General features: G+C 43.0%; 3 protein-coding genes across 4 annotated transcripts; all 3 read right to left on the reverse strand.

Moving 5' to 3' along the window:
• Positions 1–58,945: 58,945 nt before the first annotated feature.
• ube2nb (ubiquitin-conjugating enzyme E2Nb) lies at positions 58,946–85,914 on the reverse strand. The gene is made up of 4 exons (XM_084330100.1): positions 85,802–85,914; positions 73,384–73,630; positions 67,901–68,041; positions 58,946–62,095 (listed from the first exon to the last, which is right to left on the reverse strand). The coding sequence occupies exons 1-4, from the start codon at positions 85,829–85,831 to the stop codon at positions 62,049–62,051; spliced, it is 465 nt and encodes a 154-aa protein (XP_084186226.1). The 5' UTR covers positions 85,832–85,914; the 3' UTR covers positions 58,946–62,048.
• A 2,437-nt stretch (positions 85,915–88,351) lies between these two features.
• Positions 88,352–94,050, reverse strand: mrpl42 (mitochondrial ribosomal protein L42). The gene is made up of 5 exons (XM_084330578.1): positions 93,920–94,050; positions 91,525–91,588; positions 91,166–91,250; positions 90,699–90,862; positions 88,352–88,509 (listed from the first exon to the last, which is right to left on the reverse strand). The coding sequence occupies exons 1-5, from the start codon at positions 94,002–94,004 to the stop codon at positions 88,464–88,466; spliced, it is 444 nt and encodes a 147-aa protein (XP_084186704.1). The 5' UTR covers positions 94,005–94,050; the 3' UTR covers positions 88,352–88,463.
• Positions 94,051–99,453: 5,403 nt separating this feature from the next.
• pwp1 (PWP1 homolog, endonuclein) lies at positions 99,454–121,677 on the reverse strand. Of its 2 annotated transcripts, XM_084330051.1 has the most exons (15): positions 121,473–121,677; positions 114,365–114,423; positions 113,893–114,071; positions 112,481–112,566; positions 111,008–111,104; positions 110,752–110,862; positions 107,328–107,458; positions 107,149–107,216; positions 106,197–106,293; positions 106,005–106,066; positions 104,744–104,855; positions 103,964–104,054; positions 103,341–103,462; positions 102,867–102,972; positions 99,454–100,041 (listed from the first exon to the last, which is right to left on the reverse strand). In XM_084330051.1, the coding sequence occupies exons 1-15, from the start codon at positions 121,536–121,538 to the stop codon at positions 99,956–99,958; spliced, it is 1,473 nt and encodes a 490-aa protein (XP_084186177.1). In that variant the 5' UTR covers positions 121,539–121,677; the 3' UTR covers positions 99,454–99,955. The 2 variants fall into 2 exon arrangements, with proteins under 2 accessions (XP_084186177.1, XP_084186178.1); XM_084330052.1 differs by lacking the exons at positions 112,481–112,566; positions 113,893–114,071; positions 114,365–114,423; positions 121,473–121,677 and adding an exon at positions 112,408–112,424.
• Between the last annotated feature and the right edge of the window lie 18,852 nt (positions 121,678–140,529).

A 140,529-nucleotide genomic window follows, 5' to 3' on the forward strand; every position in this document is an offset into this window, starting at 1 on the left:
TGTATTTCTTAATCCAAGTTTATTTCCTGTCAGCCAATCTACCAGCGAATACTGCACTAGGAAATAATCTTTGGCCCATTTAGAATGTTTACGTTGTAAAGTTATCGATAGTTTGTATATGGTTGGTTGCTATGGGAGATTAACCTTGGCTAACATTAGTTTAAAGGTGTGGTACTGTAGGCAATTTCAGGGAAAAGAGCAAGAGTGAGCTTAAAGTCCAACAAATCACTAAGTCAACAAAGCTATCTGTCTATTGCGAACATGGGAGCTCTCTAACCCCTGTCCTGTCTCCCTGTAAGTGGATGTCTCAAGTGTTAATGTGTCGATATACAGATTGCAGCGACTGTTCTACCTCATACTGGATCCGAGCACGACTGGCGCCATGGATCTGCTTCATGCCGTCTTCAGTCTGACCTACAGCGTCTAACCATGCCCGCTCTACTTCAACCTGTTCTGAGTGGTTCTCCTGCCCCCCGGGGCGAATGGCCTTGAGCCATCTTCTTGTATTTCATCTTGTATACCAGCGCTTGTATTCCTATGCGTCTTTGTTCTTAGTTCTATTTATTACTTTAATAAAAAATAAATCCTATATACTTTGACTCTATTGCTACTATGTATGCATATATATATGCTTATATTACATGTATTTATTGCTCCTATGTCTGCCTATTGCGAACATGGGAGCTCTCTAACCCCTGTCCCTGTCTCCCTGTCTCTCTGTGAGTGGATGTCTTGAGTGATAGTGTGTTGATATACAGGTATACAGCCAGCCCTGATCCCGCCCCCGTGCCTGTCAAAGTGATGTGATGGTCAAGGTTGTGTGATCTTCCCTGCGCCGTCCTTGATGTGGCAAACAGCGTCAACTGCAGGGGCTATTCTACCTCAAACTGGATCTGACTACCACAGGCGCGATTCCCGAGCCTTGACTTTTAGCCTTTATCTTATTTTCATACCAGCGCTTGTATTCCTATGCTTTTTTCTTTTTTTAGCTCTATTTATTTTTATTTGAAAATGTTCTTATGTACTTTAGATACTATTGCTACCATGTATGTATATAATATGTGTTTCATTACATGTATATACATACATACTAATTATTTGCTTGTTCTATTCTCCATCCATCCATCATCCATAGCAACACTATATTATCACCGACATCCTGTTGGGGGATCCCCTTTGAACAGCCCATCTGAGGTTTCTCTCCTCCACTCCGCCTGTGGTGCTTTTTTTCCTTATTGCTAGGTTTTAGTGAGTCGTTCCTCATCTTCATTGGGGAAAGTCTGGGGGTGTTGCACAGGGGCGGGGCTAGGGGGTGGCTACTTGGGCTCAAGCCCAGAATGTTTTCTGAAAAGCCCCGAATCTATTTTTTGTTTTTTTGTTTTGGACAATTAATCATTGTTACATGAAAATATGTTTGCACCAGATTTAGCAGAAGCTAATTTCCATCTGTAGTCTATCCAGCTGCTAACTGTATTTGAGTGAGTTAAGTCTTGGTGTTATGGTAGACTCAGACATAAGCTTTAAATCACAATCAACAAGTTGACAAAAACATAATTCTTCCACCCTAGAAACATAGCTAAAGTATGGCCATTTATAAATCAAAAGGACGCTGAAAACCAGATCCATGCCTTTATCTCAAGCCGACTCGACTACTGTAATGCACTCCTTACCGGCCTCCCGAAAAAATACGATGATAACTATTTTATTGCAATGCACTATTGCATTATTTTATTCTATTTTACTAACTATTTTATTGCACTGCACTATTTTATCAGTGATAATCAAACCGTAAACAAAGACGCATATTAACACTTTTAGCACCAGATGGCGGTGTTTACTGTTACTGTTGAAAGGCCAGCGCCTTTTAACATGGGGATACGTGGCTGTGTTTGCAGGCCTAAAGCTATATTATATATTATAGCTATGGATCTAATAATATAGTCGATTGTCATTGAGTTTCTTCCGGTCAAGATGCAAAAAACAGATAATTTTTCCATCCATACATTTCCGTTTTATACCGTCGTGAATATGAGTGTAGTTTGAGGGTGGTCTGGTGTCATTTCCAAAATGACAGACACCAAGCCACATCGTTTCAAATGGAGTGCAATAGCGGCGGTATTGGACTTTTGAGATCTCAGACCCATCCCCAGTGATAACACAGGCTGCCGGCATGTCTTTATGAATGGAAATATCGAATAAAAGAAACAACGATGAAAATCCGACTATACTCTGGTTTTTGGGGGTCCTGGCGCTCAACGTTCGACGAGTTAACCCTAGATCTTAGATCTTAATATGAAAAACGATGTGATTTAATGTTCTATGTCTTACCTTGACTTTGTCTATTTTACTGCTATCTATTTTATGCTTTATGTCTGCACTTTATGCATTGCTCTTGATCTGCCAATGTTGTGCTCATTTTATGCCTGTCTTTTTGTACTGCTGTGCAGCACTTTGAGCTGCAATTCTTGTATGAAAGGTGCTATACAAACAGTGTATTATTATTATTATTATTATTATTATTATTATTATTATTATTATTATTATTATTATTATTATTATTATTATTATTATTATTATTATTATTATTATTATTATTATTATTATTATTATAAATTATTATAGTTTGCTTCATTAATTAAAGGGTGTGCATTTAAGTGTTCTCTAGTGCCTTTTGTCCGCTTTAAGGTGGTGGTATAAGTTAAAGGTTGTGGTGTCGAAGTAAGATCTGGGCTAAGCCCCGGATCTCCTACAATCCTAAATCCGCCCCATATGGATTTTATGGTGGTTTTGTTCTGGATCTATTGTGATGTTTCTTCTTGACTTGTAAAGCCCATGGGGGAAATTCCATGTGATCTTGGGCTATACAAATACATTTGATTTGATTTGATTAGTAGTGGAGACAGTGTTTCAAAAGGGGGTGCCACACTTCCTTTAAATTGATTACGCCTTTAAAATCCTGAAGACTTCCTGTAAACAACGTTTCCTCAAGGAGAACATGCACCTTATTTCGCAATAGGGCTGTCCCCGACTAAGGATTTGTATAGTCGACTTGTAGTTGACTAAATAAGCCGATAGTCGACTATTAGTCGACTATGAAGAAAAAAAAAGAAAAAAAAGTACACATTATTTTCTTTTTATATACATTTTTTTCATTATTCCATTTGGGCTGTGGGGGTGCTTAATGTCTGAAGGAGTCGAAGGAAGGCTTCTTGTCCTCTGCGAAAGCATGCAATTGGTCCATTGATGGATACATCTTGATATTTGTCTAGTCTAGTTAGTGTGTTCATTAGATGGGTGAAATCCTCTTTCAGTGCCTCTGTGCCTGTTTTCTTAGGCAGTTAGCCTCTGTGGTATGTGTGCCATTAGCGTTAGCCATGCTGCTAAGCCTCTTTTCTTTTGGAAAGAATGATAAAAAAAAATTATTATTATTATTTTTTATTTTTTTTGCATTCGACTAAGAGATTGGCAGTCGGCTACGGCTCCTTTAGATCGATTAGTCGACTATTCGACTAATAGGGGTCAGCCCTATTTCCCAACTAAAGTAAAACAGACCAGACACATTTATAGTAAAACACCACAGAGGCTACCAGCTGATGTTAAAGATATACACATACTGTAAAACAACACATACATCTCCCTTTGTGAGGCATTATGAGAGAGAGGAACAAACACTCCTCTCAGGGTTACAGGAGACATGGTTAGAATACCCTGGTTGTGAGGACACTGAGATCCTGCTCAATGGATGCTTGTAGGCCATCACAAAATAATCTCTACGTGGTAAACATCATTTACCCAGGAATTACCTCATGCAAGAGGCAATCTGAGAGGAGGGGGTGTAGGGGCAAGAAAGAGAGGGAGAGAGGGGGAAGCGGGAGGGAGGGGGGAGAGTGAGAGAGAGAGAGAGAGAGAGAGAGAGAGAGAGAGAGAGAGAGAGAGAGAGAGAGAGAGAGAGAGAGATAGAGAGAGAGAGAGAGACTTTAAGACATGGGGTATGGTAGTCAACCACTGGGCAGTGAGGAAACAATATTATTTGGCCATTATTTGAAACCTGCCCAATTCCCACAGTCAACTAAAAACACACTTCTTCAATCAATATCTGAAATGAAACTTTAAAAAAAACTACTAACCTTTGAACTGTCTTTTACTATTATGTACTTTGCTACTAAGTAATCTACTGTGCCTATACTACCACCTACTATGCTAATATGTATATATACTACTATGCACTCAGAGTGTATAGCACTCAAGTTCGACACCGTTTGACGAACAATACCTCTTACCCTTAGCTGCCAGAGGTGTGCCCCTCCATCTGACTTGTTGTACAGAAGGTGTGCTTTGGAAAGTCACTTTGAATAAAAGTGTTCAGCTAAATGACTAAATGTAAATATAAATGTAGGGAAACAAGCCCAGGGCTCCACTGACCCAGTGATATTGGTGAGTTGTAAATGTTTCTATTTGTTCATGAGAGGAAAATAATTATGCGCTGTGATGCTATTGACCCCCTGCCTAGAAGTCAAGTATAGATATACAATAAAAACAGGAATAAAACAAGGCAACCTCATTCTGCACTGAAGGAAAGAGAAAAAAGGTGGGTCTTTAGATGTGATTTAAATATTTTAATAATGGGACAGGACGTCATACAGGGAGAGGAAGGACATCCCATAGTTCCACCGCTGAAGGAGTATAACCGGTACGTATATATGTGTAATGCCCTTTGAGATGGCTGCACACTTTTTAGAACTGTATATAGTCATCTTTATTTTTAGTCATATTTTATCTTATTTTATTCTTATTCTATGCTAATTGTATTGTATTTATAGTATTGGAAGCTGCTATGGTCGAGGGACCACAACAAATTTTATTTCACTCTTTCTTTGCTGTAAGGTACTGAAAATACAGGACAATAAAGGAATCTGAATGTAATCATTTGTTTGATATATTTATGTTTTGGTATATTTTTCTCAACTATGTGTTTTTTCTGTCCACACAGGTGTATGGGCGGAGTGGACCTCTCAGATACCCTCATCGGGTATTATAAGGTCCTCCACAAAACCCGGAAGTGGTACAAGACCTTCTTTTTCCACTTCATGGACACTGCCATAGTGAACGCCTTCCTCCTCCACATGAACCTGGAAATAGGTTTAGGAGTTGTGCCGATGCATCAGAAGGCGTTCAGGGAGACCCTCGCCATGGAGCTGAGACAGGTCTCTTGCCATCCCCAGGCCGGGCCTGCTGTACCTGCTCAGCCCGGAGCACATCACCGGCCAGTCTTTCTCACTGGGGACCATGGACCACACAGTAGGGTGGCTGAAGTGCAGGCATTGTCATGCCAAGACACCTGTAAAGTGTCCGTCGTGCGATGTGCCTTTGTGCTTCATCCCAGGCCGCAACTGCTATGAGGACTGGCATGCTGCGAGGAACTTGTGAATAGACCCAAGTTCACTGATATATATGTATAATATATATATATATATATATATATATATATTATATATATACATATTGTGTTGAGTGTTACCTCAACCTAGTAGCTGACTCCCAACTAAAATGACAATATATACTTGCCTTATGCATACCGCACCTTATGTGTATACTAGCATTTAGCATTTTTAGATTATATATTAGATTCGATTTAGATGATTGGATTATTAGATTATATATTGCATATATTTAGCATTTAGCATTTTAGCCTTTTGTTTTTTTAGATTGTATATTAGATTAGATTTAGATTATTGGATTATATATTGTAACTGTATTAATTGTAGGGAAAAAATAACTGAGAGGGCATACATTATCTTATCTTATCTTACATGTTCTTACACAAGTCTTTCTAATTTTCTAATTTGGTAATTGTACATATTTTATGCTGTTCAATAAAAAACAGTTTTTACACATAAGGTACGTACATTACAGTGGAATGCTTGATTCTGTATGAGCCTTCTGAGAATGTGCTTCATTTACAATTATTTTTATAATATTCGTTTTTGGAAATCCATGGCAACTAATCTTTCAAGCACATGTAGGCTGACAATTCTACATACGGCAACAACACAACACCTAAACGATATAACATTACTACCGGCCTCCATACAGCAAAAAATAATCATACAGCCTTACAGCAGCCAAGAAATTAATAGCCATGAGGTGGAAACATCCTGAAAAACTCACAATAATCAATTGGTCATTAACTTTTCTGGATGTCATATATATGGAGATTTCTACTGCCCGGGTGGTGGGGATTGAGCAATCCCTGGGGGGTCCGGGGGTTCTGGGGTGGGAGTGGGGGAGGAAATGTTTTTTGTGGTGTCTGTGGTAACACAATTATTATTATTATTATTATTATTATTTTGTAATTGTTTTGGTAATTTCCGTTGTCATTATTGTTGTTGTTAATATGTCCTGTGAAGTCCTGTTTATTGTTGTTATTACTGTATTGTGTTGTTTCATGTAAAAGAAATAAGAACATCTATAAAACATATTTGTATTATTATTATATATATTATTATAAAACAAAGTTATTTCCCATACAGTAATAAAAGTAAAAAGAATAAAGACCAAACACTACAAGTACAAATAGCAAGTTTTTCAATGGGAAAATGCAGCATAATATGTCACTTACTCTGTTTCAGTAATACTGATAATCTGAAATCTGAGCTCTATGTGTAACCTTTCATTAGAGCCCAAGATTTTGACTGTACGTTGAAGCGTTCAAGAGTTATAGCGTTTGGAGACATAGGGTCTCCAAATGGCCATTTTGGAAAAACGACATACCATTAGAAAAGGTTGTGTAAAACACTCATTTTCTGTGGTATTGTTATCAACTTTGGACCTGTATTAGATAAGGCTTTAGGCTATGGACCCATTGTGTTTTCCAGGTCATACCTGTCAGCTGGAACCTGTAAGAGGCCTCTGTTTGCAAGATAATTCAAACGGAAGTAAAAATTACTTTTATTTCAGTGTGTTCCAAACTCTGTAACTCTATTACCGTAGCACTCAGAGTGATTCTTCCTGTTGTGGAGTATAAAGTATAATAAATTGCAGATTACTTTGGGTATGCAATTTTCAGGCGTTTTCTGAAAAATTTGCCCGCCTGGTTAATGTCAAGCTTGGGGACCCCTGGGGTGGAGGGTGTAATACCACACCATCACCAACCACCATCCTCCCGTTTCAGCTGCGTGGAACCAAAACAACACTGTTCTCCTCTACGCTGCTATCACAACAAGGCCTCTGTCTCCTGGTTGGAGAATACAAACATGCACACTCTATAATTACATGAATATCGGGCTTATAGGTATAAACACGGACACAGTAATAGCTGAGAGATGTGGGAAAGTTCTCTGCATCAAAAACCCAAAGCGGTACGGGGCTGTTTAAGGGAGCGCTCGGATCCCCAAGTGGTTTGTAAAGGAATAGAAAGACAATTCAGTTGGCCTGTGATGTTTGTCCCCCTTATATCTTTATTGAAAGGAAGCATAATATCAAAACATTGCAGTGGGATACTGTTTGATACGGTGGTCTCGCGAGAGGTTAAGCGTTGGACCGTGACGTCAGGGGAGGCACTCCAAGCTGCACTTGAATGCACAGACTGGAGGGTATTCCGTGATAACACAGCCAATATTAACGAATACACTGAAACGGTGCTTGACTTTGTCTGTACTCTGGTAGAAGAAACAATCCCCTCTACCACAATTAGAATCTACCCAAATCAAAAGCCCTGGGTAGATAAATCCGTCCGTGAGGCTCTGAAAGTGCGCACATCAGCATACAACACGGGGCTGGTGACAGGCAACATGGAAGAACACAAGACGGCAAGATACAACGTCAGGAGAGCAGTAATAGAGGCAAAACGGCGTTACAGGGATAAAGTTGAACTTCAGTTTGAACAGGCTGACTCTAGAGGCATGTGGCAGGGCCTCAGAACAATGACAGATTACAAAGGCACCCCCCTCAAACTGAACAGTGACATCTCCTTAGCAAATGATCTCAATTCCTTCTATGCGAGGTTTGAGGCTGTGAATAACAACACCAGCCTACAAACCACGGCAATGGGGGGGGGGGGGGTCTGCTGATGGAGACTCAGTGTTCAGGGTAACAGAGCATGAGGTGAGACAGATCTTTAAAAAAGTGAATATCAGGAAGGCAGCAGGACCGGACGGCATCCCCGGCCGCGTCCTAAAAGTCTGTGCCGACCAACTGGCCCCGGTATTCACTGACATCTTCAACCTGTCCTTGGAACAGGCTGTCATCCCCACCTGCCTGAAGAAGTCCACCATCATCCCTGTACCCAAAAAATCTACGCCCGCTTGCCTCAACGACTACCGCCCTGTAGCCCTCACCTCCATAGCCATGAAGTGCTTTGAGAAGCTAGTGAAGGGCTACATCTGTTCCTCCCTCCCCATCAACCTGGACCCCCTGCAATTTGCATATCGCCCCAACAGGTCCACGGAGGACGCCATAGCCCATGTGCTGCACACAGCAGCATCACACCTGGACAAGAGGCAGGGGAACTATGTGAGAATGCTGTTCATCGACTACAGCTCAGCATTCAATACCATAGTCCCCTCCAAACTCATAGCCAAGCTCAGGGACCTGGGCTTGAACTATGACCTCTGCCAGTGGGTCCTGGACTTCCTGACGGGCAGACCCCAGGTGGTAAGAGCAGGCAACTGCACCTCCTCATCCATCACGCTCAACATAGGGGCCCCCCAGGGCTGTGTTCTGAGCCCCCTCCTCTACTCCCTGTACACACATGACTGCGTGGCACAGCGGAACAACAACACAATCATCAAATTTGCTGATGACACAGTAGTGGTGGGCCTGATCTCTGCCAACGACGAGAGGGCCTACCTGGAAGAGGTAGAGAATCTGTCACAGTGGTGTCAGGAGAACTGCCTCTCCCTGAACGTCAGCAAAACAAAAGAGATGATTGTGGACTTCAGGAGGTCGGGGGTCAAGGACTACAGCCCCCTCAGCAATGCATCGACGGGGCACCGGTTGAGAGAGTGAACAGTTTCAAGTACCTCAGAGCCCACATATCCGAGGACTTGACATGGACCACACACATTGACAGTGTTGTGAAGAAGGCACGACAACGCCTCTACTTCCTCAGGCACCTAAGGAAGTTCCAAGTCAGTCAGAAGATCCTTAGGAACTTCTACTCATGTACAATAGAGAGCATCCTGACTGGCAACATCACCTCCTGGTTTGGGAATAGCACTGCACAAGACCGTAGCAGACTACAAAGAGTGACACGTTCAGCCGAACGCACAATTGGAGGGGGGCTTCCCACCCTCCAGAACATTTACAACAAGCGGTGCAGGGGGAAGGCTAAGAGAATTATTAAGGACTCGAGCCACCCGAACAACTGCCTCTTTGAACTGCTGCGGTCAGGCAAGCGATACCGGAGTCTTAAGGCGAGCACAGAAAGACTCAGAAGAAGCTTCTATCCCCAGGCCATCAGGCTGCTAAACGAACAATAAACACTATGCAACAACCATCAAATGCACACAGCACACACACACACCCACACGCACACACTCACTTAAACCACACAAACACACTTTATATTTATTGATAAAGGATTTGCACTACAACTCGTACACCCACTGTAAATTGTACCTAAATTGCACCTCATCCCATTTCTGCCTTGCACTATATAGTATTGTATTAGTACACTGCACAGTATTGTATATTATATGGTAACTCAGTTACGTCTATTCTGCATCGAACATTGTACATATGTCTATACTGAACACTGTGACCTCATTTCTTTTACTTCTAATTTACATGCTATACTATGTTATTTTATTTCATACTTATCTTGTCTTGCACAGTCTCTGGAGCGTAACAGTAAGAAGCATTTTGTATAAAAGTATTCTGTACTTCTGTATGACAACTATTAAAGAAACTTGAAACTTGAAACTTGTTTTTCAGTTTTATATATTTATATTATAAAGGGAAGATACTCCAGTCCTTCTACTCCGGAGCTGTAGAGAGCATATTGACTGGAAACATCACTGCCTGGTATGGAAACAGCACGGCACAGGACAAGAAGGCCCTACAGAGAGTGGTGCGCTCAGCCGAGCGTACCACGGGTATTGCACTACCACCCCTGCAGGTTTTATACAACAAGAGGTGCAAATCCAGAGCCTGCAGAATAATGAAATACCCACACCACCCCAACAACAGCCTGTTCATGCTGCTGAGGTCAGGCAGACGCCTGCGAACACCAGCTACTAGGACAGAGAGACTTCGGCTCAGCTTCTTCCCCCAGGCCATCAGAGCCTTGAACACTGAACTCTCCACACACAAGCACACATGAGCACACACACGACACACACACTGTACACGCTCACACACTAGCAGCCACTTTAACATGAGCAAGCACACACTCATGCTGCACACGCCCACACTTATGGCCACTAAGGAAAAGTCACTTTAAAAATAGTATAGTATAACCGGAGATTGTATAAATTAGCATGTACAGAAAGACACCAAAGGACCTAGCATGTCCTCCATGCTCTGTAAATAACTTATGTACATATACTGATATGCCCTAATATGTTACTTGTTTATTGCACAATGTTACTTGTTTATTGCACAATATTGTTCTATTGGATTCTATTATATGTTATTGCACATTGTTGCGGGCAAGACCACCCGCATTTCATTGTATACTTGTATGCCGTGACAATTAAAACTCTTGACTTGACTTGATCCTAAATGGACCTATAAGTTTAGGCCTATTTCCTGTTGCAGTGTTTGCTGATATCAATAGCTGACAGGAAATAAACTGTGGTCCAAGACGTTTCCCTAGCGACACAATTCCGCTGAAACAGTCTACATACCCGGTCCAGTCCCACCCACACACACCCCGATAAACACAACTACCCCTTCCTGTCAAGCGTGGCTACATGGGAAGAACTCCAGACACCATGATCGGAAGATCACAGATTCCAACCCTTGGTCAAGGCCGTTGTCAGAAAGTGTGGTTGTTGTCCAGCAGAGAGCACTCTGGTCATCAGTTGTGAGTGCCGTCCTTCAGATGAGACGTTAAACAGAAGTCCCGACTGAATCTGATCGTTAAAGAACCCAGAGCGCATATCACAAAGAGTAGGGGGTTCCCCCGATGTTCCTAGCCAAATTCCCAATCAGGTCTCTGACATCAAGGCCACCTAATCATCCCTCCCCCTTGATTGGCTGATATCAATCCCTGTCTCCTGAGGCTTTCAGCCATTGTGTAGTGTGATGTGTGCCTGGTGCCAGTATATGGCAGCCATTGAGCCTGCGTAGCTCAAGGTTGGGTGCTACACAGTGGTGGTGAAGGAGGCAATTCCACCCTACATTGTAAAGAGCTTTGAGTGTCTAGAAAATAAATGCAATGATTATTCATAGGAATAGATAGAAAGATACATAGATTATAATGTTTACACGTAACATTTCATTCCACGCAGGACCGTCCTTCCCACTAGGCAGAGTAGGCACTCTCAAACAATGAGAATTGTTTGAGAGATTTTTTATTTTTTTTATATCATTTGACTGACATATAAGTAGTGTAATAATTTAATCAAGGCCCTCTTAGTTATTTAGGGAGGATGTAGGGAGGTCAGTCAGCCAATCAGTGAGCCTCTCTGAATGTCAATCGTCATGTCAAACTTAATACGGAGATCTGATGAGGTGAACAGAAGGGCCCCCAACCTCTTCTTATAGGCGAGTCAATATATGGTTTAACCCCAAAGAAATTGATACAAAAGGTTTTTCAATGGATTCTGGTAGTATTGGGCGTGCTAAATAACATACTAAAAGTCGACCAAAAATAACCCCTCCGAAAGCCGTCATTTCCAAGATGGCGTCCCAGATGGCGCCGGGGCGATTAAAATGGCTATATCTCAAATTAAGAAAATGGTGCAAAGGATTTCTCAACTGATTCTGGTACCTCTGGGCATGCTCACTAACATACAAAAAATCTAGGAAATTACACCTTCCAGAAAGGCTTCATTATCAAGATGGCGTCCAAAATTGCGGCTGGCCAAGCTTAAAATGGCTATATATATGTCAATATAAAAATTATATAAATGATTTTGTCATTTGATTCTGGTACCCCAAGTACCCCTAGACATACTTAGGAACATACTAAAGTTTTAGGGAAATACACCTTCCGAAGAGGCTTAATTTTCAAAATGGTGTCCAAAATGACGACTGGGAGCTTAGAATGCCTGTATCTCAAATGGGAAAACATTTCTAAAGGATTTATAAACTGATTCTGGCACCTCTATACATTAATAACGAGCAAAATATCTAGCTAAATATATCTGCTAGGAATGCATCATTTGCATCATCAAAATGGCTGCCTGTAGCTTATTTTGGCTAAAATTAAAATTGGTTATTATATTCAACCTAGAAAGCTGGCTTTGGTGTTGAACACAAAATAAATGACACCACTTATTGTGGTCTTTAGGCCTACTCATCATCATCTTCAGGATCCTCTGGGAGAAACTTGTTATGTGGATTGTCACATTCATGAAGTTGACATGGTCCACAGACAGTAGTACAAGGTAGTCCATATTTTCTGCATGAGCAGCGAAGTGTCTTGCAGGCAGTGGTACAGTTACAATGAATGATCTTCAAGAGACTGTCTGGAACAGCATTCATTGTTGACATGACAAATCTATTGTCCTGCAGGTTCCAGCCCCAGTCTAGAGCATCTATACCAGGGGTGGCCAACCAGTCAGAGACTAAGAGCCACAAAAAAATGACTGTGGTACCACAAAGAGCCACACCATATACCAGCGTTTCTCAACCTTTTTTTTCAGTCACGGCACCCTTCATGTGTTTATAGGTCTCACCCTCTGGCCTCTGAAGTTGCTAATGTCTTTTTTATTTGGGCCTCACAGGGTTAAAAGTACCCTGTGAGACCCACTGTTTCAAAATTACAAAATCACTTTTAGCCATTTAAAAAAATAATGTTTATTTAAAAAATGTTAAAGGGGAACTATTTTACTATTTCTTTCACTATTTGGGCACTTTTACACAATTCCTGTGAGTCTATGGAACACCTAGGTTTTTTTCAAAAAAAATGCATTGTTTTGTATTTCTAATCAAGTACTAAAAACCGCATTTTTCTACCTTAAGATCTTAAGCCGTTTTGAGGCTGGGCTCCAACCACTGTGTGGCCTGGTGCCAACTGCCACATCAACTGCCACATTATTATGCAGCTGAGAAATCTCTGACATCACAGATATGCACATTTTCAGATGACTCAGTTCAGTGAGGGTGAATATTGTGAGAGGAGAATTGGAAGAATTCGCCAATATGAGAATTAGAGACATATATCCTATTAATATAAGTCCACATAGCTAAGAAACAATGGTAAACACTGAAAAAAGCCATTTATAAGATAGTTCCCCTTTAAGCACATGTATAGTCAATTGGTCCTGTTGTTCAGCCTCACAATGCTATTTGATAGTAAATGTGTTTATATGTCCCACCCTCTGGCCTCTGAAGTTGCTAATTTCTTTTTCATTTGGGCCTCACAGGGTTAACCTCTTAAGCCCGAGATATACAGTAAAAGTGTATATTTTCAGCATTATGTTTGTTTACCAATTATTTGAACTGTTATTAGTGAAATATAAGATTATAGAAATCTCAGGGCATTGAGTCGGAAACCGGTGCATATTGACAGGAGGAAGTGGCACAGCCAAAAGTGAGTGTAGTCTTTTGAAGGAAGAGACTCAGGGCTTTCAAATTTCGAAAAACGACCCTACCCAGCTCACACCAGCCCCTGTCAATCATCTGACTTCTGGATTTACTTTTTAATTTCTCTTATTTTTTGGGATTATCTCCCACAAACCTGAACGTTATTGCCATAAAACAGAACGCAGTTCGTTTCTCTACCTTTCTGTGAACGTCTTGCAAAAAACGGTGTTGCAATATGATGAAAAATGGTGGAGAAATTTACATTATAAAAAAGATGGCAGAATTCAGTACTGTATCTACAAAACCTTCTGTTTAATCATCTTCCCTTTATTCATTTGCTTAGATTTTTCAGGTCTGGTCAATTTTAGCATAGTGTTATTTACAGTCAAAGATAATTTTTTTTTTAAATAGAATTGATATTCTCCTTTGGTTCATTACAATTTACTCAAGCCTAGTAACAGACACACTATTTCTGACACTGATCCATATATGTCCCTAGATTCAGATACCAAGAACATGCAAATGGACCATTTAAAAAAAAATTATAAATGTTTATTATACGTCCTTATGGAATGAGTGACATAAAAAAAAAAAGTAAAAAAAAAAAAAAAAAAAAAAAAAAAAGGATTTTTTTTCTTTATTTTTTTTAGATTTTTTTTTATGGATGGAAGAGCCGCACATTGACGGGCAAAGAGCCGCATGCGGCTCGCGAGCCGCGGGTTGGCCACCCCTGATCTATACCATCATCTGTTCCCATCCAGACCATGACCTGGTAGTATGCTCTACGACAGTGGAATTTGGTAGCAGATTCAGTTGGTGGTAGACGTTCAGGCGTTACCGTTGATGAAGCTGAGACAACCTTCTTGCTGAAAATGTTATATCTCATTTTTGCAAGCGAATCTGTGCACTTTCCACCAAAAAAGACAGCCATTGCTTGGCACCCAAGGTCATCGATCACATCTGTTGTCTGGTTTGGTACAGTGAATGCATTGGCACAAGCCTGAAGGACAGGATCCCCTTTTACAAGTTTTTGGAATGCTGTCTTTTTGCCAACTCCGAAGATCCGGGAAGTTGTGTCACAGCCAGTCACAGCATGGATGAACAGCAACTGAGAACACACATCCTGTCCGAGTACTTCTTTCAAATGGTTTATGGCGTACACTTTAAAACTGCCATCAGCTTTCGACTTGTCTGATCTGAAATAAAGGCCCTTGTGTAACTGGTCTAAAGGCCACCCTCTGTGTCGTCGTCGTGTAGTGGAAGTGATGAGACAGTTGTTGCCATTCAGTGTTTTATTTCCCCTGTTGAAACATCCCACAGGTACATGTCAACACTTGGCCAGCAGATGGCGTCAATAACTTGCATAAGCCCTGTCAGCATTCCAGATAGTCTGGCCATTTTGAATGATACATTGAAATATCCATTAAAGTAAAACAACACAATGAAATAATACAAAATAACCAATAAGATATCTCCAATTACCTGTTGAAACATCCCACAGGTACATGTCAACACTTGGCCAGCAGATGGCGTCAATAACTTGCATAAGCTACAGTGGGGGAGAAATGTCACGCTGTGAGAAACGAGGCCTAACACACATTGCTCAGACCATAACCACAAACTCAGTCAGCATGTGTCGTACAATAGTTCGCCACCACAGCTAAACCACATTACAAAAAGTGCAAAATTGTCCACATTAACACAGTTACCACTATATACAACTCCGGTTCATTGCCCGGCAACTTATTTACAGTGCGTTCTTTTAGACCTGATATATTTACAGACACTGAAAGCACGTCTTACCCCTGTCAGCATTCCAGATAGTCTGGCGCGAGAGGGGAGGTGCAAGGGGAAAAACGTCACTTCGGCAGGAAGTGACGACTGCTTCAAAATAAAAGACTATTAGAGTAAAAATAATAACAAACAAATTAAAGTAATAACGTTAGGGAGGGATCTTTGTGGAATACAACATTAGTATATTTTATATACCTGCTACACTTGCTATCTCTCTGTGCATAGTAAAGAAGTAAGACGAGGAGATCAGTATCTTCTCCAATCAGCGTCGTGGTGTGAAGAAGAGATGATCCCACTGCGGCCCTTACTATGTCTACATCAGCATCTCCAAGTGAATTGACCACAGTGCAATCCCGTTCTTTCAGTTCATCACTTATCATGTGGATCAGTTTCTGTTTATTCAGATCTCTTGACAGGAACTCCTCCTTCTTACCTGAGAACTCTGTCTCAGCAGTGAAGTTGACAATGGGATGAATATTGTTTCCTCTTCTTTGATGTGTGTTGTCTTTAATGGATGGCCCATCCTCATAGCCATCAAACACAATGGTTGTAGCTGAGCCATAATGTTGGATGGTGAAGTCTGCATATGACTGTGCAATTTTACCATAGCTTTGTCCGTGCTTCCATTGTATTCGGTGAAGGAGTGAACCACCATCAAGAACATAATTCTCTGTTTCTGGTACAGAATCTAGGATTGCATCACTTGCATGATCACAGATCGCGTGCACTAGTTGTGGTTTATCAGCTTTGCGGAAGACGTTTCCGGCTTCAAAGAGGGCAGGAGGGAAAGGACTGAGTTCGTAACGCATAACCTCCTCCAATGACAGTTCTCCAGTTTGGGAGACAATAAGGAAACGTTGAAAAAGAAGTGCAGAATCAATGATTCGATCAGGAGCAACCTTGATAGACGATTTTTGTCCAAGGGTTATGGCTTTATCCTTTCTACTAAATGAAAATGTGAATGCCGGCTGTCCGATCATTTTGTGCATGATGTTGCGTCCAACAGAGTCATAATCATGCACGTTCACTCCATCCTCAGCGACAACACCTGTAACAACATTCCTTAAAGAAGAGTCTGGAGAGAAAGGTGAACATATAGCAAGTTTTGAAGTGATCTTCTCCAGGTCAGCAGCATCCCTTTTCATCCTTGCCTCTGTTGAATCCTTGTGCTGTTCTGATGTTGTGTATGTCTGGTTTGAGAACTCCTGCATTGCGGTGTTATACTCTGATGTTATGCCCTTTGACATTGTCCAAAGGGATCTCTGATTGTCGGTCATTCCACTTCCATGTGTCATCCCTCCTGTAGTCTTCAATGACCTCATCAATGTTGTTTCGATTACAAGATCTGAGCTGAGGCCTGCCCATGATTGGCTGCTGCGACGGATAACATGAAAACCCTTTTCAAATTGTCTGAAGACATCTGAGTGGTTGATGTGAAGCTGACTCATCTCTTGGACATAAAAGTGTGCCGATTTCAAGTAATTGTAATGCCCAGCCGCAGCGAATATCGGCATGCATTCAGAAACAGCGCGTAGGTGCAAAAGCCAGGAACCTGTGCGATCTGCTGTTATCAGTGACCTAGCAACTTCTAACATGTGTTGGTAATTTAGCCACAACTGACTAGTTTTGGATCTAGCACACAGTTCCATCTTCCTTTTTCCCAGCTCTTAATTTATTGTAATGAGGGTCTCTGATGTGAACACTGTTTCCAATGGCATTTCACCCTTAACTATTGAGGTATACATTGCTTCAGACTGTTCAACCATTGCTGCAAATTCATGACTATTGTAACTGAGGGGTACAATTCCCTGACTGTATTGAGAGTATGGTATTATTAAACCACTACTTAGTTATGTACTTTAATTACTGGCCATACAGTACACAGTATATCTGGTGAACACCCACACAAGAATACAACAATGACACCTAAAGTTCTATTTGGAGGGATTTATTATTATAGCAGCAACGGTAGGTTACAGAATGAGAATTATACTTGCGCTTGTAAGGCGAAGAACACTTAAGTAGGTCAAGAGCGTAAGTCCATGAGCATAGTAAGATGGGTATAACTGACGCCACCTGTAGCATAAGAATTACATAAGGCACACTCGTAGTCAGCTGGAGACACTAGGGGGTTTCCCTCCGGTTGTAAGCCGGCAGGGTAGAAGAATGTTCGGGAGCAAAGTCTGAATCAACGCGGAATAAAGAAGCTCCAGCTACGGGAGGCGGTACATTACTCCCTTGATCGGCAGACAAAAGCAACAGCTACAATCCAAGTATGCTCGACAGCATGGACGAAAGCCAGCCAGCCTCTGTGGTCCTAGAGGCGGGCTCGATGGTGCTCCTCACAGGGTAGATCCCACACAGCAGTGGGGTAGACGGTTCTCTGCTCCAGCAGCCACAGTACCAAAGCAATATAATCCAGCCGAAAAAGGCTCTGCATTCGCCGGTGTAGATTCTCCTGTGCACTATACTTCACATTAACTAGGTCGAACTTGACGTTATTTCACTAAACTCTGACACTTTTACTATCCTATTCGCACATGTTATAAGTGCTCTATTTAGACGCAAAGTTGCTCACTTCACTTGGTCGTTGACTCGTGGTGAAGGCTTTAACGTTTTGGTACTCAACTAAGACTACTGCTGTATCCACCTGCGACGTATTTATACGTAAGGTGAATAATCTAGTGCCAACCTCAGTTCTGTCTCGTATTACTGCGCAAACCTGGACATGTTGAGACATGCCTTGGCGGTGGCTTTGAACTTGCCATTGGGGGTATGGCCGTTGGCGCCTAGGGGTCGCTGTCCAATAGGAGAACGAATATTATGATCTGGTTTGTACCTAGGTAAAGGGATATTCCGTGTATATATACAAAGAATATACAAGGGAGATCAAACGATATACAAATATTATACAAGGGATATCAAGCAATAAATATATATATTCGGTTTAATCTGACCCTTTGTAACAGCCGCCTCCTAATTAGTCCGCACCTAATTAGATAAGCAGAGACAGATTAACCGTCTTGTCAACTACTCAATGTCCGTTGTGGGGAGTAGGGCAATTCACAAAGTCAGTGGGTCATGATCGTCATCAAGGGAGTCAGGGAGCCTTGGCAACTCTATCAGCCTCGCCACGGGTCGGGTGTATGTCCGTCCCTGGACAAGAACTTCTGCCGCTCTGACCTTTCTGTCGGCACCAGTGATCACTTTGCTTACGCGGCCGGCCGGCCACGCAGCTCGGGGTAGTGACTGGTCTATGATCATAACGACCGTGTCCACTTTTAAGTTGTCCCCGTCCTTGACCCGCTTCTGACGGGCTGGAAGGGATGGTAGGGGGCTTAGGAGGAAGCGGGCCCGAGACTGGTTGATCTGTGCTTGGCTGTGCCTCCACATCCTCCGTCTGTTCCTCTTGTTTGGTCTGTACCCCGTCTGAGGAGGGGCCGGTTCCGGCCGCCCCATCAAGGAGTTGCTTGGGGTGCTGGGTTCGAGGTCAGCTACGTCTGGAGCGCAGCTGAGGGGGGTGGAGTTCGGAACTCCCTCTTGTGCCCACGGTTCTCTCACAGGCCTCTCGCCTAATGTCAATAGCCTCTCAACGGGCTGTACGAGAGAGTGGCCGGTGTCGCTCACCTTTGTGTGCAGGCAGCGTGTAGACGTGGGTTTACTGTCAAGTCCGTAGAGGGGGCCCTGGAGCGTCCACCCCAGTCGGGTCTGAACCGCGACTGGGCATCCTTTGGGTCCGATGTGGGCCGCCTCAATTGGGAGAATGAGGTCCGCGTGGTCGGAGCCGATGAGCAGGGTCGGTGTGGCGCCGTCGATGAGCGGTATAGGTAGTTGACGTAGGTGCACGTACTTCGCCATCAGCTGTGGGATGGGGTAGGTGTACTGTGACAGGCCTATGTCGTGGCTGGTGAAGACGTTAGTGATACTATACTGCTTCTCGGGCTGGTCCACCGCTGCTATCTTGAAGGAGACATTTTCACCCTTTATGGTCTTCTGGTCTCTTCTGATGGTACGGATTGTCATTGTTCCTTTGGCACCCCGCAGGCCCAACTGGGCTGCGGCGGAAGCGAGGAGGAGAGTCTTTTCAGACCCATCGTCTAGGACGGCGTAAGTGTCCAGGACCTTGTCCTCGTAGCTCAGGAGCACTCTGACCAGTTTGATGAGCACTCGGGGGGTCCCGCTATGCTGGTCTATGTGGAGCACTCCTGTTGGTGGGTTGCCTTGGATCTTCTGGAGTGGTGCCGACTCGCGGTCGTCCGAGTAGCACCGTGACTCCCAGTGTTTGCTGTAGCAGTCGGTACACCAGGGGGCGGTCTGGTGGATCTTCGGTACTGGTGCCACCGCCTCGGCCTGATACATCACCGTGATGGGCCCACTTTGTTGTCCTGGCGGACGCTTGTTGATGTCATGCAGGACCTCCAAGTGGGCGCCGTCACACTTGCTGCATCTCTTCTTTAAGCAGCACTCAGCTGCTATATGGCTGCGCGCGCAGCGGAAGCAGCGGCGGTTGGCCTTGATCCACTGACTCACCTCGTCCGTGGTCAGCTTCTTGAAAGTGTCACATTGATACAGCCGATGTTCCCCTTCACAGTACTGGCATTCAATCTTCCACTCCTCTTTCGTCGAGGGGGTATTGTGGTTCTTGTGCTGCGGTACTGATTCGGCTTGGTGCATAACGGTCACCGACCGGCGGTTATCGTTAGATCTCCGAGGTCCATCTCTTGGGCTTGGTCCACTCCACACGAACGTATCCAGTCGTAGGCTGCTGACTTCTCTCGCGAGGAAGTCGGCCAGGTCTAGGAGGGATGGCTCGGGACCGTCGGGATCACGGTGGTCTCTCTGCCGCCGAAAGCGCTCTTGGCGGGCTGGAGGGAGCTTCTCTAGTATTCGTTCCACATTAGAGTTAGCATATAGTTCATATCTCCCCTTTTCCCTTTGGGACCCCAGCATCCCTACCAGGGATTGTACCTTGATAGAGAGGTCATCCAATGCTCTATTGTCTTTGGCTGGGGGGAGGCGGTCGATGTCTCTTATTTCCTGTATCACGTAGTCCCATATGCGTCCATAACGCTGGTCGAGGGCCACTAGAGCCGCGGAGTATGGGGTGCTTGAGTTGGAATATGCCAGCGTTATATTATGCGCTCTGGGCACCTTGAGATGCTTGAGGAGGATGGCATATTTGTACGACTCATCGGGGACGTCGGACATCATAGTCTCCAAGCACATCCGTAATTCCGTGTACTGTGCTCTGTCCTCGCGCGTAAAGTCTGGGAACGTCGGTGTGCCAAGGTACGATGCCATGGACGGTTGGCACATCGGTGAGCGTTGGGGAAGAGGCCTCCTGGGCGAGTCTCCCCGTACGTGTTGTCGTGGGTTGGTACTTGGTGGGTACCAGGGGCCGGGTACCCAGGTGCTGTTCCTCGGTGCTGACTGTACGTCAAACTCACCCGTGAGTTGGGTCAGGGGTTTGTAGTGCAGTGGCTCGGGGCTGACGTCTGGGCTGTACTGGGCCTCCTGGTCCAGAGTACGTTGCTGCTGGTCGGCTTGACATTCCTCCTCTTCCTCCTCCTCTTCCTCTGCTAGGACCTGGAGTCTTCTGTTCAGTCTCTCGGCGTGGTCCGGTTCTTCCCGGTTGCTGGGTCTCGTATGGACCGGCCGGGGAGGGGGTTCGGAGACGTGGACAGGATCCTCCTGTTGGCGGGGTCCCGGGTCGCTTGGTCGGGTAGGGGAATGTGTCCTAGACCCTTGTCGTGACGATCTCCGGGAGCTCCGTGCGGAGAGAGGGGGTGTCGCCATGGCAACCAATTTGTCCATCAGCTGCGCCTGCAGCCGGTCGCGCTCTGCCTCGCGCTGGGCATGGGCTGCGTCGCGCGCTGCTTCGCGCTGGGCGCTGTGCATTGGCGGCGGCGTGCTGTGCATCGGCGCGGCTTCTTTCAATGTTCTCTTCCGTCTGAAGGCGTCTGGTCTCCAGTCTTATGCGGTCGTCTTCACTCCTTTGTTGCGCCTGGAAGCGCTCTCCCTCGGTTGCAGAATGTTCGCGCTCGCGCGTCTGTTGCGCTTGAAGTCGATCGCGTTTGGTGGAGGCTGCCAGGGTGGCGATGAGTGCCTGCGCCAGCATCTTGTCCGCCTCGCTGGGGGAAGACGCCGGTCGAGGCGATCGGCTCCCGGCAGTACTCGTTGGAGATCCGTTCTCCTGTCGCGTACCGAGGAGATCCATCTCCTGGGTGCGCGTCTCTTCTTGTGGTGGGTCGGGTTCCATCCCTGGAGGGCTTTCTTTATCCTGGAGCTCTCCGGGGACTGTCCCGTTGGCGTTGTCGGGGGGTAAAGTCATGTCATGTCCCTCCTGGTCCCCCCTGTGAGCTTGGTCAGTTACGTTAGAACCCACTAGGGTCTCTACTGGCGGGGTAGCCTGGTCGGTAGGGTTGGACATAATTTTACTATCCGCTTTAGTTACTTTATCCGTATTTAACTTCCTTTTAAAGCTAGGTATTGGACTGACAACGTAGTCCTCTAGGTGAAGAGGTGGCTGCCGTCTGCGCTCCGGCGATCTAGCTTAGGAGAACCGTTTGTGGAGTGTTCATCATCGGCCATGTTAATATTAATATTATATTAATATTACGCTAATTCTTATCTCCGGCTCGAAGGACCAATTGTAACTGAGGGGTACAATTCCCTGACTGTATTGATAAGTATGGTATCATTAAACCACTACCGTCTTATGTACTTTAATTACTGGCCATACAGTACACGATATATATAATGATGAACACTTCCCACAATGAATCGGTTCCACACAAAGTTGTAATTAAGTATTTATTGCAGCAAAAGGTACATAATATACTTCTCTATTTTACTTTGGATGCGCTTATAAGGCAAAGGAATGTGCGTAGGCAAATCAATAATGAATGTCCATTCTCTGGTTACGCAGGAGGTAATTATACAACCTGAATCTTAGGGAATTATATCTATGGTACTCTGGGGAGGCAGCGGGATATACTGGTAGGGGGTTCCCACCGGTTGTAAGCCAGCAGGGGTAGAGGATCTGTCGGTAGTAGAGCCTGGGTCAACGATGATAAGGAGACTCCGAGTACGGGAGCCGGTGCAATAAGATCTTGATCCACAGACGAATACAGCTGTTCTCCGTAGCCTGTAGATCCACAGGGAAGAAAGCTAGCCTGCCTCAGGCTCTCTGAGGCGCAGACTCGACGTGGCTCCTCACAGGGTAAATCCCACACACGTGTAGGCGTCGGCGATTCTCCGCTCCATTAATCACAGGACCAAAAGCAAATATAATCCAGCCGCAAAGGGCTATGTAGTCGTCGGGTAGATTAATCCAGTGTACATGTCCACACGGTTCTCGTCTAGGGCTCCTCGGGTGAAAGCGCCATGAAAGCAGCCCAGCCTGGATAAGCTCTCTAGCTGATACGAGGAAGCGTTGGTGATGCTGGTCACTGTAGAACTTTAGCCGCACGATACACTATACACAAATAGACTATTACTGACTTAATGGAAATATGTCGCACTCGACGGTATAGCGCCAAACTCTGACAATTCAGTTATTAATTCGCACGCGGTCTCAATGCTCTTATTTGGGGCCAAACAGGCCATACTTCACCGCACAGAGTATCGTGGGTGAGGCTTCAACTTATTGGGTAACATACTTCTGTATTCACCTGCGCCATATTTATATGCACGGCGAACAATCTAGTGCCAACCTCATTTCTGTCTCGTATTCTTGGGCAAGGCCGGGCATGTACAGACATGTCTTGACGGTGGCTTTGAACCTGACTCTGGAGGCATGGCCTTGGCGCCTGTGGACCGCTGTCCAATAGGAGAATGAAATATTATGGTCTGTACTAGGCTAAAGGGATATTCCGTGTATATGTACAAGGAATATACAAGGGATATCAAACGATATACAAATATTATGCAATATATATCAATCAATAAATATATATATTCGGTTTAATCTGACCCTTTGTAACAGGCGGCGTTGCGGGTATTGGCGGCGTCGCGCTGTGCATTGGCGGCGTCGCGCTGCGCATCGGCGCGGCTTCTTTCAATGTTCTCTTCCGTCTGAAGGCGTCTGGTCTCCAGTCTTATGCGGTCATCTTCACTCCTTTGTTGCGCCTGGAAGCGCTCTCGCTCGATTGCAGCGTGTTCGCGCTCGCTCGTCTGTTGAGCCTGGAGGCGTTCTCTTTCCATGGTAGAATGTTCGCGCTCACTTAGTTGTTGCGCTTGAAGTCGATCGCGTCCGGTGGAGGCTGCCAGGGTGGCGATGAATGCCTGCGCCAGCATCTTGTCCGCTTCGCTGGGGGAAGACACTGACGGAGGTGATCGGCTTCTGGCAGTGCTCGTTGGAGATCTGTTCTCTGGGCGCTTCTCGAGATCCATCTCCTGGGCGCGCTTCTCTTCTCTTGGTTGTGTGTCGGGTTCTGTCCCCGGAGCGCTTTCTTTATCCTGGAGCTCTCCGGGGACTATTCCGTTGACGTTGTCTGGGGGTATAGTCATGTCATGTCCCCCCTGGTCCCCCCTGTGAGCTTGGTCAGTTACGTTAGAACCCACTGGGTTCTCTACTGGCAGGGTCGCCTGGTCGGTAGGTTTTGACATGCTTTGACTATCCGCTTTATTTATTTTATCCGCATTTAACGTCTTTATAAAGCTAGGTATTAGACTGACAGCGTATGCCTCTAGATAGGGAGGTGGCTGACGTCTGCGCTGCGGGCGTTCTAGCTCGGGTGAGCTGCTTGGGGAGTGTTCACCGCTGGCCATGGTTAATATCAATATTATATTAGATATTACACTGATACCCTCCGGCTCGAAGGACCAATTGTAACTGAGGGGTACAATTCCCTGACTGTATTGAGAGTATGGTATTATTAAACCACTACTTAGTTATGTACTTTAATTACTGGCCATACAGTACACGGTATATCTGGTGAACACCCACACAAGAATACAACAATGACACCTAAAATTCTATTTGGAGGGATTTATTATTATAGCAGCAACGGTAGGTTACAGAATGAGAATTATACTTGCGCTTGTAAGGCGAAGAACACTTAAGTAGGTCAAGAGCGTAAGTCCATGAGCATAGTAAGATGGTATAACTGACGCCACCTGTAGCATAAGAATTACATAAGGCACACTCGTAGTCAGCTGGAGACACTAGGGGGTTTCCCTCCGGTTGTAAGCCGGCAGGGTAGAAGAATGTTCGGGAGCAAAGTCTGAATCAACGCGGAATAAAGAAGCTCCAGCTACGGGAGGCGGTACATTACTCCCTTGATCGGCAGACAAAAGCAACAGCTACAATCCAAGTATGCTCGACAGCATGGACGAAAGCCAGCCAGCCTCTGTGGTCCTAGAGGCGGGCTCGATGGTGCTCCTCACAGGGTAGATCCCACACAGCAGTGGGGTAGACGGTTCTCTGCTCCAGCAGCCACAGTACCAAAGCAATATAATCCAGCCGAAAAAGGCTCTGCATTCGCCGGTGTAGATTCTCCTGTGCACTATACTTCACATTAACTAGGTCGAACTTGACGTTATTTCACTAAACTCTGACACTTTTACTATCCTATTCGCACATGTTATAAGTGCTCTATTTAGACGCAAAGTTGCTCACTTCACTTGGTCGTTGACTCGTGGTGAAGGCTTTAACGTTTTGGTACTCAACTAAGACTACTGCTGTATCCACCTGCGACGTATTTATACGTAAGGTGAATAATCTAGTGCCAACCTCAGTTCTGTCTCGTATTACTGCGCAAACCTGGACATGTTGAGACATGCCTTGGCGGTGGCTTTGAACTTGCCATTGGGGGTATGGCCGTTGGCGCCTAGAGGGTCGCTGTCCAATAGGAGAACGAATATTATGGTCTGGTTTGTACCTAGGTAAAGGGATATTCCGTGTATATATACAAAGAATATACAAGGGAGATCAAACGATATACAAATATTATACAAGGGATATCAAGCAATAAATATATATATTTGGTTTAATCTGACCCTTTGTAACAACTATCATCTACCATTTCTGATATTATCATGCGGTTAAGACATTTGTCAACCAGAAGATGGCCACGGAATGCTCTCTGAACTGATTTGCCTGTCATCATATGGGCTACTGAGTTCTCCCCATAGACTACCCCTAGAATGTCCTTAAGTCCTGTACCGTCCATCAGTGTACCAATTGCTCCTAGCAAATTCATAAATGTGTGAAATCCTCCTAGGAGCAGGACAAAGGACTTGAGGTGACTGCACTGTGGTGAATCTAGGATTATCTCTGCTGCTTTCCAATATAGGGGTTGGTCAAATGTAACTACTGGGGCAAGGTGGTGTTTGGATGCCAGACCACAAATGAACTCCAGTGTTGACAGAATGCATGTTTTGTCTCCGGAGTACATGTCTATCATTGGTAAGTATCTCACTGAAGACTGCCCTGGATGTTCATCTCCCTTAGTTTGGCTATTGAATAGAGCTTCAGACTGCCTAGTACTAGTCCTTTTATTAGTGGTACTTGATTCACCGCTCTGTTTCCTCTGTAAATGTAAATCAATATCTCGGCTATGTATGTACATTTTGCGGCATTCTGAATGTACTTTCATGCCAGCAGTCACATGAACAGTGTCACCTCTTTTAACACTAGCTGTATTGATCCCATCAGCACCTTTCTGACGAATCTCAACAAAATCACTTCCATCTTCCAATTTACAAATGGGACAGATCTGGGCACTGAATTCACTCATCACTTTAGAAATCAGATAATGGTCAAAAAGAAGGATTCAACTATGCTAGCTTGAGAGCTGGAGAGTGCAAACACCTCTGGCAAAGACTAGGATGAAACTGGGGCTTAAATAACACTGCCAGGCCAGACACGCCCAGACATGCCCAAACACAGGACTAGGTCAGAAAAGAAAGAAAGAAACTGATTCAGAAAAAGAAGGCTTCATCTATGGTAGTTTGGGAGCTGGAGAGTGCAAACACCTCTAACTATAACAACTATAATGGTCAAAAAGAAGGCTTCAACTATGCTAGCTTGAGAGCTGAGAGTGCAAACACCTCTGTCAAAGACTAGAATGAAACTGGGGCTTAAATAACACTGCCAGGTCAGACACGCCCAGGCATGCCCAAACACAGGACTAGGTCAGAAAAGAAAGAAAGAAACTGATTCAGAAAAAGAAGGCTTCAACTATGGTAGTTTGGGAGCTGGAGAGTGCAAACACCTCTAACTATAACAACTATAATGGTCAAAAAGAAGGCTTCGACTATGCTAGCTTGAGAGCTGAGAGTGCAAACACCTCTGTCAAAGACTAGAATGAAACTGGGGCTTAAATAACACTGCCAGGTCAGACACGCCCAGGCATGCCCAAACACAGGACTAGGTCAGAAAAGAAAGAAAGAAACTGATTCAGAAAAAGAAGGCTTCAACAATGGTAGTTTGGGAGCTGGAGAGTGCAAACACCTCTAACTATAACAACTATAATGGTCAAAAAGAAGGCTTCAACTATGCTAGCTTGAGAGCTGGAGAGTGCAAACACCTTTTTTAGTAAGCTATTTGTATTTGTATAGTCATTTTAAGCTCCTGGGCGCCAGTTTGGACGCCATCTTGAAAATGATGCCTTTCCGGAAGGTGTATTTTCCTAGATTTTTAGTATGTTCACAAGCATGTCTAGAGATACCAGAATCAAGTGAAAAATCATAGTTATATATTTTTTTCTATTGAGATATATAGCCATTTTAAGCTTGGTCTGCCGCCATTTTGGACGCCATCTTGAAAATTAAGCCTTTCTGTATGTTAGTGAACATGCCCAGAGGTACCAGAATCAGTTGAGAAATCCTTTGCACCATATTCTCAATTTGAGATATAGCCATTTTAATATCTCCACCGCCATCTGGGACGCCATCTTGGAAATGGCGGCTTTCGGGGGGGTCGATTTTGGTCGACTTTTAGTATGTTATTTAGCACGCACAATACTATCGGAATCCATCGAAAAACCTTTTGTATCAATTTTTTTTGGGTTAAGTGCTTTTTTTTCATAGATTGACTCGCCTATTAGGGCTCCCCACTGTGTGGAGGGAAACGGTCTGTTGAAAGAGCAGGTGAAGTTGTGATTGTGGTGTAACTCAGCACTCGAAGCAGAGAACCCTGCAGGCCCTCAGAGTTGGCCCCGGCATTTCTGGTTGCCAAGTTGCAATGTTTTGGATGTTTCACACAATTAGCGGTTTGACATCTCATACTGCTTTGAAAAGCATTGTCCGTAATGAGTCACCATGTCTCCTCTCCAGAAGTGGATTAGCCGTCTGTGAAGTGGTTCTTCAGTGAATATTGTAAGAGGTTTTTTAATGAGCAGGGGAACAAATAGCAACAGAGCATGTAGACACGGCTGGTAGAATGCTGTGTTATGGAGTTCAGTTCAGTTCAGTTCAGTCATTTTTATTTCGGGCTTTGGACACATAACAACGGTCATTCCATAAATCGCCAATGTTTTACCAGCTGCTATTGCAGCATCGTCCAATTGTCCGAAAAGGGCTAGGGAGAAGCACTAGGCTTGTCGGGCCCTACCCCTGAAGACTTACGTTTCGTTTAATTTTTTTTTTTTTTTTTACATATGTAGCAGTCTGGAAAATATGGTATATTATTCAGAACTGCTGACTGTGTTTATATCCCTTTTTGTACACAAAGACATTCTAACTAGTGTCATTGATTCACACGAACAATGACACAAAAGCCCCCGTCCAAAGAGCATGTGAATACGGATCATAAATGACAGTATTGATTCATATTTTACAGTGCGTCTCCCCTTGTGACTGGCAGGCGGGACCAGCAGGGGGCAGTAGCAGGCAGAGAGTGGCGGAGAGAGCTGAGAGATGATAAAGGGAGGAGGCGAGCGGAAGTCGTTCTCTTCGGCAGTGAACTTGACAACGAGAAGTCACGTCTAACGGGGGGGCTCTGGATAGCCCCGTTGCTGACTTTATGCCGGAGTGCCCCGTGGAACAGTGACGGGTGATAGGAAGTACTGGCTAGTGGATACGATATCCTAGCAGTACCAGTGTTATGATATTATGAACATTAAGTGCAGAGTCAGGCACTAAGAGTCGAGTTATACCTAGTTACAGTGAGCGGTATAGGTAGCGTGCGGCTAAGGATCACAGTAGCATTGCTCGTGTTATACCTAGTTACAGTGACGGTATAGTCTGCGTGCCAGAGACGTACGGGACATCCAAGCAGTCTGCCCGGGCGTCAACAGCTGTCTGCACCGGAGAGCAGCAGCACACCTGCTCCAGGCTGCCTGCAGGACACGGGGAGTTCTTTACCACCAGCAGAGTTCGCCCAGCACCAGCTCAGCCAGCACTGCCTCTCTGCTATAACTCCGCCTGCTAGCACCTGCGACGCGAGTGTTCGACGCCATCTTGCCACCAGGACGGTGGTGGAGCGGCGCGGCCGCCATTTTGGTAGAGTAAACATTAGGGCTTCGGCGCCCAGGATCTATTGCACCTTACACAGTGTGGAGCGGCCTGCGGGTGAAGTTAACGTTGCTAACTGCAGACCCCAAACATTACATTACATGCCGGCATTAGCATAGGGCTTTTGTTTTGGTAATTGTGGGCCCACACTTTGGTTTTATTTCCTTTTCTTTGAGCGTGATACAATGTGTGTGTATTAATATTTTCCCATTCAATTAACCCTTCCCTGGGGGGGGGAAGTTACAGACCTGGTGCATTATAATTAAAGCCTTTTGAGGTATTATTCTGGCCGTATAATTAAAGCCTGTTGAGGTATTATACAGGGTGAAGACCCAGACGTGGGTGATGAGTCAAACACAGTGAAGTATATTATCCCGGATAGTAACCCAGAGGTGGGTGCATAATATACGTGTTTATGAGGTATTGAGTTGAACAGCAGGGGCTATAGTAGGACTTCAGCCCAATTGGCCAGTAGTATTAAATAATTGTAACTGAACAGTACAATTAACATAAAGACTTGAATGGGGTTCTGTGTGCGTGTCCATTCCTGTGCCCTGCATTAACTCTTTTGGTGTGGGTAACGTATATATATGGTTAACCCCTTCCTACCCAACTCTCCCCTTTTCAGTGGAAGGTTTCTAGGGTCATTGAGGGAGGGTACTGCTTGCGGGGGGAACTCAGAGTATTTGATTACAATTCAGTCACGAGGTGTGGGAGGGTCTAAGGAGCGACTGGGAGGAGTGGGAGCGTGTTGGGGAGTACTGCTGACCGCCCTGCGACAGGGAAGGAAGACCAGAGTACCAGACCAGGTTGGTAAATCCCGGGCCCCATCCACTCACACTACCAGCCTCCAGTCGACGCCCCAGGCCCAAAGACGAGGGTGCAGCCAGACAGAGTTCTGCTGTGTCCAGCTACCTCCTGACTGCCAGCAACCGTTCCCACGAAGCAGGGATAATCCACCCTGCTACACATACATACATAGTACATACATATAGAGTACACATTACAGTACACACATATAGTACACATTACAGTACACATTACAGTATAGTATACCTGCAGTATATAATAGTATATATAATAGTATATAGTACATAATAGTGTATACAGCACATATATAATGTGATATGAGATATATAGTACATGATATATACAATATAATATAGTACCATAATAATATATATACTGCAAATATAGTTCAATATAATATACAAATGAATTATAATATGATTATATAATGTATGATATAACGTACAATACAGTATCATACGTATTTTTTTTATTAATATGCAATTAAAGCTCTTCTTCTCGTCTGTACCTATCAAAAATAGATTTTTTTAGTCTAGATTTGAATTGATTTATGTTTTCACAATATTTTTGTTCACCCTCTAGTCTAGCCCATTCCACAGGGTGGCTCCGTAAGAGGAGATACACATTATTTTCAGGTTGGTTTTCATCACAGGTTTTTTGAAGTTCAATGGTCCTCTGAGGTTGTATCCCCCCTCTTTATCCAGAAATTAGCTTCTTACATTTACCGGTAATTGATTATTTCTTGCTTTGTACATAACTTGCAGAGTTTTAAAGTTTACCATATCAATCAACTCAGGGCATTATGGGGTAGAACACATAGTAGCATACTACAAAAACCTAGGGGTCCGCAAAGATGACTTCAAACTAGAAATGGTAACAACCGATGAGGTACTCAAAAAACTGAGCGCCCTCCAACCTAACAAGGCCACTGGCCATGACAACATCCCCTCCAAATTCCTCAGAGACTCAGCAGCCGCCATCACCCCAGTCCGTGTGTTACGTTTAAACCCCTCCGGGCGCTGAATTTAACCCTATCCAAACAGCAGTCAAATTGTATATTTTCAGCACTACGTTTGTTTACCAATGAAAATGATGATTCGGCAGAAACCGGATGAATTAGATGGAAATAAAGGAAGCTGTCATAAAAACGTTGTAGTCCTAAGAGAGAAGAGACCCAGGGCTTTCGATGGACATATTAGCGATATAATCGTTTTTCACGTCTGGTCAATGTTAGCATGGTGTTATTCACTGTCAAAGATGGAAAATTATAAGAAAATGTATATTCTCCTTTGGTTCATTACAATTTACTCAAGCCTAGTAACAGACACAATATTTCCGACATTGGGAATACATTCCCTGCGGTCCATAGATGTCCCAACATGCAAATGGACCTTGGAGAAGTGGAGCAATCTTCCACTTGTATACTTTTAGGCAAATTTTCACAACAACAAACCAGACCAGTGCTGGAATCACTCTCTTTTTTTTTTTTATCTACTTTTTCTCCCATTTTCTATTTTTCTCCCATCCCAATTTCGTATCGTCCAATTCTACCCTCCCCTGTCTCGAACGCTGTTAGGCCATGCCTCCCACAAGCCGGCTGCAATGTGGACTAAGCCTTACATCACGTGTCCCCTCCGATACTCGAGGAAGCAGCAGTCGCATCTTTTCACCTGCACAGCGCGATCTCTCAGCGTTTGGAGGGCACTCCGCCCCCGTCGCTTCCTGATTCTGCTGCGCAGGCGCACCAACCGACCTGTAGGAGTCGCTGTCCACAACGTCCAATCCCCACCCATCAGCTTCCCACCCCCTAATACTGCCAATTGTATTAGTATGAACAACCAGCCAAGCTGATAGCAATGCGGAGAGCTGGGCTCGAACCCAGCGTCTCCTGCATTGGTGGTGAGCGCCTTGCCCACTGCACCACCTAGCCGCCCTGGAATCATTCTCTTATACAACTAAAACAATTTCCCCTCAAGGATAATACAGTTTCTCTCATCTTGTCTTAATGGACTTTAAGAATCACAGGAAACTAACTAAAACTAACTTTTAACCTCTTATGCATCGGGCAAGAATGGGGCTAGTTTTGCATAAAACGCCTGACGATTACATACCCAAAGTAATTAGCGATTTTGTCTTGAACCACTTATAGCACATGCATGAGTCTGGTCTCTTTTGAAACATTCTGAACGTTCTTCCACAACAGGATCACTCTGAGTGCTAATGTTATAGAGTTACATATGTTGAGAATAAGGTTTTGTTTACTCACGTCTTTGCTTATTTGCAAACAGATGCCTGTTTTTGAGTTCCAGCTGAGAAGTAGGAGCTGGAAAACACAACGGTTCCATAGCCTGAAGCCCGGAAGTCTTATCTAGTAGGTCCTACAGGTCCTAAACCTTACCTTACTAAACCGAACCTTAAAGTGAAATATCCCTTTAACTATCTAGAGATACATGTTTTGAATCTGACATCACTGATATGCTTCTATCTCCATGGAAACGTGTCATAAACGGAAAGCAGGAAAAGTCTCCTGGTGGGTGGTCACTGTATGTTCTCTTTATGTCCTGATCTGTGAATGAGCTGTTACATAATACAAGGTGATCTGAATAGAGAGAGGGAGAGAGAGAGAGAGAGAGAGAGAGAGAGAGAGAGAGAGAGAGAGAGAGAGAGAGAGAGAGAGAGAGACATAGAAAAACATGGTTACCAAGAGACCAAGAACATGTGGTCACTGTACGACAGGTGAGGTTGAGAACCAGGGCCCCGTTCCCCGTACCTGGCTGAGTTAGCCGGATAATTTCCAGTATAGCCTGACTTAAGCCAGACCTTTCCATTCCCGACGCTCGATTGTCTAAATCACCATGGTAACAGATCAAAAAGTTTGAGCCTGGTCGAGAGCAGGGTTAAGTTCAGTTAGCTGGATGAACCATGGCCACGCCCCCGCAAAGAAATGCCAGCTCGCTTCCTGAAATGATTCTCACAGTCTAGATCTGCATTATACCATTCTGAATTATGTTCTTGTGCTTCATTCTTCTAGAGGGGGCTTTTGAAATGTGAAATAGACCCAAAATGCTGATACTAAATTCACGTTGTCCTAAATAATGCACGTTATATATACCGTGGCGCTCGCTAGGTGCGATGTACACATTATGTGGTTATTTTAACAACGCGCAGCATTGCAAATGTGAATCCCGCGGGGATATTTTTAATGATTGAAACCTATTGCTCGTTTGGCTCCGATTCCTTTCATATTCTCCGCTGTGGATGTTTAACGGAGCGCCTGGATTGTGTTTCATTCAAGCATAAAATTGAAGTGTCTATGCGTGGATTGTGGTTTTTGTGGATTATGAATTACGAGGAATCTGAGGATTGTTGAATTGTATCATCACTCACACGTTATTGTGATATTGTAACTGGGATTAATGCATTTGAGAATAAAGAGATAAAACTTCATTCAAAAGAAAAATATTCTAAACACGGGTCTCTTGTCCATTGATGGATACACAATGAATATATCCCGTCTGGCACAGTGGTCCAACGACCAGTGTTCACTCCTGGCAAGCGGGTGACCTGAGTTCGAGACCCCGCGTTTCCAATAAAAAATTTTTGGAATATAATATTAATGATTATACGCAAAAGTAGCCTAGTTTTAAGTTAAAATATTATAAATCTACATGCATTGAGGATGTCATTCTTTATATAGCTCTCAACGTGCACCAAATTGAAGTATTTACATTTCAAAAAGAAAACTAGAAGAAGTGGGATTCGAACGCGGGTCGTCCGTGTGAAAGGCAAAATGCTCGACCATCAGACCACGGTGGCAGACAAATGAAACATCAACCATACATCCATCAATGGATAAGAGAGCCGTATCCTTATTCTGAAACTGTTGAACTAATTATTTTCGCTAGCAAGATCTCATTTGATTATCCATTCCATGAACCTACTGCCAGCAGGGCACGTTTAAAGAAATATAATCTGATTGATTGGGGTAATGAGGGACTTAAAATTTGCCTATAGATTATGCATTTAACTTGTCGGCGAGGCTATTGAGCCGTACTGCAATCTGTTAATAAAGTTTTAAATCAATCAATCAATCAATGCCGTTAGAAAATCAGGATTTCTGCTCTCGACACTTGCTGTCTTCTCAGCTGAGGCGGGCGCGCGCACTGATCCTGAGTATCAAGTCTGGTTCGAGTTAACGAGACTGAATCCACCTTCGAGGAACAGGAAAATCCCGGCTTCAAACATCGGGTTAATTGAATCTGGATAATGGGACTCTTGATCGACTTAGTTGAACCAGGTACGGGGAATAGGGCCCAGGTGCACTTTCTCCTACATTGCAGGAAGAATTAACAACACCTGTGATTCTTACATTTTAAAAATGTGTTTAATAATCCCAAACCTTTATTAAGAGAGGAGGAACAAATCCAAGTCATCCTTGGAGGAGCCATAGCCTGGGGGACAGTGTTGTGACTTGTTTTTATTTATGTCTATTTTGAGCCAAATAACTGTATTATTATACTGATAATTAGCTCATTAGAGTGAACCTTGTTATGTATTATTATTATTATTATTATTATTATTATTATTATTATTATTATTATTATTATTATTATTAGTATTAGTATTATTATTATTGTTGTTATCCGTATTAATAATAATAATAATAATAATAATAATAATAATAATAATAATAATAATAATAATAATAATAATAATAATAATAATAATAATAATAATAATAATAATAATAATAATAATAATAATAATAATAATAATAATAATAATAATAATAATTATTATTATTATTATTATTATTATTATTATTATTATTATTATTATTATTATTATTATAATGTATTTATTTTCTTGTTTAATTTGAAGAAACCATAAAACCTATGTTTTGTATTGACATGATAATTCTACATTGTAATATGTTGTAAACTGCTTTGGCAACATTGTAAAAAAAAATGTATGACAAATTCAATTGACAGAAAGAGAGAGAGACACAGAGAGAGAGAAACAAAGAGAGAGAGAGAGAGAGAGAGAGAGAGAGAGAGAGAGAGAGAGAGAGAGAGAGAGAGAGAGAGAGAGAGAGAGAGAGAGAGAGAGAGAGAGAGAGAGTATATTTGTTGTGATACTCACCGATGCCACATTATATATCATTACACAGACACTTAAAGCAACATAATCTTTTTATAGCTTGTGATTTGCAGGTGTTTATCAAGAGGTTCAGTGTATAATCATAGTAATTACCTGATAATAATAACAAGCAGTAAATCTGTAGTTATCACATCATCTCTGCGATGCCGGCTGTTTAAGAACATGTGAACCCTTCTTACTCACAACCTCACAGGGAACTGCTTGGAACTTTGAACGCAGCTTTGCCAAATAAACTCACGTGGCCCGTATTCCTGCTAATGGAGAGCATCTTATTTCTGTGAGTTTTGGTCTGTCTCACTAACCCCCCTTATTGTGAAGTGAAAATGTAGTTGACAGTTCTGATCTACAGTGTGTCACGTACGAACAGCTGCCCCTCCCAAATTACTCATCTTGACTGACTGGTGTGTGTGTGTGTGTGTGTGTGTGTGTGTGTGTGTGTGTGTGTGTGTGTGTGTGTGTGTGTGTGTGTGTGTGTGTGTGTGTGTGTGTGTGTGTGTGTGTGTGTGTGTGCGTGCGTGCGTGCGTGTGGGTGTGTGTGTGTGTGGGTAGGTGTGTGTGTGTAGGTGTGCGTGCGCGCGCGCGTGTGTGTGTGTGTGTGTAGGTGTGTGCGTGCGTGCGTGCGTGCGTGCGTGCGTAGGTGTGTGTGTGTGTGTGCGTGTGTGTGCGTGGGTGTGTGCGTGGGTGGGCATGTGTGGCCCCATCCCAGTCACCTTATCTCCTCTGTTGACTTGTGAACTGGGTTGGGTCACTGGGTGCTGTCCCGTCGATACCAAGTAGCTGAGTTAACGATCTGACGAAGAGTGACTGAAGAACCGGGGTAGATGTACTGCAGGGCTGATGAGAAGATGGCTGACAGGTGTGGTTGTTGAGCAGGTGAGAGGAATGAGCTGATTGCCAGGAAGCTGCCCATATGGTCTGCAGCAAGCTGCTCCCCTCAGCTGAGGCACAAACAAGGACAGACAGGAGAAAAACAAGGGAGACACAGGAGACACAGGAGCCGCTGTATTATGACACATACAGTAGGTCAGTCACTTCAGTATGTACAGTAGGTGATTCTCTCCAGTATGTACAGTAGTAGGTTAGTCACTTCAGTATGTACAGTAGGTGAGTCTCTCCAGTATGTACAGTAGTAGGTTAGTCACTTCAGTATGTACAGTAGGTAAGTCTCTCCAGTATGTACAGTAGTAGGTTAGTCACTTCAGTATGTACAGTAGTAGTTCAGTCACTTCAGTATGTACAGTAGTAGGTCAGTCACTTCAGTATGTACAGTAGTTCAGTCTCTCCAGTATGTACAGTAGTTCAGTCTCTCCAGTATGTACAGTAGTAGTTCAGTCTCTCCAGTATGTACAGTAGTTCAGTCTCTCCAGTATGTTCAGTAGTTCAGTCTCTCCAGTATGTACAGTAGTTCAGTCTCTTCAGTCCATGTCCCTCAGTCCTCCTCTAATCTGCTCTGGAAGCTTGTTAGGACACATCCTGAACAAACAGACGTAACAGTCCATTGTCTCCATCGTGTTGGATGCCCACTGTGAGCAGACCACTTGAGATCAATGCTCTGTGAATGAAGACAGACAGGGTCTTGATAACCACGGTCAACAAGCAGCACGTGTCTTGGTTCAGTCCATCCTGATAACATGTCGCTCAGTGTTGCAAAACTCTCAGGGTGGAATTGGGGGTAAATCTCCATGCTGAGGTCACAGAAAAAAATAATGTTTAACACACAGAAGAGAGCGCCTCTTGTGGAGTTGTGGGATCCCTGAAAATGTCTCTTTTGTTTTGCTGTGAGATGGAGGGACTGACCAAATATTACTGATTGCTATTGGAATATAGAGCTGTTTTACACCTATTTTAACAAATAAATACCACTTACAACATCTTTAATACTGGTTATGTATTAAAGCCCTAGTTATTTTAATACTGGTTGTGTATTATTATAACCCTAGTTATTTTAATACTGGTTATGTATTATAACCCTAGTTATATTAATACTGGTTATGTATTATAACCCTAGTTGTAAATGCAGTTGTCACCGATAGAGGGCACATGTTTATTTTGATATTTCATTTTTTATTTCATGTGACGGATCACTCCATGTGTCCCCCTCTGACTTGCCATAGTTTGATCTGATCAGGCAGAACGTGCCAAGACGTGTAGGAGAACACAGCGCAGCAGATTTGTGCACATTATTTTGTCAAAGCTAAAAGTCTAAAGACTAAAGATTTGAAGATAAACCCCCTCCCATTGAGCTGCAAGCAGGCCAAAGTGGTTAGTAGAGTTTATTCATACATTTTCGTTTTGTTTTTGTAATTCTATTGACTGAATTGTATGAATATTGATTGTCGTTAATTTCTGCATTGTAGTTCTACGGTGGTGATGAACGTGGTGCTACAGTCACATGATGCTAGCTAGCTCCGCTAGCCTCATTCAAGAACTTGCATCAATAAAACAAGCCATCTGTAATTAAAGAACTCTGAGTCCTCGTCATGCATCTATGGGCGGCACACTAGTTCTGTATCGTTATGGCTTGCTCAGCACCTAGTTGCACTGTACTTCACTTCGTGCATAAACACTGAATAAAAAATTCCACCATGTACCTTTACATCCCAACATTCGTCTGACCACACACCCTTCCGCTTACCTTCATAAGCAGGTGTGTGGTCACCTACTCGCCTCCTTCTTCACTTTCACCACAAGGAATTGCCTTCGGTAGATCCCCACTTGACGAGGTTGTTAGCTGAAGAAAGTTGAGACGTGTTTACATTGTGCTTATTTTTTTCTTCTCTCATAATTATTCGATAGAAAAACCTAAGTCATAATGTCTACTCCGGAGAGTCGTGTTCGCAGAGCCACTCTCCACCAGCGGTTCTCCATTTCCGCCTCCGTTGTGCGTTCTGGTGCGGGGCTGTTGCCTCTCTCGTGGTTAACAGCCACGCCCGGTAGGCGTCCGATGGGTAGTTTGCCTCTCCGAGGAGCTGGTGCACCGGTGCCGTCGCCTCTACGATGGCCTGGTCCTGGCTCTGGTTCCTCTGTTTCCGGGGAATCGTCCGCTGTTGAGCGGCCGGTTCCTTTGGTTCCCGAGGATTTGAGACGCAAACTTTTTGCGTCGGCTCGCTCCCGTCGCAAGATGGTGGCTTGCAGACGCGAACGGCCTGGGTTTGGTGAGTTGGTGGAGCCCAGTGAGAATGCGTCGGTCTCTACATGCCCGATGGAAACAGAGGATTACATGATAGAGGCGGACGGGTTCTTATTTGAAGGCCCGGTGGAGACAGGTATCCCGCCCATCCAGGTAACACTGGAGGGGGGTGAAATGTCTCCTTGGGGCGCCTTGTTTGAAGATGTTGGAGAAGAACCTCTGACTCGTCGGCAAGATGCCCTGCTATCAGCCACATCGGAGTGTGGCTCCTTGACCAGTGGAAGCCTGCTGTATGTGAGGGATGCGGGCTCGGCGGAGGAAAGTCTGCAGGGGGAACTGCAGGCTTTGTTTCCCGAGCTCATGGCAGTGGCGGCAGTCGCAAACGGCGTGCCGCTGCCGCAGCCACTGCCTGTTCCTGTCCCTGATGATCTAATAGGTCATCTATGGCAGCGTCGCCCGGTGAGAGGGGTGGACGTTGTCTACCCATTTTTCCCCTCAATGGGGGCCTATGTTCGTCAGGGCCAGGTGGTGTCCCACATCATAGGCCTTAACCCCGCCTACGTACAAGTTACGCGGGTGGCGGGTTTGGTCGACGGTATGAGAGAGGGCGTGCCACGGCTTGAGAGGCCGATGGCCGCGCTCCTCTGTCCGGAGGTGGTGTGGGAGCCGTTACGCAAGCCGGTTCCTCAAGGGAAATCGGCGAGGCGGTTGGCTTACTGGAGCGACCAGTCATTTATCTCTGGAACACAATCTCTAGCTGCTGCGTCTAACATCGCACAGCTGGCAAGATTCATGTCCGGGATATTGACGGGCGGCACGGAGCAGAGTGATGTACAACATGACCAGCTCTCCCAGGCGGCAGGAGCTGTCCTGCATCTGATTCAGCTGCAGGCCATAGCCGCTGGGAAAGTGCGCGCCCTGGCAACTCTAACCCAGCGCCACCTTTGGCTGGAGCAGGCCCGTGTGCCGGAGAAGAAGAGACTTCCTCTTCTTTTTTGTATTTAATTTTTTTATTATTTTTTAAACAAACATATAAACAAACATGACAACACACGATAAGATATACAAGCATTATTAACAGTGCACATCCAATGAAATCACCATATAGTTAAATGTCTGATACAGGATATACCCCCAATACCTACTATCTAATACCCTACACACATATGCTCTAGCTCGTACCCCCCCCTCCCAGACCCCCCATTGGATAATCCATCCATTATCCCTCGCTCCTAACCAGACACTACCATTATATGCTAGCTTTTATTTTCTCCACCACTTCTAACCACATTGTCATTTTGGATTCATTGAGACCCAAAATTCTTGCTGTAGATATTTCTTGATAAATCACATCGAGATATGTAATAATCCAGACCTTTCGGCAAATTTTTTCCGGTTGGAACCATTGTGATGCTATCAGCTTTTTAGCCACTGTGATACCCGATAAAACCAATCTCTTTAGCTGTGGATGTACTGCACACTCAAAAACATCATTCAGCAGTAATACAGAGGGGTGTACAGGTATATTCAGAGTTACGAGATTTGATAATTGCTGGGTCACCTCTTTCCAGAATATCTTAACTGGTGGGCAGTCCCAGTACATAAATGTCCCCTCGTCCCCATTTGTACATAAGGAGCATTTGGAGTCTTGTTTAAGACCCATTTGTTCAGTCTTATAGGAGTCAAGTATGTCCTGTGAATATAGTTAAGATTTATTTGTTGATGGTCCGGGTTCCTTGATGTAAATCGAACATTTGCCCAGGCTTCTTGCCAATCAAAATAACTTTCCAGGTCTGGTATATCCCTCCTCCAGACGGAGTCTAGGTGGAGGGTTTCATACGAGGACGTTAGTAATTAATGATAAAAATCTGAAACAAAACCTCTCGATGTCTCTCTTTCATAGAAGAATTTGTGGTATCTGTGGTGTTCAATTGGTATATTTAATGGAACACCGTGAGACTTCAAACATAACAATAACTGTGTGTAAAAAAAATGGTGGACTCTGTGAGATTACATTTTTTGCGTATTTCTTCATAACTACAAAAACCCTGTTTGTTAAAAACATCACCTAATGAGTGTATGCCTTGCTTTTCCCATATAGGGAATCTTATAGGTCGTTTTCCAATCAAAATTATGCCATTTATGTGGGTTAGAATATTTTTTTTGTGTTTCACGCCATATCCGGATCGCATGAGTAATTATGGGGCCAAATTTCCGTTTGCATTGCTTAATTGATAATTTAGTGTATGCTATGTCCTTCAGTCTATGTGGGGCTACTATATTTTCTTCTAATTTTCTCCAGGATACTAATGCTTGGAGATCAAACCATGTTGTCAATGGTCTTAAAGTGTACGCCTTAAAATAGTGGAAAAAATCTGGAAATGCCATACCACCGTCTGCTTTGTTTCTCTGTGCAGTGGATCTTTTTATACGTGGTGGTTTGTTATTCCAAATAAATTTGTATGTGGAGGAGTATAATTTTTTCCAGTAACCCTCTGGAGGGGGTAACGGTAGCATTGAGCTGAAGAAGTTGTATTGAAGATATAATGCTTGTTTGCAAAGTTTGCTGGAGCCACTTCATCCAGAAGGGCACACCCCGGTCAGAGAGCGGACGCAGACACAGAGAACAGTCCTTTCGTATTTATTAAGGATTCTGTTGTTGAGCGATATGCTTCCATCCAGGTCGTAGGGCTGGATGGAGCGATCAAAGATTGAGTGAGTGGTGTTCTGCAACAGATAAGCAGAACACACAATAATTAACAGAGGTACATGCTTATTAATCATAACCTGAACACACAGCAAAATATGCTATCTAGCATATTAGCATTGGCTGCATGGACCAAACATAATGCGCACAACTGAAAGGATGCTATCTAGCATGTTAGCATCGGCCGCATGGACCAAACATAATGCACACAACTGAAAGGATGCTATCTAGCATATTAGCATTGGCTGCATGGACCAAACATAATGCACACAACTGAAAGGATGCTATCTAGCATATTAGCATTGGCTGCATGGACCAAACATAATGCACACAACTGAAAAAGATGCTATCTAGCATATTAGCATTGGCCGCATGGACCAAACATAATGCACACAACTGAAAAGATGCTATCTAGCATATTAGCATCGGCCGCATGGACCAACATAACAAGTAAATGGCAGAATGCAATGGCATCCAGAACACACAACTGAAGAGATGCTATAGCATTATTGGCATTAGCATAGCTCAATTAGCAGCATGAATTAACACAACGTAGCAAACCAAATCATAGTCACACATGCATGTCACAGCATCTCAACACATAAGGCAGGCTACATATGACATGTATCTATCATTACCATAGGCACTATATTTGTAGGCTATTGGTGACTTACTTAGTTCATGAACGCACTCTTACTGGGACAGCAGACAGCAATGGAACACATGGGGGCAAGATGGCCGCTGTATTTAAACCCATTAGGACCCCTGGGCTGTCCAGAGAGATGCCAGACTATAAATAATAGGACCCCTGGGCCATCAAAGAAGTGCCTGACTGGAAATGACAATACACAGCATAACAAATCATGGGGAATTTACAACAAGTTGATTCTAGGTAGTACGTCCATCTTAACTATTGATATCCGTGCCTGTACTGAGTTTTTAAGTTTTGACCACCTATCAAGGTCGTCTTTGATTTTGTTTTGGATTTTTATGTAATTGTGCTTCACCGTTTGTCTTATGGTGGGGAATATTTCCACTCCCAAACATCTAAAGTGTTTTACCATAGGTATCTCTTCTGGGAGGGTTATATATTTTTTTGCAGGGGCGTTAAGTGGAAGGAAAGCCGACTTCGGCCAATTTATCTTAAATCCCGATAAATCTCCAAAGTCCTCAATCAACTCGAGCAGATGAGGCAATGTGGTGTTGGGGTTTTGCATGAACAGTATTACGTCGTCCGCATATAAACTAATTTTATGTTGTGTGCCCTTGATTACGATTGGTTCTATGGATTGGGATTGTCTTATATATTGTGCTAAAGGCTCTAATGATAGATCGAATAGTCCGGGACTAAGAGGGCAACCCTGTCTAGCTGAGCGAGATACCAGAAAGATTCCGGAGGTGATTATACCTGTTGTAATCATGGCCGATGGGTCTTTGTATACTACTTTAATCATATCAATGAAACCTTTACCTAACCCCATCCTTTCTAATACTGCCCATAGATACGACCATTCCAGCCTGTCAAAAGCTTTCATTGCATCCAGGGATAGCATCGCCTTAGGTATGGTGTCGTCCTTGTCAGCAACTAGTACGTGCAGTATTCGTCTTATGTCATCAGTGATCAAGCGGCCTCTTATGAAGCCAGTTTGGTCCGGATGAACTAAAGACGTCATATGCTTTTGTAATCTGATGGCTAATACCTTAGAGTACAGTTTGATATCGGTTCCGAGGAGGCTTAAGGGTCTATAACTACCGCACTCGGTGGGGTCTTTGTCTTTTTTAAGGAGGACTGTTATGAGTGCAATATTGTCGTTCTTATGGAAGTTCCCCTCCTTGACTGAGTATAAAATCATATTTAGTAATAAGGGTCCAATTATGTCCCAACAAGAGAGGTACATTTCTGGTGGGATACCGTCTCTTCCAGGAGCCTTACCACTTTGCATTTCGGATATGGCCTTTGTGGTACCCTTGACTGAGATTTCATAATCAAAACTGTTAGATCAACCCTGAAAACTGAAAATATCTGTGGTAATAGTTCATAACATGGACTCTCAGAGTGATGGAACAAACAGTAGCAGGCGTCAGTGTTGTGTGACATTCTGGGGAGCCTTCAGGCAAACCCCCGCATGCTAAAACTATTTGCTCAACTGTATTTAGAAGAACAGTTGGAGACACAGGGGGCAGGTCATAAAAGCCCCCTCATGCTAAAACTGTTTGTGACACATTCAAGGAGTCTTGAAGACAGTTGGGTAACTGTGAAACAAAACCACACACTGGAGATCATCTGACTGGGACCGCCTCCCAGAAGACAAACCTAATTGGACCAAACGTATTATTAGAATATGCTAGGATTGGTGGAAATCAGAGTATATAAGAGAGAGCGCTGTGTTTGAGAGGGAGGCCAGAACAGATGCACCCACCCCAGGGGGTCTTTCTGGTCTCCACCACTTCCACAGACCATGGTTCGACTTTGCCCTACGCGAGTAAACTGTATATGGAATAATCACTGGTTTGTGATAACTAGAGTAGGATGCCTATCTTAGACCCAGGTTTAATCATGTGGTGACAAGGAGTACTATGGTCTTATTTCATAACATAACATGACTACTATTTATGTGCAATACTGTCTTGATGTAGAGAGCCAACGTGTAAGGGCTATTGTGATTTACCTCATCAATCCTTTTGTACAATCATGTATTATGCTGAAATACATTTCCTGTATGTAACTAATGCATTATCCACTCTTGGCCGCGCTGCAAATAAATGAGTTTGGACCATAGTTCCTCTTTTGTCTGGCTGCACAAGTTTATTCTCTACAGGCTATTTTTGGGAGTCAGATGAGGACCATGTTACTATCACTCTGTGATCTTTCCCTCCTTCCAGATAGCAACCTCATTGTGCTGTAATTAACCGTAGATATTCATTAGGAATATACGACACCTTCTTGAGTTCCTCTAGTGTGATCGGTGTTTCTAACTGTTTTTCTAGCGTCATCCTCTGAAAGTTTAGGGAGATTAATTTGATTAAGATATGTGTCCATTTTGTTTTGATCGAAGGTCGTTTCTGATTTATACAAGTTGGAGTAGAATTCTTTGAATGTCGCGTTTATTTTTTCAGGGTCTGTAACAAGTACTTGTTGTGCTCTAATGGTAGTTATATCTGCAAATTTTGCATTAACTCTTAATCGCATAGCTAATAGGTGACTTGGTTTAGAACCTTGAGAGTACTGCTGTTGTCTTGTGCTACGTATTTGTATTTCCGATTGTTGTCTGTATATGGCATTAATCTCTTTTTTTAGTACATTAACTTGATTTTCCAGTCGAATCGAGTTGTTGTATTGTAAAGAATTAAATAACGTTGAGTAAAGCGTTTCCAGTTTAGCCAGTTTTGAGCATCGATTCTTGCGCATTTTGGAGGAAAAGCTATCAGTGAAATCCTTGATCATTCCCTTTACCGACATCCATAATATTCTGGGGTCCTGCACCGAGTTTGCATTCCTCCGTAGGAATACTGTAAGAGCTTCTTTGAGTTGTGTAATGAATTCCTTGTTATTAAGCAGCATCGAGTTAAATCGCCATCTTGGGGCTCGGGAAGATAGTATACCAAATGTTCCTTTTAGGAGTAAATAACAGTGATCTGATAATGCATTGGGTATCATTTCCACATCATATTTATCAAATAGTCTCGGGGATGCAAAAACATAATCTATTCTGGATAATGTGTTATGTCTCGCAGATCGACAAGAGTACTTCCGGGTCGTGGGGTTAAGTGATCGCCATAAGTCATTTACACCTGTAATCTTCGACCAATCCTTTAATGCATTAGATGAATTTTTTTGTTCGTTGGAAAATGAGGGGTAAGATTTGTCCATCCTTGGATTCCAAATGGCATTAAAATCCGCACCAATTATAAATGAGTAATCGGGAAGGTCTAACATTGCTTTGGTAAGTGTAGTGAAGAAACCAACTTCGTACAAATTTGGGGCGTATACCGCTACCAACGCTATAAGAGACTTCCTCTTCTGACGGCAACCCTCTCCGATGCTGGACTGTTCGGGAAGGCCCTGCAGTTGATAACCTCGACGTGCAGAGAAATGCAGGAGGAACGCTCCGTGCTCCAACCTCATTTTCTTCCTCCCGACGTCGCCGGTGGAGTCAGGCGGCTGCCACGTCGTCGAGCTTCTTCCGCCATGGCTGCTGCTACTACCACCGCCACTGCTAGTCCTTCGAGGAAGAAGGCCAGGAGGAGAGAGGGCGCCTCCGCTGCAGCCGGCCCATCTACGCCCGGAGGAGACGGTAGGGATCGTCGAGACCAGCCGCCTATTGTCTACCGTCCCTCCGGGGCTTCCCGGGGTGGCAAATCCCGAGCGGCTCGAGGCGGCAGGCGCCGCTAGACCCAGTGACTGTTTACCCCTCCCCGGCCCTCCCATATACTTTTGTTCAGAAATAAAAAGTCCCCTCTAAAGGGGGACTGTATTTTTTGTTAACAAACTGTGTGTTTCTTCACCAAACATATGATGGGGTTGCAAAGTGTGAATCTTCACTAGTATGGGTTGATAGAAGGGTTACGTTCATGTTAAGAGCTTTAAGCAAGGTCTGCAGCCTACACTCGGTTGAAAAAGGGTTTTTTCTACCTCGGCCTGAGTCTCCACATAAGGTAGAGGTTTCTTGTATGTTCTGTTGCTTGCACAAGTAATGTTGAGCTACAACACTGTTGTGTTGGTTGCAGTAATGCTCGTATGAACACGTACCACGGCTCAGCCGTTCTCGCTCTCTCTATCAGTGTTTTCTATGTTCAACATGGATGCGGTGTAGGATTCACACACACACGCGACTTGGTTTTGTTGTAAACCCTGTTCACAGTTATCTGTGGGTAGCGTGCATTGTATTAGCTTGCGCTATTCATTAGCATTCTACCAAAGGTGTCATATGCTAAAGTTGTTGTTGTGTGCAAAGGGGAAGGGCTTGTGAGGGGGTGCAGAATAAACCCCTCCTTCCCTCTTCTGATTGGTCAGGGGGTTTTACTCATCTCTTGTCAGTCCAGTCAGGGCCAACAGGGAGGGGGGGGGGGGGAAGGGTGGCCCTGACTCTGCTCCTATTAACAGGCGTGGAGTGTTGGGTTTCCCCCCGTCATAGCACACGTCACTACGCACGTTGCTGTTGACGATGGCTTCCGTGAGTTAGACCTGTACGTACGGTCTGTTGCTGTCAAAGTGTCGGGATAGAGCGTAGGACTTACGGGTCCGCTACGCTCGATATATGTGTAACTTGAGTCGGTTGGTCACATAACTCGAGGTTACCATGGCTTTTTCACTCTATGACTCACGTGGGAAGGCTCTCTGGGGAATTTCCATCTAAATCCTCTGTGGTGGGGGTGACTGGATATAAAAATGTGAACAGTTTTGTCCTCAGTTGTGTCAAATGGGATTCATGTCAGTCGGTGCTTCCTTTCTTTTTATTGAAAGAGTGTGGAGTATAGGAAGCACCACACCCTCCTTGTCGTTTCTCCCAGGCGCCTTGGGGTTTCAATGAAGGGTCTAAATAGCCTGTTCATTGATGTGGTTGTGTCCCGATGCATGCATAGTGCTAGCTCGGGGTGTTTCTGATAAGACTCATGCGGGTAACTAGTACGCCTTGGTTGCTTGTTGTTAAAACAGCGTTTTTATAAAGCAACTGGGATGGAGGTTTATCCTCTTCCGGGAACCTGTTAATGGTTCTCGACGGATTCTCGTTCATATCTGGGGGATGTTAATGGAATAGATCAGGACATAGGTAGAGGGGTTTCACGCCCTTGGGGTGGGCCACCGCGCACGGTTCACACCGGCCATCTGGGTGGCGCCCTCTTTTCATGTTTTTTGATCGATGCGCATATCTGCCCCTTCTTCCGGAGTAGGCATGTCGGCGTGGTTAGGGCACGGGACTGGTTCTGGTCACGCTGGTCCAGGTCAGTTAACCCGTTTGTCCGCCGGGGATGCAGATCTGCTGTTCTGGTGCCCTGAGGGACTTGGGCTTTTTTCAGGGGGAAAAAGGCCGGGTCGGCCCGGGGCGTCACAAGGTTAGGCGTTATGGAGACCCTTGTTGGGTACTCTTTTGTAACTGGCACTATCATAAGGGGCTGGTTCTCTTCTTCGTACCTCTCTCGCGCATGGCGGGGAGAGGGCTGTTGGGGTGGTTTCTGGACCTCCTCTGGTAACCCTGTGTGATTCCCGAGCCGCCGGGCCCGGTCCAAAGTAAAGTTTCGTTGATACCGTAGACCTGGGATAACCCTTTATTCTTGAGGGGTTATAGGAACAACCGCCGCCTATGGTAACGACTGGGTGGTTGATTCCCTGGTGTGTTGGAGCAGTGTCAACTCCCGGGTTCTCCGGTTGAGTGTGCCCCTGCACGTTCATGACGTCTGCCAATCATGTCAGCCTTCTCTGCCTCGACCCCTCTGGGTGGGTTTTTTTTAATGGAGGCTTTGTCATGGTGATCGACAACGCCAGCATACGCCCCTTCTGCCGGGGGGGCTGTTTTCAGCTGACTCCTTTGGCGCCTGTCTCGTCCGCAGTGCTCCAGGCTCAGGTTACAGCCTGCTGCCTGGTTTCCCCGGTACACTGCCTGCTTCCGTTGGTTAACCATTTGAGTGCTTACGGCCATGCTGACTGCCTGTTCTGCAGGGTCAGTGTGCCAGGCGGTGTGCTATTGGGGGGAAAGGGCCCGCTCTTGGAGGGGCCCTATCCGAATGCGCTGGCGATGTGGGGGGCGGTGTCACTAAGTGACCGCCTGGTGGGGTCTTGATGCCTGGCGTCATTGACCTCTCCGGGCCCCCTTTTTCCAGGGGATCCAGTCCCTTCGGTGGGTCTGGGTCTTCCTTCGCGCTCCGCTGCTACGGCCTTGCCACGGGGTTGGGTTCCTCTTGACCCCGTGATTTTGGGGACAGTAACGAAGTTGTTCCTTCTGTTCGTTCCCGGGTGTCATGCGGGTTGTGCGTGTGTGTAGTCGTGGGGTCAAGCCACGGTCTGCTCACCCTGTGCGTTGAGTTGCTTGAGTGCCTCTTCGCACGGTCGGATCCGTCGCCCTCCCGTGAACCTCCAATAGGGGGGGTAACTTCCATTAGGGAGGGTCGGGGGGGCTCGGTCCTCCCCGGTCTGATGGTTGTGGGGGGCCTCAGCGGGGTACATTTGTCGGGCTATGGCTCCGCTCAGCCCCTGTTGTGCAACTAGGTGCTGAGCAAGCCATAATGATACAGAACGTAAGGTTAGTTATGGTGCGCTCAGCACCTAGGACGCCGCTGTTGCCCTTGATCTCGCCTTGTGGTGAAAGTTTGGGAAGGAGGCGAGTAGGTGACCACACACCTGCTTATGAAGGTAAGCGGAAGGGGGTGTGGTCAGACGAATGTTGGGATGTAAAGGTACATGGTGGAATTTTTTATTCAGTGTTTATGCACGAAGTGAAGTACAGTGCAACTAGGTGCTGAGCGCACCATAACTAACAGAATAGGGTTATATACATAACCTTACGTTATGAACACTGATCTCTCCAGACACAAGCACACATGAACACACACATACACACACACACACAACACAACATTCTGCACTCGCACACACACAAACGCACCACAGGTCACTTTAAACAGACAAGAAAAGGTCACTTTAAAGGAAGGAAAAGGACACTAACTTGTTGTGATTGTTGTACAGTATAGTTAGTAACAGCAAGTATAGCATAGGGACATAGAAGAAAAACTGCACATTGTATAGGTATGTACATAGGATCCAGTGTCTTTAAGCGATTTATTAACATGTCTATTTACCATGTCTATTCTAGTTATCTTTTTATTATTATTACTATTACTATTGTTTTTATTGCACAATCGAAGCGGACATGGCCAACTGCATTTCACTGTATGCCCTATGTATGTAATGAATAAAACTCTTGAATCTTGAATATTAATACTGGCAAAGCTTCTTGCTTCACCTATTGGACTGCTCTGCACCAATAGGAACCCACTGAAAGAATTTTACTCAATGCACTGACGAGGACCACACCCCTCTCTGCTTGGCATATAAGCAAGTAGCCATCTATCACTGACCAGGACCCCACCCCTCTCTGCTTGGCATATAAGCAAGTAGCCGTCTATCACTGACCAGGACCACACCCCTCTCTGCTTGGCATATAAGCAGGTAGCCGTCTATCACTGACCAGGACCCCACCCCTCTCTGCTTGGCATATAAGCAAGTAGCCGTCTATCACTGACCAGGACCCCACCCCTCTCTGCTTGGCATATAAGCAAGTAGCCGTCTATCACTGACCAGGACCCCACCCCTCTCTGCTTGGCATATAAGCAAGTAGCAGTCTATCACTGACCAGGACCACACCCCTCTCTGCTTGGCATATAAGCAAGTAGCCATCTATCACTGACCAGGACCACACCCCTCTCTGCTTGGCATATAAGCAGGTAGCTCTCCAATAGATAGAACCTGATAAAGGGACAAGGGGAGGATCATGAAGCGGCTGCACATTTGTCCTCCACTGAAACCCCTCCGAGGAGAGCAGAGGAGGAAGCTACTCTACTGAAACCCCTCAGAGGAGGCAGCTACTCTACTAAAACCCCTCAGAGGAGGCAGCTACTCTACTAAAACCCCTCCGAGGAGGCAGCTACTCTACTAAAACCCCTCCGAGGAGGCAGCTACTCTACTAAAAACCCATCAGGAGGCAGCTACTCTACTAAAACCCCTCAGGAGGCAGTTACTCTACTAAAACCCCTCCGAGGAGGCAGCTACTCTACCAAAAACCCCTCAGAGGAGGCAGCTACTCTACTAAAACCCCTCAGATGAGGCAGCTACTCTACTAAAACCCCTCAGGAGGCAGCTACTCTACTAAAACCCCTCAGATGAGGCAGCTACTCTACTGAAACCCCTCCGAGGAGGCAGCTACTCTACTGAAACCCCTCCGAGGAGGCAGCTACTCTACTGAAACCCCTCCGAGGAGGCAGCTACTCTACTAAAAACCCCTCAGAGGAGGCAGCTACTCTACTGAAACCCCTCAGGAGGCAGCTACTCTACTAAAACCCCTCAGAGGAGGCAGCTACTCTACTAAAACCCCTCCGAGGAGGCAGCTACTCTACTAAAACCCCTCAGAGGAGGCAGCTACTAAAACCCCTCAGGAGGCAGCTACTCTACTAAAACCCCTCAGAGGAGGCAGCTACTCTACTGAAACCCCTTCGAGGAGGCAGCTACTCTACTAAAACCCCTCAGAGGAGGCAGCTACTCTACTAAAACCCCTCAGAGGAGGCAGCTACTCTACTGAAACCCCTCCGAGGAGGCAGCTACTCTACTAAAACCCCTCCGAGGAGGCAGCTACTCTACTAAAACCCCTCCGAGGAGGCAGCTACTCTACTAAAACCCCTCCGAGGAGGCAGCTACTCTACTGAAACCCCTCCGAGGAGGCAGCTACTCTACTAAAACCCCTCCGAGGAGGCAGCTACTCTACTGAAACCCCTCCGAGGAGGCAGCTACTCTACTAAAACCCCTCCGAGGAGGCAGCTACTCTACTGAAACCCCTCCGAGGAGGCAGCTACTCCACGTGCTCTGACCTACCTGGGTGTAGCAAAAGGCAATGCCTTCACACAGCCAAGTGTTTTTGACAGAGCTCGACTGTTGTGCTTCATCATGACACAACTGTCAGGTAGATCTGAAGCTTGCTGTGCATCTCACATAGACAGAGCACACAGGTGGGGCATAACAAACGCCTGCTCCTTTCTCTGTCGTCAGAGTGAGGAGGAGGATCAACTGCCTTCAGGAAAATATCCCCGGAGCCGAACAAACTCTTGATATTTTTAGAAATATTTGATATTGATGATGGCCAGGCCTATTTGAACTGACAGAGTGCACGGCTCACCGACACGCTTGGCAGACGAGATGGCCAAAAGAAAAGCTGTGTTAAACGACAAAAAGGGGCTCTCCGTAGACTTTGAAGTACTAAAGGGAGGTCCCACTGTGGAACAACTGGTGCATATGGCTGGTTGAGTCTTTATGTGAAACAGTATGTTGGCCTGCACAAGGGGGTTGTAACTTGTGGAAGGCTGAATTTAAGATGTTTTGGGTAGGAATGCTTTCTTTCTGGGACTCAGTACTGTTTCACAATATGTTCTATTGGTGGGAGTGAGGGTGAAGCTTCCTCCATTAGGTTCCTCCGCCAGTGTTATTAGAGCTCAATGAAATGATTAAGTAGCTGTCCCTATAAGACAAGGTATCGCTATTTTTTCTACATCTTCTACATCATTTCATGGAGCTGTAATTAACACAAGTACACAACAAAGGATTCAATGTCCTCGATGACATCACTGGTGGCCACATGCAAAGTTTCTGTAAATGTGTGAGATTATGTGCAAAATAAATCAGCATTAACTTTTGGTGAAGTGCCACTTTAACCTTACTGATTATAGATCTAAAACCTTACTTTAACCTTACTGTTTATAAATCTAAAACCTTACTTTAACCTTACTGTTTATAAATCTAAAACCTTACTTTAACCTTACTGTTTATAAATCTAAAACCTTACTAACCTTCCTGGAGACCTTATGTCTCATCATAACTCACGCTTAACCCTAACCCTTACCCTAACCCATACCTTAACCCTTACCTTGACCCTTACCTTGACCTTCTATGCCCCTCCAAGACCTGAAGAGGAAGAGTTAATCCGGTAAAAGAAGGGTTGAGGTTTTTAAGCCAAAGATACACCTGGCAACACACAGCCAACCGGATGGTTTGCCCCAATGAGGTGGCAGCTTGCCCAGGAGAACTGTGAGGTCATCTTCCTAACACTTGGTCCACTTTGAATCACCCAGAATGCACTGTAAATCCCACATACACCACCCCCACCCGCCCCCCGCCTATGAGAATCTACCTTTTTCTTCTCCAGAATGCCTAAAAGCTTGACCTGATGAGGTCACACAGGGTCTTCACAGCTGTGTAAACATCCAAAGCATCTCATGCCAACCCCCTAAACCCTGACCCCTGACCCCACCGCGGGACAATCTCCTGGCCTTTCACACAGTGCTGCTCCTGCCTTTACAGAGAAGTAGCCTACCAGAACATTCCAAGAAGGCATGGTGGGTATTTTATGGTAATGACCAAAGGATTATGGAAACACCATGAAATAACCATCTGTATTAAACTATCCTGGTTTAATTATTATTAAATAATTTATTATACCACAATATGATATAAGTGGTACCATGGCGATACATGACTCACCATGGCACTACCCCGGTAAATTATTAATACAATGATAGGTACCATGGTAAAGCTGAAATTATTATTATGTTGTATGGATTTCTTTAAGCAAAGTATTCAGAAAGTACCTGAAAGTAATCTCATTACATTGCTGAGTTGGAGTAATCTAATGGCCTATATAGGCCTATTACATAACTGATTAAGACTGTATGTATGTAGTCAGTCATCTGTAGCTGATTACATTCTGAAGGGAACCTTTCCACCTCCATCTGTGACTGGTTTGACTTTGTTTTAACCTGTTAAGCTGTAGCCCTAATTTCAGATATTTCGCCTAAAGGTACATGCCTAAGTAAATGGAAGATTGCTCCACTTCTACAAGGCCAATTTGCATGTTCTTGGTATCTAGGAACATCTAGGGACCTGGGGGTATGTATTCCCAGTGTCAGAAATATTGTGTCTGTTACTAGGCTTGAGTAAATTGTAATGAAAAAAAGGAGAATATAAATTATGATTTATTTTTGCATCTGTGCCGGTGAATAACACCATGAAAACATTGAGGTTCTTTTGATTTCGGACTTCTTGAGATCAAGTGTAAAAAAAATCTAAGCAAATGAATAAAGGGAAGATGATTAAACAGAAGGATTTGTAGATACAGTAATAAATGATAATCGATTTTAATTATAAATTTATATTTGACCTTGAACTTGACCTTGACCTTATTATGGCCAAATCATACATCTATGGATAGGGAAAATGCTCCTCTTTCCAATGGCAGGGTTAAATCTGGATAAATTATTATTTCCGGTAAATCATATAAAACATCGGTAAAAATGAAAATATACACTTTGACTGTTGTTTTGATAGGGTTATGGTCTTTACTCATGGCTAAAAAATAAAAAAAAAAAAAATACTAACTTAACATCCACATGTGGGCCCTCATGGGAACGATTCGCGATGCGCCACTTTGCCGACCTCTAGCGGCTCGGTGTGCATTTCTTTTAATACAATATATAGATAGAATTAAAGCCCTATTTGTTGCCTGTCAATTGCCCTTTCAGGTGACAAAATCCGTTCAGCGGTTCTCGAGTTACATGCCTATGTGAGGCGTGCGCCAAAGTACACATTACCACCCCCGACCTCCGGGGGCTCTAGCTCCGTCAATCATTTGGCGATCTGGAAAACTTGTGGACAGGGTTGTAGCCAATGAGTGTGGCTTTCCAATGATACCCCACATGGGGATCTAATACGGTCTCTATTGATCGATTTATGATAAAGAAAAGCAGGGATCCCCTTATAAGGGGACATTACAGCTTAAATCCTGTCCAAACCAACAGTGTTTTATAAACACAACAATGCTCACATGAAATTACCTAATGGCGTTGATCTAAAACTAAAACTGTTTTAGTGTGGATGGAGGTGCAAAAACGCAGAGAAAACACTACATTTAAACAAAATATCCATATTACATGTGAACGAGAGCATGTCAGCGTTTTCCCCCCATAAGCATTGGTTTTACTTGTCCACACAAATACACTGTGTATTTTTTTAAATGGTAAAAATGGTAAATGGTGCCTTTATATAGCCAACGCGTTTTACCATTTTGTTCCTCACATTCACCCATTCACTCATGGCGTCCTCCTCATCCGGAAATTAGGGGTTAAGTGTCTTGCTCAAGGACACTTCGACACACTGCCCGGGAGGAGCTGGAATCAAACCGGGGTTCTGAAAAAATCTTCACTCTGGTTTTTAAAAAGGTCCATTTCCTATGACCTAGAACACAGTTTGCATTCCGGACGAGAGGCTGAAACGAGAGACTGCAATTCGAAACTGGCCACTGTAAATGTACAGTAAATGTCATAACCCAATAATGCACAAGATCCTCTTCTTGGGACCAAGTAAGGTTTTGTCGATATTCCAATGTACAGTTTTGCTTGTACAGTTGTACAGTTTCCCCCCCCCCCACCTACCCCCCCCCCCCACCTAACTCCAATGTACAGTTCCCCCCCCCCCACCTACCCAACCTCCTCCAATGTACAGTTTCTACGTCAAATCTATATACTCTCTTTTTTTAACTATTTTTGTATCACAAACAGTACTGTATTTGTAAATCTGGTATGTCAAATGTATAGATGTAGCAGTACTGTCTATCTGTATGTCGTGTATGTCATATATGTTATGATGAATTGAAAATGGGGGACCCTGATGTAAACAAGACGAAAGTCTTTCTCTGGTCTGCATTGAGCTGTATTGTATTGTACCCATTCTGCAATCTGTTAATAAAGTTTTCAATCAATCAATCAATCAAAACACATGAACATAGCTACGGTTTCAAACATCCGTGTGGATCAGGCCTGTCATGTGTGTAAATCTTAGAATGTCAAAGAAACTAAACGCCCATGTTTTCCCGTCACAACCCCCCCCCCCCCCCCCCCCTCTCTCTCTGCAGTGGCAGGTTAAATATAGACGACAGGGAAGACTGGCACAGACTGTTCTCACGATGGATGAAACATTTACAGGAGAGGCGGGATCTCCTTCCCCTCACTGCATGTTGGCATAAGCCCCTCCCACTGCATGTGGGCATCATTGCTGCCTGCATGCAGTGCAGGAGCTACTTTAAAGGGATATTTCACTTTAGTAGAAATAGTTCAAACCCATCAGTCTTACCTCTTATCTAAAGTCATCTACTAGTTCAAGTTCTTTATTTGTCAAATACACAATAATACAGGGGGAATTGCAGGTAATGAAATTATTGTGTTTTGAGCTCAGACACAACAGTGCACAATTAAGAAACATCAATGAATACAAGAATGGTAACAATATAGTAGTAGTGACATCAAAATAAAATATAAAATTAGGTAAGATAAAATAGTCAATCTTTTACAGAAAGTGTCTTGCATGTAGTGTATGTGCATGATAAGGTGCAGTGTATGGTGTGTGTGTGTCCAAAAAACAATACAGTAAGTAGTAGTAGTACTATAAATAAAATAAAATATCAAAATGAGGTAAAATAAAATAAAATAGTGTGCGTAAAAGTGTATGTGCATCTTAACATTAAAATGATAAATGGTGCTTTTATCCAAAGCGCTTTACAATTTGTTCCTCACATTTGACCCATTCACACACTGATGGCGGAGGCAGCCATGCAAGGTGCCAACCTGCTCATCAGAGCAGTTTAGGGCCCGCGTCCACCTAGCGCATATTTCTCCGTGAAACATGCTGGGAGTGCGCCGGCAGCGCTGGCATGCAGCGCATCTTGTAGATGACAGAGAGAAATCTACAGCCATGCCGCGGTTTTGCACATATTATAGCATATTTGAATAACTTTATTGTATATTAATTATATATATAGTTATTGCCTGACACCACAGTTCGCCCTTTGCTTTTTATTAGCTTTTTAGTAGTGTATTCGTGTAGTTATTATTATTAGTTTTGTGGCGAATCTCAATGGTCTGTGGGAGACAGCCAGACAGGCAGGCAGCTCCGGTGTCAGGTTACAAACAGAGTGGTAGATGAATGGCTGTGATTGGTTGTCTGAAAATGAGCCCAGCGCATCGCTCTGAAAGTTGAGAAAGTTTCAACTTTCGGCCGCACAAAAAAGCTGAGAAAAGAAGCCGACGGCAGCGCACTTCCTAGAGGCGGCCGCATGCGGCCGCATGCGCTCCCTCCCCATTGGAATACATTGAAAACAGATGCGTGCGGTCAGAAATATGCACCAAGTGGACGAGGGCCCTAAGGGGTTAAGTGTCTTGCTCAAGGACACTTCCAACACGCTGCCTGGGAGAAGCGGGAATCGAACCGGGAACCTCCGGATTACCAGACGACTGCTCTAGATCCGAGTTCAGTTCTGAAAATGTGCCCTTGTACTCCGAACATTCCCCTGGGTGCTCTGTCATCTTTACCATCATATACTCAGGACATTATCCTGGGTGCTCTGTGTCATCTTTACCATCATATACTCAGGACATTCTCCTGGGTGCTCTGTGTCATCTTTACCATCATATACTGAAAACATTCCCCCGGGTGCTCTCAGTGTCATCTTTACCATCATATACTCAGAACATTCTCCTGGAGTTCAAGTTTCTTTATTAGTTGTCATACAAAAATGCTTCTTTCTGTTTTGCTCCAGAGATTGTGCTAGATACAAATAGATAAGTATAAAATAGAAGTAAAGTACGTAGACAAGTGTTCAATGTACTATACAATGCAGAGTAGAAAAGTAACTGAGTTACAATACAATATACAGTACAATGCAGAAATGGGATGAGGTACAATTTAGAGTAAGGTGTGATGAGGTAGAGAGCATCTTGACTGGCAACATCACCTCCTGGTTTGGGAATAGCACTGCACAAGACCGAAGCAGACTACAAAGAATTGGAGGGGGGCTCCCCACCCTCCAGAACATTTACAACAAGCGTTGCAGGGGCAAGGCTAAGAGAATCATTAAAGACTCCAGTCACCCGAACAACTGCCTCTTTGAACTGCTGCGGTCAGGCAAGCGATACCGGAGTCTCAAGGCGAGCACAGAAAGACTCAGAAGAAGCTTCTATCCCCAGGCCATCAGGCTGCTAAACGAACAATGAACACTACACAACAACAACCATCAAACGCACATAGCACACACATCCACACTCACTTTAAACAAACACACTGTAGCACCCACTCCACACACTTTATAGCACACACCCACTTTAAACAAACACACTGTAGCACCCACTCCCCACACTTTATATTTATTGATGAAGGATTGCACTACAACTCGTACACCTTACTGTAAATTGTACCTAAATTGTACCTCATCCCATTTCTGCTTTGCACTATATAGTACTGTACATTAGTACACTGCATAGTATTGTATATTATATGGTAACTCAGTTACGTCTATTCTGCATCGAACATTGTAGTGTACATATGTCTATACTGAACACTGTGACCTCATTTTCTACTTCTAAATTACATGCTATACTATGTTATTTGATACTATCTTGTCTAGCACAGTCTCTGGAGCGTAACAGTAAGAAGCATTTTGTATGAAAGTATTCTGTACTTCTGTATGACAACTATTAAAGAAACTTGAAACTTGAAAGGTAGGTATGAGTTGTAGTGCAAATTCTTTACCAATAAATATAAAGTGTGTTAGGTGTCTAAAGTGGATAAAGTGGGTGCTGCAGTGAGTTGTTTGTTTAAAGTGAGTGTGTGCGTGTGGATGTGTGTGCTGTGAGTGTATTTGATGGTTTGTTACATAGTGTTTATTGTCATTTAGCATCCTGATGGCCTGGGCAGAGGAGTTCAAAACTTGTAATCCCTATTGATTGATTGAACATTTTAATGAACAGATTGCAGAATGGGTACAGTACAGTACAGCTCAATACACACAATTGTTAAGGGGATGCAGACCAGAGAAAGACTTTCGTCTTGTTTACATCAGGGTCCCCCATTTTTAATTCATAATGAGTTGAATTGAATGAATCCAAATCTGATCCGATCAGATAGGGATTAAAAGTTTTGAACTCCTGGGCCCTGGGGATAGAAGCTTCTTCTGAGTCTCTCTATGCTTGCCATGAGACTCCGGTATCGCTTGCCTGACCGCAGCAGTTCAAAGAGGCAGTTGTTTGGGTGGCTGGAGTCTTTGATTATTCTCTTAGCCTTACCCATGCAGCACTTGTTGTAAATGTCTTGGAGAGTGGGAGCCGCCCTCCAATTGTGCGTTCGGCTGAACGGGCCACTCTGTAGTCTGCTGCGGTGCTATTCCCAAACCAGGAGGTGATAGGCGCCTAAGGAAGTAGAGGCGTTCCCGTGCCTTCTTGATAACACTGTCAATGTGTGTGGTCCATGTCAAGTCCTCGGATATGTGGACTCCGAGTACTTAAAACTGTTCACTCTCTCAACCGGTGCCCCGTGGACCCACTGGATGCTCTCAGTGTCATCTTTACCATCTCTTCCAAGTCATTGTCTTATGGAGCAGCTTCAGACTTTATACCCGATGACATCATTTTGACTTTTTGCACTATAGTTTCTGGATTTGTGAGTTGTTCATGTTCACTCATATTCCTGGACCGTCTTACCAAAGAAAACAAATTAAATTGGGTGTAGTTCCCCTTTAAAAATACCTGAATCATCCTTATGTCATACTACAGGGAAAATATAATGTGGAGGTAAAATCAGGATGAGGCTGAAGCACCAAGTGACTGATCTTCCCTCCAGGGCTGCTACTGGGTTCAGTTAACCTGCTTCACAGAAGATGTACTCAAAACAGAGCTGCAGCACCACCTGGAGGAATTCTGCAGGAAAGAAAGTAAGTTAATAGGGAATATGTGCTGATAATGCCTTCACAAAAAAGAAATGCCATCATAGCATATGATACAAGTTCATAGGAAGAGGATTCTCCAGTTGGCTGGCGTTTGGAAAACACTGACGTTACCTTTTGACTACAAACCACAGCTCTGTTGCCTTAGAGCGACTACACCTCACACATCAGTGAGTTAAAGGAACACAACAACATTATGGGAAATGCACTTACCGTCTTCTCCAGAATCAGACAAGAAGATGGATACCAATTTCCTATACCAAAGGCCATATGGCTGCAAGCTAGCCTAGGACAAATTATACAGATACGGACCACTAGCCTAGCTTTTGACCAAAAACACCCCTCCAGGAGTTTAAAGGCCAACTTGCAGGTTAAACCCTACTCTTCAATTATAGGTAGTTTACATCATTGGTATCTAATTTCATTATTATTATATATACAACCTGCAAGTTGGCCTTTAAGCTAGGCTAGCTGGTCATTATCCGCTTCCATTCATTTGTTCTAAGCTAGGCTCGCTTGCAGCTGGATAGCTTTCTACTGAAGGCAGAGAGGAAATTGGTATCCGACTCGAGAGGATAGAAAGTCTTACTTGCTTCTATATCCATCGAACAACATTCATTATCATCTCAGCAGAAGCAATATAGAAGCAACCACACAGACCACCAGTCTCTACTCACTCAAATCAATTTATTTACAGAGAACAGAAATACTAACTCTACTCTTCTGTCCAGAGCTAATATGTCAACACCTCTATATGTCTTCACAGTCCAGCGATTGCTTTGATTTAGTTTACGGTCAATTCTGTTGGAAACAATACATTATTCCATTTTTTCTTCAGGACTTTGGCAAATGGAGCAACATGGAAATGGTTTAAAAATGTCATGGTGAGGATATGAACAGAAGACACCAGCAAGGGAAGAACCAGGGAGCAAGAAAGAGATCAACCAAAAAACGCTTAACAAAAATAGTTTTACTAAAACATAACATTACAGATGCCTCCGCCAGATGAGTGGTGCAGAAGCAACAGAAACTTGGAGGATCAGAGCGACAGGGTGACGAGCGCATCAGGCCTCTTCTCTCTTCAAGTCACATAACAATCGCAATCAAGTCACAACCCCACCTCAAAACAAGAAAAAACATAAGCCCTGCCCCTTAACCCTCCCCCAAGACCACACCTTTTGACAAACATCCTGAAAAGAGTTTCAACTGTGTTGGTCCCGGTTTGGTTTATAGTACATGCGTTTTGAAGAGGTTATCACAGGGGAAATGAAGAGGAAAAAGAGAAGAAAATAAGCAACAGACAAGACAAAAACATTTAAAGAAAACTAGTGTCGCTCACTCTTAAAAAAAGGATTTTCAATGCAGGTTTTGGCACGACATGCATTTTTGTGTTACTTCTGACACGTGTTAATGTGTTATTCGAAGATTTTCCTAAACGCTGAAAACACATGTCGCATTACTGTTACATGTTGTTCCAAAACAAAACACGATATGTGTTGGAAGTGACCTATCATTTAAGCGTGTGAGAACCGGGGCGGCTGATTGGCGCAGTGGGCAAGGCGCTCGCCACTAACGCAGGAGACGCTGGGTTCGAGCCCAGCTCTCTGCGTTGCTACCGGCTGGCCGGTCGTTCATACTAACACAATTGGCAAGTGTTAGAGGGTGGGAAAGCCGGTGGGTGGGGACTGGACGTTGTGGACAGCGACTCCTACAGGTCGGTTTGGTGACGCCGGTGCGGCAGAAGCAGGAAGTAGCGGGGGCAGCGTGAGCCTCCCACGTGTTACTCCTCGCCACTGAGAGTTCGAGCTGCTGCAGTGAAAAGATGCAACAGGCTGCCTCCTCGTGTACCGGAGGGGACACGTGATGCAAGGCTTCTGTCCTCACTACAGCCAACCAGTGGGAGGCATAGTCTAGCAACGTTCAAGACAGGGGAGGGAAGAATTGGATACTACGAAATTGGGATGGGAGAAAAATAGAAAATGGGGAGAAAAAGTGGATAAAAAAATGTGTGAGAACCGTATGGACACTCCCACCCAACCCAACCCAACCATCCAATCGAGGGCTGCAAAACAGATCAGCTAATCCCACGCGTCGGTCATGCGGATGCAGAACTTTACAGAAGAGCTGAGAAGAATGAATAAAAAATAAAAAAAATAGTACATATACATGTTTGTATTCAAATGTAAGGAGTTAAATAGCTCTCATAGAACGTACGCAGCTAATTATCTTCAACATCCATCTAAGTGCTCTGTGAGGAGACGTTTGAGACGAACAACAATATTATTCTAAATTCAATTAATTTAGTCACTTCGTAACTCTTTACATTGGGATGAGTCTCCTCCAGCGAACAGCGTGATTCATCTGTCCCAGTCAACCGGACTAATATAAAGACACAGACGATGACAAGAACAACAGCTACAAGGTTACTCTGGACATGCTGGCTGAGAAGGTTGAGAAGTAGATCGGTGCTTAGGAACAGAGGGTTCATGTTAAATACTTGACATTCTGAAGCCTGTTAATTATTTCTTAAAGGTAGAATCTTTAATGCCGTCAAACAGTGACCTCTAGGCTAGGATGGGTCAAACACAGAATGAATTTCCCCAAGGGGAGAAATAAAGGTTCAACTTAAACTTGTGTATTCTTTTGGTCGGACAAGTGGGTTGAAGGTGAGCAACTTATTATACTGTGAATCCAGACCTCTCTTGGCAGAGCCTCAGGTGAGAAATAGCAAACCCCCCCCCCCGTATCCCCACTCAACTCCAACCCACACATAAGACCAAAGAAAATGTAAACAAAGTGCAACACCAAGTGGGTCTCTTTTGCCTAGAGGTCGCTTGTTCATCAGCATTACAGATTTGAATGTTTATCGTCCAGCAGTGCACAACATGTTAGCAGCGTTAGCACTTCTGACTCCGCCCCCGCACATTCAATTGACCCATCTCAAACTCTGCCCTCTTTTCTTGATCCTCCAATCACAACCGATACGTTCCTTGGACAAAAGAACTTAGCGAAACCAACTTTACACCAATCAAACATCTTATAGCTTTGGATGGTATATTTCTATATATTTTCATGTATAGAGTATTGTTTTTTTATACTTTCTTTTATTGTGTTGTTCCTACAATGTTAATGTTCTTTCTGTACTTCTTTGGACATCAGTAAACATACAGCTGTGCAGACAGATTGATTTAACTGAGTGAAACTCTCTCCTAGCAACTTGCTTAGCTCCCTCTTCTCACCCCAGTCTCTCTCTCTCTTTAGAAACAGGAACAACACCAACATCCTCCACAACTCTGCCAAAATCTTGAATGACGGAACAACGCGCTGCAAACTAAACAATGAAGGTGAGCCGCTGTACTTCAACCAGGAGACAGGACAGTGATGGTGTGATTGGTGATCAAGAAAAGAGGGAGGAGTTTGAGACAGGTCAATTCACGCCAATGCACCACTCCGTCCTGCTGGCGGACGTCGGTATTGCATGTTTTGATTCCCCATGCGCCCCTCAAGGAAATGTTCAGATAGACTGCTATAAAACCTTTAAGCTTCCAAAGCGAAAGCGCGCGCCGCTAGCCGGGTCGGCAGGGGGTGCTCATGGGAAATGCAGTCTTCATTCCGGGATAACACTATCGCTTTTGTCTATAGGGGCCGCCAAAGTCAACACAAAATGAAAGTTCCTAGTAGCTGCTTTAAATGTAAATGAAGGGAGACAATGTTGACAGAACAGGAGTAGATCATGTGGATCACATTCAGACGCCTCTTCTCCTGGCTTCTATACTTCATTGTTGTTGCCTGCGTAGAGCCTGGTCCATGTCCGGGCTGAAAGGGGGGAGAGGTGAATCATTTTCTGTCAGCAGATTTATTAAACTCACTACCTGCTAAGAAGCTGCTTGTTATCAACTAAAGCAAAACAATTCTAAAACAGATACAACACAAAGAGATATATCAGGGTATCTGTTGGTTTATATAGTTCAATTTAAGACTTTTTTTAATACCATGCAAAATAAATACCAATTTCACAACCATACTAGCAAAAAAAAGAAAGAAAATAAAACACAACACTGAACTGGCGGCTGCACTTGCAATTTACATTCTCGCTCATTCCGTAGCTCACCAAGCTCCCAGTAGCCCCGCAAAGAACAACGACTTGAATACAAAAACATTTAATATTATTTCATCTCCCGACAGCTGGGTTGCCCCCCCCTTCCAAATGTAATACCTGTGAATTTACTTTTTATACCCCCACTTTTTATAAAATACTTTTTAATACCCCACATATACCCTGTATATGCTCAGAAGCGTTGTCTGGTCATCTCAACGAGGTAGATGCTATAATCCATCAAAGACAGGCACTCTATCTATTCATTATTGAAAGGTAGTCATTATTCTTGAAAGGTACAGTAAAGAGGAGGGAGGTTGTAACACATTAACCCTTTCAGTGCCACGGACGACATATCTTGTTTTATTAGCACCCCCGCGTTTATGCCGAATACAACGCCGTTCGGTTTCCAGTTTCCTCTGATTGCCCACTAAGCCCATGTGACCGCGCGCTAGCACACCCCCCTTATCGCCCACTGCCGCGCTGTGAAGCGGAAGAGCCAGCGGGGCGACGCGAGGCGGTGGTTTCTCCCCGGCTCCATGCGCCGCTGACTCGGTCCAGCTCCAGCAGCAGCGGCCGTCTTCTTCCGAGGCGGCTCGTTCTTATTAATCCCCCATTGTTCAGGTCGACATGGTTGCACAAACACCCGTTGGAGGAGTAGTGGGGGAGAAGAAGAGGAATATTTTTAAATAGCAAGAATTATCGACTGGCAACTCTGTGCTCGTCAGACATGTTAATGTCATGTATGTTGTGTATGTCATAAATGTCGATATGAATTGAAAATGGGGGACCCTGATGTAAACAAGACAAACGTCTTTCTCTGGTCTGCATCCCCTTAACAATTGTGTGTATTGCGCCGTACTGTATTGTACCCATTCTGCAATCTGTTAAATAAAGTTTTCATTCATTCATTTCTCCCCCACTACTCCTCCAACGGGTGTTTGTGCGACCATGTCGACCTGAACAATGGGGGATTAATAAGAACGAGCCACCTCGGAGAGAAGACGGCCGCTGCTGCTGGAGCTGGACCGAGTCAGCGGCGCACGGAGCCGGGGAGAAACCACCGCCTCGCGTCGCCCCGCTGGCTCTTCCGCTTCACAGCGCGGCAGTGGGCGATAAGGGGGGCGTGCTAGCGCGCGGTCACGTGGGCTTAGTGGCCAATCAGAGGAACCCGGAAACCGAACAGTGTTGTATTTGGCATAGACGCAGCCCCCCCACTGAGTGCCGACGACGACAAATATCGTTTTATTAGCGATCTGAAATCATATTTCATCAACCGAGTCTCCCGTTGGTACACCAGCTCCTACAGGAGCTCAGAATGGAAAAAAGTGCCCCCTATCGTCTATCCCTGTGTAACTGCAGGTCAGTCGCTTAGACTGACCTGGGATCTGTAGATATGTAGAGGCAGAGCCAGCTGGTTCCTTGTGGTGGCAAGAAGTCTGATCAACATGGAAGTCATCGCGGGACGGGAATCAGCCTGGAATATATATTCACAGCAGCCAATACTCAATCAATAAGCGTGATCGATATTTGGAATGGCGATCAGGAATTGGAATGATCTTTTTGGAGAACATCTGATCTGAGGTAAGGAATCTATTTTACCAGTCTTGGGATAATCAGAGTTGTATTCGCTGAGATCTCAGCGTTTGCCCTATGTGTGATGTGTCTGTGTGTGCGCAATCGCTGATGAGGAAATAAGATAATCGATTTTTCAGCTGGCGTCCATAGCGTGCATACGTACACATCGATAATCTAGCGTTTATTTGAAAACGATTCATAAATAGGCCGAGAAATGACAACGGTTTTGTGTATTCTAGAATATTCCAGTAAATGTCTTTTATCATGGAATCTTTATATTTTCCTTGAAAATGAGGGCTTTTCAAAATGCTATCAAACGGAAATGAACCGATAAAAAAACTATCCGCTTCGACAATGTTGACTGCAAACGAGTCATTGATAAAGCGACGGGCAGATTAGACACATAGCCATAATTTAAAACATAGATTAGGCGTTTTTAAGATAACATTGAAGTGGATGGTGGCATTCAACGGGTAAATCAAGGTTAAGCAACGGCTCTGAAAGTGTTAATGGAGATGTTGAAATGATTGACTTGTTTTTGTTTTTTACAGTTCTTGTCTTGATCTAGTCAGCATAAATACATTTTACTTTCTAAAATACTGGATGCACAGTAGCCACAAAAAAACAAACATATTATTCATTATTATTATTATTAACACTTTAATCGCTGATGACGTGTTTAGACGTCATTCCTCGCCATGCTCATTCTGCCGAAGACGCCGTAACTCGTCTTTGATATCAATAATTCAAAAATCTGTGATCGAAATCATATTTCTCCTCCGGAGACATGAGATGTACTGGTGAGCTCCACTCAACTGTCTTAACGGTTCAAGAGCGCCATCTGGTGGCAGATCGGCAGATCGGCCAAGAGGGAGGGGCGCGCCAAACAGGAAGTGCTCATCCATAATCCGTCCGGGCACTCGCGATCGGTAGCCGGACTCCATCTCAACACACTGGATAATCAATCGCTCGCCCTAACTCAATAAACAACGTTATTTGGACGTATATAGTATTATACAACCTGGAAATGGTTCATCAGGATCAACATCCCATAATCGAAAACGGTCTACTCCACGCTGATCGTCCAACGGCGCGAGGAAGATATGGTAAGATCCAGCGTTATTTTCTAACGTATTCTATACGAACTGATCTGATGATCATATGACCCACACTAGATGAATGGTATAACGTTGCCCACGGAATTATAAACGCCCCCTCGCCCATCCGGTCAATATCAGATGATACGTAGTAACTTCTAGAAGTACCTCCAGTTGAAATCTTTCATCTGGCAACGATCGCTACCAAACTGTATTTGATCATCAATATAATGCATTTGGAGCTATAAATCAAGTTCTGGAGAAAGCTGCAGAAAACGATAAAAACATACTTATACTTTAGACCATATTTTAGTATGAATATGTGAATGAAAAAGTATATCGTTGCTACACCCTGAACAATGGATATAGGACATTGAATGGGCCATAATAATGGCAATTTAGCAATAGAATTAAAAAAGTTATAGCCCTGCAAAGAAGGGGAACTTCTCCATAGACAAATAGAGCTGGCTAGGGATGGTAAATTATGAATTTGAACCATGGCGATCAAAGTGTTAATAGTAATGATTGTATATTAACTTGATTAAAGTGATTTTGTTTGCAGATGATTTTGTTGGAAGACAATTGAACACCGTTTGAAAACAATTGTTAAGGATTTATTGTAATAACCTGATACGCATCTTCAGGGCTGTACGCTAAGCTTTTTCACTAGGGGCACACTTGCCCCTAAATGAGAAATTTAGGGGCAAAAAATATTTTTTAGGGGCACATTTTTAAATAACAATTTTACCATTATTTATATCCATTGTTTTTGATTAAAAAAAAAGAAAAAAAATTATTTTATATAATTTTTTTTTAATAATATATATATATTATATAATCATACTTGTGATTGTGTTATCTGCGAGACATCGCCACCTCGCTGTCTGCAAACAGCTCCACTGTCTGTGTGTATACTCTCCAGCAAGGATTCTCCGGGGGTGCAGCTGGACCCTAAACGCTACATTCAGCATGCAAAAGAATTCTCCGGCGCTGCACCTGGACCCTGCCCTCACTCATGCGATGTAAACCAGGGACTCGAATACGCATGTTGTTGTTGTAGCCACATTGATGCCAGGAGCTTTCTGTAGCTACTGCTGGATGGCGTTGGGACAACGCCTCAGTGAACTATTTAGTTTACTGCAACATTTCGTAGTGACTAGTTACCTAGCCAACGGAGGTATTATGCACTGGACTATTGCTGATGGATTTGTTGATGTCGGGAGCTATCCGAAGCTAGCCGTCTGGATAACGTTACACAATGCCTCAAAGTCATGTATTAAACTAAGTGAATAGTTGACTGGGTCATTTTGTAACGGTAGCTAACGTTATCTCACGAAGGTCCCACACTGACTAGACTAACGTCACGGTGAGGCAATAGCCTCTGTTTACATGCAACAGGTGGGGAGGGGGTAGCAGCAGCAGCAGCAGTGCGCGGTGCACGCTTCATGTGTGCTGAGACAGCGAGTGAGAACTCCGCTAAAGAATTGGATCATGATTTTCGATTTTCACATGACTATTTGATTGAGCGCCACACGGCGCTCAGACGTCTCAGTGGGAGGCGCCAAACGTAAAAACTGAGCGCAAATGGCGGGTGGCGCTCTCTAGTTTCGGTCCCTGCATGCACTACTAGACTTACTGGAGCATTTGTTGATAGCTATCAGTAGCTAGCCGGCTGGCAGGCTCACCGAGGTCCCAGTGTTTACAACAGCCACGGGTGCGTTTACTTAACTTTTCTTCATAGCTAAGTCAGAGTGAGTGCTCAGTCGATTGTTCCCGCTGATCATACCTGCTGAGTGCTCACTGCTCAGCTCGCGTGAGTGACGTCATCGCGTCATCACACGGCTTGGATAATTTAGGAGTGAAATGCGAATCCAAGGCTTGAAAGCACTACTCGCAAGCCCGCCCCCAGATAATATTTACCAATCGCAACGGCCAATTAAAGGGGCAATTCGCGACGATATCATCGCAGTATACAGCCCTGATCTTGCTTCTTCCTATTCCTTTTCAGACAAAATACTGTTTTGTTTATAATTTTATTTGACTTTATAATTTATTAAATCTTTATTGTTCGAAATAAACTATGAATTCATTCATTATTCTATATTGATGTGCAAGCCTAACAGTACATTAAAATACAATGCAATGCTACATAGAGGAATTTAGAGGCGTGAATGCATACAAAGTCAATGAAAACATGGACAGACACAGCTTCACTCTAGGTGTTCACTCCAGTTTAAACTGTTTCAACTCTAGCAAGAAATTCACCAGGCATGATGGATCAAATATAAGTATATCTTAACAGTGGCTATGAAACAGACTGCTATGAACGCTCTGTAGCCTAGAGATATTGAAGAGGTTACATTTAGAAATGGCACATGGTTTGTAAACAATGCTACTGTTGAGACCAAACGCACTCAGTCTTCATACCACTTTTGCTCATGTTCAGTGAGACAACATGCATCTTGGTGTTGTGTTGGAATGTACTGTAACCCTCTTGTTTTATGATGCCCGTGTCACTGCAGGGCTTTACCTAAACAACGGTAAAGGGGCACAGCGGCACAATGATAACGTGCCAACATGTGTTAAAAAGCTTAGGGCCAGCTTAGAAACAGAATAAATAACTTAGCCTTTTTTGCTATTTTATTGAAATTATGTTTTTAAGTTGCAGGAAATTACAGCAAATGCCTTTCTTTATTGCACATTTCTTTTGCCTTCCTGATGGTGGGCACAGACCCCCTTCCGGTCCACCCCTAGCTGTGACCCTGAGGAAAGGCCTGCATTGGGTCTACAGAACACTGTTTTTGATACCTGCGTAATCAAGCAGTGCACCTGTGTGTTAAATGTCCTTACCTGTCTCGATGGCTTGGGCTTCGTTGGACTTCCACTGCTCCGCTACGTCGTTGGCCAGAGGGTCGTCTGGGTTGGGAGCGCTTAGTAAGGCCTGGATGGACAGCAGCACGGTGCGGATCTGCAGCGCCGGGGACCACTTGTCTGGAAGACGTAACACAACAGCACTGATGGTCAACAACACTCTGAACGACAGAAACGAGGACTGTCCCTCACATACAGAACTTTTTAAGTCAGCTAATAGTCAGCTAATAGTCATACGACTTTGTTGACTAATTGATGAGTTGATTTAAAAACGACAAATCTGTCAAATTTAGTTCACCACATGCAATCATGCAGAGGGATCTCTTTATATCCAGTGTTTAGCAGAGATGTGCTGGTCTGGTCATTTTAAATCCAGTGTTTACCAGAGATGTGACCTTATTCAGTATATGGGGAAAAAAAACATAGAAATCGAATCTATTAATCAACTAACAAAGGTCCGGTACTTTAGGTCAGGTACTAGGTCAGCTAAAGACAGCTTCTGTATCAGGACAGTATGATGCTACAGTGAGTTTTAGGGATGGGTGTGAATAATCAAGTAGGCTATTCGTTTTATTACCATCAACTCAAAATACTAACCAACATGCTGTTTTTTTTTTTTTTTTTTTTGCATTTTACAGCTTTATTTGTTTTCGGATAGACCCTGCAGAGAGGAAAGTTGGGAGAAGATGTGGGAGAAGACGTGCAGCATAGGTCTCCGGGCTGGAGTCGAACCCGGGACGGCTGTGATTATACTGCGAGCGCAGTAACGTGGTGCGCCACCGTAGGGCTGCACGATTTTGGGAAATAATCGAATTGCGATTTTTCTGACAGATATTGCGATTGCGATAAAATTTGCAATTATAATAATTTTTTCTTTTAAGCAGCCCCACAGATGAGAATCGATACCGGTACCCAACGGTACCTTTTTTTCTGTACTTTACTCTCCCAAACCGTTCCTACAACAATAACAACTTGCAAAGGAGATCGTGTATCTCGATGAGACTTCCTGGTTAAAAAAAATTGCATCATTTCAAAACACGATTTCGATTTAAAATCAATTAATCATTCAGCCCTACGCCACTGTGGCGCCCCCATAAATAAATACTGCGGTTTTACCATAAACTAAAATCCCTCATTTGAATCAAATTATGTCACAGTTGATATGCCGTACCATCTCTATTCAAGATGTCACAGTTGATATGATGTACTAGGGGTGGACGGTATGGTCTAAAATTTATATCACGGTATAATTTGAAGCATAGACGGTAACGGTATATATCACGGTATCAGTGTTTCCGTTAGAATAATTTTGTTTGCCTGATATGCAGGCTATATAAAGAATGACATCCTCAAGGCATGTAGATTTATAATATTTTAACTTAAAACTAGGCTACTTTTGCGTATAGTCATTATATTCCAAATAAAATAAGTCCCGAGTCGAGACTCCGTGCTGCTCCCAACAGTATGCAACTGCAGAGCCGCAGAGCCAGGGGCGCTTTCAGGTCCGGTCACAGGCCCGCTCAACAGCGCCCCCCACCCAACGGCTGAATTGCCAATGGCTGAATTGGAGTATTGCACTGTGCAATACACAGTGCAATACTCCAATTCAGCCATTGGCATTCAGCCGTTGGGTGGGGGGCGCTGTTGAGTGGGCCTGTGACCGGACCTGAAAGCGTCCCTACTCTGCGGCTCTGCAGCTGCATATGCTTCTCGCAAAATCCAGCTTCCAGCTCCCGCTGCCCAGCCGTCGTTATCAGAACACGACACACATATCATAATGTTCACAGCAAACTGTAGTTGATCACCAGGTATGTTTTATTAACGTAGAATAATTCATATAAGAAAAACGATAGGGAAATCTCTTCCCTTTCTCCACTGGTTAAAAATACCAGGAACTGAAATTGAAACTTGCTGTGCGCCGCAGTGATATGTGTTTATTATGAAATGACAATTGCGTGTTGACACGCCCACTGCGCGAAGCCTCCAAATAACTTTTTCCAGTTTGCACATATCTATTATCTATGACTAATTCTATCTATTTTTAGGGGCAAATGCAGTGAAATAGTCGCGCTGTGGTTACATGACGTCATTGCTATTTTAGAGCTGCTCTACCGGTTACAAGGTATAGTCAAAATCCATACCGTAGAGCAAATTCATACCGTTTATACCGTATACCGTTTATACCGTCCACCCCTATGATGTACCCTCTCTATTCAAGATTAGAGTAGTACATAATCAGTAGTACATGAACTTTAGGGGTGGACGGTATAAACGGTATGAATTTGCTCTACGGTATGGATTTTGACTATACCTTGTAGCCGGTAGGGCAGCTCTAAAATAGCAATGACGTCATGTAACCACAGTGCGACTATTTCACTTGCATTTGCCCCTAAAAATAGATAGAATTAGTCATAGATAATAGATATGTGCAAACTGGAAAAAGTTATTTAGGAGGCTTCGCGCAGTGGGCGTGTCAACACGCAATTGTCATTTCATAATAAACACATATCACCGCGGCGCACAGCAAGTTTCAATTTCAGTTCCTGGCATTTTTAACCAGTGGAGAAACGTAAGATATTTCCCTATCGTTTTTCTTATATGAATTATTCTACGTTAATAAAACATACCTGGTGATCAACTACAGTTTGCTGTGAACATTATGATGTGTAGTGTTCTGACGGCTGGGCAGCGCGAGCTGGATGTTGGATTTTGCGAGAAGCATATGCAGCTGCAGAGCCGCAGAATCCACCATAACCCACCCATCTGTACCGGCACCGTGCAGTACTCCAATTCAGCCATTGGCAATTCAGCTGTTGGGTGGGGGGCGCTGTTGAGCGGTCCCCAGTAGGGATGGGTATCGTTAGGATTTTATCGATACTACTACTCTTATCGATACTGCTTAACGGTTCGGTACTTTATCGATACTCTTATCGGTTCTTTTTGGTTATTTTTTTGCAAGAAAAAAAGACAATTAATTAAGAACAGAATCAACATTGCTTTATTATTTATAAATACAACTTTATAAATAAGTATTATAAATAAATATAATTTCTTCAGCAACAGCAGCAGCAATGTTCTTTTATATAACTTTATAAATAAATATAATAAATTAATATAATTTCTTCAACAACAGCAGCAACAATGTTTTAAATGTGTCTGACTCTGAATTATAGACTTTTTATAATAAACAACAAATGCAAAAGGCTAACAGAACTGTGACACTCGTTCACCCTATCCTCTGTCATCCTTCCTCTAGCTGCTAGGGAGAAAGGACTTTGGGTGGTGGAGGGAGGTAGAGGGAGGATGTGTGGTGGCCCTGGGCTCACTGGCCTGGGACACATTGGTGGCTGACGCCTCAGCTTGACGATCTATAAAAAGTTTAGATTGTAGTATTTGTAGCTAAACAATTGTTTTGTTTATTAGCCTATTTGTAATAATTCGTTATTAGCCTAGGCAACTCCGTATCTTGGCTTACGGCTGCAGTGGATGCAGATGGAACACTGCGCGCAAGGCAGTCGAATACGCGCATTTCTGCACACTAATATCATGTTTTGCCAACAGATGTTTTGATAAATTGATTTGCTCGTATTGCCACCCTTACTGGCAAATGTTTTGTTGCACTTGTGGCAACGTGCATTGTCGGCATTGACCCTTGTAAAGTATATCCATACTTTAGAACGCTTCGCTCTATCCGCCATGATCACGACTCAGTGCATGCAGAGCTGCTGTCTGTGTGCAGCGCGCTATAGCACGGGGCACTTTCATTAAGGAGTACCCGTATGTAGTACCCGTATGTCTATGTGTAGCACTAGCGAGCGACTCGCGAGGAGTGTGTGTAATATTGACTCGCTGGCTGCGGCTCGCTTCTCGTGCAGAGACAGAGAGAGGATCGTTCGCAACTTTTAAATAATAATAATAATAATAATAATAATAATAATAATTTCTCTAGAGTATCGATAGCAGTACCGAGGACGTCAGAGCTTATAAATACTCCGGTATATTCTAATATAGTACCGGTTCCCGTTTAAAACCGGGGTCCGGGGGGCATCCCTAGTCCCCAGATAAAGCCTTAAAACAGCTGAATCTGCTGCTCTGCAGCGACATACTCTTTGCAAATAAGTCGTTGCGAGGTGGAGAGAGTCATCACGCAAACCCACGATAATGTTGCCATCTCTCTCTGCCAAATTTCTCAGTTCTTTGCTTGATATAATTAATACAAATGTCCAATATAACGGAATTCGTTAGCTCATAAAAATGTGATTATAACAGACTGCTGTTTATTAATGTCGGGCGACTGCCCACAGACACCCATTTGATTTAAAGTCGGCAGCAGCACAGAGTCTCGGGACTTATTTTATTTGGAATATAATGACTATACGCAAAAGTAGCCTAGTTTTAAGTAAAAATATTATAAATCTACATGCCTTGAGGATGTCATTATTTATATAGCCTGCCTATCAGACAAAAATAATAATTCTAACGGAAACACTGATACCGTGATATATACCGTTACCGTCTATGCTTCAAATTATACCGTGATATAAATTTTAGACCATACCGTCCACCCCTTGAACGCATTCATTTCAAATGACTACTCCTCACCTTCAAAGCCCTCCATAGCCTGGACCCCCTATCTGACTGACCTCCTTCTCCTTTACCGCCACAACCGATCACTCCGGTCCTCTTCCACTGCTTCCCTCACCGTCACGTCATCCAAACTAAAAAGTTTTGGAGACCGGGCATTCTCACAAGCTGCACCCCGACTCTGGAACACCCTCCCTCAGACCATCAGAGACTCTCCCTCACTCTCTCCACCTTTAAATCCTGACTCAAAACCTACCTGTTCTCCCAAGCATTCAACCTTCCCTACCCATAACCACCCTCCTCCAACCTACCACCTCCCCTTCCCCTTCCCTACTTTCTCTCCATCCCCCAAGGGTTTGGTATCACAATACTTCAGTAATACTAGTACATAAGGGTTTGGTATCACCATACTTCAGTTGACACAAGGGTTTGGTATCACAGTACATCAGTAGTACTAGTATAATAAGGGTTTGGCATCACAGTACTTCAGTAGTGTACTAGTACACAGTATTCATTTAACTTTTTGTCTATATCTCCTGTAGCACTCTGAGATTCTCGTGAATATAAAGTGCGGTACAAATTGAATCTATTATTATTATTATTACATAAGGGTTTAACTTTGGCATCATTATACTTCAGTAGTACTAGTACATAAGGGTTTGGCATCATTATACTTCAGTAGTACTAGTACATAAGGGTTTGGCATCATTATACTTCAGTAGTACTAGTACGTAACATAAGGGTTTGGTATCAGAGTACTTCAGAAGACATAAGGGTGTGGTATCATCACAGTACTTCAGTAGTACTAGTACACAAGGTTTTGGTATCAGAGTACTTCAGAAGACACAAGGTACGGTTAACCTCTCAGCGGCTCTTACCTTTCAAGATGTCTAGACATATCCTGCCCAGCTTGTCTACGTTGGGGTGGTAGATTTTGGTCATGAATCTGACTTTGGGAGCTGCCATGGGGTATTCTTCAGGGAGAAAGAGTTCAAGTTTAAACGTTCCTCCTTCGAAGGGAGAGTCCTGGGGTCCTGCGATGACCACGTGGAAGTAGCGTGCATTCCCCTCGTCAGGCTCCGCCTTGATTCCTGGGACGGGCTCCGCCATCAGCCGCTGTGTCTCCTGGGACGGAGAACACAAAGATCCATTGTTTATAAAGTCCCCTGTTATGAAATGTTATGATTTGGTTTATTGTCAAATAAATAATGCAAATAATGTACAGAGCTATTTAGCCTGAGTCCTGGAGTGCAAACTATTGGGGGTACATGACCTAAAATAACATCAAGGATGCAGCCGTTGCTAATTACACACCAAAGCTATGGAGCACCATACCTATGGACATTAGGGAGGCTAGATCACTAAATATTTTCAAAAGTAAGCAAAAGATGCATCTCTTCACTCAGACCCCACACTTTGATTATTGTATTGTAAATTAGATATATTTTATTGCACTGGTTTTAGTCTGTTTTTACTGCCGTGAAGCACCTTGGGCTGCAATTCTTGTATGAAAGGTGCTATACAAATAAATGTTTATTATTATTATTATTATTATTATTATTATTATTATTATTATTATTATTATTATTATTATTATTATTATTATATGTACTGTGATTTTATCCTAAGGTCCTTTGTATATGTAAACTATATTGATACAATTTGTATATAAAACATTTTTTATATAAAAAAATTATAATAATAATCATCATCATATGCTGCTATTTAACACATTGACCGCCAATCACGTTGTACGACGGGTTTCAAGGTCATGCCAATTCCGCCAATCCACGGCGTATGACGTTATTGAGATCATATTTCATTTTTTCGCCATGGTATTCATAATTCCCTCACCCAGCCTCGGCTGATACAGTGGGAGCCTGCACAACTCTGCAACGCTTCAATACTGCCGCCTGGTGGATGATCGGCGAGTTACAACCGGAAATGGATCTCTGGTGATCTCCGTGCATCTGAGAAATGCGTCCGGCACTCACATATTGTTGTGGGACTCTAGACACACATCCGTGTATATGGATCGCTGCCATAACTCAATAATCGATATGATTTGGGCGTTTATTATTATTATACAAACTGGAAATGGATCTAGTGGATCCACATTAAATAAGTGGGATCTTTTTCCTCCAGTCTCATCGGCGAACGGTAAGAGGACGCTGACGTCATTTTCAGCGTGATTGTTTATTATTATTAATCAATATTATCATGCGCGTTCATCCGCGCATGATGAGTCATAACATTTAGGATCGTATTCAGTTGGATTTTTTAATATAGCGTGTATCACGAATAAACTGCAATCGATAATCTATATTATGTGTTTAGGCCTATAACTAGCGTTCTAGGAATTACTGCAGAAAACGATAAAAACATATTTATATTCTAGGCTGTATTTTCGTATGAATCTATGAATGAAAAAGTATAACGTTCCTATATCCTGAACGATAGATAATCGATGTTGAATGGGTAATGTCAATTTAGCAATACAATTTAAAAAGTTATAGCCCTGCAAAGAAGGTAAACATCTCCATAGGCTTAGAGTGGTGGCAGAGAGTGGTATGAAAGGGGCAAACTCCGTGGCAGTTAATGTGTTAATGTCCAAAAACCATGTGTATGTCACCTGGTTTTTGGAATACAGGTATTTAAGATGGTGATTCTCTGTTTTGAACAGTCTGAGGAAGAGCCCTGCAGCTGTAAACTGTACTGCATAATAAAAAGCTATTTGGTGTGTGGATCAACTTGTTTGTATGTAACTAACATGTTATAACAAGCTAATCATGGCAATAAACTAAGTTTTCCCGAGGCTGACGTTCTCAGGGCTGTTTTTTCTGGAATGGTATTAATTGTCCTCTCAACGATGCATTCAGTCACATTTTAAAATTGTAATGTTTCAATATATCATTACACATCGCAGGTTGAAAAAGCCCTCAGCTCTGAACTCGGCAGAATCTGCACCTGGCTCGCTGATAACAAACTATCATTACACCTGGGTAAAACAGAGTCCATTCTCTTCGGATCAAATAACAAACTCAGCAAGACCAACGGCTTCTCTGTTACAGTGGGTAACAATATTGTCACAAGGAAAGAAATTACATACCTGGGTTCCATCCTAGAGGCAAATCTTTCCTGTGACAAAATGGCAACCAATGTAAAAAAGTCAAGCAACGAACAAGATTCTTGTACCGGATCTCCTCTCTGGTAAACAAGAATACACTGAAGACTCTTAACAGGAGCACTCATTCAAGGGTACTACGACTATGCTTGCACCTCATGGTACCAAAGCACCTCAAAGGCACTAAAGATTACAAACATCACAAAACAAACTGTTCAGACTACTTGTTACGAAGGATCAGATTAAACCGAATATATATATTTATTTATGGATATATATTGAATAGTATTTGTATGTCGTTTGATATCCCTTGTATATTCCTTGTACATATGCACGGTGTTGTGAAGGATCAGATTAAACCGAATATATATATTTATTTATATATATATATTTAAATAGTATTTGTATATCGTTTGATATCCCCTGTATATTCCTTGTACAATATGCACTGAATATCCCTTTAGTCTACTAAACAGCCCATAATAGTTTCATTCTACCATTGGACGAGAACCTGGCGCCAGCAGCCATACCCCTAGGTTCAAGTTCAATCGTGCCGCCCAACATGTCGAGGCAAGCCCGGTTCCGCGTAGGAATACGTCTGGCGAAATACGAATGGTACTATTTGTTCACAGCGCATATATATATGGCGCAAGTAAAGTAGAACTTTCTTTTAGTCCAGTTCTTTACCCTCCAACCGAGTAACAGACGCGAAGCCTCACCCACGACGCACGTGTGGTGCAGTAAGGCCTACTTGGCCTCAGAATAGGCATTGAGATATCGTGTGGATTAATAGTTGAATTGTCATAGTTTGGCACTATACCGTCGAGTTGGACGTATTCTATTAAGCTAATAATAGTCTATTTATGTATGGTGCATCGTTCGGTTAGAGTTATAAAGTTATCAGACTTCACTACCCCGACTCTATTCACGGGTGAGCACGACGCACGACCAGCCCCGAGGAATAGCACCTGGACCAGCGGGCCATGGTACCCTGTCAGTACCAGCCCACAGCGAGGCGCAAGAGGGGACTCGCCTAGGAGGTCTCTCCCCCAACGCTCGCCGATGTATCAGCCATCCACGGCGTCATACATTGCCACGCCGTCGTTTCCAGACTTCGCCTATGAGAGTCGAGCACAGTACACGGAGCTCCGGATGTGCTTAGAGACAATGATGGTGGATGTCGCTGATGAACGCCACAAGTATGCAATATTACTGAAGCACCTGAAAGTACCGCGAGCGCACAATATAGCGCTAGCCTATGCCACCTCTTCGACACCATACACAGCGGCCCTAGCGGCGCTGGACCAGAGATATGGACGTATATGGGATTACGTAATCCAAGAGATAAGGCATATTGATCGCCTACCCCCAGCAACAGACAATCGCTCATTAGACGACCTGTCAATCAAAGTGCAGTCCCTGGTAGGGATGCTGGGAGCGCAACGGGAAAAGGGCATGCACGAGCTATACGCCAACTCTAACGTCGAGAGGATTTTGGAGAAGCCCACGACTGACATTTCAGCAGCTGACTACGAAGAAGCAGAACTTCTTCTACTACAACGAGCCCAGAGAGACTCGTTCCCCGATGAGCTAGACTGTCTACAGGGAGCAAAGCCCGTCCCATCAGACAGCAGACTGCTCCACCTAGCCCCCGAGAGCAACGCCCATAGTCTCATCAGAGTGGGTGGTCGTCTGCGGAGAGCCCCAGACTTACCGGATGACGTCAAGTACCCGATAGTCTTGAACAGCCGACACAAGGTCACAGAGCTGATCATAAAGAAATACGACGAGGATGTGCACCACGCAGGGGCAGAGAGAGTCTTCGCGGAGATCAGACGTCGTTATTGGATACTGCAAGGGAGAGAAGCAGTGCGGCGCTTCCAGCGAACCTGTCTAGACTGTCGTAAGTGGCGAGCCCAGCCCAGTATACCCCGGATGGCTGACCTACCTCCCTGTCGCCTCCGACTCGGCGACAAGCCTTTTCACTCCACCGGTATGGACTGTTTCGGCCCGCTGTATATAAAGAAAGGAAGAGGAACCGAGAAGCGGTGGGGTATTGTATTCAAATGCATGACCACCAGAGCGATACATATCGAACTCCTTCCAACCATGAGCACAGACTCATTCCTTATGGCTTTCCGAAGATTCACATCACGGAAAAGGAAAACCGTCTACATTATTGTCTGATCACGGGACAAACTTCAAAGGCGGAGAAAGAGAGCTGAGAGAGAGCTTCCAAGCTATGGGCCCAGAACTTAAGACCCACCTCGCTCCATCCCAGATTGACTTCCAGTTTAATCCCCCGAACGCACCTCACTTCGGTGGAACTTGGGAACGAGAAGTACGTTCTATAAAGACAGCCCTGTACGCCGTGCTTGGGGCCCAGACCGTGGCGGAAGAAGTCTTAATGACAGTCCTCACGGAGATCGAGGGAGTATTGAACTCAAAGCCCCTCGGTTACGTCTCAAGTGATGTAGCAGATGTCGACCCAGTCACCCCCAACACACTCTTGATGGGGCGGCTGGACCCCGCGCTACCCCAGACAATGTACAGGCCTGAAGAAGCGAACGGCCGAAGAATGTGGAGGTACAGTCAAGTATTGGCTGACAAGTTTTGGAACAGCTTCCTACTCCACTACCTACCGTCTCTACAGACCCGCCAGAAATGGGTGAAAGAGAGAGACAATTTGACAGAAGGAACAGTCGTCATGATTATCGACCAGTCACTACCCCGAGCTATGTGGCCGGCTGGCCGCGTAAGCAAAGTGATCACCGGTGCCGATGGAAAGGTCCGAGCAGCTGAAGTGCTCGTCCAAGGGCGGACCTACACCCGACCCGTGGCGAGGCTAATAGAACTGCCAAGGCTCCCCGATACTATCGATGACGACCATGACCCCATGACTTTGTGAACTGACTGACCCTCACAGCGGACATTGAGTAGTGGACAGTGCGGTTAATCTGTCTCTGCTTAGCTAATTAGGTGGGACTAATTAGGGGGCGGCTGTTACGAAGGATCAGATTAAACCGAATATATATATTTATTTATGGATATATATTGAATAGTATTTGTATGTCGTTTGATATCCCTTGTATATTCCTTGTACATATGCACGGAATATCCCTTTAGCCTACTATAGCCCATAATAGTTCATTCTCTTATTGGACAAAGGACCAGGCGCCAGGGGACCAGCCCCTGGCGTCAAGTTCAAAGGTACCGACGAGACATGTCCGTACTAGCCCGGGCTCCGCTCAGGGATACGGCTACCGAAATGAGAGTGGCACTATTTGTTCACCGTGCATATAAATATGGCGCAAGTAAATGTATAAGTCCCTTACCCTTCTTCCCAACTTAGTAACAGAACGTGAAGCCTCACCCACGATACGACGTGCGGTGAAGTATGGCCTGTTTGGCCTTAGAATAGCATTGAGACCTCGTGCGAATTAATAACTGAATTGTCAGAGTTTGGCACTGTACCGTCGAGTGCGACGTATTTCTATCAAGTAATAATAGTCTATCGTGTATGGTGCATCGTGCGGTTAGAGTTCTAAAGTGACCAGCATCTCCAACGCTTCCTCGTGTTATCTAGAGTCTTATCCAGGTTGGGCCGACCACATGGCGCTTTCATCCGAGGAGATCTAGGCGAGGACCGAGGGACATGTACACTGGATTACCTACCCGACGACTGCTGAGCCCTATGCGGCTGGAATATATATTTGCTTTGGTACTGTGATTTGTGGAGCGGATAATCGCAGACGCCTGTGAGTGTTGGATTTACCCCCGAGAGGAGACAAGTTGAGTCGGCGCTCAGAGAGACTGAGGTCGCCTAGCTTCTTCTTCATTGTGGAGCTACAGCCTACAAGAGAACTAAGGTGTATTCATCTACGGATCAAGAGTCTAGTCTAGTCAAGAGTCTTCTGTACTTGAAGTCTCCATAGATATCGTTGACCAGACGGTCTACTACCGACGGCTCTCCTACCCCCCCTACCGGCTTACAACCGGGAGGACCCCCTCCAGAATATCCCGCTATATCATTAAGTGTACCATAGATATAATTCCCTAAGAGCCAGGTTGTATACTTGCTTCCTGCGTAACCAGAGATTGGACATTCAGTGTTGATTTGCCTATGAGTACTCATTTGCCTTACAAGTGCATTCAAATGATAAATGTAAGATAAATATTCTATGTACCTTTTGCTCCATTAAATATTTGATTATTACCTTTGACTGGAACCGATTTCATTGTGGAAAGTGTTCATCATATTTAGATATCGTGTACTGTATGGCCAGTAGTTAAAGTACATAAAGCGGTAGTGGTTTAATGATACCATACTTATCAATACAGTCAGGGAATTGTACCCCTCAGTTACACTACTGCTTGACCTTACTCCTAAAACCCACCTCACCCCTGCCCATTTTGACAACCTAGGATGGCTTAGAGTAGACGACAGAGTACAGCAACTTGCAATGGGCCTGGTCTACAAGATACACTACACCACTAAGGTACCCATGTACATGTCAAAATACTTCCCAAAGGTCAGTGAACTGAATACCACGACCACAACACCAGAGGGAGTTCCACAAATCATGTTCAACCCAGATTCAGCTCAAACAAGGGACTAAACACGTTTTGCAATTATGCCAATGTGGAACACCCTACCCACAGCCGTAAAATAATGTGAATCCCTACCGACCTTCAAAACCACTCTCAAAGAGCTGCAATTCGAAACTGGCCCCTGTAAATATCCAACCCCCCCCCAATGTACAGGTGCTTCCCCCTCAAATGTATACTCTTTTAGAAACTCTGTCTCTTAAACAGTACTGTATATCTTGTATGTCATAAATGTCTAGATGTAACAGTACTGTTTATCTGTATGTTGTGTATTGTAGGCGCCGTAATGGAGGTCTCTTTATTATGATTCAGTATTCTAGTTTTGTTGTATTATTAGTCGTACTGTCATTTTAGGTGGTGGGCGTGCTCACGGGGGTGTGGCGCTAATGGGAGCGTCTTATGGAATTTCATTCACCTTTTCACGTTGACAGTTCACAGAGGTTGACAGTTCTCGGAGAGAGGGGGTGAGAGTTAGGAGAGCATATTTTCTTTTGACCGCAATAACGCAATACCGCAAAGTGCAAATCGTATTTTGTTTGTCTCATGATGAAGCGAAAGAATAAATGCCTAATAAATATAAATTTAATTTCCTGGACGTGGAACGGAGTTATTTCATGTCGCGCGTCAATTGTTTGAACTCCTCCGCTCAGCCCCTCGGCACTACCTGTCTATGACAGTCTACTGCCGCAACATGTATGTCATGAATTGAAAATGGGGGACACTGATGTAAACAAGACGAAAGTCTTTCTCTGGTCTGCAGCCCCATAACAATTGTGTGTATTCAGCCGTACTGTATTGTACCCATTCTGCAATCTGTTAATAAAGTTTTCAATCAATCAATCATCTACTCTCCACATAAACTGTAACTAAGTTAATAACAACAAGTTGGCTAGAGCCTTCTTTAGCAAGTCTCTGAATGAAGTACTGGAGCATCTATTTTGTGTCACAATATATATTTTTGTTGTCATTTGGATCCTGTGAGGATAAAAACCACTGAGCTAAGTACAGTAACATGACAAACTGGTGCAAGTCGAGGAGGAAACAGGTCTGACCAGCAGGTGCTGCTGCTCTCTGGGCGGTAGCAGCTTATACCGGAAGTGATATAACCTTGCAGCAAAAATACATTCACACACTTAGTTGTATGTAGGGGTGGGAATCACCAGTTTCATCACGATACGATACGATATCGATTCTTTGGACAACGATACGATATTTGCCGATATCACAAAGTCTGCCACGATACGATACGATTCAATTCAGGTGCCTGCGATCGATATGAGGCGATATTATGTGCCCATTTAACACAATCAGTCACATTTAGATCAACTAAAAAAAGGCTACGGAAATATCAATTGATGTATTTATTTTTGAGCTCTTCCAGACATTTAAATGAAAAACAATCTATTGTTTTTAATACAAATAGACCTCATGTTCACTTTTGTTTTTATATATTGAGCTTTAACACACACACAGACACACACAGACACACACAGACACACACACACAGTCCCCCACAGCCCCCACCCCTCCTCCTTCCAAGTCCCCTCTCTCCTCTCCTGTTCTCTCTCACGGTTAGCTGCTTAGCTTTTAAGCAGCCAACGCGACGTTCATTTAGATATTTAACGCGACGTTGGCATAAAGGAATGGCGACGATGCAACGCCTGTTATATGCATTTGACCCGTTGCGGGGAAAAAACTGCACAGACTTATATCGGCTCGCAAAATAGACGCTCTGAGTGCTTTACAGCAGACGCAAACACTGCTGTAATGTCTACACGGAGTTTCACAATACTGGGCGCCGGCAGATATGACTCGCGGGGATTTTCAAAATAAGAGTATCGCAATATGAATCGATCTTTTTACGTTGCGTCGATCCTATTTGATTATTGATAATAGATCGATATATCGATCTGGATCGATGTATTGTCCCACCCCTAGTTGTATGTACCTGCAGTAGCAGCAACAACCTTCCACCCATAGTCTAATATTGTTTAGATGTATTTATGTTATGTACCATAATCAAGCGGCCAACGATTGTAAACAAAATAGTAATTTGTATGTGATACAACCCCCCACCCCCTCCTAATAGACAGTCTCCTCCCCACCGCATGTATATATTCTCTCCCCACCGTATGTATATTTCTCTCCCACCCACCCCCTCCTAATGTAGTCTCCTCCCCACCGTATGTATATTTCTCTCCCACCCACCCCCTCCTAATGTACAGTCCCCTCCCCATCATATGTATATTTGTCAGGATCTATGGGTAACATGTAACAGTACTGTATATTTGAATACCGTTTGTCACAAATGTATCAGTACTAAATACCTGTATGTCCCTATGTCATTAGGGATGGGCCCTAACCAAATTAATAGTTGGTTTCAGGTTGCCGACCGACCCTGCCGATTTAGGTGCGACCCAATATATTTTATGAGTTTTTTAAAAAAAAATATAAAAAATTATAAAAAAAAAAAAAAAAAAAAAAATTACGAATAAAGTTTCATAGAAATCTTAGTCAAACATTTAGTATTATGGATATTAAACATGCTGGCAGAGTACATGCATCCATGTTGTTGTGAACATTTTAATTAAATAAAGAAATTCCCTATCCATAGTCACCGTCCGTGGGAAAGAATAAAATAAAAAAATAAAATAAAATAAATTCCCTACCTACCCATGGCCAAACTGACAACCAACCTGAAACCAACTATTAATTTTGTTAGGCCCGGGTACCTTTCACATTTGAAATTTAATTTACCTACCTCAGTAGTAAAAAAAAATCCAAACTTCAAATAACTACAATTTCGACAGTTTTTGGCTCGTCATTGCTCCAACTGCTTTGTTGTTGAATCAAGTCAAATCCTAGGTAAGCATATATTGTGCGTGTGAACGTTGACATGAAAAAAAAAAAAAAGAAAAAAGAAAAAAAAAAAAAGCAGTAAAAATAAATAATGAAAAAAAAAAAAAAAAATCGGTTTCTCACTTGATTCGATACTCAGTAGTACCGACGTGTTTCGGTTCGGTACCCATCCCTATATGTCATGTATGTTGTGTATCATAAATGTCAATATGAATTGAAAATGGGGGACCCTGATGTAAACAAGACAAACATCTTTCTCTGGTCTGCATCCCCTTAACACTTTGGCTGCCATGGGTTAAATTCATTATCAACCGTAGGTTGCCGGCTCTATTTGTCTATAGAGAAAGTCCCCTTCTTTGCAGGGCTATAACTTTTTAAATTCTATTGCTACATTGCCATTATTAGGGCCCATTCAAAGTCCTATATGTATTGTTCATTGTGTAGCAACGTTAAACTTTTTCATTCACATATTCATAGTAAAGTATGGTCTAATGTATAAGTATGTTTTCATCTCTTTCTGCAGCTTTCTCCAGAACGTGATCTATAGCCCCAAATACATTATATTGATGATGCAATACAGTTTTATGGCAATCAGGGCGATATAAAAAATTCCAACTAGACGTACTTCTAGAAGTTACTACACGTCATCTGATGTTGACCGGATCGGATGGGCTAGGGGGCGTTTATAATTCCGTGGGCAGCGTTATACCAATCATCTAATGTGGGTCAAATGTTGATAATAGCAGTTAGTATCGAAAACGGTAACTTTACACGCTAAAACTCACCCCAGTCTCCGCGCGCCGTTGGGCGATCATCGTAGAGTAGAAATTTTACCATTATGGGATGTCGATTTACCCGGTCCATCTCCAGCTTGTATAATGGTATACGTCCAAATCATGTTGTTTATAGAGTTATTGATCGAGTTATTGGCAATCGATCGCTATGTAGTGTGTCGAGATCGAGTCCCGGAACCTATAGCTAGTGCCCGGAAGTAATACGGCCGACCAGCACAATCTCCATAGCACTTCCTGTTAAGCGATTGTGCCGATCGGCCACCAGATGGCGCTCCTGAACCGCCAGAGAGCTCAGTGGGTCCTCCTGGTGGATCTCAGGCCAGCGGAGGGGATATATGAATCCGATCCCAGATTTTTGAAATATTGATATTAAAGACGCTGTAAAGCGTCTTCGGCAACTTGAGCATGGCCGGGAATGACGTGTTTAGGCGTTTTCCGGCAGCCAAAGTGTTAACACTTTGATTGCCCAACCCGAGTTCTCGGGTTTACCCCCTGTGGGTTGAATGCCCACTCACGAGAATTCTCGTTTTTTTTATTAGCGATCTGAAATCATATTTCATCAACCAAGTCTACCGTTGGAAATCCAACCACTCCAGGCGCTCAGATGTGAAAAAAACGCCCCCTATCGTCTCAGATGGTAATTCACCCTTTTGGATTGAACTCAATGAAAATGAATGAGAAAAAAAATCCCTGACTACACATTTGACTTCTCACTCACGCAGCCGGGGTCGATCAGCTCCACTAGTGAGCCTCAGAGCAGCGGAGATTATGTGTTTTTTACAGTATACACGGTGAATCAATAAAAATATAGATTTTTTCGAATGGCGATCAGGAATTGGAATAATCCATTTGGATACCATCTGATCTCAGGTAAGGAATCTATGTTACCAGTATTAGGATAATCAGACTCGTTTTCACAGAGATAAGCTTTTATGTGATTATGTGATATTGCTGTTTGGCTGTGCGAGCAGTCAGTAACTAGGAGAATCGATTTTCAACTCGCGCACGAGCATGTGCGCACACATATACTATCGATAATCTAGCGTTTATTTGAAAACGATTCATAAATAGGCCGAACAATGACAACGTTCTAGAATATTCCCGTAAAAGGCGATTATCATGGAAACAAGTGATTTTCAAAATGCTATAAAACGGAAATGAAGCGATAAAAAAAACAATCTGCTACGACAATGTTGACTGGAAAATGAGTCTTTGATAAGCGATTAGACACATAGCCATAATTTAAAACATAGATTAGGCGATATTAACATTGAAGTGGCCCTGGGCATTCAAGGAGGTAAAAAGGAATTAACTTTGGGCAATCAACGTGTTAACAATTGTGTGTATTGAGCCGTACTGTATTGTACCCATTCTGCAATCTGTTAAATAAAGTTCATTCATTCATACTGTGGGCCCTGCTAAAGTAGACAGTCAGGGAGGGAGAGATGGACAAGATGCAACGTTACAGGCTTTCACACAAATCAAACTGTTTTGTAACTATAAACATTAGTAGTGCAGATGTGGCTGTTATTGTTTATTATGTTATGACAAGTGTAACCAGCGAACGTTAGCTACAGTCGCTTGCTTAGCTAGCTAATATGTTAGGTTAGCAACTTCTCACATTTTATTTAACGTTCACATCAAACCAAGAAAATTAAACCTAAAATCTAGACACGTATAATTGATTATTGTACAAATTAAACGTTAACAAGTTTGAATAGGAGTCCGGTAACGTCAGAGAGTACACGGAAGTAACGTTAACAAACAACACAGTTGTAGAGAGAGAAGCTCAGCAGCTAACAGCTCGTTACACGTTGGATGGGGCACGTGCCGATCCTCGTTAAATCACTTATAAATGACCCCCCACCGAGTCGTTACCGTGATATACACAGTGTGTACCGCGACGTTTACCTTTGTAATCCTACGGGGCAAACCAGCCATCTTGTGTTGTTAGCTGGTGTTGTGTTTAGCAGCGGAGTCGCCTTCTTCAGATTAATGACAAACCGACGGGGCGGGTCGATGGGTCGAACCACACGGACTTCCGGCGGCTGCGGACGCTGTTGCTGGGAATTGTAGCGTTCCGCTTCCGTGTCTGCTGGTTGTAGTTCACCTACTCTTCACAACAGACACCTTGTTCACAAATAATAATAATAATAATAATAATAATAATAATAATAATAATAATAATAAACTTTATTTGTATTGCACCTTTCATACAATAATTGCAGCAGTAAAATATACATAAAATTAGCATACAATAGACAGAATAAAAGCAATGCAGAGAATCAGAAAGAGGGTAAAAGCAATGCAGACAATAACGATATTGATTGATAAGAGTTTAAAACCCGAGTCTTTCTTCCAATAACCACACAGTTTAAAACCCGACAGTATTTCTTCCTGCTTGATACAGTTTAAAACCTGACAGTCTTTCTTCCTGCTTGATGATACCCAGTTTAAAATAGGCGGTTGTAATAAAATTATCATTAAATGACAATCGTGGCCAATGAGCCGTGGCATTGCTCCATATTGTATGGCAAACACAGTTATCGGGGCCAGTGTTGGGAGGCATTTGATCTCTCTTTATAGCCTACTTTTCAGTATCCAGTGACAAGTGTTTCGGAGTGCTTTGCCTTTTCAGCAAAGCTCTACTACATGTGCATATAGTTCACCTGAGAGCTGCCAGGATGAGCAAAGTCTTCAACTGTTGGCCACTGGAGTTGAGGTCAAGTGCCTTGCTCAAGGGCAATTCAGTGATAGTTGTCGAAAGAAGGAAGAGGATTGATCTTCGACCTAAATTTTACCTGCCAGCTTGAGAATCACATGATTGTCCTTGTGCTGAATGAATTAATGAATGAATGAATGAATGAATGAATGAAAACTTTATTTAACAGATTGCAGAATGGGTACAATACAGTACGGCTCAATACACACAATTGTTAAGGGGATGCAGACCAGAGAAAGACGTTTGTCTTGTTTACATCAGGGTCCCCCATTTTCAATTCATAGTGACATTTATGACATATACAACATACATGACATTTATGGCATAAGGACATACAGGTATTTAGTACGGTTACATTTGTGACATATACGATATGCAAATATACAGTACTGTTACCCATAGATCCTGACAGAGTATATACATATGATGGGGAGGAGACTGTACATTAGGAGGGGGTGGGAGAGAAATATACATACGGTGGGGAGAGAATATATACATACGGTGGGGAGGAGACTGTACATTAGGAGGGGGTGGGTGGGTGGGAGAGAAATATACATACGGTGGGGAGAGAATATATACATGCGGTGGGGAGGAGACTGTCTATTAGGAGGCTTGTGGTCACAAGCCTGTTTGTTGAACCGCTGCCCAAACAACAGAGTTCCCCTTTCAGTCAGACCACATGCTCTTCAGTCAGACCCAGTGCCCCTTCAGTGAGACCCAATGCCCCTTCAGTCAGACCATGTAACCCTTCAGTCAGACCCAATGCCCCTTCAGTCAGACCCAATGCCCCTTCAGTCAGACCCAATGCCCCTTCAGTCAGACCATGTGTCTATATATAGTTAGAAGTAACGACATTCTGTCGATACACTACACCACTAAGATACCCATGTACATGTCGAAATACTTCCCAAAGGTCAGTGAATTCCACGACACAAGAGGGAGTTCAACAAATCATGTTCAACCCAGATTCGGCTAAAACAAGGGACTAAACACGTTTCGCAATTATGCCACAACAATGTGGAACGCCCTACCCACAGCTGTAAAAAAAATGAATCCCTACCCTCCTTCAAAACTGCTCTCAAAGAGCACCTACGGGTGGCTGCAATTAGAAACTGGCCCCGGTAAATGTCCAAACCCCCGCCCACCCACCCAACCCCCTCCAATGTAGTTTCTTCCCCTTCGAATGTATAATTATTTTATGATCTAGGTCTCTTATACAGTACTGTATACTTGTATGTCATAAGTGTCATGATTAATTGAAAATGGGGGAACCTGATGTAAAGTATTTTTTCTGGTCTGCATCCCCTTAACAATTGTTTGTATTGAGCCGAACTGTATTGTACCCATTCTGCAATCTGTTAATAATGTTTTCAATCAATCAATCAATCTGTTTGCATGACCAACATAAAACCCTGTTGAATATTGATTACAAGTGAAATGTTGTTCTTATGGTAAAATCCATCATGCATAGTAGTACAGACTTCTTCATAATGTTACATGTACCTCAGATTTAAATGTAGTTTGGATGCAGTTGGAATGTTTACAAAGTAGTGTTAGTTTGACTAGCTTACCACTACTCAAGATGTAGTAATTACTTAAGATGTAATGTCACTTTTTTCATTGTGAAGTAGTTCGTAATTAAGATGTAACTTTTTAGTTAGTAAGTTAGTTACTAACTAAAGTACTACCCACTACGATTTTGGACGTTTTAGTAGATTCCCTTGATGGAACAATGACAACCACTGATTTCAAACGTTTAACATTTTATTATACAGAATATTAACAATAACACAATGATAAATTGCAAGTGGTTGTGGAACGTTGCGTGTGAAGAAATGACCTTCAGTAGCTTTATCTGTCCTTCGGGGGGGCCTTCTTGATGCGTCTCATGTGGTACCTGGGAACAGACACAGTCAGTTAATGTCTATGTGGTACCTGGGAACGGACAGTCAGTTCATGTCCAGTGTCGTTTGTGTACTTACCGTCAACACTAGTGTGTACTACTGGTGTACTTACCAGCAACACTGGTGTGTACTAGGGGTGTAACGGTACCTGTATTCGTCCCGCGACTTCACGGTACGGATGTCACGGTTCGGTACATCCAGCGAATACGTCTCATATGAGACTATAGGTGAAACTAGGGTTGGACATTTTACAAATTTATGCTCAATATATTTACTTTATTTTTGATGATTTTTACATTGATTTTGATGATGAATAAAACGTTGAAGGTTGTAAAGGCATGATGACAAGCGGACCGAACAAATTAACAACACGCACTAGTCTGCACTGGGCTGAACTCATGCACACACACACACACACACACACACCAACTTTCTCCCTCGGACTTTCCCTCACAGCTGATCCGAGAAAAAAAAAAGACAAACACACTACATACTTTTCCTGGACTGATCATCTGAGCTCCTCCAGTCGAGCTGCTGCAGTGTTTAAATCCAAAATATTGATAAATCCTCTGCCATTGTTGTGTAACATGTCATCTCTTCTCTAGTCTTCTTTCTCTAGTTAAATCTACTCTAGAAGTGAAAATGAAACTTAAAAAGCTTACGCTGGTGGGGGCGCGTCTATGCCTTCTACAACGGCGCTCGGTTTCCGGGTTCCTCCGATTGGCCACGACGCCCACGTGACCCTACGCTAGCACGCCCCCTTCCTGCCGCGCCCGCCAGCTTCCTCAAGCGCCGCGCTCCTGCCGCGCTCCCTCAGCTTCCTCAACAGGGGCGGGCTAGGGGGTGGCTACTTGGGCTCAAGCCCCGAATGTATTCTGAAAAGCCCTGAATCTATTTATAAAAACAAAAACAAAAAAATTTACAATTCATCATTGTTACATGAAAATATGTTTGCACCAGATTTAGCAGAGGCTAATTTCCATCTGTGGTCTATCCAGCTGCTAACTGTATTTGAGTGAGTTAAGTCTTGGTGTTATGGTAGACTCAGACCTAAGCTTTAAATCACAATCAACAAGTTGACAAAAACGCAATTCTTCCACCTTAGAAACATAGCTAAAGTACGGCCATTTATAAATCAAAAGGACGCTGAAAACCAGATCCATGCCTTTATCTCAAGCCAACTCGACTACTGTAATGCACTCCTTACCGGCCTCCCGAAAAAATACGATGATAACTATTTTATTGCAATGCACTATTGCATTATTTTATTCTATTTTACTAACTATTTTATTGCACTGCACTATTTTACTTTGTATCAGTGAATCATAGACGCCTGGCCATAAGAGCATTCGGAGCATCTCTGCTCTCCCACTATTGAACTTGGGGGAGCAAAGGTATGATCTTGCTCCACCACTTTTTGATTATATGAAAAATATGATATATCCCCCCCCAATATATAAATCTAACCATAACTACGTTATGGTTAACTGAGTTTTATAGTGAAAAGAGCAGCTTTATTGGTCAAGATTGAAGGCTCTATATTGCAGGAAATTGCACATACAGGTTCATTAAATAAAAAATAAAATGAAAAATAAAGGGCACCTATCTGGGCTAAGCCCCGGATCTCCTACAATCCTAAATCCGTTGTTTCCAATAAAAAAATCGCGAATTAACCGGTGGCCACAACAACACACAGTACTCGGCTTCCTCTGATCGCAAGCTGACCGCGTCGTCGTCCTCCTCCTCCTCTTCGTACGGACCGCCCAAACCGTGCAGGCTTTTAAATCACTCTTGAAAACCTACCTGTTCTCCTTGGCCTTCCCCCCTACTTAATCACCACTAGACCCCTGGCCCTTCTATCCTCTTTGTTTTACTGTGTCCTACCAGTTTTTATTACTTTCATTGCTTTATTATGTTTTTAATCTTATATCTTGCACTATATCGTTTTGTTTTTGTTGCTTTCATTGCTTTGCTGTTTTTTTTTTTAAATCTTATACCTTGCATCACACTATTTTGTTTGATCAACTTGCTTGTGAAGCACTTTGGTGTCAGCTGCCGCTGCCTGGAAATGTGCTATATAAATAAAACTGACTTGACTTGACTTCTGCGTACCGTTACACCCCTAGTGTGTACTACTGGTATACTTACCATCAACACTAGTGTGTACTACTGCTTTACTTACTGTCCTGTGGGGTACCAGCGGTGCTTGGTGGTGTAAAACATCTTGCTCAGCTCCTCCATGGTGGGCCCATGTTTGTTCTTCAGGCCTTCCCGGTTGAGGTGGGCCTTCAGGACCTGGTCATGGCTCTCTGCTGCAGCGGTCAGAGGGTCCGGTCGCTCAATAGCCTGCAGGGATAGTTACCGTATATGTACATCGTCTTAGGTAATGGGGTGTCCCAGAGGAAATATTTTGTATCATTGTGTGATTTGGGAGAAATTGAAAATGAAATCAAAAATGTCTTTTGGTTGGATGATTACAAGAGACTTCGAAGTGTGTTTCAGGAAAGGAACCTTCTATGTGGCAAATTCCATTATTTGTAATGCATGGGAGAAAAGACAAAGCACTTTGTACTTAATGTCTAGATGTTATATTAATTATGTTATAACTATATTGTAATTATATATGTACTGTCACATAAAATTTCTTACCTGTGTAAGTTCATAGGGAACATCAACAGAAGGATGATAGCACACGATAGTTTGTCCATCAGACGTTACGCCGATCTCCACTTTACTAAATTCGAGAGATGAGACAAGTCATATCGTCTTAGTCATGACACGCAGAGCAGAGCTAAGCACAACGATCAGCACAACTATCAGCACAGTGTTGGTTAACACAACTATCAGCACAGTGTTGGTTAAACACAGCACAACTATCAGTACAGTGTTGGTTAAACACAGCCATAGAAGAAAGAGAACTACACAAACATTCTGTGCAATTTTCCTAGTGGATTCATAAAGAACGTTTGGAAGACGGCAAACTCCTGAGTCTTAACTAGCTGACCTACCTGTTGGGGTCATCAACTGAAGGACCACTGAGACTTGACTTGTGGAGAGCTGGCACCAAACATGCTGCAATAAATACCCAATATTTATTCATACAATTATCAAGAAGTCAAATTATGAAGCCATATAGTGGCTACATCCTGACCTGGCTACACTTCAGACATTAGACATTATTTTGTTTAACATTCATGTTGTTCTCATAATTTCAGACAGTTCAGTTTAACAAAAAAATTTACATTTTCAAAAGCTACAAGTGAAATGTAACCAAAGACGCTAATCTGTTAAAAGAACCAGTCCAACAATGTTGATTCAGTCAGAAAAGGCTTATAGTCACATTAAGTTAATGTCAGGAGTGCCGTGTTTTCAGTTTCAGATGTATCATTTGATTTGTTTTCATCCGTTTTAGGTCACAGCCAACTCTCAGTGTGTTGAGGGGCGTGGCCCTCTTTCACTGAAAGGAGATGTCAAGTTAGCATCATAGTACATGAAGCTTTAAAATGTAAACAAATACATGGGACCAGTGCGATTGGTTCCTATGGAAGATTAACATGGTCTAACATGTGCTAGCAGGTGATAAATACGTTGTCATGGTTGCTGTGGATGTTTCTGAACCACTAAAATTAACTAAATTGTAGCAAACTAGTTTCATTACTGGTTTGTTAACTAGCTGATATCATTAATTAGACCTGGCAACTGACAGACTGATGGGTGAAACAAGATAACAGTTTAGATGCAATATATTATGAGAAGCAGATGGTAATCTGAAATGGTTCGCTTATGATGACAACCAGGAAGTTTCTCAATGAAACGAGAAACAGAAAAACAGGATTTTCATTGTGCTGGTCCTTCAAGTGATCATGAGACATCTTCCTGGAGCTACTCTGTTGAACATGAATAGGAAATCTTCTGTATTTGTGGACACAGACACAACATCATGTATTAATCAGCACAGGACACCATTGTGCATATTAACACCTGGGGATATTTTCATGGACTTTTCCCCCCACACCGACGAGAAGCTCATGGCACTGGGAACTGAAATGTGATTGTTCAGATATCACTTCACCAAAGAATGCCGATTTCTTTTGCACAAAATAATCTCACACATCCAAAACCAGTTTTGCACACATTAATTTAGTTTGACAGTGAATTAAATGAAATGATAAGGTAGCAGTTCACTATAAAATAAGCTATATTCATCAAAATAATTTCATTGAGCTGTAATTAACACAACACAAGGATTCAATGTCCCCTGATGACATCACTGGTGGCCACATTCAAACTAATTTACTCTCAATAACTGTCAAACTAAATGAAGGTGTGCAAAATTGTTTGAGTTTTTTTATGCGTGTGAGATTATGTGAAAAATAAATCAGCATTGTTTTACTATAATGAATATGATCACTTTAACTTTTTCCTCGACCATTAATATGGTATATACATAATGCTGTATACATATTATCTTCTTACCGTCGATACATCTATCCACATGTCTGAAATTAATATGTCTGTAGATACTTAACTACTCTTACTAGTTACGCTGCTGGCCAATATGAATTACTAACATATTGTCTTTATACCTGTATCACTGTACATATGAATACTACACAACTATGTACATACATCTGATTAGCACTATACTCAGAACTCAGTAGTACTACTTTATACCCAGTTTTTATCACCAGTGTATATTACTATTGCACTTTACTGTTAAATTTGCACTCTGGTTGGAAGCCAACCCTTTTTTCGTTGTAGTATACGTGTGCTGTATGATGACAACAATACATTGAATCTAATCTAGTTAGCAGCACTATTATGAATGGGAAACGTATTCATTAAAAAGGCCCACTTTGCAATCGACATGTAAACAAAAGGGTAGCTCAAATACGATACTAGCTAGCTAATAAATAACAGTGAACTTGCTCCGTTTGAATTGACATTTCGTGATTTATTACACTGGGAAATCAAATTGGACAACAAATATTCTCAAATGGGGGTCCCTGACAATTTGGGAGTCAACGTTTGAGAACCAAATGATTCAATGTCAATCCCCCATTCACTGAGATACTATTGCATTCACTGACAAACAGACCTAGTGTCCCTTGACACCAAAGATTAGAATATCTTCACGCCAGGTCTGGATCGCACGGATAGATAGTTGCTCATGCCAGCAGATATCATCGACTGAACGACAAGATCAGAATAATAGTAAATGTGAAAATAAATAAAGGATGTTGTAATAAAGGACCTACACTGCTAGCTTACCTGCTAACGTTACCTCGCAAGCAAGCTAATGTCAGCCTTTCCTTCCTTCCCATATTGCTCCATTGCTTATAATTTAATTAAATGATTCCTTTAACAAACATCGGGTGTATTTTAGATATTGAGAGAACTTACTTCGTCCGTGACTCAGTCTGGTAATGTTAGAAATTCGTGACAAAAGACTCTTCAACCTGCAGCATAATAAATGACCCGACGCCATGCTCCATCTGTGTGCAACACGATCATAGCTCCGTGGCGTGTCTATATACAGCCAGACTCCACTTAGTTCCGCTGTTCATGTACACATAACCTTCTATTTATACGGTATTATATTTCCTTCTCTTTCTGTGTATGTAAATAAACCCGATGTGTATTTGTTCAGAATGTTTCCGTCATTCCTGTATGGTTTACAAGACCCTTTCGACTGTCCTGCATTAAGGCGAGACACAGGTGACTAGGGTAAAACATTTAACTAATAGATATCACAATGAAACTTCCCCAGTTGATTACTTATATTAAGACACGACTTTTTTGTATTACAAGTTTTCTGAAATTGTATGTTTAAATGTGTAAATGGGGCATGATCTACTTAAATATGCACTAATTTGCATATAATTCCAGGACAGAAATCTGAACATTGGATAAAGCCATTTTCAAAATTATAGTTTCATTTTGTTGACATATTAGAGCCAAAGGTTATTACAGAGGGGATTTTGGATATCTCTTTTTAATCACTCCATAAATCAGAAAATACTCCATTCAGTCCATTTGTATGGTAAAATTCCATATTTCGCCATGTTTTTAGGAATAAAATGTGATATAAATCAGGGTATGAATGCGATATCAACAAACCCTTCTGTAAATACCTTCAGAACATAGATATGGATAGAACTGGAAGGTTTGGTGTATGTGAGTGCTACTGAAGTGGAGATTTCTGGCTCAGAGTATGAGGAAAAACTAATTAAAACTCATTTTTGATTTAAAAGATTTAAAACTAAAACTCATTTTTGGGAAAACACCTTAAAAGTTCGGTATTGTAAAATGCCATACATTTTTTTTTGAAACAGCTATTTACAAACACAATACCTAATCAAACCATTAGTAATTGACAACCTAAACACATGCCTGATAACTGAATAATAATAATAATGTTATTGAACTGAACAGAACTACACACAGGCTAGAAACAGTGTAGTACCCCCTAATAGGCAAAACATATTTGAATAGATATCACTATGAAACTTTCCCAGTTTGTTATGTACATATAAACTAAGAAAAAATATATTGCTAGTTTTCTGAATTTTATGTTTATATATGCAAATGAGGCACTTCCCATTAAATATGTGCACATTTATGGATGCAATAAGGCTAAATGAAGTAAAATAAACAATTGAATGTGTGTTATTGACGTTTTATTGTCACTAGTTTCATAGAAGACATGTTTAGGAAGCAAAATATAACAAAATCTCAAAATCAACAAAAGAAAGACACACACATAATAAACCTCTCCATAAAACAGGGACACGTCCCCAAGGACTTCAAAATTGCGAGAGTAACACCCCTGCACAAAAAGGGCAGCAAATTAGACCCGGGTAACTACCGCCCTGTTTCTATCCTTACATCCATCTCGAAAGTCATGGAAAAAATAGTATACGAACAGATCGAAAAGTACCTCGCGGAAAAAAATCTAATCTACGAATTCCAATCTGGCTTCAGAACATCCCACTCCACTGACACATGCCTTCTCTACTTGAACGACCACATCAAACAAGAGGTGGACGCGGGCAAATACTGCGGCATGGTCATGCTGGACCTACAAAAGGCCTTCGACACTGTCAATCACACCATTCTGATTGACAAGCTAAAAGCAATTGGTTTTGATAGTTTATCAGTGAGCTGGATACAATCCTACCTGGAGGGGAGGGAACAGATGGTGGAAGTAAACGGTACCCTATCCCCCCCCCTCACAGTGAGCTGTGGTGTTCCACAAGGAAGCATACTAGGACCGCTACTATTCCTAATTTATGCAAATGACATGTCGTCAGCTTGTGACTGCAACTTGTTCCTGTTTGCGGACGACTCAGCCCTGCTGGTCTCTGACAAGAACAAGTTACAGGTTGAAAAAGCCCTCAGCTCGGAACTAGGCAAAATCTGCATATGGCTCGCCGACAACAAACTATCATTACACATGGGCAAAACAGAGTCCATTCTCTTCGGTTCAAATAACAAACTCAGCAAGACCGACGGCTTCTCGGTTACAGTGGGTGACAATATTATCACAAGGAAAGATGAAATTACCTACCTGGGTTCCATCCTAGAGGCTAATCTTTCCTGTGACAAAATGGCATCCAATGTAATAAAAAAAGTCAACCAACGAACGCGATTCTTGTACCGGATCTCCTCTCTGGTAAACAAGAATACCCTGAAGACTCTAGCAGGAGCACTCATTCAAGGGTACTACGACTATGCTTGCACCTCATGGTACCAAAGCACCTCAAAGGCACTAAAAAACAAATTACAAACATCTCAAAACAAGCTAGTCAGACTACTACTTGACCTGACTCCTACCCACCTCACCCCTGCCCACTTTGACAACCTAGGATGGCTTAGAGTAGACGACAGAGTACAGCAACTTGCAATGGGCCTGGTCTACAAGATACACTACGCGACCAAGGTACCCATGTACATGTCAAAATACTTCCCAAAGGTCAGTGAATACCACGATCACAACACCAGAGGGAGCTCCACAAATCATGTAAAACCCAGATTCGGCTCAAACAAGGGACTAAACACGTTTCGCAATTATGCCACATCAATGTGGAACGCCCTGCCTAAAGCTGTAAAGGAATGTGAATCACTACCCACCTTCAAAAACACTCTCAAAAAACACCTACGTGAGACTGCAATTCGAAACTGGCCCCTACAAATGTCCTAACCTAGTTGTACAGTAAATGACCAAGTAAGGCTTTGTCAATATTCCAATGTACAGTGTAAAATGTGTGTGTGTCCCCTACCTACCCCCCCCCCCCCCCCCCACCTCCAATGTACAGCCCTCACCCAACCCCACCCCACCCAACCAACCTCCTCCAATGTACAGTTTCTACGCCAAATGTATATACACTCCTTTTCTGGACACTTTTGTATCACAAACAGTACTGTATTTGCAAATCTGATATGTCATAAATGTATAGATGTAGCAGTACTGTCTATCTGTATGTCATGTATGTCATATATGTTATGATGAATTGAAAATGGGGGACCCTGATCTGGTCTGCATCCCCTTAACAATTGTATGTATTGAGCTGTACTGTACTGTACCCATTCTGCAATCTGTTAATAAACTTTTCAATCAATCAATCAAAAGTATATTTGCCTATATTCACCTGGGGTGTCTCGCCTTAATTAACAATGCCAGAACTGATGCAGCAAGACACTGCTCAACATTTCAGTTATCTATATGTACATATGTGATTTGCATAATTCACTTGCAATACGTTTAATACCGTCAACCAATACTGAGAACCAGGTCACAACTCTCAACATGCAAATGTTGAGATGTTTTCCTTTAAATTAAAAACGGCTAATTCGAGATTCAGTTCTAGTATTTTAGATCAATGCAGGTGTCCTGTAATGCATTAGCTCTAAAAGAAAGAACGCAGTGAAGTTGGAGGCTTGATAGCATCATAACATTGTTGTAGTTGTGGTGTCAGCAGTGACCTCCATTAAAATGGAGTGCAACATCAAGGTGATGTCATAGAGGCCACATTGTGCCTCTCAGCACACTAGCTCCACCACCAGCAACTCCAAAACAACAACATATAGGACACCTGCTTTTACAGATGAGAATGGGACTTATTTTGGCCAGTCTGAGCAGAACCACTTCTCCCCCCTGTGACCCACGAGGTGACCTACCTCTAACAAGCTGCAGACTTTCCTACCTCTAACAAGCTGCAGATCTTCCTACCTCTAACAAGTTGCAGACAGCTCTCACCCCCTAAATCCGGAATATCAATTATTGCCGTCCGGCCAACGTTTAGAGACCCCTGCAGCTAAAAACAATAGGTATAAATTCTCATTTATACCTACCTCCAATCCTCCATTCGTGCCATCAATAAAGGAAGCATGAGGAGGTAGCTTTGAGGTGGGTGGGTGGGTGTAATGTTGTAGTTGCTTATTTAACCGTTATCATTATCTGATCTTAACGGCTCACGTCCGTTAAACACCAGTCTCTTTCATTCTGCCACCTGAAAAGGATCCAATTCAAGGTCGAGTTATGATGCCATGACACCTTCTATGGGTGTGACTGCGCCATCTACTGGCCAATACTGAGGTCCCATGAGACCGGGTGGCGTCTATTCGAAGCCCAAACAACTCGTATTTCCGCGTTCGAGTTTTGTGCTCCGATTGGCCACTGACCTACGCTATTACTCCCCCCTTATGTACGCCAGTTATCTTCGTCCAAGAACAGCTGTTTCCGTGACTTTAGTTCGCCTCCATGTGCGCTAAAGTAGTTCGCCTCCATATGTTTGTCAATGTTAATAATATGTGAACGTCCACATTACAGTTCTACTTTTGTTTTGATGTGAAAAGTGATGCTGCATAAGATGACTGCACTTAGCACATTTTTAAATGTTTAGACAGTAGAGGTTGAGTACTTTATTATCTAAAGTAAGTTAAGTGTTGTGTTCATTCATAGTTAAAGACCGTAGAGGTTGAGTACTTTATTATCTAAAGATGGTAAGTTACAGTGTTGTGTTCATTCATAGTTAAAGACGGAGGTTGAGTACTTTATTATCTAAAGATGGTAAGTTAGAGTGTTGTGTTCATTCATAGTTAGACATTAGAGGTTGAGTAAATATCTAAAGATAAGTTAGATGTCAATGTTTTGGTTTGTCGTTTGTCTCACTATGCAATTAAATGATACACACTGAAATCTACGCTCTCTCATCCTGCTTTCAGCAAACTCCTATACTTCCTGAGTAACTTGCCCAACACTGCTTAATGGTTGTTTTAATATTTTACATGGGGCGCGTATAATCCACAGGGCACATTTACGCACACTGTGACATAATATGAGAAAGTCCACATTCCAGTTCTACTTTTGTTTTGATGTGAAAAGGGATGCTGCACTTAGCACTGACTGAGAAAGTAAACATTACAGTTCTACTTTATAAAATGCTAATTGTAAATATGTTTGTCAATGTTAATAATATGGGAACGTCCACATTACAGTTCTACTTCTGTTTTGATGTGAAAAGTGATGCTGCATAAGATGACTGCACTTAGCACTGACTGAGAAAGTAATTGTACTGCCCATAGTCCTCTAGACTCACAGAGGTGCAGCTGAGAGCGTCGTTTCTTGACTCAGCTGAGAGCGTAGTTTCTTAAAATTGTCAAGCTACAATATTATAAAATACAATATTAAAGCATGAATGAACCGGCATTTAATACAGAGGTGCTTCACAGCGTGGCGTTTCACCACTCAGGCGAGAGCGTAGTTCCTTGGAGGTGAACTGGCGGCGTAGATAAGGGGGGCGTAATAGCGTAGGTCATTGGCCAATCAGAGCGCAAACCTCAAACGCGGAAATACGAGTTGTTTGGGCTTCGAATAGACGCGACCGGGTGCAGATCTGTTGTCCTTGCCTCACAACATTAGAATACAAAAAAGCTACCTTTAAAAACCTTTTAATTCTGGCATGAGAAGAGCTTTAAGCATCCAACATGTCACAGTGGGAATTAATGGCCTAATGACACCATGGTATATTCTATTTACAGTAAATTATGTTTAATCTGAGAATAGCAAACGAAAGAGTTCTCCACAACTTGTTAGAATTGTAATCTCTCTACATCCTAGATGTCACCAAAAAACCTTTGCATCATTGCTTGCAGGTAAAATATAAAGCAGTGTATGTCGATATTACACTTATATGCATATACACAGGTTTACAGACCTACAACGTAGTTAATTTATATCTTTGAGCACACATGTTGATTATCAATTCCAGTGTGTGATGGTTCTATTGTAAGATATTTTGCACAAATTTCAGTCTTTCAACATTTCTAGAAATGTTCTTCAGGTGTTCTTGGCCCCATCAGCAAAGTTTTTGGCCGTCCTTTCCAAACAGATAACTACTAGACCAAGTAGTGTATAGTTGGTCTGGGTGGAGGGTGTCACTGAGTGACGTCCATAGCTGGTATGGCTGAGCTGGTGGATGCTTCAGGCACCAGGCGCTCTCGACTGCCAAACACCTCTACCACTACAGGATGAGACACACACAAACAATATATTAATATATAGTAAACACCACTACAGGATGAGACACACACAAACAATATATTAATATATAGTAAACACCTCTACCACTACAGGATGAGACACACACAAACAATATATTAATATATAGTAAACACCTCTACCACTACAGGACGAGACGCACACAAACAATATATTCATATATAGTAAACACCTCTACCACTACAGGATGAGACGCACACAAACAATATATTAATATATAGTAAACACCTCTACCACCACAGGATAACACACACACAATATATTAATATATAGAAAACACCTCTACCACTACAGGATGAGACACACAAACAATATATTAATATACCGTAATTCCTCTAGTAGTAACCGGTATTCAATTAAAAACCGGGTCTCTATTAATGACCGGGTGCGCTGTTGAGCTAAGCAATTATAAGCCGGCCTCCTAATACAAGCCGGGTATATTTTGTTATTGTTGTTATATGCTGGCCTGGCTGTGCAGTAAATACCATATAATGGTATGGTGTTAATGTTTACCAAGAGAGTAAGCCTACCTCAGAATTGTATAAAACAAAGTTATTATTATTATTATTATTATACCAGTATTGTGATTGCACTATTTTACTTTATTTTACTTTTTTTTACCACCTGTAATTGCACTGTTTACTACCGTATTTCATACAGTACTTGGTTTCAATAAATGAACCCAGTACATTTTACTGGGTTCAAACTGACACAAAATGTTGATTTATTCATTATGATCGGTTTGAAAATTAGAAATATAGGCCTCTCTCTTATACATGCCTCCTCCTAATACAAGCCTGGTATCCGCTACAGTTGAAACAAATACAAGCCGGGGTTACTATTAGAGGAATTACGGTATAGTAAACACCTCTACCACTACAGGATGAGACACACAAACAATATATTAATATATAGTAAACACCTCTACCACTACAGGATGAGACACACAAACAATATATTAATATATATTAAACACCTCTACCACTACAGGATAACACACACGCAAACAATATATTAATATATATTAAACACCTCTACCACTACAGGATAACACACACACAAACAATATATATATATATATATTTCTTTTTAATTATCTTTTCTCCCCCCTCCTTCTTTTTCCGATTTTTCTCCCATCCCACTGTTAGTCGTTATGCCAATTCCCAACCCCCTTCCTGGTTGTTGCGCACTTTCCCCTACTGTTGGTCAGAGAGGCCGGAGACTGTCACATGCTTTCCTCCGACGCATGTGCAGCCAGCCTGGCCGTGCAGATTCTCACCGGGAGAGTGTAACATGTGGAAGGTCGCACTACCTCTCTCCAGATCCTACCCTTGCTGAGCAGGCGCCCCGACCAAACTGTAGGGGCCGCTGTCCACAACGCCCAGGACGCGTGAACACTTAAGGTAACTAACTTGCGTTCAGCGTTTCTCTGATTGGCCACGACGCCCACGTGACCGCACGCTAGCACGCCCCCTTATCCACGCCTGCCGCTCTGACTGTGTGTTGCAGCGAGCGGCAGAGCGTTCTCGCCTTCCTCAATTTATACGCATGGAAGTATTGACTACGCCATAACGAATCATTAAAAAAATATACCGTTAACTGGAATATGTTGTGCCTTTACACATATGTTGGATTATGTAATTGGTTTGTCGCGATTTACCCGGTGGCTACAACAACACACAGTGACTAATAATCCAACATATGTGTAAAGGCACAACATATTCCAGTTAACGGTATCTTTTTTTAATGATTCGTTACGGCGCAGTCAATACTTCCATGCATTTGGGACCTCCATGTTTTGGGGGTATTCATCAGACAAATCGGATCCGGGATTCGGCTCCCATCAGTCGGGCAAGAACTGCGGGTTTTCAGCCTCTCTCCTCTCTCCTGGAGCTTAAGGGGGAGCTTAGTATTCCTGCCTCTGAGGAGGTGGCTACAACAACACACAGTGACTACATGCAGTCACTGTGTGTTGTTGTAGCCACCAGGTAAATTGCGATTTTTTATTTGTTTGTCATGACAAACCAATTACATAATCCAACATGTGTAAAGGCACAACATATTCCAGTTAAAGGTATATTTTTTTAATGATTCGTTACGGCGTAGTCAATACTTCCATGCGTATAAATTGAGGAAGGCGAGAACACTCTGCCGCGCGCTGCAACACACAGTCAGAGCGGCAGGTGTGGATAAGGGGGCGTGCTAGCGCGCGGTCGTCGTGGCCAATCAGAAAAACGCTGAACGAAACACTGAACGCAAGTTAGTTACCTTAAGTGTTCACACGCCCAGGACCCACCCACGGCTCCCCTCCCCCTAACTCAGCCAAACGAGTTAGTATAGCGATCAGCCCGAGCCAAGGCAATGCTGACTCTCCGGGAGTCGAGACCGCAGCCTCTTGCATTGGTGACGAGCACAATCTCCGCTACGCCACCACCTGACCGCCCCACAAACAATATATTAATATATAGTAAACACCTCTGCCACTACAGGATGAGACACACACAAACAATATATTAATATATAGTAAACACCTCTATATAGATAACACACAGACAATATATGTAAAGACCTCTACCACTATTATATTTACTATGTTAACACAATAGGATCCCCACTTACATTGTAGATTAAATCTAACAAATATCTTGTTATATCAGATGAGAGTCCCTGGTACAAGATCTTATGAAATGGGGGTGAGTAGTCTATATTACATATTGATTTGGGGGAGAACCACAGCTTTAACCACAGTGTCTTGTCAGGGTACCGGAAGCAGATCTGCTACTGTACCTGCGGCAACATCACTTATATCCCACACCCTCAGGCCATCCTTCTGTCCTCCGAACGCATAGACGAAGGGCAGGTCAGGGCAGCAGGAAGCGCAAAACAGCACCCCCTATTGAGATAAGTAAGAATATCACTTCCAACTTCATACCACAATACACTTATTGTTTAGAGGAAACAAAGGTCCTAATAATAATAATAATAATAATAATAATAATAATACCACAATACTTATTTGTTTAAAAAGAAACAAAAGTCCTAATAATAATATAATCACAACAATAATAATAATAATAATAATAATAATAATAATAATAATAATAATAACAATAATAATTAATAATAATAATTAATAATAATAATAATAATAATAATAATAATAATAATAATAATAATAATAATAATAATAATAATAATAATAATAATAATAATAATAAAAGTAACAATAACAACAACAACAATAATAATAATAATACTTACCATCTTCATGTCTCGTGAGTGCACCAGGTTGGGTTTGTTTCCCAGGATGTCCCAGACCTTGACGTGTTTGTCGGACGATGAGGTGACCAGACAGCCTTTGATCTGACTGCTGAGGTCCAAGCCTGGAGAGACACGGAGCAGTTTCAACTATATCTCTGGAATGACATGATTATAGACTATATCTCTGGAATGACATGATATAGAGTTATAGACTATATCTGTGGTATGACATGATTATATACTGCATCTCTGGTGTGACATGATTAATTATATACTATATCTCTGGTATGACATGATTATAGACTATATCTCTGGTATGACATGATTATATACTGCATCTCTGGTATGACATGATTATATACTGCATCTCTGGTATGACATGATTAATTATATACTATATCTCTGGTATGACATGATTATAGTCTATATATCTGGTATGACATGATTACCGGTATATATTATAACATTCTGATATGACAGGATTATAGACAATATGTCTAGTATGACATTATAAACTATATCTCTGGTATGACATGATTATAGACTATATCTCTGGTATGTATGCTGACCAACATGACACCTATATATGACTCCTTCTGGACCTACAGTAAATCCTGACCTACCTGACACCTCTTCATCATGAGCTCTCAGGGTGAACACAGGCTTGTCTGAGCGTGCGTCCAGACAGTAGACAAACCCGTCATCCGTACTGGCCTGAAACACAAAACCACACTTGCAAGGTGCCTCAAGCATTGAACTGCATCGAGTTTAGAAATATAGCTAGCTAACAGAAAACGTGTCACAATGCAACAATTGCAATAACATACTTAATGTCATGAATATCATGATTAAGGCAGCCAATAGCCATAATTTAGCACCCTCTCTCTTTCATTAATAGGAAGCATGCTAGAAATAACGATTAGTAAAATTCTTCACACCCTCACTGAAAAAAGGCAGATTACGATTTTGGGATTTTGCCCAGGAAGTTACAGGGTGAAAAATGGCTAGGTACCAAGAAGTCATAGGGTGAAAGTCGCAACGTACCAGGAAATTACAGGGTGAAAGTCGCAACGTACCAGGAAGTTACAGGGTGAAAGTCGCAACGTACCAGGAAGTTACAGGGTGAAAGTCGCAACGTACCAGGAAGTTACAGGGTGAAAGTCGCAACGTACCAGGAAGTTACAGGGTGAAAAGTCCCTACATACCAGGAAGTTACAGGGTGAAAAGTCGCTACGTACCAGGAAGTCACAGGGTGAAATGTCACTACGTACCAGGAAGTTACAGGGTGAAAAGTCGCTACGTACCAGGAAGTTACAGGGTGAAAAGTCGCTATGTACCAGGAAGTCACAGGGTGAAATGTCACTACGTACCAGGAAGTTACAGGGTGAAAAGTCGCTACGTACCAGGAAGTTACAGGGTGAAAAGTGGTCCCACACCACCCGCTCCACCTGGCCACTGAACCTCCAGGTGCGATGGCCGTCGTCAGGACTACGGCAGTCAAACAGGACAGCTGTCCTGTGGGAGACGATACATTATCAGTAGTGGTCAGGGAAGAGAAGTGACTTCGAGAGATGCTACACAACAACCCGTGAAGCCTCCAGGCAGGGATATTCAGGAGAATCAATATCAAGTAGACTACGGAGACTAGAGTGTGGCAATGCGACCTGAAATGCACATCACGCTATATTATCAGATTTACCTTGGTAACAATGAATGAAACGATATTTCAACAGAATCACCTGAATTGAATCATAGAATTATAGGAACTTTAACACATTGGGCGCCATGCATTGTGCCCATCATTATGCCCTCTCTGCCACCGCTGTAAGCCTATGGAGATGTTTACCTTCTTTGCAGGGCTATAACTTTTTAAATATTATAGCTATATCTGCATTACTATGGCCCATTCAACATCGGGTATCTATCGTTCCGGATGTGGGAACGTTATATTTTTTCATTCATACATTGTTGTGTTAATACCGCCGAGAATATAAGTATGTTTTTAAGATTTTCTGCTGTAATTCCAAAAACGCTAGTTATAGGCCCTGACGCATATGATAGATTATCGATATGATAGATTTATTTCCTATACACGCTATATTAAAAAAATTCAAATGTATATGATCGGTATATATTATGCTTCATCATGCGTGAAGGAAAGGGGGGGGTCGTTTATAATTCCTTGATCGTCAGGAACGGCTTTATTTAGTATGGGTTGATATATTGATCAGACTGATTGCAAACAAAGAAATGGACAATCAAGCTGAAAGTAACGTTAGTGTCCTCTTACCGTTCGCCGATGAGACTGGAGGAAAAAGATCCCAATTATTTAACGTCGATCTGCTAGATCCATTTCCAGTTTGTACCACGCAATAAACGCCGAAATCATATCGATTATTGCGTTTCGAACGTGATCCAAATGCACTCGAGTGTGTATATTGATCCACGCCACAATATATCTCTGGCGGAGGAATTTCCTCGATGCACCGATCGCCACTTCCGGTTTGGCGTGAATGTAACTCGCCCGACCATCCACCAGGCGGCGGTATTGAGGCGTTGCAATATCAGAACAGGGTCCGGCTGCGATCCGGAGGGAGGCTGGATGAATTATGAATGCTATGGCGAAAAAATTTAATATTATATAATATTATAAATTATACCTACTTATCGTATGATCCCGATATCAGCGTCTGAGCCTCAAAGGGGTGGAACGCTATCGTTTGAACCTGAAAGAGACAAGAATGTAACACCCGACAAAGAAGTGCTGTAATCTCCATAGCAACAACATTGTATCTATAGCAATGACATTCTGTATAATCCAATATTACAGACTGAATCCATTTAGTCATGACAGACCTTGTCGGTGTGTCTGTGCAGCGTCGTGGCTGGTTTACACTGAGCCAGATCCCACAGGATCACCGTTTCGTCAGCTGATCCGCTGGCCAGGACGTTCCTGATCACAAAAAAATATCCACAGTGAGTTCTTGGTCCTCGTTAAGATCCGGATTTAGAAAAGAGGTTATTCTGGATGAGTACCTTCATTTAGGGAAGGACAACAATGCGGGATATGTAGTTTTACAGATTGGTTGATTAAATAGACTGATTAGTTGACAAGATCCTGACTATGAAATGTCTCTAGTCTGGACATAACAGACCTGTTACTGATTGTGTCCAGTCTAGGACAGACCTGTTAGTGAATGTCTCTAGTCTAGGACAGACCTGTTAGTGAATGTCTCTAGTCTAGGACAGACCTGTTAATGAATGTCTCTAGTCTAGGACAGACCTGTTAGTGAATGTCTCTAGTCTAGGACAGACCCGTTTGTGAATGTCTCTAATCTAAGACGGACCGATTAATGAATGTCTCTAGTCTAGGACAGACCGGTTACTGAATGTCTCTAGTCTAGGACAGACCTGTTAGTGAATGTCTCTAGTCTTGGACATAACAGACCGGTTACGGAATGTCTCTAGTCTAGGACAGACCCGTTACTGAATGTCTCTAGTCTAGGACAGACCTGTTAGTGAATGTCTCTAGTCTAGGACAGACCAGTTAATGAATGTCTCTAGTCTAGGACAGACCCGTTAGTGAATGTCTCTAGTCTAGGACAGACCTGTTAATGAATGTCTCTAGTATAGGACAGACCAGTTACTGAATGTCTCTAGTCTAGGACAGACCTGTTACTGAATGTCCCTAGTCTAGGACAGACCCGTTACTGAATGTCTCTAGTCTTGGACATAACAGACCGGTTACTGAATGTCCCTAGTCTTGGACGGACCAGTCACTAAATGTGTCTTACAGGAGGAGACTGACCTGACCAGTCGGTTCCAGGATAAGTCCAACACAGCGTCTGTATGTCCCTCCACGGGCTCCGCTGCTGCCTGGAGAGCAGAAGAACAGCGTCGTTATGTTACTATATATATCAGGGTCCCCTGCAGGTTTCAACCAGTTCAATGAAAATACTTTTTTAAAACCACTTTGAAAAGACAGACCTTGCTCTTCTTCTTCTTCTTCTTCTGAGCCTTCTTGCTGCCGAGAGAGAAGGCGGGTTCTAAACAGTCCACCACGTCCAGGTCCCAGATGTCTATCTGAGGGGTCATGTTGCCCACAGCAGCGTAGTTTGCTACAAACACACACAAGAGGGAGCAGGTCACAGTTAGTTCACAGCATTTACGTTTAGAAGATATACAATTAAACAGGACTTTCTATTCAAATTTTAGGCCAATGAGGTTCAGTTTACACATTCATATTGATGCATCACAGCATGTTGTTTTGTTAAACCACTAGTCCTTAATGAGTTAACCTGTGAAATATTGAACAAAGAATACATCTCAAAATGGTCGTTTGTAAATGTTTGCTACTGTTAGGATCAAACATGGCTGCATGTCTACACGTCAATGTTGCTCATTAATCTTTCAAGACAAGTTAGTCAAATCCATGCAGGGAAAACAGCATAGGCAGCAGGCAATCAATGTAAGGAAGCAGGTAACGTTGAATACGCTTGCTAGCTGCCATATCCCTTTGACATCCCAACGGAAGTAGGAAGTAGGAAAAACTATCTTGGTTTCTGGCAGACAAAACAATCGTCAAGACACATTTGTATCACATAGATTTCCATGAATGTAATGTATTCTCGTCATGGCTCGATACTCGGCAGCTCAAATATGGTTTGGAAGTCTGATGTGAAAATATCACAACCGTCACAGGATTATATATCACAACCATCATGGGGGAAAACGCAGGAATTTTTTGCAGTTTTAGTGATTTCTCAATACAAATGGATCCAAGTGATCCGCACAAGATGAAGATGGCGACCGGCATCACCCTCCCACTTCACCATCACCCTCCCACTTCACCATCACCCTCCCGCTTCACCATCACCCTCCCACCATCACAACAGGCTTTAAAGGTCCCAGACTCCCATGCATTATAAATGGCCTCTTCCAGTGTTTAGCATTGTTTCCTAGCAATGGGGGATTATATCAATGTGGTCTGTGTCTCTAATTATCACATTGACTCATCAGTCTAGTCTTGAGTTCACGGGATCTTCCCTCACTCAACTAAGCCATTCTGATTTGACCGTTTTGCTGACGTGAATACTACTGGTTGTAGTCACCGCCCACAATTCGCTCAACAACAGAGCAGTGAAATTACTTCCTCAAACAGAGGGTGCGACAGACAGCAGAGAACGAGCGAGCGAGCGAGAGAGAGAGGGACCGCGGCGCAGGAGTGTGTGTAAATGTGTGTGCGCCGTGGGGATGGGTCTTCTCCCCGCAGTCGGGAGCACTCCATATCACTGTAAAAATATCTTTGCTCACGCTCCCACGCACACGCCCGTATTCCGATCCGTGGAATAATATTCACAGAGGTAGGGCTGGGCGATATGGCCAAAAACGTTATCGCGATAAAATTATAAAATTATTTTCATATAACTCGATATCGATAATTATCGTCGATATACATTTCTGTCAGTAATTAACTTCTTATGCCCGGCGCCGACGGACGGGCTATTAATATTCACTTTGTTTGCTGCACCGGTCACTACGAGACGAGTTGGAGAGCCGTTTCCGTTAGCCGGTAATTACCGGTATTTGACCAGCAAAATCTGTTGAAGTCCGACATATTTAATCTCTCCGGTCATAGTGTCCGGTGAAAATAGTTCCCTCTGGGCACAGTTTGATTATTTGAATTGTATTTGGATGGGCTGGAGTTGGGTGGCCTATGCGATGAACGAAACAATCATTGCGTTTGTTGTCGTTGCTTCGCCAAGCAGCCGGTCTGGTAATGACGACGCTGTGTCAGCGAGAGCTTGCTGCTGGATTTGCGGAAGGCATGCAGCTGCAGACCCACAGAACCCACCAGCTTTGCTGGCACAGTGCGGTCCCCAGACCTGGAAAGCTGCTCTGCGGGTCTGCAGCTGGATGCTTCTTGCAAACTAACTGCGGCCGGCTCGCGCTGACAACAGCTTTCATTGTTGGACCGGCTGCTTGGTGGAGCAACGATGAAACGAATGTAATGAATCGTTCGTCGCATGGGCTATTTAATTTTGGCCTGTTTTGGTACGGTTCGGGTGGTCAAGTTGTGCTTGGAGGGAGTTGTTTTCACCGGACATTATGACCAGCACCAAGTCGTTGGGAGGTGGAGATATACATCACGCAAACCCACGATAATGTTGCCGTCTCTCTCTGCCAAATTTCTCAGTTCTTCGCTTGATATAATTAATACAAATGTCCAATATAACGGAATTCGTTAGCTCATAAAAATGTGATTATAACAGACTGCTGTTTAGTGTCGGACCGACTGCCCACATACGCGGTCTATTTTATTTCAAGTCAGCAGCAGCACGGAGTATCGAGGGACTTATTTTATTTGGAATATATTAATGACTGTATACGCAAAAGTAGCCTAGTTTTAAGTAATAATATTATAAATCTACATGCCTTGAGGATGACATTCTTTATATAGCCTGCCTATCAATTGTTTTAAAGCTCAATAAACTATGACCGGAATTAATCTCATTTGTCCGGTAGATTGAAATCTTGCAGGTCACGGAGACCGGCAACAATTTTTTCTAACGGAAACCCTGGTGTCGAGCCAACCCTTTGAGAAGCGTCGGGGTCCCGGCTTGAATTCTCCATGAATGTGTCCAAGTCCATAATCCATATAAATCCATTTTGTTATATACAACTGTTCCAACACAGTCTGAATGAATGTTTTCTCTTGTGATTATGCCGCGTGATTTCAAAACACCAAAACTGAATGTCTTGTCTCGAGTTGATGTCGTCATCACGGTCATCAGTCCGCGCACCTTCTTCTACGCAGTACACACACGGCCCAGTGCATAGATTATTATATTCCACCAGGGGGCAACCTACCGCCACTGGATCATATGCATAGAATGGAACACTGTTTGGTCGAAGCTTGGGAAATCGATATATCGAAACTTTGCGACCACGTTTCATGTTTATTTCGAGGAAATAATTTATTGCGATGATTATCGTTATCGTTTTATCGCCCAGCCCTACACAGAGGTATATATTGTCATTTGAAACAAGTTACCAATGCATTGTCCCGTGGGATTATGCCGCCCCCCCGCGGCGAAATTAATTAGTATCCCCATCAATCTCTCTATCTCTCTCTCTGTCTGCCAGTCGCAGACTGTGTGGGTGACTGTCACTCAAAGCGCTTATGGGTGGAGCCCAGCACAAACAGCATGAAATCCTGAGGTCAAATTCTTTTGCTTTCGAGTACGGTACTTGATTACAAATATAAAACAATGCATTTTTTTTTTTTAAATAAACTTTACAGATGTGTTCCATAGACTCACAGGAATTGTGTAAAGTTGCCCAAATAGTGCAAGGAATAGCAATGCATGGGACCTTTAAGACATTTCAAACTGTGAGAGTTAACCCTTACCTGGGCCTTCTCCTGGGTTGGGGTCAAAGTTCAACCACTCCACACAGAGTGGATACGCTGGTAGTAGGAAGTCGTGATGAACATACATAGAGTCCTCCTCGGAGTTATACACTAGAAAGATAATAACATGAGTTATACACTAGAAAGATAATATGATCAGTTAGAAAGACAATGATATGAGTTATACACCAGAAAGATAATAATAATAATATGATGAGTTATACACTAGAAAGAAAGAGTATATTAAGTGATTTACCATAAATCTCCATATTACACAAGTCCTTATCTGCTCGGCCTGCGATGATGAGGTTGTCAGTAGGTTTGATCTGGAAGTCGTCTCGTTCATACTGGTCCTACAGACAGGAACAACAACAACAGCTCAACCAGCCTCAACACAAACTAAAGTCTTCAAGAAATGAATACAAACTGATGCCAGTGGTTTGTTGACAAGCAAGTACTGACTCATTGTGTCTTTGGTATGGATGTTAGGGTAGGGGTGTGTCTTTGGTAGGGGTGTGTCTTTGGTATGGATGTTAGGGGTGCAACGGTACGTGTATTCATCCTGCGACTTCACGGTACGGACGCCACGGTTCGGTACATCCAGCCACACAATGAATACGTCTCATACGACACTATAGGTGAAACTAGGGTTGCACATTTGACAAATGTATGCTCAATATATTTACTTTACACTGGCTTACTTTGATCTTTAATGTTGAATATTAAGCTTGTATTGACAAATTTAGATGATGAATAAAACGTTGAAGCTTGTAAAGGTATGATGACAGAACAAATGAACAACAGCGCACTCTGCACTGGGCTGGACTCTACACGCACGCATGCGCACTAGGGCTGCACGATTAATAGATTTTAAATCGAAATCGCGATTTGGAATGATGCAATTATCAAATCGCAACAAAAAGGTGGATTAAAAAAAAAAGATTGTGTGTTGTGAAGTTTGGACTTCAGAGAGGGAGAGTAAAGTACAGAAAAAAAGGTACCGTTGGGTACCGGTATCGATTCCCAGGTAAAAAGAAACATTTTCAGGCTCGGTGTCCCGAAAAGACCACCGCGTAGGCCAGATGCAAGCCGCATTTTACAATAAACATCTGTGGGGCTGCTTAAAAAAATATATAATTATAATCGCAAATTTAATCGCAATCGGTCAGAAAAATCGCAATTAGATTATTTCCCAAAAGTCGTGCAGCCCTAATGCGCACGCACGCACACAAGTTCGTTTTTATAGTGTAGTCTCTCATTACATGCGACACAAGTAAGTGCACACTGCGTTTCGAGAGGGAGAGACAGAAATACTTTCATTACGCGGGATGCAAGTAAGGCACACTGCGTTTCGAGAGGGAGAGAGAGACAGACAGAGAAAGACTTTCATTACGCGCGACGCAAGTAAGCGCTCACTGCGTTTCGAGAGAGAGAGAGAGAGAGAAGGAGACTCTTCACTACGACTCTAAAACGGTGAGGCTGCACGGTCTACCCGCCAAAGTGGCTGGTAAGAGTGACGAGTTACACACCACTGCCGAATTCTACCCGCATTTGGCGGGTGTTAATGTCAAGCCCTGGTTACACCCCGTAGTATCTTTGATAGTAATGCAGGGGTCAAGTACTCAATGTGTAGTAATGTAGGGGTCAAATACTCACTGTATCTTTGATAGTAATGTAGGGTCACATACTCACTGTGGCTTTGATAGTAATTTAGGGGTCAAGTACTCACTGTATCTTTGATAGTAATGTAGGGGTCTTCGTCATTAGTGCCAAACACAGTCAGACCAGCCAGGCTGTCTCCCAGACTCCTCGTCACTGTGAAACAACATGATAAGAGTATTCAAGATGCTTCACATCCACACTACTTCACTCAGAATTTCTTTATTACTAAAAATGTATGGCTGTCCCTTTGCTTGAGGCTTCAGTAGTAATTATCAGTGAACAATCAAAGCTTAATTCTTTCTGCATGTAAAGTTTCAATGCAGTAGGTAAATGAGAGCTATGTGGGAGATATGTTTTCTGAAATTTCTCATGGCTGAATGTCAGGAGAATAACTGATTTTCAAAATGGATGTTGGATTAGTTTTTTTATTACCTATATCTGATGCTGATGTAAGCAAATCTTTGGAGCGGTAAAAAAAACTTGAAGCATTTGCAACATTCAAAGGAACATGCAACATTATGGGAAATATACTCACCATCTTCGCCAGAATTATAATTAGAAGATAGATACCAGTTTCCTCTGTGCGTTCAGTAGAAAGCTATCCGGCTACATGTTAGCCTATCTTAGCACACTGAATGGAAGCTTCAGTATCGGTAGCCTAGCTTAAACTCCAGGAGGGGTGTTAGTTGGCCAATGCCTAGGCTAACCGGTACTGTGCGCTTCCATTCATTGTGCTAAGCTAGGCTAACGGGCAGCCGGATAGCTTTCTACTGAATGCACAGAGGAAAATCTATCTTCTTGTCTGACTCTGGAGAAGACGATAAGCACATTTCCTATGTTCCTTTAAAATCACCCGTATTGCATGTATCTTTGGCATGCATACATCATGTTCTTACATATTGAGATATTAATATAAATTGGATATATTGACCAGTCCTACCAATGTAATATATTGTGATATTAATATAAATGTCATGTATTGTTCAGTCCTACCAATGTAATATATTGTGATATTAATATAATGTAATATTCTTTAGTTCTACTGATGTATATATTGTAATATTAATATAAATGTTATATTATGGGGCGACAGTGGCTCGGGAGGTAGAGCAGTCGTCTGGAGATCCCTGGTTCGATTCCCACTCCTCTCAGGCAGCGTGTCGAAGTGTCCTTGAGCAAGACACTTAACCCACAATTGCTCCCAATGAGCAGGTTGGCACCTTGCATGGTTGCCTCCGCCATCGGTGTGTGAATGTGTGGTAAAATGTGAGGAACAAATTGTAACACGCTTTGGATAAAAGCGCTATATAAATGCAGTCATTACATATTATTTAGTCCCACTGGTGTAATATTATATTGTGATATTAATATATTAGATATGGTTCAGTCCTACCGATGTAATATATTGTGATATTAATATAAATGTGATATATTGTTCAGTTCTAATAATAATAATATAAATGTTATATATAGTCCTACCGATGTCCTCTTCGTCATATTTATCCAGGCCATACTCTGCCAGCTCATCCTCCTCTTCATCCCCCTCTCCTCCTGCTCTCTGGTTCTCATCCTGCTCTGGGACATCAACAGACTCATTCTTCATTTCACTGCCCATGCCTTCATCCTCTTCATCCTCATCGTCACCTCCTCCTTGCTCCCTATTCAAAGGAGAACCAACATAATTTCAGCAGATGTTGTTCATCAACGATCATAAAAAGAATCAGATGTTTAGCACAACTACATTATAGACCTTTTCAAACATGACGATATAAATATTGGAATGGGCCCATGTGTATTTCCTGTTGCCGTGTTTGCTAATATCAGTAACTGACAGGAATTTAAACATGGGTTCAAGTTCCCCTGTCAACGGGATTCCATTGAAAAGATCTATACAAGGCATTTGAACAAATACATACATTAAATATACATTTAAATATTTTGGTCAACATACCCCAGCTCTTCTTTGGCCTCAGCTATGATGCGCTGCAGCTCCTCTTTGCTAAGTTCAACCTGAGTTGGGATTGGAGAAAAAAAAATCGAATAAGTTTATGAATGGACATAAAATAACCAATTTGTATAGCTAGTATAGGATATTCCCAGTTAGCTGATGTTATAATACAATTAAGCAATAATACACGAGAACCAGTGGAATATCAGGAATATTGCCACGGCTGTGATGCGCCCGCAGCCACGAGAGCGAAGCTGGAGTGGCCTAGGCATCACAGTCACAGAGTGGCAATATTCCTGATATTCCACTGGTTCGAGTGTATTATTGCTTTTATACAGCAAGTTGCACCGTCGGGAAAAATATAGGATGAATACAGACAATTCTAGGGTATTTTATATTGATTTCAGTGAACTTGGCGTAGAAAAATAGCTCCTAAAAGATGTATCGTTGCTATGGAATTTCAAATGGAGTAGGCACCAACCAGCTTGGCAACGCAAACGAATTACGTATTATTCTAATTTATACAACAGGTAGGTCTGACCACCTATATTACCAAGCCCAAGGTGGAACGCTGTTTTAATGTACGACCTATGACAATTATTTTTATTATTATTATAAAAATTAAGCGAGAATGTACCCATTTAGATTAGATTCCAAATATGTAGTCAGTTCGTCCAAATAACGCTTGTTTGGACATTTGTTCCAATGTTTTCGGAGATTGGGCGGCTGCGACAGGACTTTGGTTGACGCATGCCCAGTTTAACAATATGCGGTTTGATGGTAATTAATTAATTAATGGTCCTAGCCTAGGTGAATGAATGAATGATAACTTTATTAACAGATTGCAGAATGGGTACAATACAATACAGCTCAATACACACAATTGTTAAAGGGGAACTCCAACATTTTGGGAAATTAGCTTATTTAACATCTTCCCTGGAGTTAGACAAGAAGATACATACCTTTTTTGTCTCTGTGCGTGCATTTTAGCTTTGGGAATAGACGCTCCGTTAGCATAGCTTAGCTTCATCACTGGAAGTGAGTAGGGGCCGGAGCCTTACAGTGTATTGCAAGGTCTGACATTGACCTTGGTGGGCTCTAGGTCAACTCCTGAAAAGGGGGTCAATGTCAGACCTTGCAATCAAAAGTTAGGGGGCACACTGAAATTATGGCAAGGGTTATTAGCCCCCTAACTTTTGATTGCAAAGTCTGACATTGACCCCCTTTTCAGGAGTTGACCTAGAGCCCACCAAGGTCATGCATATCAAGTTTGGTCAATGTCAGACCTTGCAATACACTGTAAAGGCACTGTAAGGCTCCGGCCCCTACTGACTTCCAGTGATGAAGCTAAGCTATGCTAACGGAGCGTCTATTCCCAAAGCTAAAATGCACGCACAGAGACAAAAAAGGTATGTATCTTCTTGTCTAACTCCAGGGAAGATGTTAAATAAGCTAATTTCCCAAAATGTTGGAGTTTTCCTTTAAGGGGATGCAGACCAGAGAAAGACTTTAGTCTTGATTACATCAGGGTCCTCCATTTTCAATTCATCATGACATACACAACATACAGTACTGTTTAGGGGTGTGACGATGCATCGATTCTAATGTGTCGATTCTAATGCGACGATTCATCTGCATCGATTTGAAAATGTTAGAATCGATTATAATCGATTTTTTTTACAATTGTTTTTATTGACCTATAGCCTAGTAGACCATTCATGCTGAGTGAATCAGTTCCCCCAGCCACATTTGTGTATTCAAAATGTTTTGGGGAATTAACTGGTAGAAAATGAATCGAATCAAGGTCAAATACAGAGATTTCATGATGCATTGAATTGTTGCCTGAATAATTGTAATCGAAATTAATCGTTGTGAGGTTGCATCGTTACACCCCTTACTGTTACATCCAGACATTTATGACATACAAGATATACAAATATACAGTACTGTTTAAGAGACAGAGATCATAAAAGAAAATATATACATTTGAGGGGGATGAAACTGTACATTGGAGGGGGTTGGGTGGGGGTTTGGACATTTACCGGGGCCAATTTCGAATTGCAGCCTCCTGTAGGTGCTCTTTTGAGAGCGATTTTGAAGGAGGGTAGGGATTCACATTATTTTACGGCTGTGGGTAGGGCGTTCCACTAGGGCTGGGCGATAAAACGATAACTATCGCAATAAATTATTTCCTCGAAATAAACATGAACGTGGTCGCAAAGTTTCGATATATCGATTTTCCAAGCTTGGATATGAGCACATGCACTAACAACCAATCAGTGAAGGAGATGGCCGACAGCGGAAGGAGACGTAGAGAGGTATGACTCAAGTAGTAAACGAGGCTGGCTAGGATAATTAGCTTGCACGGCGCTATTTTATAGTTTACCTACAGAGTTGGTGTGTGTTTTGAATTCTGAGGGTAACTGTTATAGTAGTGTGGGCTGTGGGGTATACGGTGGACGTCGTTGCAATGTATTGGGGCGGAACAGAGTATTTTATGGTCATATTTAGTACATTGTCATGGAATACACCGCTTGGAAACGAGGCTGGCTAGGATAATTAGCTTGCACGGCGCTATTTTACAGTTTACCTGCCGAGTTGGTGTGTGTTTTGAATTCTGAGGGTAACTGTTATAGTAGTGTGGGGTATACGGTGGACGTCGTTGCAATGTATTGGGGCGGAACAGAGTATTTTATGGTCATATTTAGTACATTGTCATGGAATACACCGCTTGGAAACGAGGCTGGCTAGGATAATTAGCTTGCACGGCGCTATTTTACAGTTTACCTGCCGAGTTGGTGTGTGTTTTGAATTCTGAGGGTAACTGTTATAGTAGTGTGGGGTATACGGTGGACGTTGTTGCAATGTATTGGGGCGGAACATAGTATTTTAGGGTCATATTTAGTACATTGTCATGAGATACTCTGCTTGCTCTGGCTAACTGCTAACGTGCGCGGACTGATGACGACATCAACTCGACTCTCGAGACATTCGCAGCAGCAAAACAAGTCTATTAATAGCCCGTCCATCGGCGCCGGGCATAAGAAGTTAATTAAACTTGACAGACATTATATCGGCGATAATTATCGATATCGAGTTATATGAAAAGAATTTTATAATTTTATCGCGATAACGTTTTTGGCCATATCGCACAGCCCTACGTTCCACATTGTTGTGGCATAATTGCGAAACGGGTTTAGTCCCTTGTTTGAGCCGAATCTGGGTTGAACATGATTTGTGGAACTCCCTCTGGTGTTGTGGTCATGGAATTCACTGACCTTTGGGAAGTATTTCGACATGTACATGGGTATCTTAGTGGTGTAGTGTATCTTGTAGACCAGGCCCATTGCAAGTTGCTGTACTCTGTCGTCTACTCTAAGCCATCATAGGTTGTCAAAATGGGCAGGGGTTTATGTTTATGTTTATTTAGGATCCCCATTAGCTTTTGCACTTGACAAAAGATATTCTTCCAGGGGTCCGGCACACACAACAATATTCAATACACTACATCATTATCAACATCAATTACATCATCAATTACATCATTATCAATATCAGTTAGGATGATATTGTACAAGATATTTATTAGTCAAAAGTATTAAAATAAAATAATTAAAATCAAATAAATAGTGCTTCCTGAGCAGCACTCACTGCCATCAACATAAATACAACTAACAGTCAATTGGTTTTCACCGCTATGCCATAAGGGCTCAGTGCATGCTCGTTAGTAGATGGCACTTTAACTTCCTCTTTAAAGTGGCCTTGGATTCTATTTCAGCTAAGTAGCTTGGCAATGAGTTCCATTCCATGATAGCTCCGTAAGTCACAGAAGATTTTAGTAGATTTGTTCTCGGTTTAGGTGCCATTAGATGGCCTGACATAGCTTGTGAGGTGTGTTTTAAGAGTAAGGTCAAGCATCTGACCAGTTTGTTTTGTGATGTTTGTAGTCTTGTTTTTAGGTCTTTTATGAGTAGGAGGACCCTTATGTAAACAAGACGAAAGCATTTTTCTGGTCTTCATCCTCTTAGCAGTCATTTGTATTGAGCTGTACTGTATTGTACCCATTCTGCAATCTGTTAATAAAGTTTTCAATCAATCAATCCTCACATTGTTAAACTGGACATGCGTCAACCAAAGTCCTGTCGCAGCCGCCCAATCTCCGAAAACGTTAGAGCAAATTTCCAAACAAGCGTTATTTGGACGAACTGACTACATATTTGGAATCTAAATGGGTACATTCTCGCTTGATTTTCATAATAATAATTTTAAATAATGGTCCTCGAGCCCAGCTCTCGGCGTTGCTACCAGCTTGGCTGGTCGTTCATACGAACACAATTGGCAGTGTTAGGGGTGGGAAAGCTGGTGGGTGGGTCCTGGTCGTTGTAAACAGCGACTCCTACAGTTCGGTCGGGGGCGCCTGCTCAGCGAGGAAAGGATCAAGGGGGGTAGTGTGATCCTTCCACACGTTACATCCTCTCAGTGAGAGTCCGCGCTGCCAGGTGAAAAGAAGCGGTTGATTGGCTACACATGTGTCGGAGGAAGCATGTGATACTACTCGCCCAGACCGACTGTAGGGGGTAGGTGCGCAGCGACCAGGAAGGGGATTGGGAATTGGCATAACGACTAACATTGGGATGGGAGAAAAAAGGAGGGGGAAAAAGATCAACAAAAAAATTAAAACTTTATTAACAGATTGCAGAATGGGTACAATACAGTATGGCTCAATACACACAATTGTTAAGGGGATGCAGACCAGAGAAAGACTTTTGTCTTGTTTACATCAGAGTCCCCCATTTTCAATTCATAGTGACATTTATGACATACACAACATACATGACATCATGACATAGGGACATACAGACCTATAGTACTGTTACATTTGTGACATATACGATATGCAAATATACAGTACTGTATAGGTCATACATTAAAACAGCGTTCCACCTTGGTAAATAGGTGGTCCGACCCATAGATGTGTTGGTCGGACCTACCTGTTGTATAAATTAGAATAATACTTCATTCGTTTGCGTTGCCAAGATGGTTGATACTCCTACTCCATTTGAAATTCCATAGCCATTTGAAATTTCATAGCAATGATACATCTTTAGCTAGGAGCTATTTTTCTATGCCAAGTTCACTGAAATCAATATAAAAAAAAACTAGAATTGTCTGTATTCATCCTATATTTTCCCCCGACGGTGCAACTTGCTGTATAAAAGCAATACTACATAGTGTTGGACATTCACATACGTTGCAAACAAACTAGTTAGATATAACGTGATTGATTGATTGATAACTTTATTAACAGATTTCAGAATGGGTACAATACAGTACAGCTCAATACACACAATTGTTGCAGACCAGAGAAACACTTTCGTCTTGTTTACAAACTGGTCAGACTACTGCTTGACCTTACTCCTAGAACCCACCTCACCCCTGCCCACTTTGACAACCTAGGATGGCTTAGAGTAGACGACAGAGTACAGCAACTTGCAATGGGCCTGGTCTACAAGATACACTACACGACCAAGGTACCCATGTACATGGCAAAATACTTCCCAAAGGTCAGTGAATACCACGATCACAACACCAGAGGGAGCTCCACAAATCATGTTAAACCCAGATTCGGCTCAAATAAGGGACTAAACACGTTTCGCAATTATGCCACATCAATGTGGAACGCCCTACCGAAAGCTGTAAAGGAATGTGGATCACTACCCACTTTCAAAACCTCTCTCAAGGGACACCTACGGGAGACTGCAATTCAACACTGGCCCCTGTAAATATCCTAACCCAACCCCCTCCAATGTACAGTCATTTACCTAGTATGGTTGTCAATAGTCCAATGTACAATTTTGTTTGTTTGTACAGTGTCTCCTCCCCCCCCCCCCTCAATGTACAGTTTTGCTTGTTTATACAGTGTGCCCCCCCCCCCCCCCCCCCAACCACCTCCAATGTAAATTACCCAGTATGGTTGTCAATATCCCAATGTACCCAACCCCCCCCACCCAACCTCCTCCAATGTACAGTTTCTACGTCAAATGTATATACTCCCTTTTCTTGACTCCTTCTTTATCACAAACAGTACTGTATTTGCAAATCTGGTATGTCATAAATGTATAGATGTAGCAGTACTGACTATCTGTATGTCATGTATGTCATATATGTCCTGATGAATTGAAAATGGGGGACCCTGATGTAAACAAGACGAAAGTCTTTCTCTGGTCTGCATCCCCTTAACAATTGTGTGTATTGAGCTGTACTGTATTGTACCCATTCTGCAATCTGTTAATAAAGTTTTCAATCAATCAATCAATCAATCCCCCATTTTCAATTCATCATAACATAACATAGACATACAGATAGACAGATAGACTTCATACAGATAGACTTCTATCCCCAGGCCATCAGGCTGCTCAACGAACAATAAACACTATGCAACAACCATCAAATGCACACAGCACACACGCACACTCACTTTAAACAAACAACACACTGCAGCACCCACTCTCCACACTTTAGATCACCTAAACACACTTTATATTTATTGGTAAAGGATTTGCACTACAACTCGTACACCTTACTGTAAATTGTACCTAAATTGTACCTCATCCCATTTCTGCTTTGCACTATATAGTATTGTATATTAGTACATTGCATAGTAACTCAGTTACTTCTATTCTGCATCGAACATTGTACATATGTCTATACTGAACACTGTGACTTCTATTTTTACTTCTATTTTACATGCTATACTATTTTATTTCATACTTATCTTGTCTAGCACAGTCTCTGGAGCGTAACAGTAAGAAGCATTTTGTATAAAACTAAAAGTATTCTGTACTTCTGTATGACAACTATTAAAGAAACTTGAACTTGAAACTACATCTATACATTTATGACATACCAGATTTGCAAATACAGTACGTTATGTTGGAAAACTGTCAACTTAATGCATAGTTGAATCTGCACTGCAGCTACACCATGTAGCCAACGTTACTAATGACAACCAAACCCAACTCCATTAAACAAGCCTGATGATAAGAATCACAACTGAACTCAGTTTCTATGTTGACAGCGTTTAGCTGCCGAGCTAACGGCCGCCACCTACTTTGTCTGGTGTTTCCTTTGAGACGCCTCTCCTCACCCACCCGACACACGTTATCTGGGAGCTCATGGTTAGGTCTTGTATCACCAGATGTGATCAAAATGTGTTCCAAAACGACACCGTGTTACTAGACAACACACTACACTGGTGGTTCGATCACCGTTCCCGATCGATTTCCAGAAAGCCAACTAGCACGCATGCATTCACGTGTGCGTTCTTCTTCTTGTCTACTTCCGGCGGACTACGAGTCTAGGCTATTGCCGCCCTCCACAGGACAGTGGGAGCACTGTAGAATTCTGGCCAATAAAGTCGAGGTTTGATTGATTTATTGAAAACTTTATTAACAGATTGCAGAATGGGTACAGTACAGTACAGCTCAATACATACAATTGTTAAGGGGATGCAGACCAGAGAAAGACTTTTGTCTTGTTTACACCAGGGTCCCCCATTTTCAATTCATCATAACATATATGACATACATGACATACAGATAGACAGTACTCTATACATTTATTATGACATATCAGATTTGCAAATACAGCACTGTTTGTGATACCAAAAGAGTCCAGAAAAGATATACATTTGACGTAGAAACTGTACATTGGAGGGTAGGTGGGGGGGGGACTGTACATTGGAGGAGGTTGGGTGGGTGGGGTGGGACACTGTACAACTGTACAAGCAAAACTGTACATTGGAATATTGACAAAACCATACTTGGTCATTTACTGTACACTGGGTTGGGTTAGGACATTTACAGGGGCCAGTTTCGAATTGCAGTCTCCCGTAGGTGTTCTTTGAGAGTGTTTTTGAAAGTGGGTAGTGATTCACATTCCTTTACAGCTTTGGGTAGGGCGTTCCACATTGATGTGGCATAATTGCGAAACGTGTTTAGTCCCTTGTGTAGGCGCCGTAATGGAGGTCTCTTTATTATGATTCAGTATTCTAGTTTTGTTGTATTATTAGTTGTACTGTCACTTTAGGTGGTGGGCGTGCTCACAGGGGTGTGGCGCTAATGGGAGCGTCTTATGGAATTTCATTCGATTTTCACGTTGACAGTTCTCAGAGGTTGACAGTTCACGGAGAGAGGGGGTGAGAGTTAGTAGTCAGTAGAGCATATTTTCTTTTGACCGCAATAACGCAATACCGCAAAGTGCAAATCGTATTTTGTTTGTCTCATGATGAAGCGAAAGAATAAATGCCTTAAAAGTATTTCCTGGGCGTGGAATGGAGTTATTTCATGTCGCGCGTCAATTGTTTGAACTCCTCCGCTCAGCCCCTCGTCATATATATATATAATTTAGTTTTTTATGGTGGGGCTAGCGGGTTACCAAGTTGTTTATAGTTGGATCATTGATTGGGTCTTTAAAGAAACAATCAAAATGGTCTCTTGGTGTTTTTATTGATACATTTCTATATGTACACTACTATACAATATACAATTTTAACTCCGTCATTATGTATTACTTACTATATCTAAACTATACAAAAACCACATCTGTTCTTTCCTTAAAGTTACTTTTATATTCTTCATTCCTTTAAAGTGACTTTTCGCGCGTGCGGATGTCTTCCTCTCTTCTCCTCCCGTTTCACCCTCTCTCCTCTATCGGTCCTGCGTGGCCACTGTCGGTCCTGCGTGGCCAAAAGGTCCTGCGTTGACCAAAAAAGCTGAAAATGCTATAAATAAAATCTTTAAAAAAAAAAAGTTACTTTTCCATTTAGTTTAAAGTGATTGTTTGAAGCGGTTGCAGCATGTGTGTGTGTGTGTGTGTGTGTGTGTGTGTGTGTGTGTGTGTGTGTGCGTGTGTGTGTGTGTGTGTGTGTGTGTGTGTGTGTGTGTGTGTGTGTGCGTGTGTGTGCTCATGTGTACTTGGAGTGATTGGAAAGTTCAGTGTTCAGATGGCGTGGGGGAAGAAGCTGAGCCGGAGTCTCTCTGTGCTAGTAGCGTGTGTACGTAGGCGCTTGCCTGACCGCAGCAGCTTGAACAGGCTGTTGTTGGGGTGGTGGGGGTCTTTCATTATTCTGCAGGCTCTGGATTTGCACCTGAACTTCCTTAACTGTCTCAGGTGATAGAGGCGCTGTTTCGCCTTTTATCCGCAGTGGCGTGTGTGTCCCCTGCTGTATTCTTTTACCAATGTTCAGGAGTAGGCTGTTGTCCCGGCACCAGTGTGCCAATTCATCAACCTCCTCCCAATAGGCCTTCTCGTCATTGTTAGAGATCAGCCCCACCACCACTGTGTCGTCCGCAAACTTCACTATGGAGTTGGAGCTGAACCTGGCCACACAGTCATGTGTGTACAGTGAATACAGCAGGGGGCTCAGAACGCAGTAGATTGAAATAAAGGTGTTCTATTTCTATTTCAACCTGATTCAATTGGATCTTTGTTTCCATATGAAGTATCATAAAATGTATGATAAGATTTATTAAATGTATCATAAATATATTAACATTATAGACCAGAACATTATTTCAAGTGACTTTACTTTGCAGTAACATTGAATTTGTCAACATGCTTCTCACCACTGATAATGGGCTTTGGACTGAAGACTTCATTATGTCAATGTTTAATTTTCTTTCATTTAGGACACCTCATACATTTACTGATGTAACTCCCTGACCATGCATGCTATATTTACACATGTGGTCTTGCTGGATTCAGCACAACCACACCTTTCCGGAAAAGCCCTCATCTGTGTTTCTATGACAAGTCATGGCAGAGCTACTACAAAGTAAATGAGAACATTCTGCATAGATATTAATTTTTTTAATTTCCGCTTATCTTAAGTATGTGTACATATGTATATATTTCCTATGCATAAAGATATTCCCATCCAGGTTTTTCTATTATGTTAAGCAACGGTCTGACTGGTAGCATGTCAAATTTGAAAGCTCTTGGAGCTTGTATTATTAATCTACATGAGTTTATATGTATCAACTCCCATACGGCCAGGCTATATTTTGGTTATTTTTTCCTTTGGGGGTGTATAACAATATCTATCAATTTAACAAGTTTTGCAGTAAAATATTTTTATACAAGAATCCATTTCATATATGGGAGACCTTAGAGATGAGGAAAAACATGCTTGTGTTTTGTTCTACCTCCGGTAGGGGTATCTCAACATTTTGGGGGCATTGTCACTATAGGCTACTTGGAATGGGTGTCTGGGAGGAAGTGGGGGGTCTTTCGATGTTGATTAAACGGCAAGCAACTAATGTCATGAGTGCAAAATTAAAGGACAATAAATCTAATCTAACTGGAATTGTGTAGCACAGACCTTTCTATGGATCAAAACCTCAATATTATTATGGTGTAGGTAATACTTCATGTATCCTTAATCCCTAGGCTAATGAGGCACTAAGATGTTAGTAAAAAAAATAATAATGTATGCCAATGACAGGAAGTAATGGTATATATGTGTGTGTGTGTGTGTGTGTGTGTGTGTGTGTGTGTGTGTGTGTGTGTGTGCGTGCGTGCGTGCACTGTGCACAAGTGCACATCTAGGGGCGGGGTGTAGATTTTGGTCTCCCTGATGTTGACTCCTTAGCCACAGCCTTGGGTTGTTTAATACTGGACGAGTGTTTCATAACGGCCGTTGCGTGGGCCGGTGCGTGGGCCGGTGTGTGGGCTGGTGCGTCTGAATGTCCCGGGCTGAATTTGTGTCCCAGTCCGCCCCTGCCCTCGGCACTACCTGTCTATGACAGTCTACTGCCGCAACATAGTCAAAAGAAATTAAGCAAGCAAACAAAAGCGTTGATAAGAAGGAAATCAACAATATTGACTACGGATTCCTCGAGTCGCCTCGGGGCGCTGATCTTGAGGGCATCACTGAGACGCTTGGATCATCGCTGCATTGGAGGAGCGCGACATCACCTCTGAAGGCCTGACACGCAGACCAGCAATAAGAAGCTAAGTAAATTGTTTTATTCAACTGTGAAGCCTTTCGTGTTAAAGAACACAGTGTGAATTAGTTACTTTGCTTGTCCATTGGGGATCGGTTTGTTGACTGGCTGCGTCGTCTTGCGCTCATGGACGTTGCGCGGCCTAAGCGGCAGCTAATTGATTGATGGATTGATTGTTCATTAAAGAGGACTGTGGATTATTGAATAATTGCACCTGAGCACATTGAAAAATGGCATCGGGAGGATCAACTGTTGATACTAATGGCTCATCAAAAACGGATGGGAAAAAAAGAGAAATTAAACTCACTGCCAAAGGCATGGCAATGGCATATAAATTGGAGACACTTCATAGTGAACGTCACGCAAATGTTCGCAAAATGAAAGGTCTTATGAATGAATGAATGAATGAAAACTTTATTTAACAGATTGCAGAATGGGTACAATACAGTATGGCTCAATACATACAATTGGTAAGGGGATGCAGACCTGAGAAAGACGTTTGTCTTGTTTCCATCAGGGTCCCCCATTTTCAATTCATATAGACATTTATGACATACACAACATACATGACATTTATGGCATAGGGACATATAGGTATTTAGTACTGATACATTTGTGACATAAGCGGTATTCAAATATACAGTACTGTTACCCCTAGATCCTGACAGAGTATATACATATGATGGGGAGGGGACTGTACATTAGGAGGGGGTGGGTGGGTGGGAGGGAAATATACATACGGCGGGGAGGGAATATATACATGCGGTGGGGAGGAGACTGTCTATTAGGAGGTGGTGGGGGTTTTGGGCATTTACGGTGGCCAGTTTCGAATTGCAGCCTCCCGTAGGTGCTCTTTAAGAGCGGTTTTGAATGTGGGCAGGGATTCACATTCCTTTACAGCTTTGGGTAGGGCGTTCCACATTGTTGTGGCATAATTGCGAAACGTGTTTAGTCCCTTGTTTGAGCCGAATCTGGGTTTAACATGATTTGTTGAGCTTCCTCTGGTGTAGTGGTTGTGGTATTCACTGACCTTTGGGAAGTATTTTGACATGTACATGGGCACCCCGGTCGTATAGTGTATCTTGTAGACCAGGCCCATTGCAAGTTGCTGTACTCTGTCGTCTACTCTAAGCCATCCTAGGTTGTCAAAGTGGGCAGGGGTGAGGTGGGTTCTGGGGTTCAGGTCAAGTAGTAGTCTGACCAGTTTGTTTTGTGATGTTTGTAATTTTGTTTTAAGCGCCTTTGAGGTGCTTTGGTACCATGAGGTGCACGCATAGTCATAGTACCCTTGAATGAGTGCTCCTGCCAGAGTCTTCAGGGTATTCTTGTTTACCAGAGAGGAGATCCGGTAGAAGAATCTAGTTCGTTGGTTGACTTTTTTTATTACATTGGATGCCATTTTGTCACAGGAAAGATTTGCCTCTAGGATGGAACCCAGGTAGGTAATTTCATCTTTCCTTGTGACAATATTGTCACCCACTGTGACTGAGAAGCCGTCGGTCTTGCTGAGTTTGTTATTTGAACCGAAGAGAATGGACTCTGTTTTGCCCATGTGTAATGATAGTTTGTTATCAGCGAGCCATATGCAGATTTTGCCTAGTTCCATGCTGAGGGTTTTTTCAACCTGCAACTTGTTCTTGTCAGAGACCAGCAGGGCTGAGTCGTCCGCAAACAGGAACAAGTTGCAGTCACAGGCTGACGACATGTCATTTGCATAAATTAGGAAGAGTAGCGGTCCTAGTATGCTTCCTTGTGGAACACCACAGCTCACTGTGAGGGGGGGGGATAGAGTACCGTTTACCTCTACCATCTGTTCTCTCCCCTCCAGGTAGGATTGCATCCAGCTCACTGATAAGCTATCAAAACCAATTGCTTTTAGCTTGTCCATTAGAATGGAGTGATTGACAGTGTCGAAGGCCTTTTGTAGGTCCAGCATGACCATGCCGCAGTATTTGCCTGCGTCCACCTCTTGTTTGATGTGGTCGTTCAAATAGAGGAGGCATGTGTCAGTGGAGTGGGACGTTCTGAAGCCAGATTGGAATTCGTAGATTAGATTTTTTTCCGCCAGGTACTTTTCGACCTGTTCGTAGACTATTTTCTCCATGACTTTCGAGATGGAGGTAAGAATAGAAACAGGGCGGTAGTTGCCTGGGTCTAATTTGCTGCCCTTTTTGTGCAGAGGGGTCACTCTCGCAATTTTGAAGTCCTTGGGGACGTGCCCCTGTTTTATAGAGAGGTTTATTATGTGTGTGATGACTGGGGTGATGGCGGCTGCTGCGTCTCTGAGGAATTAGGAGGGGATGTTGTCATGGCCAGTGGCCTTGTTAGGTTGGAGGGCGCTCAATTTTTTGAGTACCTCATTGGTTGTTACCATTTCAAGTTTGAAGTCGTCTTTGTGGACCCCTAGGTTTTTGTAGTATGCTACTATGTGTTCTACCCCATAATGCCCTGAGTGGGAGGGTAGTTTGTTTACCAGTGTTGTGGCTATGTTTGTGAAAAAGATGTTTAAGTAATTGACTACATCCAGCTTGTCTGTGATGAGCGTGTTGTCCGTCTTTATGTTTATGTTTGAGAATCTGGTTTTAATGAAGGTATTAAAGCAGCTTATGGACGATAATGACAATGCTTCACAGGTGCAGTCTGAATTGGACAATTTGAACCAAATGGTTGAAGATACCACTCTGTTACACAAATCCGTAATCTCTTTAATTTCTGAAGAGGAACATGAAAAACAAAACGAATGGTTTGAAACAATATTAAAATGCAAAAAGGGATTCATGGATGATGTAAGGCAGTGGCTTTCTGAAACTGGGAGACAAAAATACAGTACAAGTGCCAATGTTTGTGTACATGATTCCCCCATACCTGTAACACAGCAAGTAACTCCTGTTGAAATACCTGATGAACACTGTGATGTAATTAAAGCTGATGATGATGAAATCAAACCAAGTGACAGTGTGTCAAATTCTGGAAGCAGAGGTTCAGCCTTTGACACACTATCGAAGCTCTGCTGGGCCTAGGTCTAACATCTCAACCACGTCTTCCGCACGCAAAGCTGAATCTGACATGGCCGCTCTAATTGCAAAACAAAGGCTATTAAAAGATAAGCACGCAATAGAGCAAGAGGAAGAAGAAGAAGAGGAGCTGCTAAGAGAGAAAAGGGTACAATTAAGAACGCAGGAAGAAGAGCAAGAGGAACAGCTAAGGAAGAAAAGGGAGGAACTAAGAAAGAAGAAGGAGCAACTTGAACTTGACATGGAAATAGCTTCAGCAGCGGCTAAAGTCAATGTGCTAAGAGGCTCTGGAGGATCTCGTATTTCAACTAATATGTCTGTTGAATCTGATGGCATGAGTTCTTATTTCCGAAGAGGACAAAGGAATGTTCAGACACTCGGTACTGAAGCACAAACCGCTACAACCACAGATCAGAATCTACAACCACAACCCGAATTGTCAAGACACACAGGGGTCAAGGGACAAAGGACGTTACAGTGCCCTCAAGCACAGCCACGGATTCAGCACCAAAGCGTTCACCCTGCACCACAACAAGCAATCAGCAGCAGCAACATAATCACTGTTTTAGAGAAACAGAATGAAATAACAGCTTTGCTAGTCCAACAACAGTCTCTTTCATTCTTGCCTAAAAGAAACATTCAAATTTACGATGGTGACCCTTTACATTTTCACACCTTCATAAAGTCATTCGAGCACAGCATTGAACAGAAGACTGACAACCATATGGACTGCCTGTACTTCCTTGAACAGTTCACTAGGGGGCAGCCTCGTGAGCTTGTCAGAAGCTGTCAGCATATGGCTCATGACCGAGGGTATGTGAAAGCTAAGGCTTTGCTACATGAGCACTTTGGGAATGGACATAGAATTGCTTCTGCCTACATGGGAAAGGCTCTTTCATGGCCACAAATAAAATCAGAAGATGTCAGAGCTCTGCAAGCATACAGTCTCTTTTTGAGAGGATGCTGCAACGCCATGGAAGAAGTGGAAATGATGTACGAGTTGGACATGTCTGCCAACATGCTAGCCATCATTAGAAAATTACCTTACAAGCACAGGGACATATGGAGAACTGTGGCCTGTGACCTGCAGGAAAGGCGTGGCCATAGAGCTAGATTTCCTGACATTGTTGACTTCGTTGAACGACAGGTGAAAATTGCAAGTGATCCAGTGTTTGGCAATATACAGGACACACCATCAGCAGCAGCACCTAAGGATGTGAGGAAGTCCAGCATGTGAGGAAGTCCAGCAATCAACCATATACAAGGGCAAAGGAAAGTAGCTATGCTACCACCATTGCAACAATTGAAAGGAAAGAGGAACCTGGAACAAAGATGGAGAGAAGTTCATCTGGTACAAGGTCTTGTTGGTTCTGTGGAGGTGGACACACATTGGATATGTGCTTTCTATTGGAAAGGAAGGCGCATAGCGAGAAGATTGACTTCTTGAGGGATCATAATTTGTGTTTTGGCTGTTTGTGCATTGGGCACATAAGTAAAGAATGTAGGCAACGCCTCTATTGCAAAATATGCAATCTCAGACACCCTAGCATACTTCATATCTACCAAAGAGAGAAAGGAACAGATCAAAGGCCAGCCAAAAGAGAATCGGAGACAGCAATGGGCAGTGCTCCGATCTCTGTACAATCCAGTGGTCTTACAGGGGCCGGTGAGCAGGACTGTACACTCTCTATAGTACCAGTACAGGTCAAATCTAAAAAGGGACATGTTACAATGATTACCTATGCCTTCCTGGATCCCGGTAGCTCAGCATCTTTCTGCACTGAGCGGCTGATGAACAAGCTGAACGTCACCGGAAGAAGAACAAGCATTCTCCTTCGGACTATGGGCCAGGAGAAAGTGGTTAGAAGCCACATTGTTTCTGATCTGGAAGTGGCTGCACTAGACAGTGACTTGTTTTGTGAGCTGCCTGACATTTACACACAGGAAAGCATGCCAGTCCACAGAGGCAACATTCCAAGACAGAAAGACCTTCAAAGATGGCCTCACTTGGAACATGTTTACATTCCTGAGATTGACTCTGGGATAGACCTGTTGATAGGAACCAACGTTCCCAAGGCATTGGAGCCATGGCAAGTTGTTCGGAGTGTGGACAAGGGTCCATACGCAGTCAAGACTGTGTTAGGTTGGACTGTGAACGGACCCCTCAGAGGAAGTGGAAATAATGAAACAACTTGTGGACAGCCAGATATCACAGTCAACAGGATCTCAGTTGCGAGCCTTGATGAACTATGGAGGCGGCAGCTAACGGTTGACTTCCCTGAATATAGTCAGGATGAGCAGACAGGGTTGTCAAGAGAAGACTGTCACTTCATGGAGTGTGTTACAAAGTCTGCTAAATTGATGAACGGCCATTACAGTATTGGCTTACCTTTGAGGGAAAAGGATGTAAAGATGCCAAACAACAGGAAAGTGGCAGAACAGCATACCCTAAGCCTCAAAAGGAGGTTTGATAAAGATGCTTTATTTCATGCCGATTACACTGCCTTCATGAATGACATAATTTCCAAGGGCTACGCAGAGAAGGTGCCGGCTGAGGATCTGGAACGCAGCGACTCCAAGGTATGGTATATACCACACCATGGTGTATACCACCCAAAAAAGAAAAGGATCAGGGTCGTATTCGACTGTGGAGCAACATTCCAGGGAACAACGTTGAATGCACAGCTCCTACAGGGACCAGATCTTACCAGCACACTGATTGGAGTCATGACCCGATTCAGAAAGGAGCCTGTTGTACTCATGGCAGACATTGAGGCCATGTTTCACCAGGTCAAAGTACCAGCTGAGGATGCAGATCTATTGAGGTTCCTCTGGTGGCCGAATGGAGACCACAATCAGAACCTTGTAAAGCACAGAATGGTCGCACATTTATTCGGAGCTACATCCTCGCCAAGCTGTGCAAACTTTGCCCTCAGGAAGTGTGCAGAAGATCAACGGGAGCAATTCAGCCCTGAAGTAATTGACACTGTTCTGCACAACTTCTATGTTGATGATTGCCTTGTATCAGTGGCTTCTGATGAGGAAGCAGTAGCACTCTATCAAAACCTTCATGCCCTTTGTGCTAAAGGGGGCTTTCAGCTCACAAAATGGATCAGCAACAGACGGACAGTGTTGGCTGCTATACCCACCCAAGATAGAGGGAAGGAAGTGAAAGATCTGGACTTGGACACAGACGCACTCCCCATGGAGAGAGCACTTGGCGTGCAGTGGTGCGTTCAGTCTGATACCTTTAAGTTCAAGATCATGATCAAAGACAGACCCTTAACCAGAAGAGGGATCCTCTCCACAGTCAGTTCAATTTATGACCCCTTAGGAATCTTGGCACCCGTGGTCTTATCCGCCAAAAAGATCCTTCAGGAGTTGTGCAGGAAAGAACTTGGCTGGGATGATGCTATACCAGCTTTAGCCGCACAGGAGTGGACATGTTGGCTGAAGGATCTCCATCTGCTTGAGGATTTTAAAGTTGACATATGCCTGAAACCGCTGGATTTCAGGGAAGTGACCTCTGCTCAGTTACACCACTTTGCAGATGCAAGCGAAAATGGCTATGGAACAGTGACTTACCTGTTACTGCATAACGGCCACAGACAAACACACTGTGCTTTCATAATGGGGAAAGCCAGAGTGGCCCCACTGAAAACTATCACTATCCCTCGCATGGAGCTGACTGCAGCCACGGTTGCAGGTCATATGGACAAAATGTGGAGGAAGGAGCTGCAAATGCAACTTCAGGACTCAATCTTTTGGACAGATAGTACTTCTGTACTGAAGTACATCAGGAATGAGACCTCCAGGTTTCGAACTTTCGTAGCCAACAGGGTTTCAGAGATACTCAATGTATCAAAACCGTCTCAATGGAACTATGTGAACACCTCAAGCAATCCCGCAGATTCAGCCTCCAGGGGACTCAAAGTGGAGTTGTTTCTGAAAGATGACACCTGGTTGTCTGGGCCTCCGTTTCTCATTGGGCCTGAAGAGGACTGGCCTGTAAGCCCAGATGACTCTGGAAGTATCTCCTCAGATGACCCTGAGGTCAAGATAAGTTTGATGGTGAATGCCGTGCAGGCCGAAGAGGAGATTGATTAAGTAACCCGCTTGATTAATCACTTCTCCTCTTGGATTCATCTGAAGAAGATTGTTGGTTGGCTCCTTAAGTTTAAGAGCCTGCTACTGTGTCTTAGTAGGAAGAGGAAGCAATTAAACGAGACTCTTGCCCAGTCTGGCTTGGATAAAGTCCAACAGGAAAGAGAGATGAAGAAAGAAATGCAGAGTATCAAGACTCATGCCGTCAGTGAATCTCTCTCAATTGAGGAACTCAGGGAAGCAGAGATGGAGATTATCCGCTTCTGTCAAAGGAAGAGGTTTCCAGATGAGTTCAACAGCTTACGAAGAGGAGACACTGTGAGAAGGACAAGCCACATCTACAAGCTCAATCCATTTCTTGAAGACAGTGTTCTGAGAGTTGGAGGACGACTTAGTAGATCATGTATGCCTGAAGAGTCTAAGCATCCTGCCATATTGGCAAAAGATCTTCATATTTCGGATCTCATTCTTCGGCACATACATCAAGAAGTGGGACATGGTGGTCGTAACCACATGTTATCTAACCTGCGCCAAAGATATTGGATCCCTGGTGCTAGCGCAGCTATAAGGAAAGTCCTGTCCAAGTGTGTTGCTTGTCGGCGACTGCATGCAGCTCCAGGGCGCCAGCAGATGGCAGACTTACCGCTGGACAGAGTTTCTCCAGATGAACCTCCATTCACTCGTGTAGGAGTTGATTATTTTGGACCCTTCGAAGTTAAGCGAGGAAGGAGTGTAGTGAAGAAGTATGGAGTTCTCTTCACATGTTTATCCATAAGAGCCATCCACATTGAAGTGGCATCATCATTGGATACAGACTCCTTTATCAATGCTCTTCGACGCTTCATAGCAAGACGTGGACAAGTCCTGGAATTACGCTCCGACAACGGAACCAACTTTGTTGGAGCTGAGTCAAGCAATCAGCAGCAGCAACATAATCACTGTTTTAGAGAAACAGAATGAAATAACAGCTTTGCTAGTCAGTTGAAGGAGGCAATGGAACATTGGAATCTTGCTCAAATTAACAACACTCTCCTTCAGAAAGGCATCAAGTGGGTTTTCAATCCCCCTACTGGATCACATCATGGAGGAGTATGGGAGAGACTGATAAGGTCTGTGAGGAAGGTCCTGAACTCTTGCCTGAAGGTGCAAAACCTTGATGAAGAAGGTCTTCACACAGTCCTTTGCGAAACAGAAGCTATCATCAACAGCCGTCCCATCACTAAAGCATCTACTGACCCAAACGATTTGGAAGCCCTTACTCCTAACCACCTTCTGCTGCTTAAAACCATGCCATCTTTGCCACCAGGACAGTTTCAGAAGGAGGATATATATGCTCGTCGCAGATGGAAACAAGTGCAGTATATTTCTAACTTATTCTGGAAAAGATGGGTCAAGGAATACCTACCTCTACTGCAGGAACGTCAGAAGTGGTCAAGTGTCGAGCGCAACTTCATTGTTGGCGATATTGTGCTCATAATTGATGACTCGGCACCTCGCAACTCATGGCTTACAGGAAGGATTGTGAAAGCTATCCCAGATAGAAGAGGACTTGTCCGTCAAGTACAGATAAAGACGAAGACCAGCTATCTGGACAGGCCTATCACCAAGGTTTGCCTTCTACAGGAAGCGGAAGAGCCATGAGGACATCAGATGTTCATATTCATTGAACCCCATAGACTGACACATAGATACACACCCATAGACTGACACATAGACATACACCCATAGACTGATACATAGATATACACCCATATACTGATACATAGACATACACCCATAGACTGATACATAGATATACACCCATAGACTGATACATAGACATACACCCATAGACTGATGCATAGATATACACCCATAGACTGATACATGGAGATGTGCACCCATAGACTGATACATGCAGTGGTGCAGTGCTGGTCAACCGCGGTCAAACGGCGTTTGACCTCGGTCACTGAGGCTGAAGTACGCGCAATCGCACACGGATATGTTCCCGCGTGTACGCGCAGTCACGCACACAAAAATCGGCTGTTCCCATTCGTTGTAACTAAGTACCGGCTCGGCCCGCGGCCACCGTTTTTACATAACAAAAGCACAGGTAGAGTGTCTCCAACCACGTCCGTGAGTACACGGTATAAACGGATCATTTTGACAACAACAATAGTATCATGTTCATGTTCCTACCTGCAACGCAAGGATGCCACCGCCGCCCAAGAGAAGAAAGATGCAGCTACAGCAGCTCGTACAAAGCAAACTCAGTTTCGCTTTACCTCGACCTCCTCCGACGCCGGCGCCTCCGAGTCCACTGAGTCCAGCAGTCCTCTTGCCACTCCAGTACAACAAGGCAAGTAACCGCATTTAAAAGAGCTTTTCTTTTTTTCTTTATTTATCCAGATTGACTAAGCTATAGGCTATTTGCCTGTTTGTTTATCTTGAAATAAATAATCGTGGCACTGGTTCATGAATCATGAGATTGAGACATGACAAATGCGTGTTTTGTTTACAGAGTCAAGAAATAATCATGTTTTAATTCAATGTGATCACTGATTAATATTGTATTGACAAAATGCAGATATATTCTTACAAAGAAATGTATTTGCCACGCAATCGCATTGGAAGAATAATAATACAATCATTCAGTAATGATTTGCTCTCTGCACAGTAGAGAACTTGCTCTTAATATGCTGGTTAAATCTGCTGTAATGTATATGTTCTAATGTTATCTGGTTTGTTGTATCAACAGGAGTCACAGGAGGACCATGAAACCATGCCCACCACTAGTAGAAAAAAAGCACCACCATCACTGAATGACACAAATAATGTAAGTAATTGATTGAAAAGTTTATTAACAGATTGCAGACTGGGTACAGTACAGCTAAATACATACAATTGTTAAGGGGATGCAGACCAGAGAAAGACTTTCGTCTTGTTTACATCAGGGTCCCCCATTTTCAATTCATCATAACATATATGACATACACGACATACAGATAGACAGTACTGCTACATCTATACATTTATGACATATACCAGATTTGCAAATACAGTACTGTTTGTGATACAAAAGTTTCATACGCTGGCAATGTGTTTTGATGTTCTCTGCACAGTAGAGAACATGCTCTTAATATGCTGGTTAAATCTGCTGTAATGTATATGTTCTAATGTTATCTGGTTTGTTGTATCAACAGGAGTCACAGGAGGACCATGAAACCATGCCCACCACTAGTAGAAAAAAAGCACCACCATCACTGAATGACACAAATAATGTAAGTAATTGATTGAAAAGTTTATTAACAGATTGCAGAATGGGTACAGTACAGCTAAATACATACAATTGTTAAGGGGATGCAGACCAGAGAAAGACTTTCGTTGACCCCACGTGAAGCTGCACCCGAGGAGCTCCAGGCCAAAGAGCGAGTGGACCTGTATATTGGATTATTCTACCGACGACGGCTAGCCTTCCCCGGCTTGGATTATGCTTTGAGTACTTTGATTATTCTATGGATAAAGGCCAACACTGCGGTGTGTTGGAAATACCCCCCCCCGGAGAGGACGACAGGTGAGAAGACGCTCTACACGACGAGGTCGCCTCACGTCTCTCCATCGTGGACCGGAGGACGCCGGCCACAGAGAGTCCAACTGCTTTCATCTGTGGATCGAGGATCGCTGGGCACCGGGTCGCACGACTGTGGGCTCTCCCAGGATACCCTCGGCCAGACGGGATACAGCCAGACTCTACCCCCCCCCCTCCAGCTGTCCTACAAGCAGTCGGAACCTTCCCCTAGTGTATCCAGCTATATAATCATTCAAGTATCATTGCTATTGTTCCCTAAATATTCCAGGTTGTATATTTGCTTCCTGCGCAATCAGAGATTGGACATTCGATATTGATCTACCTACGAATACTCATTTGCCATAAAAGTGCATACTATTTCAAATCATAAATGTAATTAAGTGATCGTTGTACATACCTTTTGCTATGTATTATTATTAAACGCAGACTTTCGACTTGGTACATTTGTGTTGGATCCGTTTCATCAGGTGGGAGTGTTTATCATAATTATTCATACCTAGTACTGGGTGGCCAGAGTCTAAAGTACAAGAGGTAGTGGTAGTAAGTATCATATCTAACAATACAGTCAGGGAATTGTACCCCTCAGTTACACCTGGCATTGCTTAAATCACCGGCTGGAACTTGCTGTAGGTGACACAGTTAATGATATCACAGCTATGAACCATTTCCAGATGTTTATGGATAAATTGTATACTGTGTACAGTAGATCACCACTAAACCAAGAGCAACTGAACGTGTGTGCAGCCGGCCTGGAAAAACAAGTGAGAAAAATTGGCCGTTTGCTAGACACAAGATGGGTATCCAGTTCTTTCCGCACAGTGTCTGCAGTGTGGGATGGTTATGATGCACTTTGTGCTCACTTCAGCATGGCAATGACAGATGCGAGACGACAGAGCTCTGATAGGAAAACATATGAAGGTCTATTCAGGAAAATGACTTCATATCAGTTTTTGCTAGATTTAGCACTGCTGTACGACACCCTAAGTGAGTTAAGCATTCTTTCAGAAGCTCTGCAAAACCGCCAAATGACACTAACCTCTGCAGACAAACGTATGAGGTGTTGCATTAAATTCATTGATGTAATGGGAGAAAAACAAGGCAACAAAGTCCTTGAAGCTGAAACTGCAGTAAAAGCAGGTAAATTTGGCACAGTTGATCTGACAGACAGACCGAAAATTGTTTCCATCAACCGGAAACAGTTTATCAGAAGTCTGAGTGATAATCTAACTAATCGGTTGTTCACCACTGCATCTTTTAAGGGGTCATCATTAGTGGCACAGAAAGAGTCTGAAGCACAGTATGTTCAATTGCTTGCACAACTCCAAGTTGTTGAGGATTTGGCGAGGTGGAAATAAGGCATCTGTGCAAAAGATTCAAGCTGCCCCTTAACAGTACTATTGATGGATTCAGGGACTTCATTGAGAGCAATGGAGAAATGATACCCGATGAGCTTAGGCCTTTATTGAATTGCACAAAAGTAATTCCATGTAGCACTGCAGAATGTGAAAGGGGATTCAGTGCCATGAATCAAATTATCACCCCAACACGCACACGGTTAATGATTTCACGGGTAGCATCTTTGATGTTCATTAAGATCAACGGGCCACCTCCACAGTTCTGGGATTCAACAACATATGTTGCAACTTGGCTGAGAGGCCATCGCTCAGCTGAGGACAAGAGAACGAGGATAGCAAAACCAAATCATAGGCCCAGGACCACTTGGTGGGGGCTTGCTTGACTGATTGTATGGTAACTCAGTTACTTCTAGTCTGCATCGAACATTGTACATATGTCTATACTGAACACTGGGACCTCTATTTTTACTTCTTTTTACATGCTACTTTATTTTATTTCATACTTATCTTGTCTAGCACAGTCTCTGGAGCGTAACAGTAAGAAGCATTTTGTATAAAAGTATTCTGTACTTCTGTATGACAACTATTAAAGAAACTTGAAACTGTTTTGAAACCACTGTTGTGAAACAAATTACATTGAACAAATTTAAGTGATGTGTACTTTTTCCCCTTCTCAAAATAAAGAACCTCAAGTAAACACAAGTTGTCTGATTATTTTAAGTTTGCTTTTGTGTTTGTGTGTAAAACAATTTATTTAATTGAATTAACTTAAACTAAAAGTAAATACAAACTAAATTAACAATGTAACTTACATTGTGTTAAGTATATTTAACCGTGTACCGTGCTTCAATCTGCACTGTAACCAGTAATCAAACAACAAGACAGAGAGGTTTGATCGTACAAGTTCTGCAGAAACAGGGAGCGCGTCTGAAGTCAGAACACACTGAGGAACGCTTCCCGTTTGCAGTGTTTTTATTACATGAGAGCTTACACAGAGACAAAGGGAACATGTGTTACATTTCAACAGTTCATTAGAGCTGTCTGTCTGGGAGGCCCACCTTTCATTGACCTTCCTGACCCTCCGTTAGCGAAATACATGTCTGTCACCAAAAGAGGAACTCAAGGTTTCTAACACGGTACGTGCACTTAGGTCAGCATTTACCAAGAGACATATTAGTACAGAGACATAATGATTTAGTAACACAAATACATATAGAAATCACGCATAATGATTATAGTTGTTCATCTGTCATTCATTTGCAGATAACGTATACATAGAGTATAAACATATCTTTGTTTATCTTTGACATTTCCCCCCTTTTATCAAAAATGAATTACAACACTGTACTTTTGTCCTTCAGTTACCTACATCTGCTCACGCTTTTCTGCAGGAACGTCATTTGTTTTTACAGTTCATTATCATCCTTAGCACATTCTTCATCATAGTCTGGGGGCGTGTCTTCATCTAATTGTTGCAGGGCTATGTAATTCCCGACCATCCCCGAGAACATCTTTTGCATCATGCTTCTTATCAGAGGGAAAATGCATGCCGTGAACACACACAGAATCATCATTATGGCTATCAGGAACATAAACACTTTCACCAAAAGTACCTGCCAACCCCCTTCCATCAGCCAATTGAACCAGCCCTGTCCAGTAACATGATCTTTAGCCATTACTTTCTGTAACTCCCTTAGTCGATCCATTGCATCAGTCATATTTCTTGAATGCACGTCATCTGTTATGTAAGTACAACAGGTAGTTCCTATCAGTACACATGTGCCCCCTGAGGAAGCAGTGATCAAGTCAAGAGCCATCCTGTTCTCCATAACCACTGTACGAATAGCGTCTATCTCGTGGTTCTGGAGTGTGTCTACTTTAAGGGAAGAGTTAATGTACAGCCCAAGCCTGTAATCCATGGTTTCAAGCTGTAGGATGTTTTTCAACACTCCTATGTGTGGGAAGAGGGTCAGTACTGCTTTGTTACCATCTGACCAGTGTTTAAACTCGGCCGGTACATCAGAACCCCATACAGCGTCATGAGGTTTCAAAGGCTGCTCTGCACCTCTCTTGTGTCTATTCTTAGTGACAGGCCGTTCTCCTGGCTCCAGGAAGAACGTATGATCAGTCACAGATATGGGCGTGCAGGTGCCTGTCCAATACTTTGGCAGTAAGGGGTAAGCGTTGTCTCCACACAACCACCATCCTCCCTGCACCCAATAGGTTCCGTTTGATACCCCTAAGAGGTCCACTGGAGCACCGTCTCCGTGAACCACAATTTGGTCACAATTGGTGGTATTCCCCATGGGTATATCACCAATTGCCTGATAATAGCATATTGGGTGATTTGCACCTTTTGTATCGAGGACTACACGCTGGGGTCTCAGTTTTTCAGAGGTTTTCTTCCAATTGATCCAAAAATTACGGGCGCATGTGCCCTTTGTAATACCTGGGCTGTATGGGTGAGTGTCATTAATGATCAGGCCTTTATGCTGATACCCTATCCCACCCATACTTGCATAACACATGGCTCGTGACTTGTCCATCATTTTTCCGTAGAGGGTCACCTGGGAGCTAGAATAGGGAATGCGCGAGCACACATAACACTCATTTTTATCATAGCTTTTTGCCAAGGTGTTCACATAGAAATACCATTTATTCGTCATTCTAGGTGCTTTGTGTGTTCCTGTGTTGTAGTCCCAGGTTGGATCTTTGAGATATGTCCATCTCTTGTGCAGTGAGAGGAGTGTCTCACCACCAGTGAGTCTTGGAGTCCCGGCATTATTGGCATCGTTAGGAACCAGTGGTAGATACGGTAGGCAGAATAACACGATGGATGTGAGTACTATTGCGCATGTAATTATCAGTATAACCACAGTTATTTTCATGTTCGTCCCCATTTTCTAATGTGTAATATTTGTTGTTTTCTTCACCAGGGTTTGAGACGATTAATTCCTAATGAACTAACCCCCTTTGTAGTGCTGGACTTCCAATTACACGTCGAGATTGGGCAGGATTTCAAGCTTTTTACAGTGTGATTGATGGATCCACGAGGGTCTTCCTTCCACCTTCACTGCAGTCGGTGTGGTTAGCAGCACCTGGAATGGGCCGTCCCAGCGTG

Source organism: Notolepis coatsorum (assembly GCF_963971535.1).
Source record: "Notolepis coatsorum genome assembly, chromosome: 15".
Lineage (NCBI taxonomy): Eukaryota > Metazoa > Chordata > Actinopteri > Aulopiformes > Paralepididae > Notolepis > Notolepis coatsorum.

Bases quoted from the DNA above. Each gene is read 5' to 3' on its own strand.
- pwp1 (XM_084330051.1), bottom strand. From the start codon at position 121,538: ATGAGCTCCCAGATAACGTGTGTCGGGTGGGTGAGGAGAGGCGTCTCA. The intron at 106,067-106,196 runs GTCTGTCATGAC...TGTCTCTTTCAG, and splicing joins TGCACAGACACACCGACAAG to GTTCAAACGATAGCGTTCCA. The intron at 104,856-106,004 runs GTAGGTATAATT...CGTCTCCCACAG, and splicing joins ATATCGGGATCATACGATAA to GACAGCTGTCCTGTTTGACT.
- mrpl42 (XM_084330578.1), bottom strand. From the start codon at position 94,004: ATGGCGTCGGGTCATTTATTATGCTGCAGGTTGAAGAGTCTTTTGTCA. The intron at 90,863-91,165 runs GTAAGAAATTTT...CTATCCCTGCAG, and splicing joins TTCCCTATGAACTTACACAG to GCTATTGAGCGACCGGACCC. The intron at 88,510-90,698 runs GTAAGTAAAGCA...GTCTGTTCCCAG, and splicing joins CGCTGGTACCCCACAGGACA to GTACCACATGAGACGCATCA.
- ube2nb (XM_084330100.1), bottom strand. From the start codon at position 85,831: ATGGCTGGTTTGCCCCGTAGGATTACAAAG. The intron at 73,631-85,801 runs GTAAACGTCGCG...TCTCCGTCCCAG, and splicing joins TGCCCCGTAGGATTACAAAG to GAGACACAGCGGCTGATGGC. The intron at 62,096-67,900 runs GTAAGGACATTT...CCCCCCTTTCAG, and splicing joins AGCCCAAGCCATCGAGACAG to CCCGGACATGGACCAGGCTC.